A 144,179-nucleotide genomic window follows, 5' to 3' on the forward strand; every position below is an offset into this window, starting at 1 on the left:
ATTCTCATGCCAGCGCAGCTCCAAATTAGAGAGAAAGAGGTTTAGAGTCTGTCCCTGTGTGTTTCTGTTGCTGTTGTAAACACACATTTATAGACTTTTAAATGAATGCCAGTGCTCACAAATTGATTCTGCATCTGTTTTCCCTTAAGGTTTACGTGAACAATTAACAAATAGGATCTCAGTGGAGGAGAAATGACAGGGCTTATTCACAGGGAGGGCACATTTCAGCTCACCTCTAAGTTGTTTTTCTTTTTTCTAAGCTGTGGCTTTTACCCTCACAGCTCTTATTTCTGAGTTTGCTGATACTCTGGCTTTCACAAAATCAAGACTCCAAGCTGCTAAATGTTGCTTAAAAGAAAGTGTCCCACTAGGTGGCTTTCTGTAAATCTGCAAATAAATCACCGTGTGAGCATGTGTGTGTGTGTGTGAGCGTGTGTGTGAGTGAGCGTGTGTGTGTGTGCGTGTGTGCGCGCGCGCGCGCGTGTGTGTGTGTGTTCCCAGAGCAGGATCTCTCTCCGTAATGGGATGTGAAGGGAAGGAACCACATTTTGTCTTTGTCTCCAAGCTTCCAAACGGGCCAGGCCTACGATTTGTCACTTCCAAGGTTTCTCCTGGAGGCTCCTTGTAGACATATTTAGTATTCTCTGGGTTGGGTCTCTTTGTCTTAGTAAGAATTTTGACTAGGATATAATTGTGAAATAAGCAGAGCTTGTCGTCAGAGTTTTTATACCACTCACTTAGGCTCTCATAGCTGCTGCTGAATTGACTCTGACTCATGGAAACCCACGTACAACAGAATGAAACGTTGCCTGGTCCTGTGTCATCCTCACAACTGCCGACATGTTCAAGTCCATCCTTGAGGATATTGTGCCAATCTCACTGAGGGTTTCCCATGCCCTCATTTGCCCTCTACTTCACCAAACATGATATCCCCTCCAGCAATTGATCCCTCCTGATGACATATCCTGGTGTCATAGTGGTTAAGTGCTCTAGCTGCTAACCAAGAGGTCAGCAGTTCAAATCCACCAGGCGCTCTTTGGAAACTCTGTAGGGAAGTTCTACTCTGTCCTATAGGGTCGCGATGAGTCAGAATCAACTCGATGGCAATGGGTTTGGGTTTTTTTTTTTTGATGATGTATTCAAAGCAAACAAGTCAGACAATGTTCTTTTGTGATCCGTACAGTTTCAATGGTTAATTTTTGGAAGTGGATTGCCAGGCCTTTCTTCCTAATGTGTCTTAGGATGAAAGCTCCTCTGATATCTGTCCACCATGGGTGACCCTGCTGGTGTTTGAAATACCGGTGACATAGCTTTCAGCATCACAGCAACATGCAAGTCCCTCCAGTATGACAAAATGGAAGGCAGATGGCAGCTCTCATAAGCACCATCTTTTGGTCTCTAGGTGCCTCAACATAGTCTCATGTCTGGCTTCATGGTCCAAGGCATGTTCTCCCCACTTTGCTTCTTCCAATTCAGCCTGGAAGTCAGTTGGTTGGAAAATTGGTTTTTTTTTTTTTAACCTATCAGTGGCTGAGAAGGGTTTCATATGTCATCCCTTCTGGAGGTATTTGTAATTTTACTAGGACTGGCTGGCCTTCAAAAATAAATCTACAAAGATTGTGGCAAAACTGATTTATTTTCTGAAGCAATTTGCTTTTCTGTGGTGCTGATGTTTTCTTTGTTCCTCTTACTCTCCTGTGCTAAATTCTTTTTTTTGTGTGTGTGTATGTGTGGATTTTTTTCATTCTTTTTGTTTTTGTAGATTTTGTTTTTACTGAGACTTTGTGTTTTTCTTCTTTATTTTGAAGAGTAGTTTTGTTAACTTTCTTTGTGGCTACCTTGAAATTTACTCTTATCTTCCTAGGTTTGAGCCAGTCTATTATTACTTGGTATCACCTTGCCTTATTCTACATTAGAAAGTTTTATACCTATACCATTTATTCCCTCTTTTGTTGTTCTGACATTGTTGTCATTTACAGATTAACCTCTCTGGTTCCCTTCGTAAATCTTTGGGTTTTGAATAGTGCCTGAGAGCTCATTTCCTAGACTGGTATCTGGCCGGCGTGGCCTTGCGTCCGAGATTCAGGCTGTCGTCTGATGTTTGTTCTCAAACTGAAGGACTCACTTTAATAATTCTTGTAAGTTTGGTTTGGTTTTTACTTGTTCCCTTAATTTCTATTTATCTGGAAATGTCCTAATTTCACTATCATATTTGAGTGAGAGATTTGCAGGATGTATTATTCTTGGTTGGCAATTTTTTTCCTTTCAAGGTTTTATACATGTCATCCCCTTGCCTTCTTGCCTGCATGGTTTCTTCTGAGTAATCAGAGCTGAGACTTATTGTTTCCCCTCTGTATGTGACTTTTCATTTTTCTCAAGCTGCTCTCAGGATTCTTTCTATGCCTTTGGTTTTAGCGAGTGCCATTATGATATGCATTGGTGATTTTCTTTTGGGACCTATCCTATATGGGGCTTGTTGAGCTTCTTGGATGGTCAGCTTTTCATCTTTCATGATACTAGGGAAGCTTTCTGTCAGCAATTCTTCAGTGATCCTCTCTGTGTTTTCTATTTTCTCCCTGTTTTGGAGCTGCGATCACTCACAAATTTTTGGTTTTGATTGTATCCCACATCATTCTCAGGGTTTCTTCATTTTTCTTCATTCTTTTTTCTGATTTTTTCCTCAAAGTGGTATCCAAGTATGTCTTCAATTTCGCTGATCCTGTCTTCCATTGTTTAAACCTACTCCTCAAGCCTATGACACTGTCCATTTCTGAAATCTTGTTTATCTTTTGGATTTGTAATTATTGTTTTTGTATGATTTCTAGTTGTGTATTTATTTTGACATATTGTTCCTGTATTATTTCCCTGAATTCTTCCATTGTTTTTTCTGTATTTTTCATAAATTTGTCTGCCTTTTCCATGGATGTGCCTATTTTTTTTTTTTTCCTCATTTGTGTCTGCTTTTTGCTTCAACTCTTGGATAGCTCTGAATATTAGAGATCTGAATTCCCTATCAGGTAGTTCCGGTACCTTTTCTTCTACTAGAAAGTCATCTGGTGTTTTACTTTGGACACCTACTGGAAACATCCTGTCCTAGTTTTTTATATGTTTTAATGTCATCTGCTGTCTTCAGAACATTCAGTAGTTATTTTTTTTTTCATTTATTGATGTAGATTTGTTTCTTCCTGCTTTTTTGTTTTATTTGGTTATGTCTGAGCAGGCAGACTGTGTGTACTTCGTTGTTTGCTCATCTGTGGACATGATGCTTTTCACCTTCTTGTCCAACAAACAGGGCCCATTGCTCAGCTATGGTGCAGCAGGGCAAATCCAGCTAAAGGGGAGGGGCTGGGCTGGGTTGTTTGTGGCACGTATTGTGGTCAACAAGGTGAGCCAGGGGTCAAAGCAGGGCAGGTTCTGGTACCTGTGCTGCTTGGGGGTGTGATGTACAGTACACAGAGCAGATAGGCAGAAGGGAGGGGGAAGCTTGTGATATGTGGAGCTAAGTTGGGTATGGGAAAGAAGAGAGAGAGGAGAGAGAAACAGGAACACCCCCCCCCAACAAAAAAAGTGCTGAGAAAGCCTACTGTTGGAGAGATGAGAAACTGAGAAATGAAGAAAGAAAGAAATACCCCCAGGGAGCCCACTGGCAACCAGGGAAGTGGCTCCCAGGCCTCGGGGCAGAGCCCATTTAGAAAGGGTGGAGATAGCACACAGAGCCAGGTATTCAGGAGACAGAAAAAGAAGGTAAATAGAGAGAGACGAGAGTGAGAAATGAAGAAAGACAAAAAGAAAAAGAGAAAAAATATATATATAACAGAAAAAAAATGCCCCCAGGGATCCCACTGGCGTGGCTTTGCAGACTGGGGAAGTGGCTCCCAAGCTGCATAGTGCAGCTCAGCTAGAAGGGGTGGAGATGGCACATAGCCCCAGGTATTCAGGAGACAAGAAAAGAAGTCGAGAGATATGAGAAACAGAGAAATGAAGAAAAACAAAAAGGAAAAAAGAAAGAGGAAACAAAATAAAAAGGCCCCAGGGATCCCCTCTGCATGGTGGCATAGACCGAGGAAGCAGTTCCCTAGCCAAACAGTGCTTCACAGCCTGTCAAGAAGAAGCAAAGATGGCACATGGACCCAGGTGTTCTAGAGGAAGGAGGGGGAGGAGGTGAGAGGTAGGGAAGAAACAAAAAGAAGCTGAAGAAAGCAACATCAGCAACAAAGAAATGGCACTGAAGGAGCAGGTTGATATGGCAGGGTGGATCCGTGTGGCACAGTGCCAGTGCCTCCTGGGCTGCAGTCACTTGGCCCACTGAGAAGCAGAGAAGGCCAAACAGGGGGAAGAAGGGGTAGGAAAGCGTATATCGCTGGTTACCAGGCGCTCTATCCCCTGCTGGAAGCTCTGTGAAGCTCCTTTCCTGTAGTCTCTGTCCGCCGATCTCTGACAGGAGTCCAAGATGGCAAACCTGTGCTGCTATAGCTGATAGGGGACCTCCACTTGTATCTCTTCTCCCTCTCTGTTCTCTGTCAGTTTCTTATTCCATTTGGTGCTTGGTTGAGCTCTTTATCTCTTCATTTGACATTTGGGGTTCCAGGATTGATATTTGACTCTGTTTTACTTAGTTTTTGGGTCTTTGCTGTGGAGGAACGGTGTGATGCTTCTGTTTACAGTGCTATGTTGGCTCTGGCTCTCTGAAGCAATTTTTCATTCCTTCATCTGGTGAATGGCTGCACTATTAAGTCACTGCTGTGACAGAGGCATTTTGCTGGGAGCTGAAGGAACAGACACTGCTCTTATGCAGTGTACAGTAGAAGAAGCAGAATGGCCTTCCGGAAGGAGGCACTGAGCTAATTGGGATCTTACTTAGTGCTGTGGCCCAGCACCCAAAACAAACCTTCCACTTCATGTTATTGTTGTTAGCTGCCATCAAGTTGGCCACCAACTCATGACTACCCCACACACAATGGAATGAAATGTTGCCTGGTCCTGTACCATCCCCATGGCCAGTTGTGAATTGGACATGTGACCCGTAGAGCCTTAGAAGTAGATAGCCAGGCTGTCATGGATTGAATTATGTTCCCCCAAAAATGTGTGTATCAACTTGGCTAGGCCATGATTCCCAGTATTCTGTGGTGGTCCTCCATTTTGTGATTATAATTTTATGTTAAAAGGATGTGGGTGGGATTGTAACACCCTTAACAGGTCACATCCCTGATCCAATGTAAAGGGAGTTTCCCTGGGGTGTGGCCTGCACCACTTTTTCTCTCTCAAGAGATAAAAGGAAAGGGAAGCAAGCAGAATTGGGGACCTCATGCCACCAAGAAAGCAGCACTGGGAGCAGAGCTTGTCCTTTGGACCTGGGGTCCCTGTGCCTGAGAAGCTCCTCAACCAGGGGAAGATTGAGGACAAGGATCTTCCTCCAGAGCCGACAGAGAGAGAAAGCTGTCCTCTGGAGCTGACACCTGAATTTGGACTTGTAACCTACTAAAAAAAAAAAAAAAAAAACTAGACCGTGAGAAATAAATTTCTCTTTGTTAAAGCCACCCACTTGTGGTATTTCTGTTACGGCAGCACTAGATGACTAAGACACAGGCTTTTCTTCTTAGTCTGCCTTAGTCTGGAAGCTCCACTGAAACCTGTTTAGTGTCCTTAGCAACATGCAAGACTCCACTGACAGATGACTGCCAGCTGTGCATGAGGGGTGTGAGCCGGAAATAGAACCTGGGCCTCCCTCACGAAGGTGAAAACTCCTGCTGCCCCCAACTGCGCTTCACTGGTGCTCAAGAAGACGTGCTGAGATATCAAATAGACAGTTGAGAGATGAAGAGAACAAAGATGAGTTAGACTTCCCACAGATTTTGCCATCTTGCTGGGAGGGAAGAAAAAAGAGTCCATCGTAGAACTAGAAGCTTAATAGGACCCCTGTAAACACAAGCACGTATTTTTCCTTTGATTAGCTGGTGCTGCCAAACAGCAGAGCGAAAACCTCAAAGCCTGCAGCTTGGAGGTGAGAAGGAGGGTCTGCTGGGGTCTTTGAAACCCTAACTGGGAAACTCCGGGGTTTTGGCTACAGGCCAAGATGAGGCCTCTAAGAACAATCAAAGGTGATCAGGATGGGAGTAAACTGATGAAAACAATTAATGTTTAGTGAGCCAGATTCTTTTTTAAATGTAGCTGACTCTGGTTTTTATGAAAATAGTAGCTTTCACAATAATTGTTACTGTCTGAGGAAAAACTATGCAGCCATAAAACCATGTGTACACTGTCATCAAAAGTATACCTGTGTATACAGGCAAGGTCAGAAGAAAATCCACCAAAGTGTCAAGTAATGATTATCACTTGGTGGTGGGATTATGGGTGATTTTTATTTTCCTTCTTACATTTTCATTTTCCAAGCTGTTTGAATAATGAATGTTTATATCCAGAGCAATGTAATTAAAGAAAAAAAGCCTAGCAATTATTTAATGTTGCTTAAACACTTCAGTGACAAGGGTGTGTGTATGTATGTGTGTGTGTGTGTGTGTGTGTGTGTGTGTGTGAAATTAGGTGTGGAAAATTCAAGATTGAATTTTGGGCATTAGAAGAGACTGGAACAGAGATCTGCCTCTTAAATAGCAGTAAAAACAAATACCTTGCGCCCTCAAGTAAAAAAAATTCCACTTCTGACCTGGGAATGTGAATATGTACTTTTTACTTTGATTTGACTAAAACTGAAACAAACAAAAAAACACCTAAATACCAACCCTAAGTACGAAAGGGTACCAAATCCTACACTCTCGGAAAGGTTTATGCATGGGGGAGGCCGGTAACGGCCAGAGGTGGGGGCCGGGAGGTAGAGAGTGAGGAGATGGGAGGAAGAAGGGAACTTCCCAAAATGCTGACTCTGTGACCTCTGTAGCTTTTCTTTTTTCTTTCCTTGGCTTGGTCAAGTTGTGCTGGCTTCCCCAATATTGTGTACTGTCTTAACCTTCACCAAAGTTACCACTAATCTATTGTCTATTTAGTGTTTTTCCATCCCTACCCCCAACCCCATAACCTTCAAAGATTGTTTCTTTTTTGTGTATAAACCTTTTCATGAGTTTTTATAGTAGTGGTCTCATATAATATTTGTCCTTTTGTGATTGACTTATTTCACTCAGCATAATGCCCTCCAGATTCATCCATGTCGTGAGATGCTTCGCAGATTGACCCTTGTTCTTTAGTGTTGCGTGATACTCCATTGTGCGTATGTACCATAGTTTGTTTATCCATTCATCTCCTGATGGGCATCTAGGTTGTTTCCATCTTTTTGCTATTGTGAACAATGCTGCAGTGAACATGGGTATGCATATGTCTGTTAGTGTGATGACTCATTTCTCTAGGATATAGTCCTAGGAGTGGGATTGTTGGATCATGCAGTATTTTTAGCTTTCTAAGGAAGCGCCATATTGTTTTCCAAAATGGTTGTACAATTTTGCATTCCCACCAGTAGTCCATAAGAGTTCCAATCTCCCTGAAGCCTCTCCAACATTAGTTTTTTTGATTCATACCAGTAATGCCGGGGTGAGATGGTATCTCATCGTGGTTTTGATTCGCATTTCTCTCATGGGTAGTGATTGCGACCATTTCCTCATGTGCCTGTTGGCCGCTTGAATGTCTTCTTTGGTGAAGTGTCTGTTCATTTCCTTCACCCATTTTTTAATTGGATTATTTGTCTTTTTGTTGTAGTGGTGTTGAATTTTCCTGTAGATTTTAAAGAGTAGGCCTTTGACCGATTTGTAATAGCCAAAATTTTTTTCCCCATCTGTAGGTTCTCTTTTTACTCTTTTGGTGAAGTCTTTTGATGAGCATAAGCGTTTAATTTTTAGAAGATCCCAGTTATCATCTAGCTTATCATCTGGAGTTTGTGTATTGTTAGTTATGGTTTGTGTCCTGTTAATGCCATGTATTAGGGCCTCTAGCATTGACCCTACTTTTTCTTCTATGATCTTTATAGTTTTTGGTTTTATATTTAGGTCTTTGATCCATTTTGAATGAGTTTTTGTGTATGTTGTGACGTATGGGTCCTGTTTCATTTTTTCGCAGATGAACATCCAGTTTTGCAACGTTTGGTAAAAAGACTGTCTTTTCCCCCATCTGAAGGACTTTGGGCCCTTGTCGGATGGATTTATATCTGGGTTCCCAATTCTGTTCCATTGGTCAATGTATCTGTTGTTGTACCAGTACAGGCTGTTTCGATTACCACAGCTGTACGGTAGGTTCTGAAGCCAGGTAGTGTGAGTCTTCCTACTTTATTCTTCTCAGTAGTGCTTTACTTATCGAGGTCTACTCCTCTTTCCAAATAAAGTTAATGATTAGCTTTCCACCTCTTTAAAAAATGTTGTTGGTATTTGGACCGGGATCGCATTGTATTTGTTACCACTGTAGCTTCGAAAACAACTCTACTTTTTTCACTTCCTTGACTTGAAGACAAGGATAAGGGCCAGCTGCGGTTTCTTATGTAAGTAACCCAAACCAGTCTGGGGTCTTAACAAAGCTATCAAGATTTGTTGGTGGTATTTATCCTTTTCTGGAGATATGGATATATTTTTTAAATTTCTTCACGATGAACACAAAAATGTAATCAACAAGTATAACTTTGGAGAACCCAGACTTTTATGTGATTTGTGTTTTCTTTTTTGCTCATTTGTGGCTCCTGCTTCTTAATTTTTTTTTCTAATTTACCATGAGCATATATTTGTACAATGACAACACCAACAAAAATGGAGGGGAAAATAACTTACTTTCAGTCCATCTTCCCTTCTTTTCTCCCCCCTTTTCCTCTCTCCCACCCACATTTCTGCCTCCCCTACCCCTCGAGTTTCTCCTAATTTCTCTCATTCCATGCTTGTCTTCCTAGTACCTTTCTCTGAACTTTCTTGGCCCAGGAAACCCATTTCTACTCCACTCATCTGCTCAGGGGTCTACTGGCTGCTCAAACATAGCCAGACCCCAAAAACTCTCTAAAAAGAGAAAAGCCTGTTGAGAGGGCCCTTGTATAGTCATTGTGGTTTGGATAACTTATACTTCAGGTGTTTCCAGAGCCAGGCCTGATTCTATTTCTAAAATTGGGGCTCCTTCTGGTATCTAGTTTACATCCAAAGTCAAACCTGAACAAACACCTCCTAAATAAGGCCAGTGCAGAGGCACAACCCTTGTTTTGTCTGATAGAACTGAATTCTCTTCTCCACACGTATCATCAGTAACTGGCCACTGTCAGATAATCTAGCACCTTTGTGCTGTTTGCTTTACTTTCTGCCCAGCCAACAGAATTTTCCAGGATCACAGGAATAGATTTCCATCTTAGCAGCCATAATTATGTATAAGATTGCTTTGACGAAGCAATCTGTCAAGAATATAGATGAAATGAACCCAAAGCAAGATATGAGGCAGCCCAGAAACCAGTCATGTCCAAGAAGTACCACGTACTAAGTTATTAATCTTAAACGTGAAGTCCCAGCCAGGATTGGACTACACTACACCAGTGACTTGGGGGATAAACTTAGCTACCTGTGTTCTTTGGGGGACAACAGAAAGGAGAAGCAGCAGGCTGTTGTCTCTAAAAATTATGCGTGATGTCCTAACCTGTTGGGAACTTATCCAGTCTTTGTTTTGAAGGTCAGTGTGCCTCAGTTCCCAAAGGTTTTATAGGGACAGTCAACCCTGTCAGGCTGGGCTCCTCCCACCCTCAGGATCCGTAGGACTCTGGCAAGTACAGACCTCCTGCCTTTCACTGAGGAGCCCCTCAGAGCTTCTTGTCATGCATCAGCCATTTGACCTCATTGTTACCATACTTGTCCGAGGGAGATATTTATAATAAAGCTTGGCAGTGAAGGTACATTACTGGTATATGAACTATTTTAAAATGCACCCCTGAGTACATTTGTGAATTCCACTAACCTAAAAGGCTGCCTCATACAGTTAAACAAATTGTGCACAATCATATGACTGGGCTCTGTCACTTACTCCCACCTTAATATCACTTGCATGGGGGTGATTTCTGAACCAGACAATCTGGGCTCTGGGTCATGGTCTTCTAGTTATTTAACTTCTCTGATCCCCAAATTCCTCTTGGATGTATAACTGAGGAGGATGAGGAATGGTATATAGAATTTCCACCGCCTTCTAAAGAGAGTGGGTGCCCTGGTGGCAGAGTGGTAAAGAGCTCATCTGCTAACTAAAAGGTCAGCAGTTCAAATCCACCAGCTGCTCCTTAGAAACCCTATGGGGCAGTTCTACTCTGATCAATAGGGTAGTTATGAGTTGGAATTGACTCAACAGCAACGGGTTTGGTTTTCTTTGGTTTTCTGAAGTAGGTGGGTCAAGATAAAGACCTTCATCTCAAGGACTCTGTAGGTCCTTTGTACTGCTCCAGAAACAAATGGATCTTTTGTTTGGACAGATTTTTTTTTCCATTGTTGTTAGTTGCTGTCCAGTCAGCTCCGACTCATGGCGACCCCATGTACAACAGAACGAAACATTGCCCAGTCCTGTGCCAACTTCGCGGTCATTGGTATGCTCAAGCCCATTGTTGTGGCCACAGTGTATTTTGAGTGCCTTCTAACCTAGGGGTCTCATCTTCCAGCACTCCATCAGACACTATTCCACTGTGATCCAGAGGGTTTTCATGGGCTAATTTTTAGAAATAGATTACCAGGCCTTTCTCCCTAGTCTATCTTATTCTTGAAGCTCCACTGAAACCTGTCCCCAATGGGAGATAATGCTGGCATTTGAAATACTGATGGTATAGCTTCCAACATCATAGCAACATGCAAGCTACCACAGTAGTACGAACTGACAAATGAGGGGGTGGACACTTTTTATAGTGGTTCTAATGACATCAGCATCACCTGGGAATTTGTCCACTGACAGATGGGTGGTGACTACAGGTGAGGTGCGTTAGCCAGGAATTGAACCCAGGTCTCCTACATTGTTGTTGTTGTTAGGTGCCGTCGAGTCAGTTCCAACTCATAGTGACCCTATGCACAACAGAACGAAACACTGCCCAGTCCAGCACCATCCTTAAAATCATTGTTATGCTTGAGCCCATTGTTGCAGCCACTGTGTCAATCCACCTTGTTGAGGGTCTTCCTCTTTTCCGCTGACCCTGTACTCTGCCAAGCATGATGTCCGTTTCCAGGGACTCATCCTTCCTGACAACATGTCCAAAGTATGTAAGATGCAGTCTCGCCATCCTTGCCTCTAAGGAGCATTCTGACCACACTTCTTCCAAGACATATTTGTTTGTTCTTTTGGCTGTCCATGGTATATTCAATATTCTTCACCAGAACCACAATTCAAAGGCGTCAACTCTCCTTCAGTCTTCCTTATTCATTGTCCAGCTTTCACATGAATATGATGCAATTGAAAATACCATGTCTTGGGTCAGGCGCACCCTAGTCTTCAGGGTGACATCTTTGCTCTTCAACACTTTGAAGAGGTCTTTTGCAGCAGATTTACCCAATGCAATGCGTCTTTTGATTTCTTGACTGCTGCTTCCATGGCTGTTGATTGTGGATCCAAGTAAAATGAAATCCTTGACAACTTCAATCTTTTCTCCATTTATCATGATGTTGCTCATTGGTCCAGTTGTCAGGATTTTTGTTTTCTTTATGTTGAGGTGTAATCCATACTGAAAGCTGTGGTCTTTGATCTTCATTAGTAAGTGCTTCAAGTCCTCTTCACCTTCAGCAAGCAAGATTGTGTCATCTGCATAACACAGGTTGTTAATGAGTCTTCCTCCAATCCTGATGCCCCATTCTTCTTCATATAGTCCAGCTTCTCAGATTATTTGTTCACCATACAGATTAAATAGGTATGGTGAAAGGATACAACCCTGACACACGCCCATAGAAGGTGAGAATTCTATCCCTGAATGGCCACTGCTCTCACTACTCACGGCAATTAGGAGAATCAAATAATACATTTAAAGCCCCTAGACTATTCCTTGGCACATATTTCACATTAAATGCTGCTGTTTGCCATCGAGTTGATCATGACTCCTAGAGACCTTGCATTAGGTAAATGTTAGCTATTTTTGTTATTATTATAACATGAGCCCTGGTGGCACAGTGGTTAAGAGCTTGGCTGCTAATCAAAAGGTCTGCTGTTCGATTCCCCCAGATGCTCCTTTGAAACTCTATGGGGCAGTTCTACTCTGTCCAAAGGGTTGCGATGAGCTGGAATCAATCTGACAGCAATGGGTTTGGTTTGGTTGGTTTTATTATTACATATGAAAGAAGAAAAACTATCCTCCTATTGGGGTTCCATTTGCCTTCAATGTCATTACCACTGCATTTTCATTCTGAACCACTCAGTTGCCTTTGCTCTGACCACGTGTTACAGACCCAAGGGAGGACTCCCCTCCAGCAGCTTTGGCCTTCGCCTCACATGTACAGCTCTGAGGGGTGTAGCCGTGCCTTTGTTCACATTTGCCACGTGGTTGCTGACACCAGAAAATCACCTGGTTTTAATAAAAACTACAGATCTAATACTTTTGTCTTACTTTGTCAAGCTCAAGGTCAGTGACCACTCTGGCAAGCCCATGTTTTCTTCACTTAGGGCTTTAAGTCTCGCTCTGCAAACATTACGACCATTCCACTCAGCAGGAGAATATAGTCATCTCTGTGGCAGAAGGGACAGCTGTTCCAAAGCTTTGAAGACACAGGTCCCATTCTGCAAAGAAACCCAAGGGGCCACATCAATGCAAGGGCTAGACAACCTCCAGTGGTGATCAGTCCAGATGCTCCCTGTGTGGCTCCCCCAGACGTGACAATAGGAACTGCTGAAATTCAAAATGACGCAGAAGAATGAGGCACCATTTGAGGGAGACACAAAACCCACAGAGCGTATGAATGCTATTTGTTCCCACCCCGTTATGTGGCACCTGCTGTTGACCCTGTGCCATTTGTATCCTTTTGTGCCGGGCCACCTCAGAGATTTCTGCTTTTCCGAGATGGACGATGAGTTCCAAACCTAACCTGAATAGACCAGTTGGTGAACATTCGTCTTCCAGCAAGGGCGGATGCGGGGGCTTGTCTGCTGCGCCCTGGCTACCCAGGCCTTCCTTCTGCCTCAGCAGAGGGGAGGCAGCTGGAGGATAGGCAGCCTTGGGGATCCCCGGCCAGGGACACGGGACAGAGGAGGTTGCTTTCAGTTCATTTTCAGAAGGGGCTTGTCCATATTTTCCTGGGTCTGCTTCACTGAGCAAAGCGGAAAGAGGCAGAATGAAAAAAAAGTCAAAGGGAAGAAATAAATTATCCAGGGAAAACAAGGCTCCCTATTGACTGCTCTAGCTGAGTGCCCTGGGGGTGACAACCACGGGCTGGGGAAGTCAGTGAGCTGGACAGGATTCAGGGGTGCAAAGAGCTGGCCCCTTAGCTGCTGGAGGCAAGAATGCAGCAGTCACTTGATCCTGAACCAAGTCCTCATTTGTGCAAGCTTGACCGGCCTGGCAGCTTAGCTGGAAAAAAATTCCATCCTCTCCTAAGCCTGCGAAACACCAGGAAACTCCTTTGTACTTTGGGAGATTGGTGCATTCAAAGGAGCTGCCCCAGGCCCTGTTTGATTTGCCGAGGTCCAAGGAAGCTCCGGATAGAATAAACAGAGAGTGAGGGAAAAAATTCAAAACAGCAACTCTGCCTGCCTGCCGACTCCCTCTGCTCCTATGAGTCTTCTCCTTGCTGTCTTCCTGATGCTTTTGATAATTATTTAATTGGTCTTCAATCTAAATAGATGCTGTTTGAACTGCTTCTCAGGGCTGGTGGAGAGAGCTCCTGGTTTGACAGCTCCCAGATGAATAAATATGCAGGTCTCTTTTTCTTCCTCTGATCACAGAGAAGAAACATTTGAATTCATCTACAAAGTGAAGGGGGAGAGTTGAGGCAGTTTCCTGCATAATTTGCAAAATTCAAATGCTTTCTTTGGAAATTGCCAGGCGTCTGATGATTAAGTGGTGGCCTTGAAAATAACAACTGGGTTGCGCACAGGGACCTTTTCAAAAAGGTTAGCACATTGGAAGGAAAAAAAAAAAAGTAGATCTCTCAGAGCTAACGTTAAGCAATTGAATATTGCAAACAAGCACCCTTTCTTTATCCTGGATCCGATGTTTCAATGGTATCTTAAAACCAGTTGCCATCCAGTCATCTCTGACTCATGGCAAGCCTGTGTGGGTCAGAGTAGAACTGTGCTGCACAGGGTTTTCTGTAGCTGATTTTTCTCAAGTAGATCGCCAGGCCTTTCTTCTGAGTTGCCTCTAGGTGGACTCAAACCTCCAACCTTTTGGTTAGCAGCTGAGTGCATTAACCCCTTGCACTACCCCATTGTTGTTGTTATTGTTGTGTACAGTCAATTCCAACTTGTAGCGACCCCATGCGTCAGACTAGAACTGCTCCGTAGGGTTTCCTAAACAGTAATCTTTGTGGGAGCAGATCACCAGGTCATTTCTCTCGCAGAGCAACTGGTGGGTCCCAACTGCTGACCGAACTAACAAGCGTGTTAACCACTTGTACCGCCAGGGACCCCCTATAAGATCTGTGAACTCAGGCCATTTAAGGCTTGATGAAAGACTTGATGAAATACCTCCCTTTTTAAACTCAGATCTCTGCTCTTGCTATCAAATGAGAGATTTAAAAAAACACTATATAAAGGCAAGGAGGCCTGGTGGTATGGTGGTCACAAGGTTGGCTGGTAATGAAAAGGTCAGCAGTTCGAATCCTCTAGCTGCTTCTGGGGTACTCTATGGGGGCAGCCCTATAGGGTCGCTATGAGTTGGAAACGGCAACCGGTTTATATAAAGGCAAGGTACAACGTAGTTATTGTCTGTATTACTAGGCGCTTCCATGATCATGATGTAGAATGTTAGTCTCAATGCAGCAATGTATCAATGTCAAGAGTAAGATGGCATTAAACCAGCTCCTCCCTGGGGCCAGACTGCACTGAGAACTCCAGCTGCTGCTGGAGACCACATTGTACTGCTGCCCTGGGACCTTGTTGCGCTCTAGAGTGGTCTACAGATTCCATGGGGACTTCCAGGCTGGCTCTACATAGGGGAGGGTATTATTTGTGCCCTTCCTAGAGTCCCAAAGGGTGAGGAGGGCTGGTAAGATAATCGCATCACCATCAGGAGCAAAAGTGGAAGCTTGACCTCCACTCTCCATCCCCCATCCCTGCCCAAGGGCCTCTGAGCTCTGCTGACCAGTCAGCAATGTCCACACTAGCATGCTCAGGGGAGCAGGGACCACCCATGTTTTTTGACTAACCTTAAAACTTCACAAGCATTAACATAGCTCTGATTGCTCAAAAATCCAACGGAGCGAGACAGAATATAAAAATGAACACAAGCCGCTAGAGTGTTAAGCTTGCAATTATCTCTGTGTTTAGGGATGGAAGACAGGTTCTTTAAAATTACTTCCAGAGGAATGTGGTCCATATCGGAGAAACCCTACCCCCTCCCCGTCCTCATTGTCCCTATGGAGCAGGAGACTCTCCCAGCCAGGAGGGAGCCCTACGGTGGAGAAGAGCCATGTGGAGCTGCTCAGCTGACCCTCTGACACCTCTCGGTGCCCCATGCCATCAACTTGAGCTGGAAGCCTGTGGCTGCCATCCCCACATCAACGGCTGCATCAGGCACCCCGTCTTGTCTTTGTCATCCATCGCGACTCCCTTCCCCGGCCCCAGATTGGGGTCAGCCCTTCTGTCCCACCATCTTCTGAGACTCTAATTCCCTGCCTTCATTGATCTGCTCCTGTGAAGCGTGGCTTGCTCAGGTTTCTCCAGAGCCTTTTCTCTTTCTGGGTTAGAGAAATTAGTTCCTCGCCCTCGGTGCGTGGCTTGCCCTCCAATTCTCTCACTAGTGTATTAATTTTCCTTCATTTCTTGCCCATATGCACAGGGACACACCTGTTTTTGTAAAGTAAAAAGGCCCTGGGACACAGAACTTGAAGGCAATGTGAAAAAGTCCAAATTGACACTGACGAGGGGAAAAAATAGGAAATGCCTTCAGTCTGGTAATAGCAAATACGTGGGAACTTGTTCGGGGAGGTGCTGTGAGAACAATGTCATTTGGAAAAGGTTATAGTTTTTAGAAATTGCGTTCAGTTCCTTCCTGGAGATAGAAAGTTCTAATTAAAATCAGCCTATATTTTCAAAGTGTGCCGGAGGGCTGGGGCCCAGAGATTTACTGTTCACTCATTATGTCTTTTCTCCTTTTTCCAATCTCCTCTCTCCCAGAATCTCACTTGCTGTGCCCCAGCTGATCTTGAATGACTCAGACAGGCTCCAAACCATTGATGCTGTCCTAGGAGAGAAACAGGAGCTGGCAGCTGCCCGGGAGTGATGGAGAAGGTGTTGGCACCAACTAACCCTGGATGCAGGGCTACTGAAAGGGTCCCCCAGGAAACTTTCACCTACTTTTAAAGTTGGCAGAGTTTTTCCAACTGGTCACAGCCCTGGAGGCCTCTCCTGGCCCAGGGCCCCTGGTGCCAAGTGACAGCTGCATGTTCTACCAAACCCTGTGTCTGGTTGCCCTAGACATCGACAAAGCATCCAGAGAAAATTTGGTTTGGGTCTCCAAATAAAACGAGGCATTGCAGATTCATTGGTAGAACTCTTACCTTCCACGCAGGTGACCTGGGTTCAATTTCTAGCCAACACACCTCATGTACTGTCACCACTAGTCTGTCCTTGGAGGCTTGCGTGTTGCTGTGATGCTGAACAGGTTTCACTGGAACTTCCAAACTAAGACAAACTAGGAAGGAAGGCCTGAGATCTACTTCTGAAAATCAGCCTATGAAAACCCTGTGTATCACAATGGTCCCATCTGTAACTAAACTTGGAGATGGCAGAATGCTTGGAATAAACCTTATGTTTCAATTACTTTGAGTTTTGTCTTTTAACAGGTGAAATCATTACATGGTATTCAGTTGATGGATTGAGACAGTAGCCACAACAATGGACTCAAACAACAACCATGAAGGTGACCCAAAACCAGGCAGCATTTTCTTGTTATTCATAAGGTCACTATGAATTGGAGCTGACATAACAGCAACTAACAACAATGACAAGCAAAGTGGGCTGTTCTCCAGTAGAAAAGGAAGGGGCGAAAGAACTCTTGGATTTGAAATTCTCTGGTTCACTCATACAGATGTCCCCATTCCATGTCTCCAGGTCTCTCTTTCTCTATTAGCACCATAACTTTCACATAAGGAGATGGTCCAGGCTACATATATAAAAGTCTTCTTTTCAGGGCTCTTACTTTATATAGAATTAGATCCTAGGCTTGATTTTCAGCACCGTCTGCCCTGTAACTCTAAAGATCAGAGTCTTCTTTAAAGATGTTCAACAGAGACTTCCACAGTGTACAATTACCTGGCCTGAGGTATCTTTTTTTTCTCCCCCCCAAGGAATCCAGTGCAGTCAAAAGTAGCGTGTTGCTCCAAAATACATGTAACTCTCTTTGTCCTCATACTGATAAAATACCAGATATTTGATCTCACAACACCTTGCCCTCTACATGCATCTCATTTCAGTCAAGCACAGGTGAGAGCTTAAGTCGTTTTGAAGCCATTGTGCCTCAGGTTCATTACCAATCTGCATCCATCAGAAAGGCAGTCCCCATTGCTTCCTGATAAGTCAGCCCTCCAACTCCACATCTTATTCTGAGGGTCCGCTTTCAAGACCACTTCAGAAACCAATTGTTTTAGGTAGCGCAAGTTCCTTAGGAAACAGAGTCCGAGCCAAGGATTGAGCATGAGTGCTTTTTTTTTTTGGAGGCCGGGGGCAATGAGAGTAATGGAAAATAGTTGAGGCACAGAAGAATGGGAGGCAAGGGAGGTGACGTGTTACACCTGGCCACTGGCTCACTATGAGCCCAGCCTTCACAGTGACACCTACTCAGCCATGAGGTACGCCTCCACAGGGGTGATGTTTTCAGTTCACTGTAGAAAAGGAGAGGTAAATTCCTGCTGGCTCCTCCCACTTCTCCATGGTTAAAATCTGCCCCAAAGACTGACTTCTGATTTGTCTTTCTTCATCTTTTTGGCAGCTACTTAGAAAGCCCTATAATTTGTACTAATTTTTTTTGGTATAATGACTCTGTATATTCCCTCCATCTTCTTTTCATGCTTCCTGTGTTGTTTAATATTTTCGCCATGGAATCCTTCACTATTGCAACTTGAGGCTTGAATTTTTTCTTTAGTTCTTTCAGCTTGAGAAACGCCAAAGGTGTTCTTCCCTTTTGGTTTTCTGTCTCCAGCTCTTTGCACATGTCATTATAATTCTTTACTTTGTCTTCTCGAGCTGCCCTTTGAAATCTCCTGTTCAGTTCTTTTACTTCATCCTTTCTTCCTTTTGCTCTAGCTGCTTGACATTCATGAGCAAGTTTCAGAGTCTCCTCTGACATCCATCTTTTCTTTCTTTCCTGTCTTTTCAATGACCTCTTGCTTTCTTCACATATGTCCTTGATATCATTCCACAACTCCTCTGGTCTTCAGTCACTAGTGTTCAATGCATCAAATCTATTCTTGATATGATCTCTAAATTCAGGTGAGATATACTCGAGGTCATATTTTGGCTCTTGTGAGTACAGGGTCAGCAGAAAAGAGGAAGACCCTCAATGAGGTAGATTGACACAGTGGCTGCAACAATGAGCTCAAGCATAAAAACAATTGTAAGGATGGCACAGGACTGGGCAGTGTTTCATTCTGTTGTTCATGGGGTCGCTATGAGTTGGAACCAACTTGACAGCACCTAACATCAACAATTACATAATTTGTATTTCCTCACAGTTTGGATGTGGCAAGTAGAGCCAGAAGTTCTGTGGCTGCTTAGAACCAAATGACCTCACAGGGAATCAGCTGGTCACAACTCCACACCTGGCAGACAGGTGAGGCCAAAGGGATCTAAGAAGGTGCCAAAATATCTTCCATAAAGAAATGGAGTGGTTTTACTTGACAGGCATTTATTTTTCTCCTAGGCACTGTGTGATATGAATGGAGTCAAGCTTTTGGGACCTTCATTTGCCGATGTGGCACAACTCAAAATGAGAAGAAACAGCTGCAAACATCCATTAATAATAGGAACATAGAATATACGAAGTATGAATCTAGAAAAATTGGAAATCATCAAAAATGAAATGGAATGCATAAACATTGATATCCTAGGCATTAGTGAGCTGAAATGGACTGGTACTGGCCACTCTGAATCAATCATATGGTCTACTATGCCAGGGATGGCAAACTGAAGAGGAATGGTGTAGCATTCATTGTCAAAAAGAACATTTTAAAATCTATCCTGAAGTACAATGCTGTCAGTGATAGGAAAATATCCATACACTTAAAAGGAAGACAAGTTAATAAGACTATTATTCAAATTTACATACCAACCACTACAGCAAAAGACGAAGAAACTGAAGATTTTTGCCAACTTCTGCAGTCTGAAATTGATCAAACATGAAATCAAGATGCATTCATAATTGTTGATGATTGGAATGCAGAAGTTAGAAACAACAAAGAAGGACTGGTAGTTAGAAAATATGGCCTTGGTGATAGAAATGATGAGGAGATCGCATGATAGAATTTTGCAAGACCAATGACTTCTTCATTGCAAATACTTTTTTTCAACACCATAAACAATAACTATACACATGGACCTCACCAGATGGAATACACAGGACTCAAATTGGCTACATCTGTGGAAAGAGACAATGGAAAAGCTCAATATCATCAGTCACAACAAGGCCAGGGGCTGACTATGAAACAGACCATCAATTGCTCAAATGCAGGTTCAAGTCAAAGCTGAAGAAAATTAGAACAAGTCCACAAGAGCCAAAGTACAACCTTGAGTATATCCCACCCGAATTTAGAGACCGTTTCAAGAACAGATTTGACACCTTGAACACTAATGACCAAAGACTAGACGACTTATGGAATGACATCAAGGGCCTCATAAGTGAAGAAAGCAAGAGGTCATTAAAAAGACAGAAAAGAAAGAGAAGACCAAAGTGGATCTCAGAAGAGACTCTGAAACTTGCTCTTCAATGTAGAGTAGTTAAAGCAAAAGGAAGAAATGATGAAGTAAAAGAGCTGAACAGAAGATTTTAAAGGGCAACTCAAGAAGACAAAGTAGTATAATGAAATGTGCAAAGATCTGAAGAGAGAAAACCAAAAGGGAAGAACAACCTCAGCATTTCTCAAGCTGAAAGAACTGAAGAAAAAATTCAAGGCCCGGGATATAATATTAAAGGATTCTACAGTGAAAATACTAAAAGATGCAGGAAACATCAAAAGAAAATGGGAGGAATATACAGAGTCACTGTACGAAAAAAAATTGGCTGACATTCAGCCATTTCAGGAGGTAGCATATGATCAAGAACTGATGGTACTGAAGGAAGAGGTCCAAGCTGCAGTGAAAGCATTGGCAAAAAACAAGGCTCCAGGACTTGATGGAATACCAACCGAGATATTTCAACAAATGGATGCAGCACTCTCACTTGTCTCCGCCAAGAAATTTGGAAAACAGCTGCCTGGCCAACCAACTGAAAGAGATCCATATTTGTACCTATTCCAAAGAAAGGTGATCCAACAGAATGCGGAAATTATCAAATGATATCATTGATATCACACAAAAGCAATATTTTGCTGAAGATCATTCAAAAGCAGTTAGAGAAGTACATCAACAGGGAACTGCCAGAAATGCAAGCCGAATTCAGAAGAGAATGTGGAACGAGGTATACCATTGCTGATGTCAAATGGATCATGGCTGAAAGCAGAGAATACCAGAAAGATGTTTACCTATGTTTTATTGACTATGCAAAGGCATTCAATTGTGTAGATCATAACAAATTATGGATAACATTGTGACAAATGGGAATTCCAGAACACTTAATAGCGTTCATGGGGAACCTGAATATGGATTAAGAGGCAGTCATTCAAACAGAACAAGGGATACTAAGTGGTTTAAAGTTATGAAAGGTGTGCCTCAGGGTTCACCATACTTATTCAATCTGTATTCTGAGCAAATAATCCTAGAAGTTGGACTGTATGAAGAAGAACATGGCATCAGAATTGGTGGGAAACTCATTAACAACCTGCGTTATCCAGATGACACAACCTTGCTGAAAGTGAAGAGGACATGAACCACTCACTGATGAAGATCAAAGACTACAGCCTTCAGTATGGATTACCCCTCAATGTAAAGAAAACAAAAATTCTTACAACTGGACCCATAAGCAGTATCATGATAAATGGAGAAAAGACTGAATTTGTCAAGGATTTCATTTTACTTGTATCCACAATCAATGCCCATGGAAGCAGCAGTCAAGAAATCAAAGTAACCATTCCATTGGGCAAATTTGCTGCAAAAAAAAAAATCTCTTTAAAGTGTTAAAAAGCAAAGACATCACTTTAAGGACTAAGGTACACCTGACCCAAGATATGGTGTTTTCGATTACCTCATATACATGTGAAATCTGGACAATGAATAAGGAAGACCAAAGAAGAACTGATGCCTTTGAATTATGGTGTTGGTGAAGAATATAGAATACACCATGGACTGCCAGAAGAAGGAACAAATCTGTCTTGGAAGAAGTACAGCCAGAATGCTCATTAGAAGCAAGATGGTGAGACTTCGTCTCACATACTTTGGACATGTTATCAGGAGGAACCAGTCCCTGGAGAAGGACATCATGCTCAGTAAAGGGTCAGCAAAAAAGAGGAGACCATCAACAACATGGGCTGACACAGTGGCTGCAACAATGGGTTTAAGCATAGCAACAATTGTGAGGATGGCACAGGACTGAGCAGTGTTTTGTTCTGTTGTGCATAGGGTCGCTATCAGTTGGAATCAAATTGATGGCACCTACCAACAACAACAGACACTGTGCGGGATCTTCTACCCAGAAGTGACCTGTGTCACATTCATGAACGTTTCATTGGCTTAAGCGCTTCATCTGACTACACCCAATTCAAGGGGACAGGGACATGCCCTCCAATATGTGCCTGGAGGAGGGGTGTATCAGCCAAGCTTCTCCCGAGAAACAGAGCCAATAGTAAGCAAGTAGGGCCTAGACTGGAAGAGCAACTCATTTTGTTCACTTTGCAGACACTTAAATCAGGTGATATGTAAATGTGGAGCCCTGGTGGTTCAGTGGTTAAGAGCTCAGCTATTAACCAATAGGTGGGCAGTTTGAATCCACCATATGGTCCTTGGAAATTCTGTGGGGCAGTTCTACTCTGTCCTATACGGTTGTTATGAGTTGGAATCAACTCAACAGCAACAGGTTTGGTTTTGGTTTTGGTTTTGTTTTGGTATATGCAAAAGACACTTGGAAATCTGATATATGCATACATAAAAATAAAGAGATTTGGTTTAGGGAATGACTCATGATTCTGAGGGCTGGCAAATCTGAAATCTGTGGGGCAGCCTGGAAACTCAGGCAAGAGGTGATGTTGCCGTCTTGAGGCAGAACTCCTTCTCTAGGAATCCGTGTTTGCTCAGAAGGCTGATAGCCTGAGCTCTGTGATTGGATGATTCCACATTATCTAGGTAACTCTCATTTCTCTGAAGTCCTGATTGTAAATGTTAATCACACCTACAGAGGGCTTCCAACCGGCTCCTTCTGGTTTGAGCCCCTGCTAAGAATTTGCATTTCCACCTCCCCGACCCCAACATACTGAATGAGAATCCACGTTTTAACAAGATCCCCAGATGATTCTTACGTATAATAAATTTTGAGACCCACTGCGCTACTAGCATCATTAACATCACCTGGGAACTTGTTAGAAATGCAAACTCTCAGCAGGGGTTTGAACCAGAACAAACTGATCTACAAAATACCTTCACAGCAACAACTAGACGTCTGTGTTTGACCCAACAACTGGGCACCATCACCCAGCCAAGTTGACACATAAAGTTCACATCACAGGGGACGAACCAGAAGTATTCAGTAAACAGCATTAGTGAGCAGAGCCATTGTGAAACAGCTTCACCTGCCTAATGTCTAGTCAAGCTTCGAGATTCAGCTCAGGTGTTACCTATCCAGAGCAGCCTCCTGCTCCGTGCCCACCTCAAAACTGGGTGAGGAGACCCTGTCTGTGCTCCGGACCCCTGTGCTCCCCTCAATCGCTGCATTGACAGTGCTGCATGGATGTTCTCTCTCCACTGGTTTGTCCCCCTGTGGCCCCGCTCCTCTGCACCAGCTGTGAGGATCCACTGTGATTTAGCTGCACACGCGGCACCTCTTCCTCCAGCCCAGCCACCAGAGTGAGGCCAGACGTCAAGAGGCCAAGTCTGCCCAAGACTTCAGACGCCAGCTGCAAGCTTGGGGGTCCCCATTGCCCCTCACTTCTGACTTGCTCCCACTGCTCCATTGGGTTCAATACTCACACACAGAACTTAGGAAACCACTATCCTTGCAATTATCCTTGTATTAAAACGGAAAGGAAACAAATGAAGAGACACATAAGGTAAGATCTGGGAGGGCCCCAATGTGAAGCTTCCGTGTCCCAGAAAAGAATGCAACTTCCCATGAGCACTGATGTCTATCACCAGCCAGGAAGCCCCTGGAGCTTCCATGTCCAGAGACTTTATTGGGCCTCATTACATAGTCAAGAAGCTTCGATGTCCCAGAAAAGAATGCAACTTCCCATGAGCACTGATGTCTATCACCAGCCAGGAAGCCCCTGGAGCTTCCATGTCCAGAGCCTTTATTGGGCCTCATTACATAGTCAGGATTGATTAGATCATCCTCCAGCCTCCCCTTCCCCTGAGGTTAACTGATATCATACAAACTGGTCTTTCTGGCCTGGCCAGCCCCTACCTGAGTCACTTCATTAGCATAAACCCTCCATGTGCTCTAGAAGCCTCATCAAAGACACTTCAACCACTGGGGAAATGCCAAGGTTTTAGAGGTTCTCTGTCCAGAACCAAGAACTAAAACCAAATTCTTTGGGTAAACTTAATGGTAAACCCAGGGCCCCACGCTGCGCTGAGTGCCCCCCAAGGAAAAGGAGCATTCTTCATTCACTGCCATCTGCTCAGCACCAGGACCCAGCACCGAGCCCCACACATGCTCTATAAGAGGTGCTCAACACGTGTTTGTCGAACTGAATGCAGCCAGCACCGTAGGACTGACGATAACACTACTCTTTCACAGGAACGCATTGTGCAGCGCTAGCCGAGCCACTGCAGTGCTTTGAGCATTTATCAGTGCCAGTCTCTCCTCTCCTGTTGTTTATCAAATTAAAGTGACATATTCAGGTGATAAAAAGGGCTCCCCCCGGGGAAAATCTAAATATAAACATTCTGGAAAACTGTCTTCGTCACTTTTGCTAGTCAAGTCAACTTGGCAGTAATCCTTGAGTCTTTTGTATTTTGTTTCTTTTCTCCTAAACTGAGTTCATCCAGCAAGGAAGTAGGGCTGGGCTTGGAAGAGTGAGCCATTTCCTTCACCCTTGTACAAGCTTAAATCAGGTCATCAGCAAGAGTCATTTGGAAGTTTGATTTCTCTGTGGGCTCATCGACTCTGCGTGCTGCACGATGGATCCCAGGAGCACCAGTCCTGCTTTCCTATGCTGTTAGGACCAAGGGGGAAATTGTAGTCACACACCCTTAGGGCTAGACTCATGTGGTTGTGGTCAGATAAGCTTAGGCCAGGTCCATTATGGGACTGAGCTCAGTGCCAGTGATAGCTCCATGACACGATCTGGCTATCGGTAAAGCAGAGACAGGAGTCTCTGGGTGAAGCAAACAGTTGATGCGCTTGACTGCTAACCAAAGTGTTGGAGGTTCAAGTCCACCCAGAGGTGCCTTGGAAGAAAATCCAAGCAATCTACTTCCCCTAAAAATGAGACATTGAAAACCCTACAGAGCACAGCTCTACTCTGACACACATGGGGTTGCTGGATCAGAATTAACTCTAGGGCAGCTGGTAAAAGCAGAGATTATGAGCCAGTGGTGGCTCAGTGGTAGAATTCTCACCTTCCATGCAGGAGACCTGGGTTCGATTCCCAGATAACACACCTCATGCACAGCCACCACCCATCAGTCACTGGAGGCTTGCATGTTGCTATCATGCTGAACAAGTTTCAGCAGAGAGGTTAAGCGTTTGGCTGCTAACCAAAGGTAGGCAGTTTGAACCCACCAGCTACTTCCTGGGAACCCTATGGGGCAGCTCTACCCTGCCCTATAGGGTTGCTATGAGTCAGAATCCACCCGACGGTAATGGGTCCAGACTAAGACAGATGAGGAAGAAAAGCCTAATTCTGAAAATCGCCCAAGGAATACCCTACGGATCACAATGGTCTGATCTACAACCAGTCTTGGGGATGGCACAGGACTGGGCAGCATTTCATTCCACTGTGCATGGGGCCCCATGAGTCGGGCCAACTTGACAGCAGCTAACAACAGAAGCAGAGACGAAAGCCTGCTACACTGGCACAGGGAGCTTTTATGTAGGCCATTGCTACCGAGGGTGTGGTCCTGCACTAACATCACTGGTGTCACCTGGGACCTTGTTAGAGCTTCAGAATCTGGCCTCTGCCCTACACCTGCTGAATCAGAACTGCATTTTAGCAAGATTCCAAAGTGATTCACTAAAACTTGAGAAGCACTGAGCTAGGCTCCAAATACTCTTTATGGAGGAGTTCCATGAGTCTAAGTATGACTTCGCCCATCACTGTCCTCATCTATCACTGCAGGAGAGGTAAACACCCCTGAACCTTGAAGCACAGTCCAGACGTTATTCATGGCTTAGGTGAATAAAGTGGCAATAGGTGATTGAAGGTGAAGGGAACCACAGTGTAACAAAGGACCTCTGGGTCACTTCTCCTGTGGACACTCTTTATAATTATGGGTTGTGGGCACCCAGGTTAAGAAGATGGACAGCCAATTTATGGAGGGGACCCAGAGATGCTGTGACACCATCTCCAAAGCTCCTATGCTCTGAGTTACAGCCAGCATCTCAGTCACCGGCCTTCGCCCCAGTGTTTTGAGCATTTACCAATGCCAGCCTCTCCTCTCCAGGTGAGTGGCCAGAGTTTGGAGAATAGCAGGAATTGTAGGCTGGTGGAAATCTCCCACATCAGTATTTTCCCTGGTTCCTCTGGCCTCGTTTACCTTCTCATCTGACTTTAGTTTTTCCGTATGTGCTGTTGTCTGTCTTTCACGACCTTCCCCTCCTCCCCGTTCTCCTCCTCCTTCCAGCACCCTTTACATCACTTTGGTTTAATAGTTACTTCACAATCCTGTGACAAGATCTTGTCCAATCCATCATTTTACCCTTTCTTGATAGACTGTCGAGTTCACATCATTCCAACTACCCTGCATTGAAGCCTTTTCTCTAATGGTTTCTGCTATCTTTTCACTGTATTGATTTCATTACAATACAATGACACTGAGAGTTTAGTGTGCTCTTTCCAAAACTACCAATACTGACATGTCGCATGTAGTTATTTGGAAGAAGCATGGGGGGTGGGCTAGGCTCAGGTCCATATCTTTCTTCATCACTTATCTCCCCCTTCTCTGTATCAAGTTGTACCAAGCTGTCCATCTTCGACGGCAAATGCTCTTCAGCTTACACCATATCCAAATCTTCTCCATCTTAAAAAAAAAAAAAAATCTTACCTCAATTCTGCTGCCCCCAAGCATACCACCCTATCTCCTTTCTTCCTTTTGGTGTGTTTAAGTGTCTCCTCACATGCATGTGAAAGCTGGGTAATGAAAAAGGAAGACAGAAGAAGAGCCGATGCGTTCGAATGGTGGTGTTAAAGAATGCTGAATACACCGTGGACTGCCAGAAGAATAACAAGTCAGCCTTGGACTGCCAGAAGAATAACAAGTCAGCCTTAGAAGAAATACGAGCAGAACGCTCCTTAGACGAGAGGATGGTGAGACTATCTCTACACTTTCTGTTGAGCTCATAATGAGATGACTCTGAAATGGATGAGAATTACGCTAAAAATCCTTAGGGTGTGCTTGCGTGTCCACAAGTGTATTGTGATCTTTGTTAATGGTCGTCCATGTAAATAATTGCAGTGTCTGTTTTGTAAGTATTAAAATACTTGTATTTTTGCTGGAGCAGCACTTTTTTTTTTTTTGCTATTTTTTAAAATTATGAAATCTGAATCTTTTACAACTTGAAGTATAGAGTTATTGGTGGCATTAAAATTTCAAATCCAACAAAACTGCCCTCACTTATAAGTTTCTTCTATACTTCCATAACCCTCAAGAGGAGAATGAAAATGACAGTCAATAATATTTCTTTAGTTCAAAGGCTTTCTGAAAAAGTGGGATATAAACATGACAGAATTGAAATTGATGCAGGCCACTCTATCAGGTACTCCATCTACATACGATGAAACCAAAAGATCCAAGAAAAGATGGCAACCCTCTCTTTGATACAAAGCTATAAATCGCTCTCCAGAAAGAGACTACAGTTCTTACCAAAAAGGAAGAAAGTTTTCAAAAACACCTCCTTCAAGTTGTCAAACAAGAGATGGGGTTATCTGAAAATGGTAAAGTTGGAAGAAAATATTTGGAGTTAGCTTACAACTCTGTCTTCACCATTCCTCCATCCTATGAAGTTCAGGCAAAGATTTATCAGTTGCTAGAAAAAATTTGCACCAAAGTCAACTCTTAACTATGGCACTCATCCCCCCCCCTTTTTTTGTAGACTCAACTTTTAATATTCCATTTTCAACTTTCCATGGTTGATTAAGTTTTTCATTTTATAGTGTTTTTGAATAATACTCTAGTTTATTAATTTATTGTTAATAAGTTATTTTAGAATAACAATGTGTTTAATATGTAGACTTATATATTTATATTTTTACTTGCTGTTTTAGAGTGTTTAATTTTTTATTTGTTGTATGTTAAATACTTGGTCTTACTTTTTATTTCATAAAATCTGAGTATATTAACATAAAGTGTCATTATCAGTACTAGTATTTCAGTGTTATGCAAAATAAAGACCAAATCCCTGATATTGACATTCTGCACTGGTATTGTAATCACTGATCTAATAAAAGCTGATAATCACACACATACACACACACACACATACACACACAGAAGAAACATTCAGTGTATAGTGTTGTGTCTTAGGCTGGGTTCTCTAGAGATGCAAAATCAGTGAAGCATATATAGAGAGAGAGAGATTTATATTAGGGAAATGGCTGACTCAGTTGTAGAGGCTGGAAAGTCCCAAGTCCGTGGATCAGGCTGGAGGCTTCTCCTGATTCACATAGCTGCAGGGGCTGGCAAAACCAAGATCGACAGGTCAGACAATAGGCCTCTGGCTTACAGACTGTGGAGCTTGATGAATCCCTAGATTGGCAGGTAAACGGCTAGCTCAAGTACCAAGAACCGAAGGTCAGATGAACAGGAGCCAGCTGTAGGATCCAGAGCGAGCAAAACCCACGAAACATGCCAGAAAGTCCACCTATATCGTATGCAGGCCACGCACCCAAGGAAACCCCCTTCAACTGATTGGCTACTCATAGATCTCATTATGGAGGTGATTACATCATAACAGATCTCATTATGGAGATGCTTATATCATTATATGGCTGCCAAACTACATCATAACTGCCAAACCACTGAGAATCATGGCCCAGCCAAGTTGACACACAACCTTAACCGTCACAGGTTGTCTGAATCTTTTCGCCTTATATTTAAATTTCAACATTTCATGATATTAAATGCTATATGAGGTTCTTATCAAAATTACAGCCATCCCCCCAGACCGAGTAGAACTGTATTTCAGTTTCCCTCACACCATGATGAAATTGAAATTGCTGGGCACCCAGAGATACAGACTGGACAACAGAGACAGGCCAGATGTTTTGTTTTTATAAATTCAGTGATATCAGAGTCCAGACGACACGGTTTTCCTCCTTCCCTCCCTCCCTCCGCCTGAAGGTGGGATTCTCCCTTCTTCAGTTCAGGGCCTCAGGGCAGGATCCATTTCCCGGGCTGGCTCACTGGGTGCACACCTCAGAGAGGGTTTCACTCCCTGTGGCCAAATCTCTGCAGTGACTTAGGCCCCCGTCCAAGACGGGCAGTGTCCTGATCCTTTCTCTTACTTTTATTGGGACCCTGAGGGTCCCTGAAATATCTAATAACAATTCTCTTAGCCCATTCAGGTTAGGTTTCTCCTTATTCTTTGACGATAACATAAAAGGAAAATAAGTATAGTTTCTAAACAAAGAGACTTTTTTTATAACTCCCCCCAAAAAACCAAACCTGTTGCCGTCTAGTTGATTCCAACTCACAGCGACCCCATACGACAGAGTAAAACTACCCCATAGGACTTCCAAGGAGTGGTTGGGGGATTCGAACTGCTGACCTTTTGGTTAGCAGCCAAGCGCTTAACCACTGGGCCACGAGGGCTCCACAAACATTTTTATACGGTGTGTCAAAAACCTAAATGCACAAGGAAAACACCGAAAATTAGTATGACAGAATATATTTATTGTGAGTTGATAGGATCCGAATCAGGCAGTGGGCGGTGTCTAAACCAAAAGTATTCGGAAGGGCATTCCAAAAGGGACAGTAAAATCAGATTATATAGGCCATTGTTATGTTAATTTATCAGGAGATCATATCAAAGCCTGAGTAGGGTTTCAGGGTCAACCCCTTACAGAGTCACTAAGGACAGACACACCATCCATCCTCAAACTCAGCCTCCAGCCAGACCCCAGAGTTCCTGCTTCTCGAAGCTAGCTGCACATAATTTTCTAGGAGAACTCAATGCCTAAGGCAAAACAGTCTCTGCTAAGCTGCTTAAACCAAACCAAACCCATTGCCCTCCAGTTGAGTCCAACTCATAGTGACCCTATAGGACAGAGTAGAACTGCCCCATAGTTTCCAAGGAGTACCTGGTGGGTTTGAACTGCTGACCTTTTGGTCAGTAGCCATGGCACTTAACAACTATGCCACCAGGGTTTCCTTTAAGCTGCTTACTAGGCTATTGTTCGACCTGAAGATGAACCCAGGGAACCAGTTCCTTAAAGGCTCAAGGTTCAAAAGGACACCTAAAGGCCGATGCCCTAGGTGGGTCACCCCAATTCCACAAACCCAGAAACCTGGATTCCAGGAAAATCAAAATAGTTTTGTTGGGCATTTGCAGGTATCACCAGTTTTTTTTTTTTCCTTTGCTTCACGTTCTCAGCCTGTTTGCTGGGAGAGTGGGCTTGCTCAAGGTTGGATCATTAGGAAGGGGCCCAGCCAGACTCAAACCCAAGTAGAGCTTCCTCAAGAACTCAGGCTCTTCCTACTCTATGACTGTCTCTCACACTGTAGCTGCCTCAGAAAGCCCTGGAGGCCTGGGGTGAGGCCCAAGAATTTGCATTCTTAATAAGATCCCAAGTGAGGCTGAAGCTGCTGGTCCTCAGACCACCCTTGAAGAACACTGCTCCATATATATCAATGGTTCTCCAACATGAGGGTGGGGGGCTTGTCATGAGAGCCCCCAGGGGCCACTCCCTAGTGATTCTGACGCAGGTGATCCACAGGTGGTATTTGGGTGAAATCACACCACTCTAGCAGTACGCGTGGGAAAGCCGGACGATGAAAGACAGAAGAATGATGCTTTCAAACCGTGGTGCTGGTGAAGAATACTGAACACACCACGGACTCTGGGGAGAACGGACAAATCAGTCTTAAAGAAATACAGCCAGAGTGCTTCTGAGAAGTGAGAAGGGTGAGACTTCAGCTCACTTACTTTGCACATGTCATCATGAGGAAAAACTACTTGCTAGAAAAGGACATTATGGCTGGTAAAGTCGAAGACCAATGAAAATAAGGAGACCCTCAATGAGATGAACTGACACCACAGCCACGAGGAAGGACAGAAGCCAAAAAACATGAAGATGGTGCAGGACCAGGCAGCTTTCAGTTCTATTACGTATAAGGTCGCCATGAGTTGGAGCCAACTATAACGACGATAGCTATTAATAATTCCAAACAGTATGGGCAAAATAAATACAAGTTTAAAAATAATTGGAAGTGAAAAGAAGGGAACAATTGCTTTTGAACAGGGAGGAGGAAGAATCAAAGACCACTTTAGTGGGAAGGAAGTGTTTGGGCCAGAGCTGGCTGGCTACATAATTCTCAGGGCTCCGTGCAGAAGGAAAACCTGGGGCCCTTTGTTCAAAAAGCATGAAAAGCATACCATTAAAGGCCCTAACATTGAAAGAGTTTTCATTTCTTTCTCAGTCTCTTTCTCTCAACTTGCCACGATATTTTTTTATTGGCTATTTAATGTCCTTCTAATTAAAGAAAAATTAAAATTTTTAATTAGCATGAATTTTACCATTCTTATATTGTGCAGTGCCATATTTAAATGCAAGTTTAAGAGCATTTAACTCACAGGCAGAGTCTCTGGAATTACACAGTTCATATTTTGAAGCTCGTACGTGCATATACATTTATTCCTTCCAGAGCAGAAAACACGAGGCACGCAGCTAGCTCAGCTGTTTTCATTTCACTTCTTGCTAACACACACTTCTACTGACACTCTCTGCCTTCAGCTTACTGGGGAGTAAGGAAGGATCCTGGAATGGTGCAAACAGTCCAAGCGCTCAGCTGTTAACCCAAAGGTTGGAGACTGAGTCCGCCCAGAGGCACCTCAGAAGAGAGGCCTGGTGATCTATGTGCAAAAAATCAGCCACTGAAAACCCTGTGGACACAGTTCTACTCTGACACACCTGGGGTCACTATGAGTTGGAATTGACGCGACAGCAGCTGGTCACTGTTGTGTGGCTGCACAGAGCCCACGATGCTGGCTCTGCTTGGGTACTCGGATGAGGAGACAAAAAGTGGAGGCTGTGAAGGATTTTGCAGACTAAGAAAACCCGGGGGGAAGGCACATACCCAGCACCAACAAAGCGCAGAGAGATTATGTTCTAGCTGAACAGAGACCTCCTTCCTGTCAGACCCGGGTCCCTGTCACAGGGCCGGGCATCTAGCGACTGTGTCCTCTAGGGTCGCTATGGGTCGGAATTGACTCGGCGGCATGGGGTTTGGTTTATTTTGTTTCAAAAGCAAGAAATATTCTCACAGAAGCTGTATATGTTATTACCCATAAAAACCCAGTGCCCTCGATTATTAATCATTGTAATAAAAATGCCAGACGAGAACTTCCAACTCTTGATGGCCTAGAGTACGTTTTAGTGTCCTTAGTGAAATTATAATTAAATCTACTTGTTTGCGAGTTTTTGTTTGAAACCATGTTATTTAAATCCTATGTTGTTATCACTTTCTCTCTTCCCTTGGTTATTACTGTGAAATACTGAGTTGCAGTACATCGTGTGTTGGGCATTGTTTTGTAACATTGCTGATATTTCATGAACGAGCAATACATCTCTGCTTTTCAAGTTACTGTAATATGACCCCAAATTAGGCCTCCTATCTATCGGTTTTGTCCAAACTTGGAAAAAAATTCTTATCAAAGCACCATTATCAGACTTTATATAAGATACACATACTTTTTTGTCTAGAGATTAGACATTGGATGTTGTAGATTGAAATAATATTGTAATTAGTTAGCTATTTTACTTTTTGATACAAATTTAAAATATTGTCTAAACCATTTTTGTAATGTGTCTTTTAACATATGCAGTTAACATGTCCGGATTCAAGACTGAATTCTAATTTTTGAAATGAGGACAAGATATCTTGTATATTTATCATTTTTGAAAATATTAAATTTTAATTATGAAAGTAATTTATTAGTATCTTATTATGAAAAATACAAATAATACCGGTAAATCCATCCTCCCTGATGGTGCACCTCAGAAGTTACAGTTATCAGTGCGACAGGAATGATTTAAATGATTTTCTTTGCATTTATATCATAATGGAAATATGGAAGTTTGATAATTTTTTAATGTAAATAATGTTGTTTCGTGCTTCTTCTACAACTGGTCTTTTTTAAAAAACTACCTATATTCTTCGAGATATAAGCATATCTCTAAGACACACACATAGATCTAACATCCCCTTTTTGACTGCTGCCAGTATCTCTTGGCTGTTTCATTGTGCATGAAAACTTACCCCTCCTACTGACATTTTGATCGTTTCCACTTTTTCACTCTATGTACAATGCTATAACGAACATCTTTGCACAAGTCTCTTTGTTTATATGCACATGTCTGCGTGCAAAAGAAAAAAAAAAAACCCAGAAATGTTAGGTCAAAGGTTTATTTTAAAGATGCCACCGAATTATTCTCCAGAGACTTGGCCAATTTACAGCCATGTCCTAATATCTATACCAATACCTATGTCACAGTATCAAATATTTGCATTTCATATTTTTAAAAAACATTTAGAAATCGCCTTATCTACCCTGAGACCAGAACTAGATGGTGCCCAGCTACCACTATCCACCATTCTAAGCAGGCCACACTAGATGGACCCTGAGAGAACAGGAGAAAATGTGAAATAGAACCTCAAATTTCTAAAAAAGAAAGAAAAGAAAAACCAGACCTGTCAAACCGGTTGACACTCGTGGACTCCCCAAGACTATTGCCTTGAGATGCGCTTCAAGACTTGAACCCAAATAAACCCCTGAGGTCACTTTGTTGCTAAATAACAAATTTGCTCAAAAATTAATGACCATCACTCATAAGTCTGTGTTCCTTTAAAAAATCACCTATATAAGACCAAATGGTCAACAATTACTTTAAAACAAAGATGGGAAGTTTCTTAGTTATCTAGTGCTGCTATAACAGAAATACCACAAATCAATGGCTTTAACAAACAGAAATTTATTTTCTCACAGCTCAGGAGGCTAGAAGTCCAAATTTAGGGTGCTGGCTCTAGGGGAAGGCTTTCTCTCTCTGTCAACTCTGGAGGAAGGAAGGTCCTTGTCTCTTCTGAGCTTCTGCTCCTGGACAATCTTCATGTGGCTTGGCATCTCTCTTCCCCTATCTCAGCTTGCTAGCTTGTGTTTAATCTCTTTAATCTCTTTTACATCTCAAAAGAGATTGACCAAAGATATACCCTATACTAATCCTATCTCATTAACATAACGATGACAATCCATTCCTAATAGAATTACAACTGCAGGGATAGAGGTTAAAATTTACAACACATATTTTAGGGGGCCACAGTTCAATACAGAACAAGGTAAGGAGGCAGGGAAACTAGATTAATGGAAACAGAACAACCAGAATGGAAATAATGAGAATGTTCACTCATTGTGAAGAACATAACCAATGTCATGAACAACTTTTGCAGAAATTATTGAATGGAAACCTAAACTGTTGGGTAAATCTTCACCGAAAACAAAATAAAATATTATTTTAAAAAATTTGGGGAGAATCTAGTCATTCGAACAGAACAAGGGGGTACTGCATGGTTTAAAGTCAGGAAAGGTGTGCATCAGGGTTGTATCCTTTCACCATTCTTATTCAATCTGTATGCTGAGTAAATAACCCGAGAAGTTGTACTATATGAAGAGAAACACTGTCTCAGGGTTGGACGAAGACTCATTAACAACCTGAGATAGGCAGATGACACAACCTTGCTTGCTGAAAGTAAAGAGGTCTTGAAGCACTTACTGATGAAGAGCAAAGACCATATTCTTCAGCATAGATTACTCCTCAACATAAAGAAAACAAAAATCCTCACAATTGGACCAATAAGCAACAACTTGAAAACTGAAGAAAAGATTGAAGTTGTCAAGGATTTCATTTTACTTGGATCCCCAATCAACACCCATGGAAGCAGCAGTCAAGAAATCAAAAGATGCATTGCATTGGGCAAATCTGCTGCAAAAGACCTCTTTAAAGTGTTCGAAGGTAAAGATGGCACTATGAGGACTAAAGTGCTCCTGACTCAAGAAATGATATTTTTAATTGCCTCCTATGCATGTGAAAGCTGGACAATGAATAAGGAAGACCGGAGAAGAATTGATGCCTTTGAATTACGGTGTTGCCAAAGACTATTGAATATACCATGGACAGTCAGAAGAACTAACAAGTCTGTCTAGGAAGAAGCACAGCCAAAGTGCTCCTTGGAAGTGAGGATGGCGAGACTCTGTCTCACATACTTTGGACATGTTATCAGGAGGGACCAGGCCCTGGTAAAGTAGAAGGACATCATGCCTGGTAACGTAGACGGTCCGCGAGAAAGAGGAAGACCCTCAATGAGATAGATTGGCACAGTGGCTGCAACAATGCGCTCAAGCATAGCAATGATTGTGAGGATGGCGCAGGACCGGGTGGTGCTTCTTTCTGTTGTACACAGGGTCATTTGATGTGAGTCAGAATCGACTTGACGGCACCTAACAACAACAACAACAAGTGGGTAAAAGGTAGCACGGTTTCTCTTAGGAACGCAAGGACGGCCTAGCATTTAAAAAAAAAAAAAAAAAACTGCTAATAAAATCAAATTTTTATATCAACAGAGGAGGAAACCATAAGATCCGTGCCAAAAACACATTTGATAAAATTCAGTTCCCTTTCCTAACTTAACAAGAACAAGAAAGAAAAAAGCGCTTTCAGCTAATTAGAACTAGAGCCACCTTCGTCAGTTTGGTGAAGGGCATCTACTGCAATGTGTCATAAGCAGCTTCCCTCATGCTGAACCACAGACATCTTCACCTATGTCAGACAAGTACCTAAGTCAGACAAGTTTGCCTACTGTAACCATAATTGCTTAAAAGTGTTCTGAAGTCCCTAGACCATAGGATTTTTAAAAGGCTTAAATACTAGGGAGAAAAAGACAAAGCAGTAATTATTTGCAGATGATACCAAAATCTACTTAGACAATTCAAAACAATCAATTAACAGAGTATCAGGAGGCCTTCCCAACTCAGCGTAGCCTCTCCGGTTCTCACATTCTGCCATCTAGCACCTCTCTCAGGTCAACAACTGTGGCTTCAGTCTTTCAGTGAGCGGCTCTCAGGGGCGGAGCTCCCCTGCCTGTCGTTTATTGCTGTTGTTAGTTGCCCACCAGTCAGATCCAACTCATGGCAACTTCATGTGTAACAGAACAAAACGTTGCCCAGTCTTGGGCCGTCTTCATGATCGCTGGTATGTTTGAGTCCATTGTTGCTGCTATTGCGTCAATCCATCTCGTAAAGGGTCTCCTTCATTTTTACCAGCCCTCTACTTTACCAACCATGATGTCCTTTTCTAATGACTGGTCTTTCCTGATGACATGTCCAAAGCAAGGGAGCTAAAGCCTTACCTTCATTGCTTCTAAGGAGCATCCCAGTTTCATCTCCCCTAAGACCTTCTTATTGGGTCTAGCCTGTCATTAGAGGTCATTGCTTGCTGGCTGGAGGCCATCCCAGGAGCAGTGCTATTCCGCAGATCCAATCCCTACTTACAGATGTTCACAAACCTATCCCATGGAGGCTGGCTTACAGACTCTCCTGACATAGAATCATAGATGTAAGGAATGAGGGGTTATCAAGCTGACCCCACTTTTTATTAACTAAGCAGATTAAAAGGAGAAAGTATGGGGCTAAGGTCACACACCTAGTGAGGGAGGTGGGACCAGGACCCAAGTGCCATGACCCCTAATCTAGCGCTCTTTGCAAATACCTCATGGGTTGCATGAACAGAATAGCAACATCTATTGAGTGTTTTCCGGGTGGGCCTGCCCCAGGCCGTGGTATTCTCGATCCCCTCATGTGTATGCAAAAGCTGAACGATGAATAAGGAAGACCCAGGAAGAGTTGACGCCTTTGAATTATGCTGCTCACGAAGAATACTGAATACACCATGGATGGTCGCTAGGAGTTGGAATCAACTCGAAGGCAGTGGGCTTGGTTTTTTTTTTTTTTTTGGCCAGAAGAATGAACAAGTCTGTCTTGGAAGAAGTAAGGCCAGAATGATCCTTGGAAACGAAGGTGGTGAGACTTCATCTCACTTACTTTGGACATGTTATCAGGAGGGACCAGTCCTTAGAGAAGGACATCATGCTTGGTAAAATAGATGGTCAGCGAAAAAGAAGGAGACCCTCAAGGAGATGGATTGACACAGTGGACTCAACAATGGGCTCAAGCACAACAACAGTCGTGAGGATACTGCAGGACCAGGCAGTGTTTTGTTCTCTTGTACATGGGGTCGCTGTAAGTCGGAACTGACTTGGTAGCACCTAACAACAACAACACCGAGTGTTTGGCGTTCTGGCTGGTGCTTAGGGTTAACACACTCAGCTGTTAACTGAAAGGTTGGAGGTTCCAGTCCTTCTCCAAGGACTGGTCCCTTCTGATAACATGTCCAAAATGTGTGAGATGAAGCCTCTCCATCCTTGCTTCCAAGTTGCCTTGGAAAAAAGTCCTGGGGATCCACAGGCAAAAACACAGCCACTGAAAACCCTGTGGAGCACAGTTCTACTCTGACACGCACGGGGTCGCCAGAGGTTGGGATCAACTCGATGGCAACTGGTATAGAATAATGAGAAGGCCCCTGGGCTTGGTGCCAGAGACCTGGGTTCCAATTCTGGACTCTTGGAAAGTTACCATTATCATTGAGCTATAGTTGCATGCCTTAGAATGAGAATAATAAAAACTAATAACAACATCTCTCTCATGGACTGACAGTTGTTAAACAATTACTTATTGATAGCTTGCTACAGAGCACACAGTGAACTTCAAGGGCCTGGCTTTTAAGAAAGAGATTTGCGTGCGAACTCTTCCACTCTATTCACAATGGTCTTTCTTTCACTCTTCCTTATTAATATTTTTAGATTCACAGAGAACCCTGTTGCCTTTTAAATGAGACTGCGTGCTATGGGACTGTTTTCAGCGCTGTTGAGTCAATTCCGAATCACAGAGACCCCATGTGACAGCATAGAACTGCCCCATAGGGCTTTCTAGGCTGTAACCTTCATGGGGGCAGATTGCCAGGTCTTTCTCCTGTGGAGCTGCTGGGTGAGTTCAAACCACCAACCTTTTGGTTACTAACCGAGTGCTTAACCGTTGTGCCACCAGGGCACCTTCAGAAGACTCCATTCCTCCTCTGTTTTGTGTTGGTGTCTACAAGTCCTAGTGTTTCGGGTTTTGGTTTTACACGCACATGGTTTTTTGTTTTTTTTTTTTCTTTCTCCATGAAAATCCAACATGGAGGGGGGAAAAATAAATAAATAAACCACAGGGATCTCTGGTCAAGGCAACCTCCACAGTCTGACTCAAGGGTATCTTAGGTACAATGCTTCCGCACTCCAGAAGTCAGTCAAAAAACCTGACAGCTGACAAGGAAAAAAGCTGACAAATTATGTAAAATCATAACTTCAGAGTGAGGGAAAATACCATAAACAAAGTTAAAAAGACAAGTGACAAACAGGGATATTTGCAACGCATATAACAAAAGATTCCTATCCAGAGCCTATAAAGAGCTCCTACAGACTGATATGAAAAAGACAAATAACCCAATAGAGAAGCAGACTCATGATATGAAGGGCAATTTACAGAGAAGCAAAAATCCAATAAACATGTGAAAAAATGTTTGCCCTTACCAGTAATTAGGGAAATGCAAATTAAAAGCATAATAAGCTATTTTTCCCTCCCGGGCACATTTGCAACAATTTAAAAGCTTGGCAGCACAGTAGCGGCAAAGAGGCCAGGAAAACCCACGCTTTTTCACCTCCAGACCAACCCATTGCCATCGAGTTGACTCCGACTCATAGCAACCCTGTAGGACAGGGTAGAACTTCCCTATAGGGTTTCCAAGGAGTGGCTGGTGGATTCAAACTGCTGAACTTCCGGTTAGCAGCTGAACTCTTAACCACTGTACCATCAGGGCTTCTTATTCCCCTTAGTGAGAGGTATATCGGTAAAGCCTTTTGCAAAGGCCCTGTAAAGTTTTAAACGCGCATAACTTTTGACCATGAAGGCAGCGGTGCTTCAATGGAAGGAGTCTGACCTTCCATGTGGGAGACCCAGATTCAATTCCCAGCCAGTGTATCTCATGACAGTGTCTTTGTTACCTAATGATGTCTTAAAGAGAAATTTATTCTCTCACAGCCTAGGAGGCTAAAAGTCCGAATTCAGGGTACTAGCTCCAGGGGGAAATTTTCTCTCTCTGTCGGCTCTGGGGGAAGGTCCTTGTCATCAGTCTTCCCTGGGCGAGGAGCTTCTCAGCGCAGGGATCCTGTTACCGGAATAAGGTTCTTGCCTCTCGCTGGTCAAGAATGAACAGCTAAGGCACACAGTTTTCCACACAAGCAAAGGTTTATTGAAGAGGCTTGCAAGTGGAGACAAGGAGGGCCTAGAGCAACACTTACCCTCTGTCTCACAGAACAGTAGACGGGCCGAGTTTTTAAAAGTTCTCAGGTGGGAAAAGATTCATGTTTATTCATAGGCACAGGCGGGGATATGTTAACTAAGGTGCCCCCACAGCACCTTTCCAAGAAGGCTCTGCCATGGTGGCCTCTGGGATTCATAGCAGGACTTATACTGGGGTGTCATGCCTGCACAGTCTCCTGCTCTCCAGGTTCCATTCCCTGGCTGGGGCTGTAGCCCCTCACTGCCCCTGGTGGAAGGTCACACGGAAGTCACAGGTGAATGTTCTGTGCATGTCCCTAGGCCTGGTTTTCTCCAGCTACTTTTTAGATACTCTGACCCATTGTTCTGGGGAAGGGCTTTGTTTCTGCGCCCTGGCCTATTTGTTGTTATTTTGTTTGCAGATTTGGGGGCACCTCTGTTCTTTGTCTTACTAAGTCTCTAGGTTCCACACTCAACCCCCTATTACCTCCCTGATAAAAAAAAAATCCCTGAAATAGTATAGTCTATTTCTCTTTTACTTGTTTCTCCTCTAACCACAGCATTGTCTTCGCTATTTTTCAAACAGGCACCCTCCGATCTCAGGGCCTTTGCTCCCTGTCTTAACCCCAGGTCCAAAGGACGTGCTACGCATCCTGTGCTTCTTCATTGGTGATGTGAGGTCCCCCTGTCTCTCTGCTCGCTTCTCTCTTTTACGTCTCAAAATAGATTGACTTAAGACACAACCTAATCTTGTAGATTGAGTCCTCCTGCCAACTGCCACCAATTCCACCTCATTAACATCATAAAGGTAGGATTTACAACACACAGGAAAATTGCATCAGATGACAAAATGGTGGACAAGCACGCAATACTGGGAATCGTGGGCTCGCCAAGTTGACACACACTTTTGGGGGGACACAATTCAATCCATAACACACAGCCACCGCCTGTCTGTCAGTGGACGTTTGTGTGTTGCTATAATGCTGAACAGGTTTCAGTGGAGTTTCCAGACTAGATGGACTAGGAGAAAGTTCTAGCAAACTGCTTCCGCAAATCAGCCAAGGAAAACCCTGTGGATCACAGCAGTCAGATCTGCAACTGATCATGGGGATGGCACAGGACCAGGCAGCACTTCCTTCCCTTGTAATCGCCACGAGTTGGGGGCTGCTTTGATAGTAGCTGACAACAACAACCCTTTGACCCCGCAATTCTACCCTCGGATTCCATTCCACAGAAATACTCACCCTTGTGCACAAACATTTATTCAACAGGTGTCAATTTTGCAGCATAGCTCACATACAACCAAAAAAAAAAGGAAGACACCGAAATGCATATCAATAAAAAAAATAAAAAACAGCCTACATAAATTTTGGTTTACTCATAAAATAGAATCCTATGAAAATCTTAAAAAGAATGAGATAGACGTGGAAGGACCTCCAAGGCACGCTGTCAGGAAAGAGAGCAGTCATGGTGCCCATTTATGTTTTAAAATGACACACATACGTGCATGTGATTGTGTGTAAATGCATGGAGCAAGACAAGGAGAACGCATATGAAGCTGTCAGACCGAACCACAAGGCGTTGCCGTATTTGATGATTTTTGACCTACAAAAATGGCAATGTCCTATGGTTCACGCCAATATTAATAATGGTGACATCACATCAGAGAAATAGGGTAGGATCTGGAAGGTATATTTAAGGGAGGAAACATTTTTATCTTTACAGTATTGTTTAAATATTTGCAGAAGTATGCATTTATGTCTCATGAAATAACAGTTTTAATTTTTAAAAGCGAAAGTCAGGCATGATGTATTTGCTATGATTAATAAGCGTGTGCCTGGCGGTGTGTGTCTCTATGATTCATATGTGCGTGGCTGGTACAGAGTAAGTGCGTGTGTGTGTGTGTGTACGAGTCAAGTCGGGTCACAGAGGTAATCCTGTTACAATCATGACTGCGAACCTTACTAGGTGCCATTCACTGTGCTCTGAACATTATAGACATTATGTCACTTATTCTTCACAGTAATCTCAGAAGGTACTCAACCTGTTTTATAGAAGAGAAAGGAACAACCAATCATTCTGAAGTCCCTGGGTGGTACAAAGGGTTAACAGGCTCAGCAACTAACCGAAAGGTTGGCAGTTCGAGTTCACACAGATACACCACTTAAAAAAGGCCTGGTGATCTACTCCCCAAAAATCAGCCATTGAAAACCCTATAGAGCACAGCTCTACTCTGTCTCATGTGGGATCAAAGATGGAAACAGTCATTTCCAGAACGGAACCAAAGAAGATGGGTGGGGGGTGGCGGTGGTAATGAGCAACAAATACCACAGCGTTCTCTCCTCTCAGCCTCCAGTATCCTGCTGGTGCTACTCATCACCACACCAACCAGAATCCGGAGAACAAGGGTGCCTGGGTGGGGCAGTCTGCTGGGGTCGGCCCCTCAAGGCAAGAGCAGGCAGAGAAAGGAGAATGGAACTCTGGGATGGGAGAAAACCTGCAATACACAATTAATGATTCCAGTGTTCAGTAAGGATCTATAATTACCAAAGAAGTGGTACTGTATTTTGAAATCAGTGAAACCCTGACAGAGCTGTAAGGCAGATAGGCAAACTGACACTAAACCATCCACTGTCTGCTATGGATTGAATTTTGTCCCCCCCAAAAGATATGATGAATTCCTAACCTCCAGTATTTGGGAATGTGACCTTGTTTGGAAACAGGGTCTTTAAGGATGTTGTCAGTTAACATGAGGTCATCCTGGAACAGGGTGGGTCCCTATTCAATATGAGTAGTGTCCTCATAAAAGAGATACAAAGAGACATACAGAGGAAAGACGGACATGTGATGATGGGGGCAGAGATTAGGGTGCACTACAAGGGAAGTAGGAGTTCTGGTGGTGCAGTGGCTAAGCACTCAGCTGCTAACCTACCAGCCAGTCTGCAGGAGAAAGACGAGGCAGTCTGTTTCCATAAAGATTACAGCCTTGGAAACCCTATGGGTAGTTCTACTCTGTCCTGCAGGGTCGCCATGAGTCAGAATCAACTCGATGGCAATGAGCTGGTTGCTTGGTTTGGACAAGGCAAGAAATGCCAAGGATTGCTGGCTATAATCAGAAAACAGGAGGGAGGTGTTATGGATTAAATTGTGTCTCCCCAAAAATGTGTATCAACTTGGCTAGGCCATGATTCCAGTATTGTGTAGTTGTCCACCATTTTGTGTTCTGATGTGATTATCCTATGTGTTGTTAATCCTCACCTCTATGATGTTAATGAGGCAGGATTAGAAATAGTTATGTTAATGAGGCAGGACTCAATATACAGGATTAGGTTACACCTTCAGTCAATCTCTTTTGAGTTATAAAACAGAATTGATCAGAGAGGAGAGGGAACTCATACCATCAAGAAAGAAGAGCCAAGAGCAGAGTATACCCTTTACAACCAGGGTTCCTGCACTGAGAAGCTCCTGGACCAGGAGAAGATTGATGACAAGAGCCTTCCCACAGAGCCGACAGAGAGAGAAAGCCTTTCCCTGGAGCTGGCACTCTGAATTTGGACTTTTAGCTTCTGAAACTGTGAGAGGATAAATTACTCTTTCTTAAATCCATCAACTTGAGTTATTTCTGTTACAGCAGCACTAGATAACTAAGACAGGAGGCATGTGACAGATTCTCCCTCAGAGTCCTCAGAGGGAATCAACGTGGTGGATACCCTGATTTGGACTTTTAGCCTCAGAACTATGAGACAATACATTTCGATTCTTAAATTGTTATTTTTGTTAGGTGTAGTCTTAGTCTGGGTTCTCCAGAGAAGCAAAACCAGTAAAGTAAATAAACATATATAGAGAAGGAAACGACTCACATGATTTTAGAGGCTGAAACGTCCCAAGTCCTTGTATCAGGATAGAGGCTTCTCTCAATTCACACAGCTGCAGGGGCCAACGAACCCAAGATTGGCAGGTCGGAGAGCGTGGCTCCCGCTCTCAGGCTGCAAAGATCAACAAATTCCAAGATCTGCAGATAAGCTGATAGCTCAAGTCCCAAAAGCTGGAGGTCAGATGAACAGGAGTCAGCGCAGGATCCAGAGTGAGCAAAGAAGCCAGAATGTCTGCTTATATTTGATGCAGGCCACACCCCCAATGAAACTCCCTTTCAACTGATTGGCCACTCACAGCAGATTCAATCATGGGAATGATCACATATAAACACTGAGAATCATAGCCCAGCCAAGTTGACACACAATCTTAATCATCACAGGTGCTGTCAAGTGAGTTCCCACTCATGTTGTTTTTAGGTGCCGTCAAGTAGGTTCCAACTCATAGTGACCCTATCTACAACAGAACAAAACACTTCCAGGCCCTTTGCCATCCTCACATTCGTTGTTATGTTTGAGCCCATTGTTACAGCCCCTGTGTAGATCCATCTCTTTGAAGGTCTTCCTCTTTTTTTGCTGACCCTCTACCTTACTGAACATGATGTCCTTCTCCAGAGATTGGTCCCTCCTGATAACACATCCAAAGTATGTGAGAAGGAGTGTCACTATCCTCGCTTCTAAGGAGCATTCTGGCTGAAATTCTTCCAAGACAGATTTGTTCATTCTTCCGGCAGTCCATGGTATATTCAATATTCTTCATCGACACCATAATTCAAAGGCATTAATTCTTTGGTCTTTCATACTCATTGTTCAGCATGAACATGCATATGAGGCAATTGAAAACACCATGGCTTGGGTCAGGCTCACCTTAGTCCTCAAAGTGACATCTTTGCTTTTGAACACTTGAAAGAGATCTTTTGCAGCAGATCTGTGCAACGCAATACATCATTTGATTTCTTGACTGCTGCTTCCATGTTCTTATAAAAAAAGCCACCCAATTTTTGGTAGTTTGTTACGGTAGCCAAGAAAACTAAAATACTGTCCTTTCTCTTCATTTGGGGTGTTGTCCAAGTTTGATGTGTCCTGAAAGCATGCTGTCCAGGCATCATCACTACCTAACCCTGGCTCCCATAACTCTGTCTGGGGCTCTCATCATTCATGTCTCACGCATGTCTATGAAGTCAAGAGCCAATCAGAGCTTCTGGTGTGGATAGTAAGTGGATATAGAATACATAGACATAAACAGCTGCCATTGTGTCAACTCCAACTCATGGAGACCTTACATACAGTGGAACAAGATGTTGTATGGTCCTGTACCACCCTCATGGTCACCATGTTCGAGTCCATCATTGCAGCTGTTATTCCAATCCATCTCATTGAGGGTCTCCCTCATCCTCTTTGGCCCTTTATTTTACCGAACATGATGGCCTTCTCTGGTAATTGATCCCTCCTGATGATGTGTCCAAAGCAAGCAAGTCAGACAATGTCCTGTTGTGACCCATAGAGTTTTCATTGACTGGTTGTCAGAAATAGAACACCAGGCCTTTCTTCCTAGCCTGCCTTAGTCTGGAAGCTCCACTGAAACCTGTCCACCATGGGTGACCCTGCTGGCTTTTTGAAATACCAGTGGTGTAGCTTCCAGCATCACAGCAACATGCAAGCCACACAGTATGGCAAACTGACAAATGGGTGGTGGATATAAGATAAGTACTTATTCGGTGTTGCCTATTATTCATATTACTCAGAACAGCCCAGTAGCTAAATAGCAGGGATGCACTCTGCTTTGACTGCGAACACCTTCTTACAGATGAGGGTTACTGAGGTGAAGAGAGGATAACTATCTTCTTCCACTTTATGTACCTTGGAAGAAGTCAGGCAAGAACCGGAACTCAGCCCCGCATGCTCCTAAATTCTGTGCACCTCCCTCCCTCAGCCAGACTGCCTCTTCCTGCTTTGCGCTCAACAAATCTATGTCACCCTGGATGTAACAGAATAGCAAACACAGCTTCATTTTCTTTCTTTCCCCCCGCCCAGCCCTCTGCCTGAAACAAGCAATTTCATTGCAGAAAATTGTATTGCAGATTTACCTAGCCCGATATTGATATTGGAAACCTCAGTCACTCCATAACAAGTAGGTTTAGATCTGACCCAACCTCTGATCCTTTCTTCTCTTGACATAATTTTTATACCTTAGGATTTCTTCCATTTCATGAGTCTACCAAATAATAGCAGTAACTGTAGCCACAACTAGCACTGCCTGAGTTACCTAGTGCTGCCACATCAGAAATACCAACTGGTAGCTTTAAAGGACAGAAATTTATTTTCTCACAGTTACAAAGCTGTAAGTACAAACCAGGGTCTCAGCAGTATTATTCCTTCTGTGAGCATCTCTCCTCGTTCTGGTGTCTACTGATAATCCTTTGCTTATAGGCCTCCATCTCAGGTCATCTGTCTTCCCCTGTGTATGTCTCTCTCTGTCCTTTCTGGTCTTTTTATAACTCAGAAGTGATTAGATTTAGGATCCAACTTATGCTGGTATGACCTCACCTGATTAATTGATTGCATCGCATTAGGTTGCATGCTAGAAAGTGACTACATCATGTTACATACAAGGAAATTACATTATTGCAAGGTAATTACGTTACGTTATGTTACATTACGATACGTTACATTAAACCTGTTGCCATCAAGTCGATTCTGACTCATTTGGTTCATTTCAGTACAGAAGGGAATCTGCTTTACCCAAGGCCAACTGATCTAATCACACATAACAACTGCATGACAGCAACTAGACTAGTGTTTGGACAAACCAGTAGCAACCATAGACTAACCAAGCTGACACATAAAATTAACCATCACGACCTCTTATTAAACACTTATCCTGTGTGTTGAGCAGTTTCCACATCACATCTCATGTAATCATCACCACATCTTATTATCCCCATTAACAGCTGTCAGAATGAGGGCAGGATTAAGATGCTTGCCCAAATTCTCACAGCTAGTCAGTTGAGTAGCTGGAATTTGATCTCAGGTGTATAAAACTCCACTGTACTCTCTTGCTCCCCAATTCCTGATGTGCTTCTCAGGACATTCTGTAAGTGGAAGATTCAGAATTGTACCGGTGAAGTCATCAGCAAGAAAGAGAACAAACTTCATTTCATGTTATGGGATTATTTCACATGCCAGAAACTTCTCTTCAACCAAAGTTGGTGCAGAAGCCCAGTATGTAGACTTGGCTGACCTGCTTCTCTGGTTACAGTGAGAGGCCAGGGTGGAGGCACCCAGAGTCAAAACCACCTGCCCTGTCCCGTAAAACCCTTCTGTCATGGATTGAACTATGTCCCCCCAAAAATGTGTGTATCAGTTTGGCTGGGCCATGATTCTCGGTATTGTGTGATTTTCCTATATATTGTAAATTCTTCCTCTATGTTAATGAGGGAGGATGGGCGGCAGTTGTGTTAGCAAGGCAGGACTCAATCTACAAGATTGGACTGTGTCTTTAGGCAATCTCTTGAGATACAAAAGAGAGAAGCCAGCAGAGAGATGGGGGACCTCATATAACCAAGACAGCAGTGCCAGGAGCAGAGAACGTACTTTGGACCCAGGGTTCCTGTGTTGAGAAGCTCCTAATCTGTGGGGAAAGATTGACGAGAAGGCCGACAGAGACAGAAAGCCTTCCCTTGGAGCTGACACTCTGAATTTGGACTTTTACCCTACTTTACTGTGAGGAAATAAACTTCTCTTTGTTAAAGCCATCCACTTGTGGTATTTCTGTTATAGCAGCACTGGATGACTAAGATACCTTCCATCTCCCACCCTTACCTCATGTCTTGGCTTCTTAGTGCTGCTGTAACAGAAATAGCACAAGTAGGTAGCTTTAATGAACAGAAACTTATTTTTTCATTGTTTAGAAGGCTAGAAGTCCAAATTCACGGCACTGGCTCTAGGGGAAGGCTTTCTCTCTGTTGGCTCTGGAGGAAGGTCTTTGTTTATTTTCAGCTTCTGTTACTTTGTTCCTTGGAGATCTCATGTGGTGTGGCATCTGCCTTCCCCCGTCTGTGCTTCCTTGCTTCTCTGTCTAACCTGAGCCTTTCATGTCTCAAAAGTGATTGACTTAAAACACACCCTACACTGATATGGCCTCATTAACATAACAAAGAAAACCCTGTTCCCAAATGGGGTAACATCCACAGGTATAGGGGTTATGATTCCAACACATATTTTGGGGGGAGCACCACTCAATCCATAACACCTCCGATGGAAACCTGAGGCGCGTGGTTTAAAAACAAGTGAATTGTTGATAAAATGTGGGCACAATTTGAATATTGATGAGACGTGTTCAAATGTAGGTAGAAATATGCTTATTTCTGCTCATAAGAAAAAGCTTTCTGTTAGTGTTAGTTATATGATCTTCCTGATTGCAATAGAGATCAAAATATATGGAAAGAAATTTAAGATGGCACAATCTTGTCAGATTGGAAAACAACCTAAGTGATTTAAAATGCTTTTTTAAAGAAATACAGCGTATGCTCTATCAGTCATGACGAGGATATACTGTGCAGAAAAAAAAATCCACAGCTTAATACAAACCCATTGCCATCGAGTTGATTCCAATCATAGTGACCCTATAGAACAGAGTTGATCTGCCCCATAGGGCTTCCTAGGCAGTGAATCTTTATGGGAGGAGCCCTGGTGGCTCAGAGGTTAAGAGCTCGGCTGCTAATCGAAAGGTCAACAGTTCGAATCCACCTGCTGCTCCTTGGAAATCCTATGGGGCCATTCCACTCTGTCCTATAGGGCCCCTATGAGCTGGAATCGACTTGACGGTAGCAGGTTCGGCTTTTTATACAGAAAGACACTGCTACATCTTTCTCCCGTAGAGCAGCTTGTGGGTTTGAACCGCCTACCTTTCCTGGTTAGCAGCCAAGCACTTAACCACTGCGCCACCAAGGCTCCTGGCTTAACACCACAAAGGTTTATTTCTCTCTCATGCTATATGTCCATCACAGCTCTACATTGTCCTGATGCCAGGACCCGAGCTTACAGACCAGCCCAGTCTGGAGGGTCACTGGTTGCCCCAGCAAAGGAAGGAAAGCCCCAGCACCCTCCCCTTAGGAGTTAAATGCTCAGGCCTAGGAGCGTCCAGGGCCCTTCTGTGCCTGATCTGTGCCTAAGCCGCTTCTTTCCTGTCTCAAAAGTGATTGGTTTAAAATACTCCGTACATTGATATGGCCTCATTAGCATAACAAAGAAAACCCTGTTCCCAAATGGGATCTGCATCCACAGGTATAGGGCTAGAATTCCAACACATATTTTTGGGGGGGTACCACTCAATGTTTAACACTTCCTAATAGTAAGTCATTAGCCAGAGCATGTCGCACAGGCTCTACCACCCGTGACAAAGACAAGAAGTGCCTGGAAGTAGAGCTCTCGAAAAAGCAGGGAAGACCACCAATGGCCACTCTTGTCACGTAGGTGTGGACACTTAGATACAGCACTACCTGGCTAAGTGTCGTTATTGGATACGCAAATTCTGAACTGAGCCAGCAAAGCACATGGTCCGCAGTTAAACAATCAAATGATGAAGATGTTGGCTGGAAAACAACCAAGACCAAAAAAAGAAAGGCGCCCTGGTGGCAAAGGGGTTAAGAGCTTAGCTGCTGACTAAAAGGTCGGCAGTTTGCATCCACCAGCCGCTCCTTGGAAACCCTGTGGGGCAGTTCTACTCTGTCTTACGGGGTTGCTATAAGACGGAATCAACTCAACACCAATGGGTAAGGAAAACAGATAAAATATAAAAGAAGTGTGAGAAATACTCATGAACATGTAATCCATTGTGCATTATTTTTTTAAAAATAGCCAAAGCCGATTGTGAATGTGATTATTAAAATGAGCAAATATTTTATTCAATATCACATTTTCATAGCAATATATATGTGTGTAATTTATTTACTGCAGCTCAAAGGAGAATTGCTGTAATTATCCAAATAGTTTAAAAGTAAAGCCAGCCTTGTGCCCATATCTGCACATTTGAGATGAACAGTTTTCACACCCTCAATTCCTAAGCCACCCTGGGGTGTTTTTGTTGTTGTTGTTGTAAGGTGCTGTCGAGTCGATTCCGACTCACAGCAACCCTGTGTACAACAGAATGAAACACTGCCCAGTCCTGTGCCATCCTCACAATCATTGTTTTGCTTAAGCCCATTGTTGCAGCCACTGTGTCAAATCTACCTTATTAAGGGTCCTCCTCTTTTCCACTGACCCGGTACTCTGACAAGCATGATGTCCTTCTCCAGGGACTGATCCCTCCTAAAAACATGTCCAAAGTATGTAAGACACAGTCTCGACATCCTTGCTTCTAAGGAGCATTCTGGTTGTACTTCTTCCAAGACAGATCTGTTCATTCTTTTGGCAGTCCATGGTATATTCAATATTCTTCGCCAACACCACAATTCAAAGGCGTCAATCCTTCTTCAGTCTTCCTTATTCATTGTCCAGCTTTCACATGCATATGATGCAATTGAAAATACTAGTCTTCAAGGTGACATCTTTGCTTTTCAACACTTTAAAGAGGTCCTTTGCAGCAGATTTTCCCAATGGAATGTCTTTTGATTTCTTGACTGCTGCTTCCATGGGCGTTGATTATGGATCCAAGTAAAATGAAATCCTTGACAACCTCAATCTTTTCTCCATTTGTTATGATGCTGTTTATTGGTCCAGTTGTAAGGATTTTTTTTTTCTTTATGTTGAGGTGTAATCCATACAGGAGCCTATAGTCTTTGATCTTCATCAGTAAATGCTTCAAGTCCTCTTCACTTTCAGCAAGCAAGGTTGTGTTATCTGCATATCTCAGGTTGTTAAGGAGTCCTCCTCCAATCCTGATACCTCCTTCTCCTTCATATGGTAGCGACAGTTTATTAAGCCGTTCCTTGATGTGGGTTAGAGAAGGCAACTCACATCCAGAACCTGAGTTAATCAATGGATTATGAAACAATGACTTATTCTTGGGACCAGGTCTCTTACAAAATTAAGAAGCTTGGGCAAGACCTTCAGAAGCCATGAAAGGCCCATTTCAGATTTTGATGCTACAGGACATTAAAGCGAAATGAAGAAACATTGAGAGAAGGTAACAAAATCGGGGAAAATCATTGCATGAAAAAAATTAAACAGAATGCACAGATCTGTGCTATTTTCAAGATAATCCCAGGATTCTTATGTGTTTTTCATTTGTCAGGCACCACAGGCAGTGTGGCAGAAACAGGACACAGGTTAGAGCTGCATAATAGATGAGCAGCCTGTCAGCCGTCTCTGTGACATCTGGGTGGTTGCACTCAGAGACACCACAGGGCTGAAGCCCCCGTGAGCCTGAGGGCAGCCACGCTCCCAGCCCAGGAGGGCTCTGCGCTGGGGACGCTGGGAGGGAACTGGATTCACTTTCAGACCACAAAGCCCAGCATCCTCCTCTCCTCCCCTCGCCTGCCCAGGACCAACTGAGCACCTGGAAGTCAGCTCAGGGAGGAAACCGAAGCCCAGGGCTGGGAGGATGCCTGCTCTCCTTGGCTCACTGCCTCTGAGGCCAACAGTCAGTCACACAGGAGAGGAAGCCGAAGTGACTCAGGGGACACACGGCTTGTTAGCAGGCACAGGACCAGAGGCTGTCCTCCCAGAGATGCTTCACAGATTACGGTATGAAGACAGGCCACTGTGGTGCACGCATGTTGCTGGGATGCTGGCAGCTAGGCCACGGTATTTCAAATACCAGCAGAATCACCCATGGTGGACGGGTTTCAGCAGAGCTTCCAAACTAAGACTAGGAAGAAAGGTCTGGTCATTTACCTCTGAAAACCAGTCAATGAAAGCCCTAGGAAGCCTCAGCTCCTCTCCCCCAGGAGCCTCACTGCTCACCATTCCTCATGTGAAATTGCTTAGGAGCTGCGCTCCTTCTCACTGGTCTCTCCAACATATTTTAATTCTTCTATATTCCCTTTTTAATAAAATTTGCTTAAATAAACACTTGTAACACTCCATAGGTGGCCTGACTAGTATGGAATTATTTACCTATTACTTGTTTTCCTCTTGTATGAATCATCTTTGCCAATTTAGCTGTCTGAAATCTTTGTATTTTTATAAATATTAAGACTCTTTATATGTTTAAAAAAACAAAGCCTTTGCCATCAGGTCGATTCTGACTCCTAGTGACCCTAGAGGACAGACTAGAACTGCCCCATAGGGTTTCCAAGGATGGAATGGTGAATTTGAACTGCCAGCCTCTTAGTTAGCAGCCAAACTCTTAACCTCTGTGCCACCAGGGCTCCAAGAAAGGCTTCTCCGACCGGGAATCAAACCTGGGCCACGGCAGTGAGAGCGTTGAAGCCTAACCACTTCCTTGTATATTAGAGGTGTGAATTCTAGTTGTCACGTGTATTTTCTTGTTCCATTGCTCTTTTTGAAGTTTAATTTTATTGTTTTTAATTGTAGTTTAAAATTCAATACTGCAGTATATAATAAATTATAGACAAACGTGTGTGTGGAGGGGGGGAACCTAAGGATCCCAGCATAATATTGTCTGATTTAGTGTTGAAGATGAGCCGCCTAGGGTAGAAGGCACTCAAAGTACACAGTGGCTGCAACAATGGACTCAAGCGTGCCAACGATCAATCATGAAGATGGTACAAGACTAAGCAACATTTTGTCCTGTGGTACACAGGGTCACAATGACTCAGGGCTGACCCAATGGCAACTATCTTAGGCTGGGTTCTCCAAGTGAGCAAAACCATTAAACCATATATATGAAGATAGAGAGGATTATTTCAAGGAAATCGCTCATGCTGTTGTGGAAGCTGGCAAGTCCCAGATCTGTGTGTCAGATGTCAGACTGGAGGCTTCTCCTGACTCACGTGGCTACAGGGGCTGACGAACCCAAAATCAGCAGGTCAGGCTGCTGGCTCACAGGGTGGCAGGAGCTGGCAAATCCCCAAATTGGCACATCAGGTGCAGGCTGCCGGCTCACGTCCCAAGAAACAGAGGTCAGATGATGAAGAGTCGGGTGGAGGATGAGAGAGAGCAAACTCTGCCAGAACATCCATATAGAATGGAGGCAGGCCACATTCCCAAGGAAACCCCCCTTCCAACTGACTGGCGGGTCACATCAGATCACAAAATGGAGGATGATTACTTAACACCTGCCAAACCGCTAAGAACCATGGCCTAGCCAAGTTGACACATAACCTTCACCACCGCAGCCACTAACAACAAGAAAAGAATGGCTGGGTGGGCTGAGAACTGGGGGTGGCGGGGAGCCGGGCCTTGGGCTCCGCCTGCTGCCCTGGTAGCTGCTCTGTTGCATGTCCCTCACGAGCCCCAGGCTTTCAACCTTCTTCTGTCACCTCTAGAGAGGGCCTTTTGTTTCTGGTCACACAGCATAACTCCACCCATCCTGACCAATACAGAAACTTATTTATTTCTTAAAACCATGATTAACTGGCTACCCTCACCTGGACCAGAGCCCTGGTGGCACAGTGGTTAGGAGCTTGGCTGCTGATCAAACACTGGCAGTTTGAATCCACCAGACGCTCCTTGGAAACCCTATCAGGCAGTTCTACTCCGTCCTACAGGTTTGCTATGAGTCAGAATCATTTTGACGGCAACAAGTTTGGGTTTTTTTTTTTTTGGTTTTTTTGGACCAGTGGGTATATTTGAAAAAAAAAAAAAAAAAGACGTTTGATTTAAAGTACAAGGCTAGGTTCATTTCCCATTTGGGAAAGCTATTTTCTGTTGGATCTTGAGCAAATTACTTAACACCTTTAAAACACTGTTTCTTCAGTTCCAAAAAGGGTGAAACAACACCCGTCTCCTAAAATTGTCGGGGGACCAAGTGAGAAGACGCGTGTAAAAAGCTTCTGTCAATTATAAAGCCACTCCTGCCCTCCACGTCTTCCAAACTGGGAGGGTTAAAGAGGACCTGGGGTCCTGCTGGTGGCTGCTAACCAAAAGGTTGGAGGTTCCAGCCCACCTAGAGGCACCACGAGAGAAAGCCCTGGCAGGGGACCTCCTATCGCCGGGCAAGCAGAGCCGGGAGCGGAGCGTGGCCTTTGGACCTGGGGCTCCTGCTCTGAGAAACTCCTAAACCAGGGTAAGACTGATGACAAGGACGTTCCCCGAGAGCCCACAGAGAAAGAAAGCCCTCCCCTGGAGCTGACACCCTGAATTCGGACCTCTAGCCTCCTGAATTCTGAGCGAATAAATAGAATTCTGTTTGTTGAAGCCAACAGAAAGGAGGAAAGGCCCGGCAATCTACCGTGGAAAAGTCTGCCTCTGAAAACCCCACAGAGCGGAGTTCTATTCTGGCACACGCGGGGTCACTGTAAGTCAGAATGACTTGACGGCAACTGGAAAGAGGACCTGGGAACTCCAGTCATTGCCCAGGTGTCCCCTGGGATTTACTTAATCCTGGTTTGAAGCCCATTACCTTAAATGTAGAGGAGCCCTGGTGGTGCAGTGGTTAAGCACCCTGCTGCTAACTGAAAGGTCAGTTCAGACCCTGTTCTGCAGGAGAAAGGTGTGGTTGTTGGCTTCTGTAAAGATTAAAAAAAACAAACCCAATTCCTACTCATAGTGACCCTATAGGACAGAGTAGAACTGTCCCACAGGGTTTCCAAGGAGCAGCTGGTGGATCTGAACTGCTGACCTTTTGGTTAGCAGCTAAGCTCTTAGCCACTGAGCCACCAGGGTTCCCTGTAAAGATTAGCCTGGGAAACCCTGTGGCGTTGGAATTGACTCAATGGCAACAGGTCGACAGGTATCACAATGCCTTTCTTATGCTTCACAGCACAGTTAAAACTTACCTGCGTGTCTCTCTCTCAGGTAACCATTGACGAGTCCATTCCCACTCCTGCGTCGGAGTTAAAAACAAAAACCCTGCTGTAGAGTCAATTCCGACTCGCACAGATACCATCACCATGTGTTTTGGTATCCCCCTTTCCCGAGGGTTGTGCGTAAGCGTAGGGAGGGGGTTCAGAGGGTCTTACTGTGAAAAACAGGACACTTGGTCCTTGGGTTCATCATCGCTTTGCTGAGACGTCCCACTCCCACCTGAACTTCATTTATCCATCAAAGTGTCGAAAGGGAAAATTGAGAACAAACATCTTACTTTGATGTTAAGGTTTTTCTTATCCATGAAACCAAATATTAACCGTAAAAAAGCCTGACCCAAACTGCACAAGCCTGCCAGAAACTGCTCTACAGCAATGTAAATGTAAATGTAATTTGTCTTAATCCCACAAGAAAAGGTTAGTTGTCAAACCATTACCTCCTAATTTGAATCCCCAGACATTTCAGGGCTGCAGGTGGGTGAAAGGCCAAATCATTAGTAGCCTGGCCAGAAGTCACCTGATATCAGTTACACCAGTAAAGGGGGAGGGCCGGCTTCAATCAATCACGTTAAGATTAGCCAATGGTTGATCTTTCATATTTCTTCCCCCTCTCCAGTTGCACAGTGGTTAGACAGCTTGGTTTCTAACCAAAAGGTCATCAGTTCGAATCCACCAGCTGCTCCTTGGAAACCCTATGGAGCAGTTCTACTCTACCCTATAGGGTAGCTATGAGTCAGGATCGACTCAATGGCAATGGATCTTGGGTTTCCCTCTTCATAAGCCTCATTGTACCTAGCTTCTTCGAGCCATTTGCTTTTTCTGAAACCAAAATGGTCTCCCTATACGCGTATAGGATAACTGCTCAGAATAAGCGTTGTGTTCAAATTTCAGTAAATTTTGATTATTTTTAACAAAAGCAATAATCAGGCTGTCCCTCATCCCCACTGAAAGGCCTCTTGGGTGCAGTTCTAGCAGCTGCAGCCAAGCCTGACCAAGCCGTCAAGTCAATGCCGAGTCATAGCAACCCTAGCCCCATAGAGATTCCAAGGAGCGCCTGATAGATTTGAACTGCCGACCTTTTGGTTAGCAGCCGCAGCACTTAACCATGACACCACCGGGGTTTCTCCTTGACCAAGGGCAGGGAGAGATTCTGGGGCTCCCCCACCATGCTGAGCTACAGCAAGACTGCGCAGGGATCCGTGTACCTAACCACACCACAACTTCTCAAGGGCCTGGTCCTTTCCCTGGTCACTACTTAGGACAAAGTGGCTCAAGGCTTCTTTGCTGTCAGATTTCCCAGATCAAAATGGAGGTGCAAGCACCACCCCCCAGGTTAGTGACAGGGCAAGAAGAACACACCCCCATGCACCCCCCCACTCCGTCACATACACCTATTCCGGGTTTCCTTCCTATCTCTTTCACTCCCCCTGCCCTCCTCTCCCCAAAATAAAACCTGTTGCCATAGAGTTGATTGTGACTCATGGTGACCCCAAGTGACAGAGTAGAACTGCTCCATAGGGTTTTCTTGGCTATTATCTTTCCGGTTGCAGATTGCAGGCCTTTCCTCCACAGTACTACTGGGTAAGTTCGAAGTGCCAACTTTTAGGTTGGTAGATGACAGCAAACCTTTTGCCCCCCCCACCCCCCACCCCTCAGCGACTTTCCCACTCCCCATTCCCTGAATTCAGGGCAATCTTTATCGAGCTAGCTGAATATTTATTCCCAATCCAGGGCCCAAATGAGCTATTTTTCACTTGAACTTTCTCAGTGTCTTATCTGTTGCCACCACCTGATCTTGTCACCACCCTATTCATTAACACCCCGGGAGGGAGAAGGTGGAGCCCTGGAGGCGCGGTTGTGAAGAGCTTGGCTGCTAACCAAAAGGTCAGCAGTTCAAATCCACCAGGCACTCCTTGGAAACCCTATGGGGCAGTTGTACTCTGTCCAGTGGGGTTGCTATGAGTAGGAATCAACTCCACGGTAGCGAGGTTTATCTAGCCTAGAGGTAAGAAGCCTTCCCCTAACACACCAGGTATGTGGCCAAATCTATTATTTATGCCTTAAATACCCTCCCAGGTAAGCTTTTGAAACTCATAGGCTTTTGTCTGTTTTTCAACAACATCAGTTCTCCCCGATAATGAATACCTCTATGTCTGAGCTTGGAGTAGGGAAAGGTCAAAGGTTGCGGGGAAATAGAAACTAATTGGAAAATTAAGACCACCATTAATGTTTCAAAATATTATTCTGTGACATTATCCTCTGGTTTTGCTGCAACTTGCATGGTTAAGAGCTCAGGCGGCTTACCAAAAGGTTGGCAGTTTGAACCCACCAGCCGCTCCTTGGAAACCCTATAGATCAGTTCTCCTCTGTCTGACAGGGTTGTTATCAGTCAGAATCAACTTGATGGCAGTGGGTTTGGTTTGGTTATCAAAATTTCAAGAGCTTCAGCTTGCCTGCTTCTGCCCTTGTTAGCCTCCCTTACTAGATGCCAGCAGTGATTGTCTGCTGCTGAGGCCCCAAAAGCCCCCAGGTCACTGCAAAGCCACCAGGGCCACTTCCTGGTTCTGCCCAAACCAGGGGCACTGAGCTGCCTAATCGGTGATGGCTCATCTGCGCTCTGGATGTCCTCGGAGACTCTGAGAAACAGCTCTTCTAGCTTTTACTTCCTGTTGAACTTCCTTGGCTGTGAGACCACAGGGCTGGTGCAGGAGGGGATCTGAGTGACATACGTGCTCCAAGCTTGGAGCTTTCACACACTCACCCCTCCGTAGGGGAGTCTTTCCCATCAGGGTCCTGGCTCCTGCAAGCAAAGAGGCCTCAGGTAGACCACCCCATGGACCCTCTGGGTATGTGCAGACAAGTTTGAATCCAAGAAGGAAGACAGACAAGGCTCTCAAGCTGAGCCCCCAAAACCAAAGCCATTGCCATCCAGTTGATTGTGACGCATGGCAACCGCATGTGTTACAGAGTAGAACTGCTCCATAGGGTTTTCTAGGCTGTAATCATTACAAAAGGAGGTTGCTAGGGCTTTCTTCTGCAGCGCTGCTGGGTGGGTTTGAACCCTCAACCTTTAGGTTGGTAGATGAGTGAAAACAATTTACAGCACTCAGGGACCCTAGCTGAGACCCACCCTGCCCCAAAATAATTAATACCAAAGACTGACCAATATACGTATAATAGGTGGTAGGGGCTCAAACTAAAGAATTTTGCCTCTGTTCATGGATGTCAGAGTCCCTGGGTGGTGCAGAAGGTTAACATACTTAGCTGTTAACCAAGAGGTTGGCAGTTTAAGTCTACCCAGAGACACCTTGAAAAAAGGCCTGGCAGTCTATTTCTGAAAAATCAGCCACTGAAAACTCTAAAGAGTACAGTTCTACTCTGACATGCATGGGGTCGCCGTGAGTCAACCAGATAGCAACTGATTACCCAATATAGCTCTAAGCGCAGACCCTATCACAACTCAGAGAATTAGGTACAACAGTGTTAACTTACAGCTCTAACTTTGCCGTATGTCTCTGGAGCTATAGAAGAGACAGAAGATTGAGAGAAGCTGTGTTTCTTATCAAGGAAATGCTGGCGACCAGCCTGCCTATTTGTGCTCACGGAATGGTAAGCTTTCTACCACGTGGTGGATAATTAAACCTAGAACCTGTAGACCACTTTGAATCCAGCTGCCATTGCTAGCTGAATGATTCAGGGCAAATTGCCTTGGGTTGTTGTTAGGTGCTGTCGAGTCGGTTCCAACTCATAGCAACTCTATATACAACAGAACAAAACTCTGGCTAGTCCTACACCTTCCTCACAATCATTGCTGTGCCTGAGCCGTCCTTGCAGCTCTGTCAATCCAGCTCGTTGAGGGTCTTCCTCTCTTTTGCTGACCCTCTACTTTACCAAGCATGATGTCTTTCTCCAGGGACTTGTCCCTCCTGATAACATGTCTAAAAATACATGAGACGAAGTCTCGCCATCCTTGCTTCTAAGGAGCATTCTGGTTGTACTTCTTCCAAGATAGATTTGTTCATTCTTCTGGCAATCCATGGTATATTCAATATTCTTCGTCAATGCCATAATTCAAAGGCATCAGTTCTTCTTCGGTCTTCCTTATTTATTGTATAGCTTTCACATGCATGTGAGGCAATTTAAAATACCATGGCTTGGGTCAGGCATAACTTAGTCTTCAAAGTGACATCCTTGCTTTTCAACACTTTGAAGAGGCCTGACCTTTGTGAAATGGGGAAATCCATGGCTACCTAAAATGATATTATGAGGACTCAATGAGCCATCAATGTGAAATACAGAAAGTGAAAGAATTCGATATCCCATAGAAACCTTTGCAAATATAAGGTATGTTTATAGCTAACAATATGCCATGAGATGTATAAAAGATTCTAGTCCTTTGCACTTCCAACTTACTTGGATTTCAGATAAATGGGAATTTGCTGAAATCTGCCTCAGGTTTTCCTGTATGGAGCTGAGATTTCATAGGCATTAGGCTCTTTCTCGAAGGCCCATGCCAGCTCCGGCGTCCTATAATTCTAAATGTCAGACGGAATGAGGCTATGATAGCAACATTCATTCTCTCATGGCAGATAGATGGGGACCAAGAGCCCAGGGACAGAGCTCGAGTTGATCAAGAATGAAGGATGGCACAGGCCAGCGGACACACTTCTGAACGAGGTATTTTGTTCCTGTGTCCATTATTTGTTTGTTACACGTATAATCACAGTGTGAACACAACATACACCAGGAACTGTGTTAGGAGGAATGAGTGTGATCGGGGGTAGGGAGAGTTGTGATGATGAATAAGACAATGGCCTCAAAGACTTCCCCATCAAGTGGGGAGACAAAAATGCCATCTGCGATGACTCCAATGCCTCAGGTCTCACTCCTCGGGGTTCCCACTGAGGACAGATTACACAGATGCTCACATCTCCTGGATTCCAAAGACCCACCTACCCACACGGGAACTCCACACCAAACCCACTACCACTGAGACCACTCCCACTCACTGCAACCCCACAGGACAGAGTAGAACTGCCCCATAGGGTTTCTGAGCCTGTCATCTCTACGGAAGCAGACTGACTCATCTTCTCCGGTGGAGCTGCTGGGGGGGTTCGAATCACCAACCTTTCTGTTAGCAGCTGAGCTAACTGCTTGCTAACCCATTGCCATCGCCATCAAGTCGATTCTGACTCACAGTGACCTTATAGAGCAGAATTGAATAGAACTGCCCCATAGTTTCCAAGGAGCACCTGGTGGATTTGAATTGACGACTTTTTGGTTAGCAGCCATAGCATTTAACTACTGTACTGCTAGGGTTTCCCTGTTGGCACAGTGGTTAAGAGCTCCACTGCTAACCGAAAGGTCGGCAATTCGAGTCCAAGGAGCCAGCCGCTCCTTGGAAATCCTATGGGGCAGTTCTACTCTGTCCTATAGGGTCGCTATGAGTCAGAATTGACTCGACAGGTATGGGTTTAACCCCTTGCTAAATCCGCCAGGCATTTCTGGGAGTTCCCCGTGTGTGCAGTGAGAATCTGTTTGGGGGGTGGGGAATGTCTTGCTGTATGAGAATTTAGAGTCTGTGGGTGGGGGGAGGCCCTCTGTGTGTGCAGTGAGGGTCCGTGGGGGCGGTCCCACTGTGTGCAGTGAGGGTCTGTGGAGGTCCTGCTGTGTGCAGTGAGGGTCCCTGGAGGGGTGTCCCATTTGTGTGCAGTGAGGATCCACGGCAGTCTCTTGACTGTGCCTGCACATGTGATGAGCCAGACCCAGCAGGTCATCCTGGATCCCCAGAACTGAGACGTCTTTCTTTTTGAGGGGGATTCTGAGTGTTTCAAAGTGTCCATCGTGAACAAGATGTCACTAAAGGAGGCTTTATTTGAAACTTTCAGACTTAAAATAATGATGTCCAGATTGCTGCTATGAGCTCAGGGAAACACACACACACAAACCAGACACCATCCGAGGAGGCTGATTTACCCTGAAGCTAAGAAACCTCAAGCTTCAGGGCCTGTCACTCACTGTGCAGGTGTCTTCAGAGGCCATGTCCCTAGCTTTGTAGTTGTCATCTTATGTTCGTTTTCTTAAAAAGGGGACCCAAGCTGTTAAGCATCTGGTCCCATAAAACCAACTGCCCTAGTACAACAGAGCTGTTAGGACATGTGGCACCATGAGCCTGAACACACACAGACTCACACACAGACACACACTCACAGATACACACATGCACTCACATGCTTAGTGGACAGTCCTTCCAAGACCAGGAAGTGCTGCTGCCATCCTGGTGGCAAGATGTTTAAGCATTCAGCTGCTATCCAAAATGTCAGCAGTTCAAATCTACCAGCTGCTCTTTGGCAACCCTACGGGGCAGTTCTATTGTGCCCTATAGGGTCTCTATGAGTCTGAATCAACTCTATGGCAAAGGGTTTGTTTTTTGGTTTTGGTTCAGAGCCTGTAGCCTTTTACCTGGGAAATCTCCCTGCTCCCACTAAACATTCAACGCCACTCTGCTTGGTCTGCCACACTGCTCACTGCCTTCCTACTACCCCCTCATCTAATCCTTTGCTGCTGTCCTTTCTTCCCTCTCTCCCTCCCTCCACCCATCCCTTCCTTCCTTCCCTCCCTCCATCCTTCCTTCCATGTCTAACAGAAGAAAACGTTGCCCAGTCCTGGACCATCTTCATGATTATTATTGGTATGTCTGAGTCAGTTGTTGCAGCCACTGTGTTAATCCATCTCACTGAGGGTGTCCGTCACCTTCACTGGGGCCGGTCCCCCTTGACTTCCCAGAGCCTTTGGCTGCACTTGGAATCTCCAAGAAGGACCTGTGGGACTAGAGTTAGAGGACGGCACTCTGGAAAACATCATCGAGACCATGAACAACTGCTGACCTCACCAGGCTGCTGAAGTTGTTGTTGTTAGTTGCCATCGAGTCCGCCTCTGTAATCATTGTGGCCCCTGCACTACGTAACAAAACGCTGCCTGGTCCTGAGCCAGCCACGTGATTGGTTGTTGATCAGGCTGTTGTGACCCACAGGATTTTCATTGGCCAGTGTTTGGAAGTAGATGACCAGGTCTTTCTCCCTAGTCCTTCTTAGCCTAGAAGCTCCACTGAAACTTGTTCAGCATCATAGCAACACACAAACCCTCACGTCACAGTTGGGTGGTGGCTGCTTCTGAGGTGCACTGGCCAGGAATGAACTTGGGTCCCCTGCATGGAAGGTGAGAATTCTACCATGAACCACCGGTGCCTCTCATCCCTCAACTGCTGCTATAATATCCCTCCACCAGATTTCGCCTAGAGCCCTGGTGGCGCAGTGGTTGAGAGCTACTGCTGCCAATCAAAAGGCCGGCAGTTCGAATCCAAGGAGACAACCACTCCTTGGAAACCCTACGGGGAAGTTCTGTCCTATAGGGTCACTATGAGTCAGAATCAACTTGATGGCAGTGGGTAACAGGTAGATTTCCACTAGCAGTCTGCAGCCTCCACTAGGCCATGCTGGGGACAGGATCACAGCTTTGCTGACTGTCTACCCAGGGAAGCAGGCTACTAACCTTAGTATTCTTGGTTTCGCTGAAGATTCCTCCAAAAAAAGTAAAACACGAACACATGTATTTGACATCTTGGCTCTTTCCTGGTCCTCTCTTCTTCTTCCCATAATACCCAAGCCTACAGAGATCAGATCTCCCCCCTCCCCGCCCCGCCCCCAATGAAACCTGCACTTCCTGTCCATTACAGCCTTAGTTTTCTCTGCCGGAGATTTACAGAAACTATGTGAGCCAGCCCACCAGCCCTGGCTCTGGATACGTTAATGGAAGCACAAGGAATTTAGAAATCCATTTCTGATCCCCAAAGCCTGCCTTTGGAGGCTATTATCTTGCTAGTGACTCAGAAATCCTATTTGCTAGTCAAAGATGAGAAATAACTTCATTGTTGGGCTTGGTCTCCACCCTTTCCCTGAAGCTCTTACTTACACCCATTGCTTCAGTGGGTGGGGGGACCTCAGGCCAACAATCATTCCAGGAGATAGCAAGTCTGCAGAACATATATTTAAATTATTATCCCCCGTAGACACATATGTTGCAAACCTGGTATTCATAATGTTACAAATAGAGGCATTACCGGCTCTCAGGGGTCCAGAAACAAGGAGAAAGCATTTGTCTGTTATGCTTAGGTAGGATTTACTTCCTATTACTTTCTTCCAGGGCCCGTTTTCCCAACACCTGGGCTTTTTAACACTATTATAAAGAAAGAGCACATTCTCATTGAAGAAACGGCTATTTGTATCCTGAGCTCACTGCACGCTTTTGAGTGAGCTTCACTGTGGATTTCTAGGGAAGCACCTGAAATGTCAAGCCTCGCACGTCCATCCTTTCAGGAAGTCTTGTTGTTGTTGTCACTCGCTGTGGAGTCGATTCCGACTCATGGAGACCCCACGTGTCACAGTAGACCTGTGCTCCACGTGGTTTTCAAGACTGGAACCTTTCAGAAGCGGATTGCCAGGCCTTTCTTCCGAGGTGCCTCTGGGTGGGTCCCAACCTTTGGACTATTAATCAAGTGTTTAACCATTTACTCCACCCAGGGACTCCACTCAGGAAGGCATCGTTCAGTGGAAAACATCCCACATTCTGGTCCCAGCTGTGCCACAAAGCAGCAGTTGGATTTAGAGGTGTCACGTTGCCTTTCTGGACTTCGGTTTCTTCTTCTGTCAAGTGAGGGGGTTGATGAGCTCAGCAGGCTTCCTGACTATTGATTGACATGAACGGCTGGTTGTCAAACTCGGCTCAAGCAGTCTCCACCCAACCTGAACCTGGCTAGCGCCTACTCAGCCCTTCAGACTCAACCCCTGGGTCGCCTTCTCCAGGAAGTCTTCCAGGTCCCCCTCCTCCAGTCTTGGTTAGCTGACCCTCCTGTTACATCCCATAATTCCCTGCATATAACTTAGGTGTGCACTTACTGGTTACTGTCGAGTCCACCCAAATCATGAGGACCCTATTTGTGTCAGAGTAGAACTATGCTCTGTAGAGTTTATTGTGCTAAATATATATGTTTTCAATGGCTGGTTTTTGGAAGTAGATTGCCAGGACTTTCCTTTGAGGCACCTCCGGGTGCACTCAAACCACCAACCTTTCAGTTAGCAGCCAATCACATGAATGATCTCCACCAGTCAGGGACTCCAATCCATGGATGATTTCCACCAGTCAGTCAGGGCCTCCAATCCATGGATGATTTCCACCAGTCAGTCAGGGCCTCCAATCCATGGATGATTTCCACCAGTCAGTCAGGGCCTCCAATCGATGAATGATTTCCACTAGTCAGTCAGGGCCTCCAATCGATGAATGATTTCCACCAGTCAGTCAGGGTCTCCAATCGATGAATGATTTCCACCAGTCAGCCAGGGACTCCAATCGAAGGATGATTTCCACCAGTCAGGGGCTCCAGTCAATGAATGATTTCCACCAGTCAGTCAGGGCCTCCAATCCATGGATGACCTCCACCAGTCAGGGACTCCAATCGATGAATGATTTCCACCAGTCAGTCAGGGCCTCCAATCAATGAATGATTTCCACCAGTCAGTCAGGGCCTCCAATCGAAGGATGATTTCCACCAGTCAGTCAGGGCCTCCAGTGGATGAATGATTTCCACCAATCAGTCAGGGCCTCCAATGGATGGATGATTTCCATCAGTCAGGGCCTCCAGTCGTTCGTTCACCACACAGTGAAATGATGGTCTGTTCAGGAGTGGGAAACACAGAGGACCTGGTGTTTTTTCAGTCTCTCTGTTCTCAGATTCTAGCACAGTATGTGGTTATAGTAGGGCTGTTAATACTCATAGTGACCCTATAGGATAGAGTAGAACTGCCCCATCATGTTTCCAAGGAGAGGCTGGTGGATTTGAGCTGCCAACCTTTTGATTAGCAGCCGTTGCTCTTAACCACTGTGCCACAAGGGCTCCAATACATATTTGATGATTTTACAAAAATCTGTGATAGTCATTCCCTTAACCAGGTGTCATGGTGTTGATTCCAACTCGTGGTGTGTCAGAGTAGAACTGTGCTCCACACGGTTTTCAGTGGCTGTTTTTTTGAAGTAGATCACCAGGTCTCTATTCCAAGGTGCCTGTGGGTGGATTAACCTCCGACCTTTCAGTTAGCAGCTGAGCACGTCAACCATTTGCATCCCCTAGGCACTACAGTCACTTTCTTATCCACCTGTAGTCAGCAGGAGGGTGCTGGGATCCCACGGAGTAACCCAGCATGTCTTGGAACAAGTAAGTAAGATTTCTTTGCAAGGAGGCCACTTTTAGCAAGTAGAAATTGAAGAATTTTGGTTTTATCTTTTTATAGCTCTTACAGAAAAGAATGAGTTGGCTCATAGTTTGATAAAACATAATGATGGGCTTTAGTCTTCAGGACTCAAAGGTAAAGAGGAAAATCTGTGTGTACCTTCCTGGAGATTCAACCTAGCAAGTGTCAAGCTTTCTTTGCCTCAGTTTATTGGCAGATCCTCAGCTTTCACACCCAGTGTAATTAAACCTGGACAGCTTCCCCAAATTTCATGGTCTCTGAAAATCCAGCTGGTAACTGTTTCATTTTTTTGTTCTGTTATAATCATCTGGACGCATCAATAATGTCTACCCTTGTGTCCTAGTTGTTCCTATGAACTAGAGTTTTCTTGAACATCAGAGACCTACTGAAAGCTAAGACCCCTTGTACATCCATTTGTAGGTAAATGTGATGTTCCAAGGAGTCTTAGAAATTTCTTGTTTTTCATCAATCTGTGTTTATTTAGAGGTGCTAGGGTTTAGTTCGGAACCCTGATGGTGCACTGGTTAAGAGCTCAGCTGTTAACCAAAAGGTCAGCAGTTCGAATCCACCAGTGACTCCTTGGAAACCCTATGGGGTGGTTCTACTCTGTCCTATAGGGTCACTACGAATAGGAAGAGACTCAGCAGCAATGGCTTTAGGGTTTAGTTCAAGGGCATTCGTGGTTTGGTGGTACAATTCTCACCTTGAGACCTGGGTGTGATTCCTGGCCACCGCACCTCGTGCACAACCACCGCCTATCTGTCAGTGGCAGCTTGTGTGTTGATATGATGCTGAGCAGGTTTCGACAGCTTCCAGACTGAGATGGACTAGGAAGAAAAGCCTGGTGATCTACTTCCAAAAATCAGCTGGTGAAACCCCATGGATCACAGTGGTCCAATCTACAACCTTTCATGGAGGTGGCGCAGGACTGGGCAGCAGGGGGCTGCCATGAGTCGGGGGCTAACTCGATGGCAGCTAACAACAACAGGGTTTAGTTCAAAGGGTGACCTCATTCATTCCTTGTTTAGGAATCCCTAACATCTTATTAAACACCTACATTTGCTAACTTATCTGGAGATCCGTCAATCCCCTTATTAAAAGAAAAGAACATAAGACTTTTCCATTGCATCGGACCCTGGATGGTATAACCAATCTTGCCACTATGTTTTGCCAACCCACCAGGCATTATCCTGTGTCCCCACCCTCCCACATAGGTCCCTGGGGAGTTACAGCACCTGTTGAGGGGGATGACCTTCCTAGAGGAAGAGGAACTCTTCTTGGGGCAAAGAGCTCCTGTGTGTGTGTGTTTGTGTGTGTATGTGTGTGTGCGCACTTGTTCATGTGTGTGCCCATGTGTGTGCATGGGTGCATGGAAGAGGAAAGGAGGAGGGAACAGGAAAGAAGCATAAGAAAAGGAAAGGCAAGGTAGCTCTGGGGGTTACATCTCTTTTTACGCTCTTCATACATTAAAAAATAACCAATTATGTTGCCTCCTAAGTGGCTGCTGAAAGGAGATGATTTCATTTTGCAGCTTACAAAGGATGAAAGACCCTCTCTGAATGTTTTTTAATGTCTCATGTTTAACCCAACAACCCTCGACAACTATATGTTGCTCAAGCCTTATTTTTCTGGTGTGGCCAGGTCCTTGAAACGACCCTCGCTCAGTCCCACCAGAGAACGAGAGGAACGTACCTGCGAACAGTGGGACTCTGCGTGGGATTGCTCAGGATAATTATACAGTAGGACCAGGGAGCGGTGGTACGATTCTGCTACAGTGTATTTATCTATGGCGTCAGGGAGTCTGGGGCTGACTTGACAGCAGTTAACAACAATGTTGATGATACATGAGTTGTTTCAATTGTTTGCCATTCTAACTGCTGTTAGAAACATTTTTGTATGTATCCTTGGTGGATATGTATACACTTCTAAACGCAGTCTGATTCTGTGAACCTTTAGAGGACTGAACGAACACCAACGCCCTCATCTATTCTGAAATGGAAGGAGCCCCAGGGGCGCAATGATCAAGTGGCCACAGAGGAAAGACCTGGCGATCTGTTCCTGTAAAGACTTCAGCCTAGGAAACCCAATGAGGCAGTTCTGCTCTGTCACGTGGGGTCGCTATGAGTCAAAAATCAACTCGACGACACCTCACAACAATATTCTTAAATGAAGATGAAATCTTTGCATGTGAGGTGGTAAGTAAGGGAGGATAAGATGATTCTAAACCAAGAGGGTAGATAAAATGGGGTACACAGGTGCGATTACCGTGCAACGAAAACACAAAGCTTGCAAAAGTGGGCAGCTACTCCGAGCAGATGCCCTCCCGGAGTCACCGATGGGAACTCTTCCGGATGGGCCATGAATCTGAAATGGCGGCGATTTCACACTCCAGCTCCAGCTTCCATCTTAGCCACGGGCGTCAGCCGAGCTGAGTCCATGTGCTCTGCCAAGTCTCCTGCGTATAGTAAATCAGGTTTCATCCCGGATTTATTAGGATTTTGTCAAATCGCTAAGACCATTATTCTACCCCCATCCATTTCATCAGTGGCAGTTTAAGCTCAGTCGCCTTGAATCAGTCACAACCCATCCCAAAAGTTTATTTGGCCTTATATTTTTTAACACAATTTATAGCATTCAAATATTGAGTTAGATTTCAGGATGGCATTCATCAAGCCTCCTATAATATGCCCTTGACTTTTTTCTCATCATCCCGGACATCTATATTGGCAGTAAAAGTGCCACAGCTTCTACCTCCATGCCATATGAGCAGATAAAAATCACTTTTTCTTTTTGAGGCTCGTATTTCAGCAGTGCCTGAGAACTCATCTACATAGACTGTTTACATTTCATTTCCTCTCTAAAGCTTTGTGACAAACGCCCCTCTTCAGACACATCTCCTCCCAGAATATACCCCAAATTTGCCCTTTTTACCTTTGCAAAGAAGGATTTGCTTACACAGATAAGAGGTACATTTTCCAAACCAAAGGTCAGGTTTCATGGACCTCCAAGCGTGCAACTACAGGGACCCTGTGAATTGGAATTGACTCAATGGCAATGAGTTTGTTTTTTTGGTTTTAAGCATGCAATTGTTTGTGGGATCAAAGGGCTGAAATACTGGGATCTATTGTTGCTGTTACTCACCTACCCAGTGCCATCGAGTCGATTCCGACTCATAGCGACCCTATAGGACAGAGTAGAACTGCCCCGTAGAGTTTCCAAGGAGCGCCTGGTGGATTTGAACTGCCAACCCTTTGGTTAGCAGCCGTAGCACTTAACCACTACGCCACCAGGGTTTCCATTGTTGCTGTTAGTTGTCATCAGGTCAGCTCCAGCTCATGGTGATCTCGAGTATAACAAGAAGGAAACATTGCCCGGTCCTCCACCATCTTCCTAATCGTTGGTATGTTTGAGTTCATTCTTGTGGCGATAGTGTCAGTCCATCTCTTTGGGGGTTTCCCTCATTTTCATTGGCCCTCTGCTTTACCAAACGTGATGTCCTTTTCCAGCAATTGTTCTCTCCTGATGACGTGCCCAAAGCAAGCGAGTCAAAGTCTTGCCAACCTGTTTCTAAGGAACATTTTGGCCATACTGCCTCCAAAACGGAGGCAGTCTGCCTGTTCTTCAGGCAGTCTGCATTATATTCAGTGTTCTTCTCTAACACCACAATTCAAGTGTGTCGGTTCTTCTTCGATCTTCCTTTGTCGTTGTCCAGCTTTTGTGTGCATATATGGTGAAACTGTGATCTTTCTGGGAGAATCTCATGGATAGGGCTCCCTGTTCAGGCTGGGTCATTCTTGAAGATGTCAAATCCCCTGAATTCCAGCCTATGGGTCAGAGTCCCCAGGATTAACAGGTGTGGCTGCCCGTCCTGACCCCTCCTAGACTACTAGTCCCCCAGAGCTTAGAATGGGGTCATCCAGTCCCTTCACACTTATGAAACAACTGGGGAATCTGAGATCTATGGAATCTGCAACAAAGGACGCTTACAACCCTAATAAGTTACCAGGCAAAGTCCCACATGCGTCTCATGGGTATTTTAGCATTACTCATTCCCTATGTCACACACACAAAAAAACCCCATTGTACAAGCTCCAAGGAAAAAGGCACAGGTTCTGGAAAGAGGCAAGTCAAGTTTACATTGAGACTCTACTACATACTGGCTATTCAGCCAGAGTGTTTTCTTCCCACTTTGAAATGGGGGACAGCCTTGCCTCCCTGGGAAATCATGGAATGCCCATACAGTGCTTGGGATATTGCAGAGCTCAGTAAATGGCAGCTTGATAGTAATTTTGGAGAGCAAGGGAGCAACATGAGCACAATGGACATTTGGGGACGACGGTCTAGGAGTTGGGAGTCAAGAGGAGCCTGAGAACAACCCAAGAGGCCAGTGAAAACCATGAGCTGGTTGGCACAGTCTGCCAATGCCTGTAAGATGAGCCCCTGAGGTTGGAAGGCACACAAACTGCACAGTGGCCACAACAATGGACTTAAGCACCCTTCAGTCATGAAGACTGTGCAGGACTGGACAATGTTTCCTTCTGTTATATGTGGGCTCACCTTGAGTTGGAGTAGACTCACCAACAATGAACAACAACAGCCAATGCCTGGTTGAAGATCCCAGGACCAATTTGGAAGACTGACTACCTCAGACAGTCAAGCCCAACAGCTCAGAGGAATCCAAGTGCCTGGAGTCCCCAGGCCCTGCCTAGTGTCCACCATCCAATCCTTGATGCTCACCTGCAGAGAGGAAGCACATAGGAAGAAAGGAGAAAGAGAGGGAGAAAAAGATGCCGCCCAGAGCCTGCCATGAATTACAGCGACACAACTAGGTCCCACAGAAACGAGTCTCCCCTTCCTCGCTTCCTTGGTCAGAGGTGCTGTACCATGCGAGCGTGTTTGTTTGAGTGCTTCTCAACAGCACGAGTCCTGTAGCTGTTCTATCACTTTGTACTCCTGGCACAGTCCTGAACACACAGGTAGGCATCTGGTAAATCATTTGCAGAGTGGTGGTTCAGTGGTGGAATTCTCGCCTTCCATGCAGGAGACCCAGGTTCCATTCCCGGCCCATCCACCTCACGCGCAGCCACCACCCACCTGTCAGCGGAGGCCTGTGTGTTGCGGTGATGCTGAACAGGTTTCAGCAGAGCTTCCAGACTAAAAAGGGGCCCTGGTGGTGCAGTGGTTAAGTGTTCAGCTGCTAACCGAAAGGTCAGTGATTGGAACCCACCAGAGCCCCCCTGCAGTAAAAATACGTGGCTTTCTGCTCCCGTAACGATTACAGCCCTGGAAATCCTCTGGGGCACTTCTACTCTGTCCTGCAGCGTTGCTACGAGTCAGCAACAACTTGAAGCAGTGTTTTGTTTGTTTTGTTTTTCAGACTAAGACAGACTAGGAAGAAAGGCCTGGTAATCTACTTTTGAAAAATAAGCCAATAAAAGCCCTATGGGTCACATGAGTCTGATGCCATTGTGCATGTGGTTGCTGTGAGTGGGGGCTGACTCAACCGCAGCTAACAACAACATGGCGGGAAGCTTATTTAGAGATGAACTCGCGTGTTTTTCCAGTGAGAAGACGGAATGAGGACAGGAACTGGAGAGAGGTTCAGCCTCTCAGCCTTCTTTATGCTTGGGGTTCAGAGTGTGCATAACAGGATCTCAGAAGATCAAAGCTCAGCCTAGAGCCCTTCCCCCTTCCGTGCTTTGTGGCTCTCTGGCCCAAGTGCCCACAGGAGCATCCGAGGCGTCTGCTTTCATTCACGCTCCCTGCTGAACCCTGCATCGTTGGGTGGGCCCGCAGCCACAACGGAGAACCACTTCCTCTTCCTTGAAACTTCCATACGGCCTCTGTCCTTCTGCTGGACCGGCTCCCAGCTCGAGCTGAATTTCCAGTCTGGAAGTGCACATGGCCCTGTGATTTAGGTCATCCTTGCTAGCAGAACTGGAAAAGTGTCTTTGCAAATACACAACAGCGGCTGAGACCCTAGACGATGGTTTCCCAGCGAAGAGTAGTAGGAACAGTAAAGATCCTACATTAAACTTCAGTGATCTCAAACTCAGATGCCTGTCACCATAGCCAGGCACATTGATGCCACTGCATGCCACAGCTGGGCTTCCACAAATACCGTGTGCCTCTCCCTCATTAGGGCCAGTGTGTCTCCTCCAAAGCCATGTTGGTTTTGCGGACCGCCTGCTACTTGGCACCGTTTCAATGTGTGAATATTTCCGTTCAAGACGTCCCCATCTGGCAGCTGCCTGGGCAGTCATGCCCTGGAGTGTGCTGGTGGTATTCTTACAGAGGATCGGGCCACTCGGGGGCCGTGACACCTGCCTGCAGGCTATGTGGGAGATAGCCCTGCAAAGGGAAAGGGCCCGGGGCAAGGCAGCAGAGAGCAGTTAAGCCTGCTGCCTGCTGTTGGTGGGACCAGGTGGCAGAAACCCATCTGGGTACAATCTGCTCCTTGGATGCTGAGTCAGAGATCCAGGATTGGGCAGGTGCAGAGATGGGGAGTTACTGTTCTACATCAGTGAATGAGCAACGTTTGGGTTCTTCATAGCACTCCACATTTGGGACACTCACCCAGCTAAGGAAGCAGCTTTTCAGGGACACCACACACTTAATTTTTAAAATTGCGGTGGAAATCCATACAACAAAACGGACGCCAACTCGACCATTTCTACGTGTGTAATTCAGGGATGTTGATCCCATTCTTCAAGTTGTTCTGCCAGTCTCAATATCCTTTTCCAAATCATTCCACCACCTTGAACATGAACTCACGGCCCTCGAGCAGAAACTCCACTTCTCTGACTCCCTCCCACCCCCAGCTGTTGTGAGAGGCCATCAAATTGATTCTGGCTCATAGCGACCCCTTGTGACTGAGAGTGAAGCTGCCCCTTAGGGTTTCCTAGGCGCTCATCTTCACGGGAGCAGACCGCCAGGTCCTTCTCCCATGGAGCAGTCGGGTGGTTTCAAACAACCAATCTTTTAGTTAGCAGCCAAGTGCTTAACCATTGTGCCACCAGGGCTCTTCTCGAATTCCCCGGTAAGCACTAATGATCTTTGGCTTCTACAGATTTCATGTAAGTGAGATCATGTCGTTTTTGTGCTTTTGCTGCTGACTTATTTGGCTCAGCGTGATGCTTTCAAGGTTCTTTCATTGTCTTAGTCACCTAGTGCTGCGGTAACAGAAATACCACAGTGGATGGTGTCTCAGTCACCTAGTGCTGCGGTAACAGAAATACCACAGTGGATGGTGTCTCAGTCACCTAGTGCTGCTGTAACAGAAATACCACAGTGGATGGTGTCTCAGTCACCTAGTGCTGCTGTAACAGAAATACCACAGTGGATGGTGTCTCAGTCACCTAGTGCTGCTGTAACAGAAATACCACAGTGAATGGTGTCTCAGTCACCTAGTGCTGCTGTAACAGAAATACCACAGTGGAGGGTGTCTCAGTCACCTAGTGCTGCTGTAACAGAAATACCACACGTGGATGGTGTCTCAGTCACCTAGTGCTGCGGTAACAGAAATACCACAGTGGAGGGTGTCTCAGTCACCTAGTGCTGCTGTAACAGAAATACCACAGTGGAGGGTGTCTCAGTCACCTACTGCTGCTGTAACAGAAATACCACAGTGGATGGTGTCTCAGTCACCTAGTGCTGCTGTAACAGAAATACCACAAGTGGACGGTGTCTCAGTCACCTAGTGCTGCTGTAACAGAAGTACCACAGTGGACGGTGTCTCAGTCACCTAGTGCTGCTGTAACAGAAATACCACAGTGGATGGTGTCTCAGTCACCTAGTGCTGCTGTAACAGAAATACCACAGTGGATGGTGTCTCAGTCACCTAGTGCTGCTGTAACAGAAATACCACAGTGGATGGTGTCTCAGTCACCTAGTGCTGCGGTAACAGAAATACCACAGTGGAGGGTGTCTCAGTCACCTAGTGCTGCGGTAACAGAAATACCACAGTGGATGGTGTCTCAGTCACCTAGTGCTGCGGTAACAGAAATACCACAGTGGATGGTGTCTCAGTCACCTAGTGCTGCTGTAACAGAAATACCACAAGTGGACGGTGTCTCAGTCACCTAGTGCTGCTGTAACAGAAATACCACAGTGGACGGTGTCTCAGTCACCTAGTGCTGCTATAACAGAAATACCACAGTGGATGGTGTCTCAGTCACCTAGTGCTGCTCTAACAGAAATACCACAGTGGATGGTGTCTCAGTCACCTAGTGCTGCTGTAACAGAAATACCACAAGTGGATGGTTTTAACAAAGAGAAGTTTATTTCCTCACAGTAAAGTAGGCTAGGAGTCCAAATTTGGGATATCAGCTCCAGGGGAAGGCTCTCTTTCTGTCCACCTGGGAGGGAGGTCCTTGTTCTCAGTCTTCCCCTGGTCGAGGAGCTTCTCCAGGCTCAGGAACCCCAGGTCCAAAGGACACACTCTGCTTCCGGTGCTGCTTTCTTGGCGGTATGAGGTCCCCATCTCTCTGCTAGCTTCCCTTTCCTTTTATGTCTTGAGAGATAAAAGGTGGTGCGGGCCACACCTCAGGGAAACTCCTCTCACATTGAATCAGGGTTGTGGCCTGAGCAATAGTGTGACATCCATCCCACACTAACCCTCTTTAACCACAGGCAGAGATTATGATTTATAAGCATAGGAAAATCACAAAATGGAGGACAACCACACATGGCCTAACCAAGTTGACACATTATTTGGGGGACACAGTTCAATCCATTACATCCATGTTGTAGCGTGCATCAGGACTTCATTTCTCTTTGTGGCTGAGTAGTATTCTGTTGGAAACCCTGGTGGCATACTGGTTAAGTGCTAGAGCTGCTAACCAAAAGGTTGGCAGTTCGACTCCACCAGGCACTCCTTGGAAACTCCATGGTGCAGTTCTACTCTGTCCTATAGGGTCACAATGACTTGGAATTGACTCGACGGTGACGGGTTTAGTATTTCACTGTATATGCATATATCACATTTTATTTATCTACTCGTCTGTTGATGGACATTTTGGTTGTCTCCACATTTTGTTTATACCACACACTTTTGGATGCCTTCCTGGCTCAAAAGAACCAACCACTGTCATCCCTGCTCTTCTCTGAGATGGCTAATGAGAAAAGGCTCTGCTACTTTATCTTCATCCTGGTGACCTCACTGGATGGCTTAATTAAAATGTGTGTGGGGGGAGAGGAGGGTACAGGGTAGGAGCAGGTTTTAATTTTCTTTCTTCGTTAGAAATGAACTGCCCTTCCATCTCAAAACAAATCAAGTCCTGATTTATGTTTCATAATCTCCATAGCTGATTTCACATACTTTTGACAGTTCTAATTTATATTAGACCATTCTCTCCTCCTCCCTAGAACTGGAAAGCTGGAGAGAAGACAGTCAGATGCCTTCCTATGCCCCTGGGATGCCGGATGACGAGTAGCTGGTGTCTAGGATAATGCTTTGCATATAAGAAATAAAAAAACCCAAACCCCTTGCTGCTGAGTCAATTCCAACTCATGGCAACCCCACGTGTGTCAGAGTAGAAATGTGACCCATAAGGTTTTCAATGGCTGATATTTCAGAAGTAGATTGCCAGGCCCTTCTCCCTAGTTTGTCTTAGTCTGGAAGCTCCACTGAAACCTGTCCACTATAATGTCCAGCGTGACAGCAACATGCAAGCTACCACAGTATGACAAATTGACAGGTGAGCAGTGGACATTGTACATAGAATATACTTTTTTCCCCCTTGGAAACCGAAATATTTCTGTTTAGTCTTTGCTAGTTCAAGTTCTTAAATATTTCCTAAATTTTTTTCAGAGTGGGATTTCACCACCTTACTTGGCCCTCGGCCTCCATCCATCCCTCCTCCCCTCCCTCCCTCCATTCATCCAATCAACTTTCTATCTAATCAGCCATCCATCCATCTATTAGCGCATCCATTCAATCACATATTAATTGAGCACCAACTGTCTCCTAGAACCACAGGTGCCTGATTCACAAGGGTGTGGAGTTTCAATGAAGGCTTTGAGGATGTAACGTGAAGGATGAGCATAGTAAGTCAGGATTCTACAGGCAGACATGTGGGGTGGGTGCAGGCTGAGTGTGGAAACAAGCGAGCACAGTCCGGGCAAAAGGAAGAACATGAGCAGCATCTTAGAAACTCAAACTCCTCGGTATTCACAGAGAGAAAAAAAGCAGAGGAATCAACTCTAAAAGTACAGAAAAAATTATTAGAACCCCTGCAGGACTCGGGATGAGTTTTTACAAAGCACAGGAGCGTCGTTCTGAAGGGTTTTTATACTTGTTAACGAAATACCAGTAAAGGCTATGGAGACTGAAACACAGTCAAGAGATTCCAGGACCAGGAACCAAATTTCAGGCAAAGGAAAACCTGATTTAAGAGGGCACTGGTGGCCAGTGCTTCAAACCGGTTTGTTCCGGTTCAACCCCTGCTGAGAACTTGCATTTCCACCCCAGATATACTGAATCAGGGTCTACATTTTAACAAAATCCCTGTGTGATTCTTATGTATAATAAATTTTGAGAACCACTGTTCTACTAGTGAAGCCCTGGTGGTGCAGCGGTTAAGAGTTCAGATGCTAACCAAAAGGTCGGCAGTTTGAATCCACCAGCCACTGTCCTATAGAGGTCGATATGAGTTGGGGAATCAATTCCACAGCAACAGGTTTGGTTTTGGCTCTACTAGTCCTTCTTGGAATTGGTCCCTAACCAGCAGTGTTAGCATCACCTGGGAACTTTTAGAAATGCAATCTCTGTGCCTGTGGTTATAATCCCATTTGGGAATGGGTTGTTTTGTTATGTTAATGAAGTAGGGTTAGAGTAGGGTATATCTTGAGTCGATCTCTTCTGAAATATAAAAGACATTAAACAAGCAAGCGCAGAGGGGGATGGGGTGAGATGCCAAGATACGTGGAGATCTCCAAAGAACCAGGAAGCAGAAGCTGAAGAGACAAGGACCTTCCTCCAAAGCCAATAGAGACAGAAAGCCTTCCCCTAGAGCCGGCACCCTGAGTTTGGACTTCTAACCTCCTAAACTGTGAGAAAATAAATTTGTTAAACCACCCACTTGTGGCATTTCTGTTGTAACAGCACTGGACAACTGAGACAGAACTTGGCTGTCACAGGCTGATGGCTTTCACATACAAGCCATGGGCAGATGAGACAGATGGACAAAGTCTGAGGTGTTCAGCAGAGACCAAACCAATCTCAAAGCCCCCCAAACCAGGCTGCTTGAATCTCCACCTCCCTGGTCAGCCTTTGCAGCTTTAATTAAAAGTCAGTCCTGCGGCTCACCCACACTGAATTAAAAACACTTGCAAACTCCTCACCTCTTTTCCTCTAGACAGGGCCAACGTAAAAGCCCAGAGATAAATCACTGTGCCTGCTAGAGTATCAGGTAGGCTGGGGACTGCTGGGGAAAAGGAGCCTGCTGTGGCTTTCAATAGCTCTTGTATTAGAGAAATATGAGAAACAATTCTGAGGAGCCATGCAGGGGCTTGGCAGATAGCCTGGCGGGTGCTCCAAAACTCCTTTAGGCTCTAATTCCTATCGTGATTCCTTTGCAAGTGGTAAGTGCGTAAAAAAAAATTCTGTTGTGATCCATAAAGGTTTTCACTGGCTAATTTTCAGAAGTAAACTGCCAGTCCTTTCTTCCTAGTCCATCTTAGGCTGGAAGCTCCGCTGAAACCTGTCCACTGTGGGTGACCCTGATGGTATTCAAAATACTGGTGGCATGGCTTCCAGCATCATAGCAACACACAACAGAATATCATCCAATATAGTGCTGGAAGGGTAGTCCTCTAGGTTAGAAGGCACTATGTAATTGCCTCAAAAGTGAACTCAAACATACCAATGTTCGTGAAGATGGTGTAGGACCAGGCGGTATTTCATTCTGTTGTACATGTAGTGATCATGAGTCAGAGCTCACTAGATGGCAACTAACAACTTCATCAGGTGCTGTCTTAGGCTGGATTCTCTAGAGAAGCAAAACCAGTGAAGCTTATATACCAAAAACCCATTGCTGTAGAGTTGATTCCAACTCATAGTGACCCTATAGGACAGAGTAGAACTGTCTCAAAGGGTTTCCAAGGCTGTCATCTTTACGGAAGATGGGCTCTTGGTTAGCAGCCATAGCTCCTAACCACTGTGCCACCAGGGCTCTGAAGGGAGAGATTAATATCAAGGAAATGGCTTACTTGGTTATAGAGGCTGGAAAGTCCAAGGGTCAGTTGTCAGGCTGGAGGCTTCTCCTGACTCATGTAGCTATGGGGGCTGAAGATACCAAGATCTGCAGGTTGAATGGCAAGCTGCAGGCTCAAGTCCCAAGAACCAGAGGCCAGATGCTGACGAGCCGAAAGCAAGATTGCCTTAGTCATCTCGTGCTGCTGTAACAGAAATACCACAAGTGGATGGCTTCAACAAACAGAAGTTGATTCTCTTACAGTCTAGTAGGCTAGAAGTCTGAATTCAGGGCGCCAGCTCCAAGGGAAGCCTTTCTTCTCTCTGTTGACTCTAGAGGAAGGTCCTTGTCATCAATCTTCCCATGGTCTAGGAGCTTCTCTGCACAACAACCTCGGGTCCAAAGGACACACTTTGCTCCCGGTGCTGCCTTCTTGGTTGTATGAAGTTCCCATGTCTCTCTACTTGCTTCTGTCTTTTATATCTCAAAAGAGATCGGCTTAAGACACTATCTAATCTTGTAGATCTCATCAATATAACTGCCACTAATCCATCCCATCAGGGTTGTATTCTTTCACCATACCTATTCAATCTGTATGCTGAGCAAATAATACAAGAAGGCAGACTATATGAAGAAGAATGGGGCATCAGGATTGGAGGAAGACTCATTAACAACCTGTGTTATGCAGATGACACAACCTTGCTTGCTGAAAGTGAAGAGGACTTGAAGCACTCACTAATGAAGATCAAAGACCACAGCTTTCAGTATGGATTACACCTCAACATAAAGAAAACAAAAATCCTTACAACTGGACCAATGAGCAACATCATGATAAATGGAGAAAAGATTGAAGTTGTCAAGGATTTCATTTTACTTGGATCCACAATCAACAGCCATGGAAGCAGCAGTCAAGAAATCAAAAGATGCATTGCATTGGGTAAATCTGCTGCAAAGGACCTCTTTAGAGTATTAAAGAGCAAAGATGTCACCTTGAAGACTAAGGTGCGCCTGACCCCCCCCCCCCAAAAAAAAGCCATGGTATTTTCAATCACATCATAAGCATGTGAAAGCTGGACAATGAGTAAGGAAGACCACTTTTGAATTGTGGTGTTGGTGAAGAATATTGCATATACCATGGACTGCCAAAAGAACAAACAAATCTGTCTTAGAAGAAGTACAACCAGAATGCTCCTTATAGGCAAGGATGGCGAGACTGCATCTTACATACTTTGGACATGTTGTCAGGAGGGATCAGTCCCTGGAAAAGGACATCATGCTTGGCAGAGTACAGGGTCAGCGGAAAAGAGGAAGGCCCAGTGGCTGCAATAATGAGCTCAAGCATAACAATTGTAAGGATGGCTCAGGACCAGGCAGTGTTTCGTTGTGTTGTGCATAGGGTCACTATGAGTCGGAACCGACTCGACGGCACCTAACAACAACAATAACAATCCATCCCATTACATCATAGTGATAAGATTTACAACACGTAGGGAAATCACATCAGACGACAAAATGGTAGACAATCATACAATACTGGGAATCATGACCTAGCCAAGTTGACAGATATTTTGGGGGATACAATTCAATCCATGACAAGGAACCAGATGAGCAAAAGCTAGCAAGCTTTTTCAGGAAGTCCATATATATTGGATGTAGGCCAGGCCCCCAAGTAAACTCCCTTTCAGTTGATTGGCTGCTTATAACAGATCTCATCATGGAGGTGATTACGTTAGATCAGATCTCATCACGGAGGTGATGGCATCATCACGTAACTGCGAAACCACTGAGAATCATGGCCCAGCCAAGCTGACACACAACCTTCACCATCATAGGTCGTTATGATTAAATGAGAAAGGATTAAGAGAGAAATATAAGCATTGAGACTGTAGCCCTCTCTCATAAGGGAGAATGGGGATGCAGAGAAAGCCTATTTTAGGTATTTATAGAACAAGGACAGTGCAAAGGCCAGGACACAGGCCGCTTGAGGGGATGCCTCAAAAACAAATGAAGGATTGGGTTCTTTTAATCCGATACTGGCTCAATTCCACAGGGTTAGAACTTGAACCTTTCAGCCATTCAAGTTCCGGAAATTACTCTGCAGAAATAAAGGGGGAAAAAAAAACATAACATGACAAACTGATGCGTTCTATCTGGGATATGAATTACACCTTTTAAAAGGCTTTGAAGGAGTAGCTTTTCCAGGATAATTGCATCACAGGGACTCCAGGTGAATGGCTCTTTAACCCACACACATGTCACCTGGCTGTGGATACAACGGGGCCACATCTAAACAGATGCCACAATCACAGTGCCTCTGTATCCCATCAGTGCTCAGGCTAATTGTCAGTGCTCCTTCCCTGGCTATTGCCGGAAACAACTGAGGGTGTTCCCGTGTGCCCATGGGGAATGGGACCTGCGGTGGCCATATGTCCCTCCTCGTGTTCTCTCACGCCCAACCCCACCTGGCCATGTCCACCTACTCTACCAGTTGCTGCCAAGTCTATCCCAACTCATGGTGACTCCACGTGTGTCAGAGTAGAACTGAGCTCCATAGGCTGATTTTTTGGAAGTAGATCGCCACACCTTTCTTCTGTAACACCTCTGGGTGGACTCAAAACCCCAAAATCTTTTGGTTAGCAGTCAAGCATGTTAACTGTTTGCACCATCCAGGGGATCCCTGTCCAGGTTAGTTGCCCCTAAAGAAAATTCAGCTCTTGTACTACTGCTGCCCACCATGGGAGTGACAGCATCCGTGCCAAGGGCACTGTCTCCTGTGGTCCCAAAGGGTGTTGGGTCTTGGGGAGCCAAGGTCATGGGATACTCTGCCAAGGTGGCCACATTGATTGGGCCACTTTATAATCAGGACCCAGCAGCCACTCTGTATGTGGTCAAACGAAAAACCAAACCTGTTGTTGTCAAGTCAATTGCAAGTTATAGCAACCCTGTAGCACAGAGTAGAACTGCCCCATAGGGTTTCCAAGGAGCAGCTGGTGGATTTGAACTGCTGACCTTTTGGTTAGCAGCTGAGCTTTAACCATTGTTCAAAATCCTTCATGAAATCTGTTATCTCAGCTCCTGGCCTTGGTTAGCAAAACCACAGAGGCATTTTGCTGACCTAGTGGGAAATGGAAGCTGGCCATGCCCCCCAAGGCCCTCATTCCCCTCTCCTCAGCCACCCTGCCATACTCCTCCTCCTCCCCAGGGCCTGGAAAGAGTCCTCAGGGCATCAGCAAACGAAGGCAAGGTAGGGGAAGGGGTCTCGCCACCCTGGAATGAACATCAGCCAAAAGGAACATCAATCAGACAAAAGGCCATGACACTGCAACCAGAGTTGCTGAGGTCATTTGCTTGGCCTTGGTGGTCTCTAAAAGGAAAATACAGTTTTTGTTACCCTGTAAGAAAAAGGCTGAAATAGCACCCTTGCTTTGTGTCTTTGTTACCAGCGCTACTGTAACAGAAATACCACAAGTGGGTGGCTTGAAAGAATAGAACTTCATTTTCTCACAGTTCTAGAGGCTGGAAGTCCACAGCAGGGTCTCAGTTGTGTGGAGTCTTTCCTTGTCAATAACTCCAGGTGTTCCTGGGTTCCTTGGCTTGTCTTCCCCAGTTCGTGTGTCTCTGTACTCACTCTGCTATGTTAATTACTCAGAAGCAATTAGATTTAGAACCCACCCTACTGGGGTATGATCTAATTAACAGAACAAAGAAAACCCTATTTTCAAGTAGGATTACATCCACAGGCATAGAGCAGGGCTTTGAACTGTTTCTTTCCAGTTCAGTCAAGGCCAAGGAAGCCAAATTGGAATGTTGTTGTTGTTAGGTGCCATCGAGCTGGTTCCGACTCATAGTGACCCTATGCGCAACAGAAGGAAACACTGCCCGGTCCTGTTCCATCCTTAAAATTGTTGTTATGCTTGAGTTCATTGTTGTAGCCACTGCATCAGTCCATCTCACTGAGAGTCTTCCTCTTTTCTGCTGACCTTGTACTTTGCCAAGCATGATGTCCTTCTCCAGGGACTGATCCCTCTTGACAACGTGTCCAAAGTTTGTGAGACGTAGTCTCGCCATCCTTGCTTCTAAGGAGCATTCTGGTTGCACTTCTTCCAAGACAAAATTGGAATATACCTGAATGTTTAAAACTTGGGAGAACCAGAATGATGACTGGAATGAGAAAAATTATAGGTCAAAGCCCTGCTAGAAAACTAATCACGTCTTAGAAAACAAGCGCAGCATTTGTATAGCATAGGAACTGAATCTCTTGCTCATGGGATTTTGAGCAGAGTTGGAAACGGTGGTGCCCTGCTTAAAGATGGCGGCTAGCCATGTGGCCTTGACCGTGTGTGCACTCTCCACAGTCTTGGCAATATCCAATCTCACATACGAAGCTCCTGAAAGGGCTCACTACGCCTCTTCTGGGTCTCCCATTCCAGGGCTTTGACCCATAATTTTCCCATTCTGGTTATTGTCCTGGATCATCCAAGTTGTAAAAATTCATGCCTGTTCTAGTTTGGCTTCATTAGCCATGACTAAACCAGTTCGAACCAGCTCGAAGCCATGATATAGAGGTAAGGATTCCAACCCATATTCTGGAAGGACACCATTCAATCCATAACACTTTGTTGTAAGTTTGAACTAGGGTGGGGCCAGGGGAGCTACGTTAGCTGTGATCTACACCTATCCAACACCCGCAGACTCGCCCTCATTGTTTCTCCCTATGGGACCTGAATACACCATGGAACAAGCAAATCTGTGTCAGAAGAAATACAGCCAGAATGCTCCTTAGAAGCAAGGACGGCAAGATTATGTCTCACATACTTTGGGCATGTAGCCAGGAGGGACCAGTCCCTGGAGAAGGACATCACGCTTGGTACAGTAGAAGGTCAGGTGCTAGATTACTCACCCAAAGGCAGTTCAAACTCACCCAGAGGTGCCTTGGAAGTAAGAGCTGACAATCCGCTTCCAAAAGGTCACAGCCTTGCAGACCTTATGGAGCAGTTCTATGCTGCACGTTTGGGGTCGCCGTGAGTCGGAATTGACTTGACAGCAACTAACAACGATGACAACAACAGGACCTGGTTAAGGTGACTGAGGCATAAAAAAGGAGGAAAGACAGAACTGTATCAAATGGGAAATCCAGAAGATGGCTTGGGACAGGTAAATTAACATTGTAAATATTCATCAAACACCAATGCCAGAGAGCAAGTTGCCATAGTAACATACCTGCCAATGACCGGTTGACGAGGCTTGAGCCGCACGGGGTAAATTTTTCTATCTGTTGATCATTGTTAACCTTTTTCATTTCTGCCTAAAATTAACCTCTTCTACTTCAGCGAATTCATCAGAAAGGCCTTATCTGCACGAATTCATTGACTCATTCACCAAATATTACTGAATTTCTACCGTGTGTAGACTGCTGTTTTAGGGAGATACAGCATTGATAGAACAGACCAGGCCCGACTTCATAGATTTTCCTCTTATAGTTGGAAAATAGACAAAAAAAGAAAAAGAATATCTGTCTGTCTATCTATCTATCTAAAACTCATTGCCATCTGCTTGATTCCGACTCATAGAGACCCTATAGAACAGAGTAGAACTGCCCCATAGGTTTCCAAGAAGTGGCTAGTAGATTCAAACTGCTGACCTTTTGTTTAGCAGCCGAGCTCTTTAACCGCTATGCCGCCAGGGCCCTATATATATATATATATAAAATAAAATATCAGGTAGTAATAAGTGTTGTTGTTGCTGTTTGTTGCCTTGAGTCAGCTCTGATTCATGACGACCCCACGTACAACAGAACAAAATGTTGCCCAGACTTCATGATCATTGGTACACTTGAGTCTGTTGTTGTGGTCACTGTGTATTTCAAGTGCCTTCCAACCCAGGGGGCTCATCTTTCAGCACTGTATTGGACGATGTTCTATTGTAATCCATAGGGTTTTCATTGGCTGACTTTTGGAGGTAGATTGCCAGGCCTTTCTTCCTAGTCTGTGTTAGTCTGGAAGTTCTGCTGAAACCTGTCCACCATGGGTGACCTGCTGGTGTTTGAGGTACTGGTGGTCTAGTGTCAAGGATCATAACAATGTGCAAGCCACCACAGCAAGACAAACTGACAGACAGGTGGTGGGATACGTGTTATAAAGCAAAGTAAAGGACAATACGGTGATAGGGGATGATTTAGATAAGGGCTGTACTCTGTTTTGGTTATCTTTAGTCCTCGTGAGCCAATAAATGAGCTCTTGAAGGATATGGAAAGCATCTCGATTACGTTTGATTATGTGCGGAAAAAACAAAAAAACACAAAACCAAGAAACAGTTGCCGTACAGTCTTTCCAACTCACGTGTCAGAGTAGAACTGTGCTCCAGAGGGTTTCCAGTGGCTGATTTTCCAGAAGCAGGTCACCAGGCCTTTCTTTCGAGGTGCATTTCAGTTAGCAGCTGAGCATGTTAACCGTTTGCACCACCCACACACAGGCATCCAAAAATAGCTCTTAGAAGTTTCTCTCAGTTTGGCTACTCACTTTTTTCTACTCTCAGAAACATCTAACATGCTCAAAATAGAGAAAACGCTGCTAATTCTTTTTTCCTGTTGCTGATAAAAAGTCCCCCGAGTAGGTGTACTAGGCTAGACTAAATTTTGTCGCATATAATCCGTTCAGGTAGTTGATATGTTTATTACTGTGGTGCAGAGTTGCCAACTGAAAGCATACAATCATTAGCCCCCTGAAACAATTCATTTGTCTACCAACATGACTGGCTCCAGAAATAATCACAAGTGTGCCTTTATTGACACTATTCTCCTCCTCTTTGCCACGGCAGTAGCTACTGCCCTTTCTCCGTACTAACAGAATCTCCCTATTGCTGGCGGTGGCACCGGCCCAGCTAAAACTTTCCTTTCTCAAGTGCCCTTCCTGTCTGGGGCAAGGAGACAAGGGAGGAAGAAGCAGCCAAAAGACATCTGGGGGGATTCAGGGAAACCTCTTTACCAGGAACTGACTCTGCTGGTAGGTGCCATCTGCCTAACCTCTTTGTCTTCCTACTTGCACTTCCTGGAACCAGTACCCAGTTGCTGTCAAGCTGACTCTAACTCGTGGGTTGGAATAGAACTGTGCTCCACAGGGTTTTCAGTGGTTGATTTTTCAGAAATGGATTGCCAGGCCTTTCTTGCAATCTACCTCTGGTTGGACTAAAACCTCCAACCTTTCAGGTAGCAACCAAGGGTGTTAACAGTTTGCACAATTCAGGGACTCCTGCTTCCTTAAACTCAACTGTATAAGAGAATCACCTGGACAGTTTGTTGAACTGGTTCACTGGGCCCCACCCCAAGAGATTCTGATTCAGTCCACCTGGGTCGGAGCCCCGGAGGCCCGGTGATCTGCATTTCTGACAAGTTCCCCGGTGCTGTGAGTGCTGCTGGTCCAGAAACAACACTTTTGTGAACCATTGCTCTGTAGCTGGAGCTACAGGGACCATTTTGTGGACAAAAGACGACCTTGAGGATAGCAGCCTAGCACTAAGGAGCATAAACACAAAGACAGAAGGACTCTGGGTTTCTGACGTTAGCAAGAGTCATCAAACCTGCCCAGATTCCCTTTTCCTGAGAGAAAAATAAAACCTTATCTTGTTAAATCATGATTGTTTGTTTTTTCTACTGTTTGCAGCTGAACATCTTTGATAAAAATGTTATTAGTTAGCTGCCACGAAGCTGGCCCCCTACTCACAGGGACACCACGCCCAGTGAAACGGAACACTGCTTGGTCCCTGATCGGCGGCACATGCAACATTTGTGACCCTACCCTTGCGATCTATCGGGTCCGCCTTAGTCTGCAAGCTCAGCATCATAGCACCACGCAAGCCTCCGAGGGCAGACAGGTGGTGGCTGCACGTGAAGGTCATTGGCCGGGAATCAAACCCAGGTCTCCCACATGGAAGGCGAGAATTCTACCACGGAACCACCACTGCCCCTGAAAAGGCATTAAGCCATGTCTATGTTTCCTTCCTCCAACTTTTTTCTACAACTGAATGGAAAACTGAAATGTGGCTTTAGCATTTGAATGTTAGCAAGGAAAGCCTTGGGCTCTTCCGTTACATTTGGCTGTGTGCCTTCAGATGACCAGTGAATCACGACTTATCCTGATTATTTTATGAGAGATCGTGCCCCCGGAGCCCTGGGCCCAGAGCTGGCAGTGCAAGTGGCTGCTTGAGCACTAGATGATGAACTGTGCCCAGGGCAGATTATCCAATGGGCAAGGTAAGCACAGTAAGCATGGTGCTTACCTTGCTTACCAGATCATCTGTAGTGAACAATTTCACATTTTTTTTTTTTCACCATATCAAAGATTCTGCTTCCAGGTGTGGCTGGCATCTATCTCTCTTCCAACCCCACAGCACCTTCCTACAGAATTAAAGCCTCTTGACAGAGGCAGATCACCCAGTCAGCAAGGTAAACACAGCCTTATTTGTGCTTACTTACTAATCTGTAGTGAACAATTTCACATGGGCGTCACCTCAGTAAGCAAGGTAACCCATGTGAAATTGTTCACTACAGATCAGTAAGTAAGCATGTGTTTACCTTGCTTATTGGGTAATCCCCCCTGACTGTGCCCAGGGTGGAAGTCATAGGGGGCCGAAAGCCTGAGCCCGTGATGATTTCCGGCCAGCGCACCTCAACCACAGTTACCAGCCATCTGTCAGTGGAGGCTTGTTGTGTCGCCATGACACTAAACAGGTCTCAGCAGAGCTTCCAGACTAAGACCAGGAAGAAAGGCCTGGTGATCTACTTCTGAAAATCAGCGAATGAAAACCCCATGGACCACAAAGGTCTAATCCTGCTGTGTGTGGGTTCACCATGAGTTGGGGGTTGACTTGATGGTGGCTAACATCAAGGCCTGAGCCCCTGACATCCCATGTAAGGATTTTCCTCTCCCAATGGGAGCAGTTGGGATCAACCAAGAGTAATTTTGTCTCTTACTCATAAGCAAGCTTTGCTGAAACCAGTTCAGCGTCACAGTGATGGGTTTTTTCCAGTTTCACTCTGCCTATCTGATGACAGGAGCCCTGGTGGCGCAGCCATTAAGAGCTCAGCTACTAACCAATAAAGGTTGGCAGTTTGAATCAACCAGTCGCTCCTTGGTAGTTCTACTCTGTCCCGTAGGGTCGCTAGGAGTCGGAATTGACTGAACAGCAACGAGTTTGGGTTTTTTGTTTTGTTTTACCTGATGATGAAAGAAAAACTAGGGAGAGACTTCAGTTCCTCTGATGGAAGTGTCCTTGGGATAATTACACAATTTCTGAAAGATTCTCTGTTAAAATTCCTTCTTTGATAACTATGCAGGTTTGCTCTTTGAAACATGTTTCTATCCAATACGAAGAAAAACATGACCATCAGTCCCAAATAAGAGCAGGTGCTTGTGATTGGTTGTTGCTATGGCCTTAATTTCTGCTCTGGTTGAAATAATTAAAGGGGTCAAAATATTTCTCACTCACCCACACATTCTCAGAACGGTTGCCTGGTGAAGTTTGCAGAGGTTCATCTGAAGGAGAAAGAGGGCAAACCCTGCCGTGCCTACGTCCCTCAGCAAGTAAGGAACGCTGGCTCCAGGGCCAGGGACTACTGGGACAGTTGACAATTTCCACCTGTAGGCAGACAGCTGAAAGGATTGCTGTTGTTAGGTGCTGTCGGGTCGGTTCCGAATCATAGTGACTCTACCTACAACAGAACAAAACACTGTTCAGTCCTGGGCGATCCTCACAATTGTTATTCTTGGGCTGATTGATGGAGCCACTGTGTCAGTTCATCTCATTGAGGGTCTTCCTCTTTTTCACTGACCCTCTACTTTACCAAGCATGATGTCCTTCTCCAGGGGCTGATCCCTCCTGATAATATATCCAAAATACGTAACCCAAAGTCTTGCCATCCTTGCTTCTAATGAGGATTCTGGCTGTACTTCTTCCGAGACAGATTTCTTCTGGAAGTCCATGGGGTATTCAATATTCTTACCAATACCGTAATTCAAAGGCATCAATTCTTAGGTATTCCTTAATCATTGTCTAGCTTTTGCATGCATATGAGGCGATTGAAAATACCATGGCTTGGGTCAGGCACACCTTAGTCCTCAAAGTGGCATCTTTGGTTTTCAACACTTTAAAGAGGTCTTTTGCAACAGATTTGCCCAATGCAATGCATCTTTTGACTCCTTGACTGTTGCTTCCATGGGTGTTGATTATGGATCCAAGTGAAATGAAGTCTTTGACAACTTCAGTCTTTTCTCGTGTATCATGATTTGGCTTATTGGTCCAGTTGTGAGGATTTCTGTTTTCCTTATGTTGAGGAGTAATGCATACTGAAGGCTGTTATCTTTGATCTTCATTAGTAAATACTTCAAGTCCTTTTCACTTTCAGCAAGCAAGGCTGTGTCATCTGCAACATGCAGGTTGTTAATGAGTCTTCCTCCAATCCTGATGCCCCCGTTCTTCTCCACACAGTCCAACTTCTTGGATTATTTGCTCAGCATACTGATTGCATAAGTTTGGTGAACGGATACAACCTTGACGCACACCTTTCCTGACTTTAAACCACACAGTATTCCCTTGTTCTGTTCAAAAGACTGCCTCTTGGTCTATGTACAGGTTCCTCATGAGCACAATTAAGTCCTCTGGGAATATAGAAACCAAAAAACCCGTTGCCAAGTTTATTCAGACTCATAGCAACCCTATAGGACAGAGTAAAACTGCCTCATAGGGTTTCCAAGGCTGTAAATCTTTATGGAAGCAGACTACCACATGAGGCGTTGAAAATTAATCTTTGTCTCCAACTCTATATGGGAGAAGGCTGGGTCCACAGACTAGGCTGGACCCCAGGCACCATTTAAAGGCTGAATATCTGGGAGGAAATAAAAAATCCTCATGAACCCTAGTCTTAAAAACCTAAACCTAAAAATGATCAGCAAATAACACTATAAAAAAGCACTTTGCTGATTTCCTGGTTTACAGCCTCTTTCTCCATTTTCAAACTAAACTGCAGAAAATAAATCATCAGTCCTATAACTTTCTAAGATGTTATAAGCCTGCTCTGTTCCCAACTCAGTGTCCTCAAAAGCACAAATTTCACTCTGGGGTGTCTGTATTCTCCCAGGAGCCCTGCCTTCCTCCATTCACAGGATGAAGTCAAAGGGGGAAGTGAAGTGGGGTGTGAATATAAGATGGTGATCGCACAAAAGGTCCAGGAACACGGGGAGTTGTGTGGTTACCATTTGCTTTAATTCAAGCAGAAATTCCTCCTGAACAAAAGGGGCAGGTGGTCAGTGGTGGTTCAGTGGTAGAATTCTCACCTTCCATGCAGGAGTCCCTGGTTCAATTCCTGGCCAATGCAGCTCACGCGTTGGTCTTTCGGTGGTGTCTTGCATACCATCTATCTCCTAGTATCAGCTAATGAAAACCCTACAGATGACAAGGGTTTGATCCAAAGCCGATCAGGGGGATGACACAGGATGGGCAGCATTCATTCAGTTGTGCATCGTGTTGCCATCAGTCAGGGCAGACAACAGCAGCTAACAACAACAGAGTAAGGCACAGGCCGACAACGTAGAAACACTGTTATTTTTTTTAACAAGGTGTCTGTGATCATTAAGGTTGTGTGTCAGCTTGGCTGCGCCATGATTCTCAGTGGTTTGGCATTTATGACGTAGTTTGGCAGTTGTATGATGTCTGATCACTTCCACGATGAGATCAGCTATAACGTGATCACCTCCATGATGGGATCTGCCATGAGTAGCCAATCAGTTGAAAGGGAGTTTCCTTGGGGGTGTGGCCTGTATCCAATGCAGGTGGACTTTCTAGCAAGGCTGGTGGGCTTTTGATCATTCTGGATCATGCAGCTGGCTCCTGTTCGTCTGGCCTTCAGTTCTCGGGACTTGAGCTGGCAGCTTATCTGCCATCATACCTGCTGATCCTGGGATTCATCAGTCTTCAAAGCTTGTGAGCCAGAGCCCTGCTCTCTGACCTGCAGCTACATGAGTGATGAGAAGCCTCCAGCCTGGCCCACGAACTTGGGGCGTTTCAGCTTCTACAACCGCATGAGTCATTTCCTTGATATAAATCTCTCTCTATATATATCTATATGATTTACTGGTTTTTCTTTGCTAGAGACCCCAGCCCAAGACAGGGCCATTAACTGCTGACCCTTCTGTGTGGGTATGTGGAGCCTTCATCAGCCCCCAAGTAGAGATGAGAGAGTTTCCTCCACCACCAGCTCGCCCCATGGACACAGGCCTCTGCTCTATGAACTACTTAGGACCCCTCTCCTTTCCGTGGCCTTAGATGTGTCGTACAAAGTTGGGGGTGGGAGGAGTGGAGAATATCCACAGGGAATAAACTAGAAGGGGGCTGGAGAAGCCCCAGGGCATGGGCAGAGTCAGGCCTGATATGTCGTCTCAGGTGTGGGACTTTATTTGTGAATTAAAGTCCTTAATTGCATAATCCCAGGTGCTGGCAATGGGGTGGGTGTCTTAGTCATCTAGTGTTGCTATAACAGAAATACCACAAGTGGATGGCTTTAACAAAGAGAAATTAATCTTCTCACTTTCTAGTAGGCTAGAAGTCCAAATTCAGGGCGTCAGCTTTCTCTTTCTGTCAGCTCTGGAGGAAGGTCCTTCTCGTCAATCTTTCCTTGGACTAGGAGCTTCTCTGCATGGGAACCCCAGGTACAAAGGACATGCTGTACTCTTGGTGCTTCTTTCTTGGTGGTATGAAGTCTCCACTCTCTGCTCGCTTCCCTTTCCTTTTATCTCTTGTAAGATAAAATGTGGTGCAGGCCACACCCCAGGGAAACTCCCTTTACATTGGATCAAGGATGTGACCTGAGCAAAAGCGTTACAATCCCACCCTAATCCTCTTTAACATAAAATTACAGTCACGAATTGGAAGACACACATTACTGGGAATCATGGCCTAACCAAGTTGACACATATTTTGGGTGGACGGCGGGTGTGTAATTATTCACTCTTGCAAAAATGAAATGACTGAGAGCAATGACTCAGCACCCAGGTTGTTTCTGAAGGATCCAACAATTCCTCTCTAAGGGTCCTTTGAAGGTGCATCCACTGTTATGGATTGAATTGTGTCCCCCCAAAATGTGTGTCAACTTGGCTAGGCCATGAATCCCAGTCTTGTGTGGTTGTCCACCACCTTGTGATCTGATGTGATTATCCTCTGTGTTATAAATCCTAACCTCTGTGATGTTAATGAGGCAGGATTAGAGGCAGTTATACTAATGAGGCAGGACTCAGTATATAGAATTAAGTTGTATCTTGAGTCAATCTCTTTTGAGATGTAAAAGAGACAATAGAGCAGAGAGGAGAGGGACCTCATGCCACCAAGAAGGTAGAGCCAAGATCGGAGCACATTCTTTGGACCCAGGGTCTCTGCACTGAGAAGCTCCTAGACCAGGGGAAGATTGATGACAAGGACTTTCCCCAGAGCCAACCGAGACAGAAAGCCTTCCCCTAGAGCTGGCACCTGAACTTGGACTTCTAGCCTCCTAAACTGTGAGAGAATAAATTTCTCTTTGTTAAAGCCATCCATCTGTGGTATTTCTGTTACAGGAGCAGTAGATAACTAAGACACACATCTACCCACATTTTTAATATGGGGATTCCCTCCCTTTCTGAGTGACCTTCCCAGAATCATTTCCAAGTTCTGGGGTTTCCATCAGTTAGTCCCTGGGTGGTGTAAATGGTTAACGCGCTTGCCTGCTAATCCAAAGGTTGGAGGTTTGAGACTACCCAGATGTGCCTCAAGAAAAGCCTGGCAATCTGTGAAAAATCAGCCATTGAAAACCCTATGGAACACAGTCCTACACTGACACACATGGAGTCCATCCCCTCAATGGCTGGAAGGCAACTGGTTTACCCGGCTTTTACTATCTGTCCTACCTCTCCTCTAACCACCTTTTTGCTCTTAGGGAAACCCCTAGTTCCCCTGAAGCATTTCCTCCTTTGAATTCTCTGTTTCCCTCTACCTTCTATTTTCATAGTAGAGGCTGATAGCCCAATAGACACAGAACCCAAAACAAAGGGAACTGGTGCCCTTTCTTTGAAGTCAAGGAAGAAACCAATTGCCGTTGAGTTGATTCCAACTCATGTCGACCCCATGTGCACTAGTGTCTTAGTCATCTAGTGCTGCTATAACAGAAATACCGCAAGTGGGTGGCTTTAACAAAGAGAAGTTTATTCTCTCATAGTCCCGTAGGCTAGAAGCCCAAATTCAGGGCACCAGGTCCAGGGAAGGCTTTCTCGCTCTGTTGGCTCTAGAGAAAGGTCCCTGTCATCAATATTCCCTTGGTCTGGGAGCGTCTTAGTGCAGGAACCAGTCCAAAAGACGCACTCTGCTCCTGGCGCTGCTTTCTTGGTGGTGTGAGGTCTCCCTGTCTCTCTGCTTGCTTCTCTCTTTATATTTCAAAAGAGTTTGGCTTAAGACACTATCTAATCTTACAGATTTCATCAATATAACTGCCACTAATCCATCTCATACATCGTAGTGCCAGGATTCATAACACATAGGGAAATCACATCAGATGACAAAATGGTAGACGATCATATAATACTGGGAATCATGACTTAGCCGAGTTGGCAGATATTTTGGGGGGACACAATTCAATCCATGACAACCAGAGTAGAACTGTGCTTGACCCAGGGACTCCCTCTGGAAGCTTTAGGGTAACAAGGAAAAGAAAAGCAAAAAAACTACCGTCCATATTCACGCTTCCTGGATTTCCTAGCCTTTTCTGCCTGCTGCCATCAATTCAGGAGCGCTGAGGACCCCAGGCCTGGCTCTTTAAATAACTCAGCAGAGCTAGCCGACTCCAAGGACTGTAAATAGGAAATAATAAGAAACAATGCTGTTTCTGGGATGTGGTTAGTGGGGGTTGATTCCTGGCAACCATTATTGGCATTGGAGCTCTGGGATTGAGGAATTAGAATCAACAGCTCTTTTCTTATTTCAGTCTTTGCAACACAGTGGGAATCATTATTATTACTATTTTCTGTAAGCTTCGAATTACAGGCAAAACCTCAGACTATGCGTCTGAGCTGCTCTCCAAGGGGCTCACATTCAAATTTCCTAGTCAGAGGTACTAGAATTGAAAAAGCTTCCAGGCTGGCACCATTTGACACCTGGCAGGAGATACATACTGTCTGGTAAGGGCTGAGGTCCTAAGGGGGCGAGGCCGAGGGCCCAGGCCAGATGAGCCATTTCGGAAGCCTGCACAATGCAGCCAAGAGAATGACTGGAGCCTCTTTCTGGCCAATTAGTGTTTTCCCCATGGTCCACGGTGCAAATGATTCAAGATACTGACGGCTGTAGTTCAACGGAATAAATCAGAAAGGCTTCTTCTTGCCCCTGTTATGACAGGGGAATGACTTTTGCATGAATAAAGCACTTCATTTTCATTTTATTTTCTCAGGAAAGAGCTTGGACCACACATCGCTGATGCCAGGCTCTTGAATGCAAATTGCTTTCCAGCTTCCTCACCTGCAGCATCTACTTGCTTTTTGCCTAAAGACCTTGTCCTCCTTGATTAAATTTCAGAACTTCCTTTGCTATCTTAAGTCAGAATGAGAGTCCCAGAAAACAAAGCAAATTCATACACAATTTTGTCATCTAGAAGACTGTTCTCTCAGTGTGTTGTTTGCACAAAAATAGAAAGATGAGAGAGAAACCCCTCCCCCCCAAAATAAAACTATCAATAGAAAGGAAGAATAGATGAGAGGAGAAAGATGAAAAGCACGGCAAATAGATATGTGTCATACGAAATGCTTTCCAACTCTTTTCTCAATGAAACAGTATCTCGTCCTTATTTTCTTTATTAGGCTTTTTATCTATAGTCATTTATCTGTTTTCTGCTTTTCTAGCCTTGTACAGAGCAGTATATGAACATCACACCTGGAGTTTTCTCTGACTAGAAGTTATACTGCTTGAGATCATTCAGTAAAAGATTTCTAAAAATTTGGGTAAATCTTAGTGGATTCTGAAATAGTGGTGAAACTTAACCTGTAATACAACCGAGCTGTCATGTTGTTGTTAGGTGTCACCTAGTCGATTCTGACTCACAGCGACCCTATGCACAACAGAACAAAACACTGCCCAGGCCTGTGCCGTCCTCACAATGCTTGTTATACTTGAGCCCATTGTGGCAGCCACTGTGTCAATCCACCTCATTGAGGGTCTTCCTCTTTTCTGCTGACCCTCTACTTTACCAAGCATGATGTCCTTCTCCAGGGACTGACCCCTCCTGACAACATGCCGAAAGTATGTAAGACACAGTCTCGCCATCCTTGCTTCTAAGGAGCACTCTGGTTGTACTTCTTCCAAACCAAATTTGTCCGTTCTTTTGGCAGTCCACGGTATACTCAATATTCTTCGCCAGCACCATAGTTCAGAGGCGTCAGTGCTTCTTTGGTCTTCCTTGTTCATTGTCCAGCTTCCACGTGTGTATGAGACATTGTCATGATCATCATTAAAGTCATTCTTTTCATCCCTGTTGTTGTTTTTGCCATTAGCAAACCTGAGAGACACTGATTTTAATCCCTAAGGCAAAGAAGACTCTGAATTAGGTTGAAATTATGGTCTCGGGTCTGAACTGAATGCTTTTTCCTGGGTATAGGGAAAAACTCTGGTGACGTTTAGACAAATGAGTTCATTTCCTTGCTTTAAAGCTTCTTCATTAGCAAACACTGTGCCAGAGGAGTGTGTGTAGGCAGCTTTCACAGAATCGTCAAGGACTTAGACTGGGGATCCGAAGCTCTGTGGAAATCACTGAACAGGAGAGACTTTTTTTTTTTTGTCTAATTTGATCTTACTGGTACCTTCTGGGAGTAATACGGAGCCCTGGTGGTACAGTTTTTAACAGTCTAGCTGCTTACCAAAAGGTCAGCGGTTCGACTCCATCAGCCGCTCCTTGGAAACTCCATGGGGTAAGTTCCACTCTGTCTTATACGGGTTGCTATGAGTTGGAATCAACTTGATGGCAAAGGGTTTTTGGAGGGGAGTAATAAGGACACTAACCATTTTTGCATTTTCAAGAGTCCCTCTGTATCCTCCTGATCTCAGTCGTCAGAAGGAAAGACACAAACAGCTTGGGGCTTGGCTCTAAGCCTTAATAAATACTCAAGAAAAAAAAAAGTTGCCGTCGAGTCAGTTCCAACTCATGGTCACCCATGTGTGTCATATAGAACTGTGCTCTGTAGACTTTGCAATGACTGATTTTTCAGAGGAGATCACCAGGCCTTTCTTCCAGGGCGCCTCTGGGTGAACTCAAACCTCCAACTTTTTGGTTAACAGTTGAGCAGAACATTAATCATTTGCACCGCCCAGTGACTCCATGGATAAGGCAGTTGTTGTTGTTGTTGTTGTTGTGAGTTGCCGTCAGCTGGCTCCAACTCATAGCAACCCTGTATATGACAGAATGAGACATCGCCCGGTCCTGTGCCACCTTCACAAGGGTATGTTCAAGTCCATTGTTGTGCCATCGTGTCAATCCGTCTCCTGGAGGGTTTCTCTCATTTCCGCTGAGAAGATGGGTGCCCTTAAATCCAGCTATTTAGTCTCTTTCGGCTGTTGTAGTTGTCTGCAGTTGAGTCAGTTTCCACCCGTGGTGATCCCACGTGACAGAGGAGAACTGCCCCACAGGGTTTTCTCAGCTGGAATCTTCCGGGAGCAGAACACCAGGTCTTTCTCCCACAGAGCTGCCGGGTGGGCTTGAACCTTTGGGTTAACAGCCAAGTGCGTAACCATTGCACCACCAGGGCACCTTCACCTTTGGCTAAAGGATAATAAACGTCCACAGTGCACACCTTTGTCCTGGCTGCCACTTTCTGCACTCATTGCCCGTGCTAGTCCCTGTGGCTTCCTCAGCAGCCACGATGTGGCACCCATCCCTCCGCGTTTCCATAACCCAGTAACCCAGTGCCATCGGGTCGATTCTGACTCATAGCATTGATATTTCACGAGGAATGATAGGGTAGGACCACCCGCCAGCTTCTGCAAGGGCAGAAAGCACAGGGAAGAATGAAATAAAACGGCCTGAATACTTGGAGGGAAATGTGATGAGCCCACAGCCAGGTGCTCGGAGGTATTTCACAGAAAAGGATTGACTGCACAACGGGCTTTTATTTATTCTTCTTTTCTGCAGGCATTTTTTCATTATTATCCATTCAGCAACTCAGATGGGTATTCAGAGAGGGGATGGCCTAGCAATTCCTCTCACAAATGTTTTGGGCTTTAACGACTTCATCTGAAATCGTGGCAGTAATTACAAGGGGTGGCAGTCGGAGGCTAGAGGGAAGGTGGCAGCAGCACTCTCAAGATGCTCGTACCAAGGACAGTGTACAATATGCAGCTGCCGCAAGTGCGGATGGAACGTTCGAATCCTTACCTGCTGATGAGTATCAGGAATGGATATATAGGATACCTATGGAAACCCTGGTGGTGTAGTGGTTAAATGCTACAGCTGCTAACCAAAGGGTTGGCAGTTCGAATCCGCCAGGCGCTCCATGGAAACTCTATGGGGCAGTTCTACTCTGTGCTATAGGGTCACTATAAGTTGGAATCGACTCGACGGCAGTGAGTTTGGTTTTTTTTTTTTTAATCTATTGCCCGAGGAGCCCCAGTGATGAAATGGTTAAGCCCTCGGCTGCTAACCAAAGGGTCAGCAGTTCAAATCCATCCATCAGCTGCTCCATGGGAGAAAGATGTGGCACTCTGCTTCCATAAAGATTTACAGCCTTTGAAACCCTATGGGCCAGTTCTACCTCGTCCTGTAGGGTTGCTGTAAGTTGGAATCCATTTGATGGCAGTAGGTTTTTATGCATTGCCCACCCTGAGGTGATTTTGCCTCACAGAAAGCGAAGACACCCATGCCAGCCAAGATTGTCCTTCTCCTCTTGTTACTCTCTCTCTGAGGGCCACAGACGTCACTGCAGCAAGCAAAAGCCTGTAACTGGCCGATCAATCAATATTTATTAGGTATCTGTTAAGTGCCTAGTGCTCTCTTGCCCCTTAAGCCAAAGCAAACCCACTGTTGTCGAGTCGATTCCGACTCACAGAGACCCTGTAGGACAGAGTGGAACTGCCCCAAAGGGTTCCATAGGGCTGTAATCTCTACGGAAGCAGGCTGCCATGTCTTTCTCGAGCAGAGTGGCTGGTGGGTTCGAACTGCCCACCTTTCAGTTGGCAGACGAGCACTTAACCACAGCGCCACCAGGGCTCCTTCCTTTCCCCTTATCCTGCTTTCTGTCTTCATAGCACTTGATTTTAACCAGTACCATTGTATTTCACTTATCTATGTAATCTGTTACTTGTTTCCCCACTTAGAATGTAAGTTCCGTGGGAACAAGGACCTCATTGGGTTTTGTTCACTGCTGTTTCTCCATATGCAAGGACAGTGCCTGGCACATGATGTCATGTCCTGCCATGCAGTCAGCTCTGACTCACTGCGACCCCATGTACGACAGAACAAAGTGCTGCCCCGCCCTGTACCATCTTCACCACCTTTGGTATGTTCAAGTCCATTGTTGTGGCCACTGTGTCCTTTTCCTCTTATCACATTCCCTGTGAGGGCAGCAGAAGTCACTGCTTTCCAACCTGAAGAACTCATCTTCCAGTGCTATACAAGACAATATTCTGTTGTGGTCCATAGAGTTTTCATTGGCTAATTTTCAAAGTAGTTTGCCAGGCCTTTCTTCCTAGTCTATCTTAGTCCAGAAGTCCCACTAACACCTGTCCACAAATGGTGACCCCGTCAGTATTTGAATTACCAGTGGCATAGCTTCCAACATCACAGCAACATGCAAGCCACCACAGTACGACACATTGACAAAAAGGGTGTTGGGACCTTGTTGGGTTTTGTTCACTGGTGTATTCCCATCTCCAAGACCAGTGCATGGTACATAGTAGGAATATAATAAATATTATGTGAGTGAATGAATGCTAAAAGCTGAGGCAGATTAAAGCATGGCAAGACATTTTCCCTGCTCTCAGTTTATAATCTAGGTGGGGCAAGTAGTGTGGATGCCGTGGGAGCTCGCAAAGCAAGGCGGCACATCAGAAGCTCTAGGTTTTCTCTGAAGGGGATTCCCTACAGGTGATGACTACGTGGTTACTGGGCAGAAAGAAAAAGAATCTTTTTCTATGCTATCCCTTTTAAGTATTCACCAGTAAGAATAAGCTGAAGGAGCTCTGGTGGTGCAGTGGTTAAAGTGCTCACCTGCTAACTGTAAGGTCAGCAGTTCGAACTCACCAGCCACTCCACAGGAGAACGATGTGGTAGCCTGTTTCTGTAAAGATTACAGAAACCCTATGGAGCAGCTCTACTCTGTCCTACAGGCTCATTACGAGTCAGAATCCACTGACTGGCAGCAGGTTTGGGTTTGTTTTTTAAGAATAAGCTCACACTGCCATTGGACCTGCTTTCCAAGTCCTTCTTTGACACTTGGTCTTACTTTATGTCTGAGCCCCTTTTCTTCTGATCTCATGGCGGAGGTCCAGCAGCTCCCCAACCTCCCGGTCTTACCACCTGGGACAGCCCCTCCCAACCCCCACGGCTTATACAGAGAGTGGCTAGATACAAATGCATTCCAAAATAAATATCTTCAATCATATTCCCCAAATTGTGTCATTAAAAAAAAAAAATTAGTCCTGTGACTGTTTCTGAAAATTTTATGAAATAATGCTTCCATTGTCAAATAGGTTTGGGGAACACACAACTAATCAAAGTCATTCCCACAGGCCATATTGAAGTCTTCAGTGAACTGGTATGCATTTGAGTATCTGAGAAAGGGTCTTAATGTGTAGTAGGTATTTTCCCCAAATTCATGATTACAGGACCTGTCGCTCCTAAAATATACGTTGGCTTTTGCTGACACTGGAACAATACGGTAAAAACACTGGTCTGCAAGAACAAGAAAGGCAGGGTACTATCGGATGCAGATGTCGATAGACCGAGCCTGGTAGGAAGAAGAAGAGTCTGGCTACTTCCCATTTCCTGATAAGCTCCTCCTGGGATTATCTACTTATCGTGGGGTCTGAAGCTTACAAAGTTGGTGTTGGGGATGGGGAAGACTATTATTAACAAAAAGAATACAAATTACAAATACAAAATTGGAAGCGGCCACTGCACGTGAGAGGCCAGCTCAAGCCACGCTTGCTTCACCGTAATCCACCCCTGCTCATCTGCGAACTATTGGAAAGAGATTTGGAGTATATGACATGAGCAGATTCAAAAATAATTGGTTGCTGATTGATTCATGAAAATATAAAATGCCTCAGAAGTGTCCGATTATCTGAGCTGTATGTGCTTTCAACAGTAAAAATAAAAAAAAGGTGATGAGAGCTGGAGAGGGGGAGCCCCCGAGGTTAATGCAAAGAGAGTGACCCCGGCTTGCTTTCTCAGGCAGAGCTAGAGCTGATGGAGCCGCTGACACAAATCCAGGAGGACAGTTCTCAGAGCCACAGTCCTTGGAGGGGTCAGAGCATGCCCCAGCTTAGCTGCCTTTCTCTGTCTCTGCCGGGACACCAAACGAGAAAACAGGAACACCTGCAGCACAAAAAACAACTGTTCTTTCAGGCAAACACCAAAATGGGGTGCAAAATGTAGTAAAACCCAGAAAGCAACATGTCTGTGTTCTTTGGTCAAGGTTCATGGACAAGGGGTTTTCCAGCATTTGTTTTCTTTGAGGATTCCAAACCACTCAAAGCAATGATATTATTTAATGAAAGCAATAAAGCAAGAAAAGAGTGAAAATGAAGGCATCATTAGGAAGAATGAGAAAGACAGAGGGAAGAAGGGATGAGGGCAGACAGGGTCAAGGGAGAGAAACAGGAAGAGGAGGCAAGGGAACAGGGAGGGCCAACCACTAGGAAGGTTGCAGCTGAGACTGGAAGCCTGATTGCTTCTAGTTTTAAATGTTTTAAAATAGAATAACCCATGAGAACAGGATTTCAAATTCTCATGGAATCGTTCTGGAGCCATTGAGGCTGGATAACCACTACCACTCCCCCCAAAAAAAACAAAAAACTATTGCCCTGAGGAAATCTTTAAACCTTGAACAGAAACTATCCCCTGAAGTCATTTTCGAACCAATAACAATTTAGCCTAATTAGAAAAGAATGTCTGCATTAATCATTATACTCTTTTAAAGAATCATCTGTATGCGATCAAGTTGACAACAGCAATGCCAAACGATAGAGAGAAGCTTGGGGGGCAGTGAGTTTGTGCTAATGATGGTGAAATCGTTTGGAAAAGGTAGCCGAGAAAGATGGCACAACTTGAAGAAGGTAACCAATGTCACTGAATTGTAAGGCAGTCCCTGGGTCACACCTGTCTAGTTTTCAGACAACTACTACTTGCCCTTTAATGTTATATAAATTTGCCTTCACTTTGAAACAACCGAAACAATCCCACTGGCAACAAAGTCTTCATCATAATCACCTTCGCTTCCTCCAGGGCGACTTTTAAATCATCGCAAGGGCTTCCTTTTCTTGCTCTAAAGTAAGGCTAAAGAAAGAACCATGATTACCTTTTCCAACTCACCAATGAATTCGACTTGAAGACATAGTTAGGAACGGAACTCGTTCATACCCGAGGACTGCCTGTACATGTTGAAGTTGTTGAAACAGTGTATGTTTTATTGCGCATATTTTCACCAATAATAAAAAAAATAGAATAACCCAAAATACTAGACTCATACAAACCTAGTTGGGGCAGGTCTGACACCAGAGGTGGCTTTGCAGGACTTTAATAATTGAAAGTTCTCCACCCCTGTGGTTCTTTCTCATGCCCTTCCAAGCCAGGCTAACACGCCGTCCCAGGGGTAGTCTCCCTTACGCAGGGTTGATGGTCTGACACTCCTCAGCTCGTGATGGAGTAAAGCTGTACCGTCTGGCATGCAAATCCAAACCTCTCCTCCACGCACCCCTAACTTCTGCCTCCCCTACCTCTTTTCTCGCTATGCCTTGTTTTAACGCTTTATCAACCTGATTTCTCATTTTTTGTATTATCCTCTATATAGGCATATCACCTGAATCAAACAGACCTTGTCTTACAAACTTAATCATAAATAATATAATTTTCTGCTTATTTCTCTCTATTTTCCGTATTCTATAAAGCTCCAGGAGGTTCATTATTTCATTGATCGCACCTACACCAGTGAAAGGCTACAAATAAACCTACAGCAAACATTACACTTAATAGTGAAATGCTGAAAACTCTTCCCAAGACCAAGAATGTGACACTTGTACCCAACATTATATTGGAGGTCCTCGAAAGGTCAGTAGACTCCCCGGGTGGTGTGAAAAGTTAACACACTTGGCTGCTAATCAAAGGGTAGGAAGTTTGAGTTGAGTCCGCCCAGAGATGGCTTGGAAGAGAGTCCTGGTAACCTAGTTTCGAAAAGCCATTGGAAACCCTGTGGAGCACAGTTCTGCTCCGACACACATGGGGTCACCCTGAGTCAGAGTCGACTCCATGGTGACTGGTTTTAGGATATTCAGTAAAGCAAGAAAAAGGTATAAAAATTGGAAAGAAAAAAAAACTGTCATTATTCACAGATAACATGTTATGTATGTAGAAAATCAAGGTGGGAAAGTATTAAAATCAGTAAATTAATTTTTCAATACATCAGAATGAGCAAGGGCCCTTGCTTATTCTGCTTCCTCTGCCTGAAGTCCCCTCTGGGCCCCACAGCAGCCACTATGCCTCCTGGACTCCAGCTTGTCATTCAAGACCCAGCTCAAGATTCACATCCCCTGGAGAACCTTTCCTGACCAGTCCCTAATATTTAAGCAACGGTCCTAATGTTTAAGTGCTATTTCTCCATTGAACACATTATAGCAATGCTGGTTGTCATCTCTGTCTTTCCCTATGTGAGACCTTCGTCTTGTCCACCCCTGTATCACCAATGTCTGACACACTGGTGAGCACATAGTAAGTGCCATACAGTTGCTGGCTAGATGCTCTTTGAAAGCCCTCCTTTTATAGATGATGGGGAGAAAAGAGAGGACCAGTAGGTGACAACACCGTCAGAGCCTGGCTCTGCTGCACCAACACCCCAAATCTGTGGATGCACCCCCAGGTTGCACCTGATTTCTAGGTAGACCAGTAGGTGACAACACCGTCAGAGCCTGGCTCTGCTGCACCAACACTCCAAATCTGTGCATGCACCCCCAGGTTGCACCTGATTTCTAGGTAGCCAGGAGACCCGTAGAAAAAGGGTACCAACAACTAAGATAGATTTGTTCCATAAACATCACAACCTTCCAAGCAGAGCCTGAACAAACGTTAGCATGTGGAAACAGCTTTCGTTACTACACAATAAGAAGCCAACAGCATACAATAGAAGAGCAGACCACCTGGCTCAGGAGCTCTCCAGACAGATGCTGACTTCTCTGTGCATACCCCACTTTGCGTTGTGGGTAAGAGACATAAGCAGGGCAGTTCGATGACATGTCATCCCCCTTGGCCTCTGGAAACTATCCTGGTGGATATAGGTTCTTCCACATCTGCCCTCCACCTGGCCTGGTGGCTGAGGGACACAATGGGAGCCCACCTACTGCTGGCCTCTCCCTGGCCAGGTAGGTCCACTTAGGTGGCCTGTAAGCTTCATGCTATCAGTGCCCCACTGGCACTATAACTGAGGAGACAAAGAAAACTCCCTCCCCCAGCTCTTTTATACCCCCATCCTTAACCCTGCTAATAAACATCAGGCCTCAGTGGGAGTGGTGGTTTGTTCTGAGACCTAAAGTTGTCAGCAGGGAAAGGAAGGGAGAAAATCATGGCCTCCTGGCTTGTCCCAAGGACTGCCTCCTCACAACTAGAGAAATCCAATGGCAAAGCTATGGCTGGCACCCAGATCATATTCACAGACCAATGCTCTTTCGTGGTAACTTCAGAGTCCAGCTGTGCACTTGGCCCACTCAGGACTGGTGACATTTGAGAACAGCTTCCATTCACCCAGTGTGCCTGGGAACAAATCCTAACACCCCAGGGCAACTCTCAGCAGGCTTACCCCACCTGGGGCCCAACTCTAACCCATGTCCTGGAGCCACCCATTTCCCACCCTCTTCCCTAAATAAAACCAGTTGCCATCGATTCGATTTCCACTCGTAGCGACTCTATAGGACAGAGTAGAACTGCCCCATAGAGTTTCCAAGGAGCACCTGGTGGATTCAAACTGCTGACCTTTTGGTTAGCAGCTGTAGCACTTAACCACTATGCCCCCAGGGTTCCCTTCCCTAAATAGTCTTCTGTAAATGGCATAACATTGAGAAGCCCAGAGCAGCCTTCCAGGCTATGTGTAGGTCAAGCCCCCTTTCCCAATGGTTGAGGTTTTGTTCCAGAAGAATGCAAGGTAGATGGAGGAGAACAGTGCAGCCACCTGTTCCAGGAGTCTGTCTTCTAAGCTGTTCAAGTTCATTTCCAAAACAATCCTTCCAAAGGTCTTAAGACGACAAACTGCTTCTGCCATGATTTTGTTTTTAGGGAAAGCCCTGGAGGCTACTGAGAGTTGCTCAAGGGGAGGGAATAAGATGGTAGCTTTAGAATTTCTAGCCTCCCTCCTCCTCTCCTATCCTAACAAAACCAAAAGGAGCCGGCACAGAATATGCAATATGGGATTAACAGGCTATACCACCTGGGCAGCAAGTCTATCATCGGAAATACCTTAGCAGCCCTTTGAGTATCCCAGACCCTTCTTAATCAAGTCTTGCTTACTGTGCAGAAACAATCAGGGTGGTGGCAAAGAGCTGCCACAAAGTAGAGGAATACACGTGATGGATGGTGGAAACGTTTGGTAGCTGAGAGGCGGCCAGGCGGACACGGCTCAGGGTCTGGAGTTAGGTAGCTCTATTTGGGAGCCCCCGAGTGGTGCAAATCGTTAATGCACTTGGCTGCTAACAGAAAAGTTGGAGGTTCAAGTTACCCAGAGATACCTCAGAAGAAAGGCCTGGTGACCCATTTCTGAAAAATCAGCCACTGAAAACCCATGGAGCACAGTTCTACTCCGACACACTGGTTTGGTGGTGGTTCGCTTGCAGCTGCTCAAAAGTCAGGGAGGAAACCTCGGCTCTCTAATGGCTCTCGCATCACCTCGGAAGCACCAGGAAGGAAGAAGAGCGAATACTCAATGTGCGAGCTAACGTCTTTGGTGGGGAGGACAGATCCGTGAGCACGTGCTAATCCATGTGAGGACGGCCGCATTTGGTAGGGAAAACTTTCCCACTGGTCCTAGTTTTCCTCCTGGTTAACTGGGCTGGGGTTTCTCCAAGAGAACAATTTTGGAGGATCGACTCAGAGGAGGTCCCTGGGTTTGCCCTCGGCTGCTAACCTAAAGGTTTGCAGTTTGAACCCACCCAGTGGTACTGCAGAAGAAAGGCCTGGCAATCTGCTTCTGTAATGATTATAGCCAAGACAACCTTATGGGGCAGTTCTACTCTGTAACACACGGGGTCACCATGAGTCAGAACCCACTCATCAGGCACATGCTTGGTTTTTTGGTCACGACAGAGAAGACAGGTCTACTCTGCACCTGGTACTTAGAACAAGTTACCTAATTCCTTGATCAAATGACTATTAACATGACACTTCCTACCCTAGTGCCATTGGTGCTGTGAGGCCTTAGGAGTCTTTGAAGATGAAATGCCCATTTGATCCTGAACTTACTAACCCCGCCACAGCGTGAATCAAGGCTTTCCAGCGAGTCCTTTCTTCCCCTCTTCAAAGGTTAGAAATCAAAGCACCCCAGCTCTTGTGGGTCCCAGGATGCTGCTGGGTTAACCCAGCCTTGGATTGGCACTGGGTCAGCCCACTGTTTGGACTTGGGTGTTCCGCAGATGGCGATACTCCTCAATCAGCACCTTTCCTGTGATGTGGCAAGCCCCAGAGCCAGCTCCAAATCTTGAGTCATTGATTTCATTTCAACAGCGACTGAATACAATATCTCCAGTGCAACAAAAATAACTGTCACTGACTCAGAAACAAGACACAGCCTATCCCCAAGGAGTTGAGACCCTCCCTGGGCAGGAGAACCCTCCCGCAAGGATGGCAAAGCCCCTTTGTTCTGGGCCAGCCTGCTGCTGCCTTAAACTGTGGTGTCATCTCTGATTCCTCCCTTTCTTTCATGCCGAGTGACTCAGAGGGGAAGGTGCCGTGTAGAAGCCCTGTTACAGCCAATTGATAAAACGCTGCCAGTTACTGGCAAGCCCAAGGGGGCAAGTGTATAGGCCAAGGATGCACTGAAGTAGAACACTCAACACTTGACAAGTGGCCGGGGCGACAGACAGCTGAGGAGGGACAATAGTGGACGGGCTCAGCTGGCCTTCAGCCTTTTTAAGCAAAAGCATCAGAAGTGCCAGGAGATGGAAAGGCAGGGCCACACACGCTGATGTGGCTCAGGATGCCACCCAGGGCGCTAACCAGAGGTGGGCCCCACACACTGGCATTGTAGGAAGGCCACCATGAATTATCTTAGTCACCTTCTAAGCAAATGAAGCCCTGGTAGTTAAGAGCTCAGGCTGCTAACCCAAACTTTGGCAGTTCAAATCCACCAGCTGCTCCTTGGAAACACTGTGAGGCAGTTCTACTCTGTCCTATAGGGTCGATTGACTCAATGGCAATGGGTTTTTTTTATTAAGCAGATGCTAATTCAGTACTGTCCAGGGTAGGACTATGTAGGACTCCAGGTTATACACAGAGGAGCAAGGTGATCTCTGCGTACAGAAAGCTGGACCCTTAGTTAGGTGAGGTAAGATGGCACAAAATTTGACACTTGTTTGGAACACTAATTAGAATTACATCTACGCACACATACACACACACACACACACACACACACACACGTACTAAGGAGCCCTGGTGACACAGTGGTTAAAGTACTTGACTGCAAACTGAAAGGTCGGCAGTTCGAACCCACCAGTTGCTCCTCGGGAGAAAGATGTGGCAGCCTGCTTTCGTAAAGATGACAGCCTTGGAAACACTATGGGGCAGTTCGCAACAACATGTACACACACACACACGCATACATGCACACATGGAGACATATCACTTGAATTGTAACTGCGTCTCCCCAAAGGACATGTTGAAATCCTAACACTTGAACCTGCAAATCTGACCCTTTTGGAAATAGTGGTTTTCCTTTGTTCTGTTAACAAGGGCATAGCAGAGTAAGGTGGGCCCTAAACCTAATCCCCTCTGAATGGCATCCTATAGGAAGAGCAGAGTCCACACAGAGGCACACACGGGGAAGAGACCATGTGACAATGAGACAGTTGCATCTACAAGCAGCGAAGGAACACCAAGGATGGTGGGCAGCCACCAGAAACCAGGACAGAGGCCCACAGGGGGAATCACCACAGCCGAGACCCTGATTTGAACTTTTAGCCTCCAGAACTGTGAGAAAATTAATTTCTGTTCTTTAAAGCCATCTACTTTGTGGCATTTTTTTGTTATGGCAGCTCTAGATAACTAAGATACACGTACATATACATAGACACACACACACACACACACACACACGGACTCACTTTTTTAAAAATGACCTGTTGGTGGTTCTATCTGCTTACTGACTGAGGCTGCTCAAAGGCAGACAAACACTTGATCACTGAGTTAAACATTGAGGCTATTATAAAAATGCTTTTTAAACAAATTTAAGTACTGAGTAAAAATGTAATTTGCTTTAGTTAAAAAAAATATCACTTATGTACAGGAAAGACAGAGAATTGCAAATATTTTAAAAATATTTTGAGTTAGACTGTAAGGTCATCTCGTTTGGAATTTGGCTGCCTTGGTTGGTCATCGGAATTGGGGTTCCCTATTTCTGAATGCATCCCTGGGGGATGCAAACAGTTAGTACCCACTCGGCTGCTAACCTGAGGGCTGGAGGTTCTCGCCCACCCAGAGGTGCCTTGGAAGAAAGGTCTGGTGATCCATTTCCAAACAACCAAGTTTTTGGTTAGCAGCCGAGCGTGTTAACTGTTTGCGCCACCCAGGGACTCCAGAGTCTTTACTAGGCTCCTTAACCTCCTTACTGTCTCCCCCAGGGGTGAGGACAGGTGTGGGCAGGCACAGAAAGGCCTGTCCCGTGTCATCCCCTCTCTTATCTTTCCTCTGTACCTCTTTTCCGGTGCCTCTACTTCAAAATTTCTCCCTTCTCATTGGCCCAAGGACCACGGATCTTTACAGCTGCGAGCGGATACCAGTAGTTGTGGAGGGAGGAGATACCTAGCTCTGCTTGCCTGAAGTTCCACAGACCTGCCAAGGTAACAGATACGGAAACGCGGGGATTTCACAGAAAAGGCCCGCTGGTTTCAGTTGCTAAAAACTGCACAGTGAGCAAGACGACGTGCAAAACAACGCAGCCCAAACCTTGGGCCTGATATTTATTCTTTGAAGTGTGTTGTATAAACAGTGGGTTCTGTAGCACCCAGGCTTAATTACCTTCCTGCAGGTCACCCCAGCTTTTGGCCATCATTCTGGTAACTGTTGGCCAAGTCACTATGCTTGTGTGAATTTGACTTTAAAAGAATAACACAAATGAGTGAACACATTTGTGTAGTGTTTGGTTGAGAGAGGTAGAGAGGGATTGCAGGATAGCTGGCGAAGAATATTGAATATACCATGAACTGCCAGAAGAACAAACAAATCCGTCTTGGAAGAAGTACAGCTAGAATGCTCCTTAGAAGCAAGGACTTTGTCTCACATACTTTGGACATGTTATCAAGAGGGATCAGCCCTTAGAGAAGGACATCATGCTTGATAAGATAGAGGGTCAGAGGAAAAATCTCTATGAGATGGACTGACACAGTGTTTACAACAATGGGTTCAAACATAGCAACAAATGTGAGGATGGTGCAGGACCAGGCAGTGTTTTGTTCTTTGTAAAAGGGTTGCTATGAGTCGGAATTGACATGACAGCACCTAACAACAACAACATCATTAAAACAGGAAGTAGAGTCAAGTTTGTTTTCCTTCTATAGGTCCGTAATACAGCCTGTGCAATACCAGAAAAAACAAATCTGTTCCTGTTGCGTTGACTCATAGCAGCCTGTAGGACAGAGTAGAAATGCCACACAGTTTCCAAGGCTGTAATCTTTACAGAAGCAGACTGCCATATCTGCCTCGGACTGGCTGGAATCATTGGCTTTTTAGTTAAAAGTCAAGCCCTTAACCACCAGGTCACCAGGGGCTATGCAATAGCAAAGCTTATCGCTGCGACCCCTCTCCTCTAAAGGAAGAATAGACAATGCCAGAATTGAGAGAGGGCTTTAGATTCACCTAGACCAACGTGTTCATTTTGTACATAGGGAAACTGGGACACAAATTGTTTAAACAAATTCCCCAAATTACCGAGCTGACAGAACCAGGACCATCCAATACTCATTTCTCATCCCACTTCCCTCCTGGTCCACCCTACAAATCCCCTCCTTTCTCTCTCTCTCCCTACCCTCCCTCTTCACTCTTACCTCCAGGGCTTTGAACCAGTTCCGTTCTGGTTCCAACCATTGCTGAGAATTTGCAGTTCTAGTAAGTTCCCAGGTGATGCCAATGCTGCTGCTTAGGGACCAATTCTGAGAACCACTAGTAGAGGAGTGGTTCTCAAAACTTATTATACTTAAGAATCACCTGGGGATCTTGTTAGATTCTTCAAAGCCCTGGTCACCTCCTCCTCCTTCAAAAGAACTTGATGGACTGTCCTTGCTCCAAAGACAGACCAGAATGAAGCAGCAGAGCGCTCATATTCTCTCTCTCTCTCTAACACGCGCGCACACGTACACACACACACACTTTCTCTCCCTCCTCTTCCTCCTTCTTCTGTCTCTCTCTCATCAACATCAACTTAAGGAAAGGAATATGGATAAAATAAATGATCTATAAAGCAGCTGTTCGTGCCAACTTGCAGCTCAAATGAAATGAGGGTATTATCGGTGGCTTTTAGTTACCCAGCAGCAGACGGGTGCTCCTGAGGACTTGTCAGCAGGACCAGGAGAGGGAAGGGCTTGCTGACTGATGGGGCAACATTCTTCAGTCAAATGCGTTCTCAGAGAAAAGAGCCGTGGTATCACATTTTTTTTTCCCCCTGCTGTTGTTTCTAATTAAGCTTTCAAAGAATTAAAGTAAAACAACATGTGGGGACCATGGGTGACTTTATTACCAGACGTTCTGAAGAACCAAGATGTAGGAGAGGCCAAAGGAAGTGAACGTAGCCAGGGCACAGCGCAGCACACGCTGCTGTACACGGGTCCTGAAGGCACTGCACCAGAGCACTTACTGTGTGATCCTTCTTATTGAAGGCTGAAGCATGGATGTGACATTAGAGAACGTGTTTTGATTTTTTTTCTCCAAAGTGATGGGGTGAGTGATGGTCTGGGTTAAAAGCAGCCCACAGATATAATTATGACAAGCAGCTAGTCACTTAGCCTCTCTGAGTTTCATGGGTACCCCCTCCCCCGATTTATAAAGTGGAGGAATAGAATTCGATGACCTCTAAGGCCCCTTCTAGCTCAGACATTTCAAATCTATAAACACAAAGCCACCTGCCTCACGTGGGCATTAAACTATAATGTTGCCTCATTAGCCATCTGTTCTAATCGGCCCAAAGAAGAGGGGAAAGTAGAGGCGTCATCTGACGTGTAGGCACCAAGAAAGCTAAGAAATGACTCGGCCTAAATCCCCTTCCTCAGTAAAGATTTTAGTTTGCTACGTGGATTACACCTCGACATAAAGAAAACAAAAATCCTCACAACTGGACCAATAAGCGAAATCATGATAAAAAGTTGTCAAGGGTTTCATTTTACTTGGATCCACAGTCAACACCCATGGAAGTAGCAGTCAAGAAATCAAAAGACACGTTGCACTGGGCAAATCTGCTGCAAAAAAAAAAAATTTTTTTTTTTTTTTTAAGGGCCTCTTTAAAGTGTTGAAAAGCAAAGATGTCACCTTGAGGACTAAGGTGCGCCTGACCCAAGCCGTGGTGTTTTCAATCACCTTATATGCATGTGAAAGCTGGACAATAAGGAAGACTGAAGAAGAGTTGACAGCTTTGAGTTGTGGTGTTGCCGAAGAATACTGAATATACCATGGACTGCCAAAAGAACGAACAAATCTGTCTTGAAAGAGTATGACCAGAATGCTCCTTAGAAGCAAGGATACCAAGACTATGTCTCACATACTTTGGACATGTTGTCAGGAGGGATCAGATCCTGGAGGACATCATGCTCGGTAAAGTAGGGGGTCAGCAAAAGACCCTCAAGGAGATGGCTTGACACAGTGGCTGCAACAATGGGCTCAAGCATAGCAACAATTGTGAGGATGGTGAGGGACCAGTCAGTGTTTCCTTCTGTTGTCCACAGGGTCTCTATGAGTTGGAACCGACTCGAGGGCATCTAACAACAACATGTGGCTGCAAAGGACGGCTGGCGGTGCGCTGGTTAAGCATTTGGCTGCTAACAAAAAGGTTTGCAGTCAGAATCCACCAGGTGCTCCTTTGGGGCAGTTCTACTCTGGGACAGTTCTACTCTGTCCTATACGGTTGCCATGAGTGGGAATCGACTGAATGGCAATGCGTACGTGGCTGCAAAGGAGTCCTGGTGCTGCAGCTAAGCTGCTAATAAAAAGGCGGGAGGTTCAAACCAGTGTCTCTGCAGTAGAGAGATGAGGCAATCTGCTTCCTTAAAGATTACAGCCTTGGAAACCCTGGGGGGCAGTTTTACTCTGTCTTATAGGGTCGCTATGAGTTGGAATTGACTCAACAGCAATGAGTTTGCTACGTGGCTGCAAACCCCACTGCTTCTAACTTCCTAGTCTACTGATATTTAATTTTAAATCAAATGAAACATAAATGAGCTAGCTTTGAGCAGATACTCCTCTAGAGCTCTGTCTGCAGCTCTCTTAAACGGATTCTGGATTGTTAGTGAGAAAGAATCACATTAAACTCACCTGCACACCCCAGGTACTAAGACTCCTGGAAGAGACGTGGCACACCATCTTGTCTCAACATGAAAATCTGACATCTTTTGAAGAAGACCGAGGGTATAAGTTGGGGTTTTTATTGGAGTCTCTCTTCTTAAATAGAACAAGCAGTCGTGGCAGGGAGTGTTCGGAGTTAACCCAGGCAATGTTCAGACTGAATCAAGTCTAGATGTTTTTACACAGGCAAGATTTTAGGCTGCTGGTGCTTAAAAAACATTTTTTTTTTTTTTAATTAAGGGCACAAAAGCCTACAGAAAGAGGCAACATCCTGTGTAAAAAATGATGCCCTATTCTCAGAGCTAATTACAAGTGTAATCTGTGCGGAACAAGACTTACCTGGGAAGCTTCATTCATTCGTTCATTTCTCCAACCACGAATTTTGAGTGCAAAAGCCACTGTAGCATCAGGTGTAGGTACTATGACTATAAAGTGAGTAAAAGACGGTGCCTCAGCCCAAGGGACTCATTGTCTAATAGGGAGTAAATCTGCACTGGGCATACACCTTCCATAACACAGACATTAGGGATGGAAAGCACCATTTGTCTGTTGGTTTGTCATACAGTGGGGGCTAGATATTGCTGTGATGCTGGGAGCTATGCCCATGATGGACAGGCTTCAGTGGAATTTCCAGACTAAGACAGACTAAGAAGAAATGCCTGGAGATCTATTTCCAAAAACCAGCCAATGAAAACACTATGGATAACAACAGAATATCATCCAATATAGTAGTGGCATCGCTAGGGGGATGGGAAGTGTGGAACTGCACCCCATGACACTGTCAGAGGGGATGACAACGAAATGACCCCAGGGTCTGTAGTGGTGGCAGTGGCAGCAGGTGGGCAATGCCTGGAGATGGGGCAGCCAAGGCAGTGACATCACTAGGGTTGCTGTCACCTGTCACCCAGTGCAGTAACTTGTCACCTCCCCAACCTCTGACACCCACCAGTCAGGGTGCAGCAGCCTCTGAGCTGGCCGATGGTAGCGGGACGGAGCTGCATGTGGGGCGGGGCGGACGCAGTGCAGCCCTTGGCCTTGCTGGGGGAGGGGAGTACGGTGGGGCGGGCCACATCATCCACCCTGGGCAGGGGTATGTGACACCATGAGTTACCACACCGGGTGGCACCAACCCTAATGACACCGCTGCAGTATAGCACTGGCAGATGAGCCCCCTAGGGTGGAAGGCACTCAGAACACACAGAGGCCGCCACAGCGGATTCCAGCACACCAGCAACGGTGAAGATGGCCCTGGACCAGGCAACATTTGGTTCTGTTGCACATGGGGTCACCACGGGCTGGAGCCAGCTCTATGGCAGCTAACAGCGGATAGCAGGTGCCATATAAACACTGTTGTTGTTGTTAGGTGCTGTCACCAGCTATTCTGATTTGCCTAGAGACTCTGGGTTGGAGCACAAAGGGTTGATGTCTTCCTGGGCCTCAAAACCAAGAGTCATCCCATTATTGGAGGACAGATTCTGGCCACCGTGTCCTTTACTGGGGTCACAGCGTTAGAAGATGAGGAAGGGTGTGCTGATTGACAGGGAGGCTGCAGGAGAGATCATTTTCCAGGGGCAGGCAGTGGTTGCCATGGTTTCCAACTGGCAGCGACTGCAAGGTCAATTCCTTGAAAATACTTCAGTGCTGATAGCAGCAGGGTGATCCCTCCATGCCCCTAATCACTTCTCCCACACCGAGACAGACTGCTCCACAGTCCTCACGGGCAGGGCGGCAGGAGAAATCACGGTGAATCGCAATCAGGGAGCACAGCGGGCCAGCTGACCAGCACCCAGGAAGTCAAATCCAGCCATTTCCCCAGGGGCGCCCCAACAGGGAAGTGTCGCTTTGAGAATGTTATTTTTAATAACCACAGGAGAACACAGCATTTTCTGGCGAGACCAGGGTCTACCTTGATAAAGATCACTGGGGACAGCGTTTACTGTTTGAAATTTTAGGTTTGCTCTCTGGTGATCTGTTTGTACTTCCCAGGAGAAACCGCAATGCGCGCACAAAAAAAGCTGTGGTAAAATTCCACAGCCTCACTCACCGTCTGACTTAACTTGGGGCCGCCTGCCCCCCAGCCTGCGTGTGCTTCACCCTCAGATCAAAGGCCCATCCTCCTGCATTGAGCTCCTCGGACATTTCCGGCTACAAGATCGATGAACCATTTTCCTGTATACAGTGGCTCAAGTCGTTTCGGGAAGCCTCTCCCCTGGGGAAGGGGATTACGTACGTTCAGGGGGGCGGGCGTTCTCCAGGGCAGCAGCCTCCCCACAGGTACTCCGCGTGCTGGGGCAGCTCCATCAGGCAGGCTCCAAAACCTCCGTGTTCATCGTGGGCCGGCTGGGGAGTCATTTTAGACACCAGCTAAAAGATGCAATTTCTCCACTACACACAGGTTCTGCCTAACGGAGCCAAATGCAGAAAAAACAACCGGCAACAATTCAGAACGCGCCACTACAAACTGACCGGTCATTCAGATGCTTTGGATGGAGTCTCTGGGTAGCACACATGGTTAAGTGCTTGACCGTGCCAAAAGGTTGGCGGTTCGAACCCACCCAGAGGCACCACAGAAGAAAGGCCTGGTGATCTACTTTTGAAAGGTCACAGCCTCGCAAAACCCCACGGAGCTGTGCTACTCCGCACACAGGGGTTGCCAGGCGTCAGGTTCCACCTGGAGGCAACTAACAACAGAGAAGCTAAACCAAGGTTGTTTCCTTCTGTGGCCCCAATACTCCCCAGCGTGTTTCCTCCTTTTTCAAAATGGGCAACTGAGAGCTTAACATAACTAAGGCCGTGATAAACCTATAAGTTGTTCTTCCTCTGCCTGCCTCCTCACATACTTCTGTTAATGACTTTGTTTTGACCAAATGTTAAGGACTTTGTTCTTTGCTTTAAACTGATGCAAATAACCTCTTGTTCTGTCCGGACCACCTGTGGCCTACAACCCCCACAGGAAAGTTGGAGCCCAGGTATCAGATATGTATATCTTTAGCCTAATAAAGAAATGTCTGGCAGGGGACTACAAAGACACCTGTAACCCTTGTCAGATTCTACATAAGCTCTAATGTAAAACTGCTCTTTGGGACCCCACAGAGACAGCCTGTGTTGCTGCCGGTCCCCGGTGATGTATGCACCTCCTTAATAAACTTTCTCACTCTTTCGGACTTGGAGTATGTTTCATTGGCTCGACTGCTCCAGGACACGGACCCTCATCAGGTAACAGCAGCATAATGCTTTTTTTTTTTTCTAGCAAAGCCAGGCCCTAGCCATCTGTTCCCTAAGCTGTATTAAATAATATTTCTTCAAATATAGTCTGTCTATGCAATGGAATATTTCTCAGCCATAAAGAGAAATGAAGTCCTGATACATGCGACAACATGGACGAACCCTGAAAACATTACGCCGAGTGAATTAAGTCAGACACAAAAAGTTAAGTATTGTATGATTCCACTCGTACCAAATACCTAAAACAGGCAAATGCGCAGAGACCAAAGTTTATAAGTGGTTACCAGGGGCAGGAGGGAGGGGGACCGGGGAGCCACTGTTCAGGAAGCAGTGAGCAGCTGTTGATGGTGATGGGAAACTCGGCACTGGATATTGGCGATGCTTGCACAGCATGACGACTGTGACTGATTGCAGAAAGTACCCAATCAGTGGAGTGTTCACACTAATTAAATCTTAGGGACAATATTAGGAGCACTGAAGAAATTATTTAGAAAATGTAAACAACCTGGGTTATTCATGCCAAACAATTTGACGTGCCCCTCCCCCACCCACACACACTTAGCCTAAATACTTTTCTCAAAAGCAGCTATTTCAATAAAAATTATTTGTAAAACTGTCAAATCCCCGCTTTTACGTTCCAGTATAGTCACGGCTTGGTCACCATCCATCCATTATTGGGAGAGTCAGTCACACACACACACACACACACACACACTCTTTACAAGGCCTGAATCCTTCCACAAGAGTGGGGTGGAGGAGGGGCTCCCAAGGAAAAGGGGAAAACATTCTTAAAATGAAGTCATTTTCAAACAAGCCTGCTCAGCTGCCTGCTGGGACACCCATCAGCGTAGACCTCAGGACCCTACTCTGGGAGGGGTGGCTCTGAAGCCATTAACATTGACCCTGCAGCGTCCAACCCTCCCCCGGGGGAGGCTGCCTCTCCCCATTAGCAGCTGGGGGTGCAACCAAACTAACAGAGGGTCCCGAGGTTGTGACATGACGTGGGCTGCTAAGCCGGGCACTCAGTTGGCGTGGGTCCACCCAGCCCTTGCCTTGGTCCCCACACCTAAAGCTCTGTGACACCCTGAAGTCAGCCCCTACGCCCCCGTGTCTGTCCCAAAAGAAAACCACTCACAGGAACAGGGACCAGTAGGCGGAGGACAGCCATAGGGAGAAGGGGGAGCCGAGTCTGGGGTCCCTGCGGGGTCTGCACAGCTCCACGAGGGAGAAGGGGAGGCCGAGTCCGGGGCCCCTGCGGGGTCTGCACAGCTCCACGAGGGAGAAGGGGAGGCCGAGTCCGGGGCCCCTGCGGGGTCTGCACAGCTCCATGGGGGAGAAGGGGAGGTCGAGGCACTAGGTGGGCCGGCACAAGGGCTGGAGGGGGAGGCATAGTGTGTGCACGGACTGCAAAAAAAAAAAAAATCCAACACCCCGTTGCCTTTCCCTTTCGCATCAAGGGGCACATTTACATTTCAGAGTAAAGCGGGTTACAAGGAGGGTAGCTGGGGGCGGGGGGGGGGGGCGCACGTCCCTGCTCCGGCGGCGGATGAAAGCCTTTGATAGGGTGCGGGGCGAGCAAATGTGAAACGCGCCTGCGCAGGGGCTCAGGCCGGGGCCCCAGCGCGCGGGCGGCGGCAGGCGGGAAATCCGGGCCTGGATCCGCACGACTGGAACAGACCGCCGGCGCAGCTCCCGGGAAAACCCGGACTGACGTTTCGGGAGCGACACGGGCGCTGCATCCAGTCCCCTGGCCCCTGACAGCCAGGCTTGGGCACTCACACGCACACACCCGAGAGCCCGCCCGCGGTGGGAACCTGGGAGGGGCCGTACAAGCTGTTCAGAATATTTTAGGAGGCAGAAGATTCTTCTAGCTTGGTAGTGTGAAATCCCTTATTTATGGCTCCCATTCAGGCCCAGGGTTGCACACAATTCGCCTTTCTAAGCGGTCGAACTCATGAATGTTGATCTTGCAAACCAGCCTGGCCCTGGCGGCTTTTGTTCCCCGGGCTGACAGCAGGGCCCGCCTTCTCCCCAGCACGTTCCCGGCCTCCGAAAGCAGAGAGGCGTGCCCCGCCCGTGCGCCCCGGGGTCTCCGGCAACAATGGGGGCTTGTCTGCTGGGCCCCACAGCAGCGTCCTGCCGAGAGGCCCCGGAGAAGTCCTCCAGACAAGTGGTCCCGACGGGAGGAGGGCGCCTGATGGAGGGCTTTGGGAGCCTCAGACCCTCGCCCTGGGACCTAGTGGGCGCCCTTGCCCAGGCGCGGGCTCCCAGGACAGAAGCAGGGAGCGCAGAGAGGAGGCCAAGCCAGGCGGGCGGTTGTGGGCCTGAAATAAGGAGATCAGAGCAGGGAGGAGGGTGCCAACTCAATCCACAGAAGCCATCAATAAAGCAGTTTTGCTAAGAGCCAAGCAGGTCGTTGGCTTTTCCAGTGGGCTCCGTGGTCGGATACGATGCTTTTCACTAATGTGAGTGAGTTAATGTTTATAAAATGCTCGTGGCTCTGGAGGAATAGGTGCTAACTGCAGGCCAAATACATGTATTGGAGTGTTTTGTGATGGATGTGAAAGCTGACTGAAATGAGAATACAAGCACACACATCCTCACTCTGAGGAATCCAGACTCATGAATAAAGATACTCATGCCGAATTTAAATTTTACCGTGACATGCTCTCCAAGCAGGTCTTTGTAACTGAAACAACTCGTTGGCCTTACCTGTGTGATCTCCCACTACGCGTTAGGAGCTCTTGCAGTGTTGGGGCTGGGAGAAGGATATGTTTACATATAGAAGTCTGTGTCTTAAAAAAAATGATCATGGTTGCTTGATACAGAATGTGTAACTAAGGTGGTCAGGATTCCTGACAGTTTAGCAGTTGCCGCTGAGTTGACTGACTCACAGCGACCTCATATGTGTCAGAGTAGAACTGTGTTCCATAGGGTTTTCAATAGCTGATTTTTCTGGGCCTAGATCGCCAGGCCTTTCTTCCAAGTTACCACTGGGTGAACTGGAACACCCAATCTTTCGGTTAGCAGCGTTCATCAACCGTTTGCACCCCTCAGGGACTCCTAGGATGCCTGCAAACTTTTCCTGCTTCTCTTCCTCCCCCTACCTCTCAGCTTACACACCCGTGCTCTCCACCTCTGTGACTGGTGAACCAGCTGCCTTGGGGTCCCAGCAAACAGGAGTACTGATTCTTGGCATTTCTTAACCGACTTTCAGCTCTTTCCTGTTACCCTGACAACCGCAGACCTCACTAGAGAGAAGACTACAAAGGATGGTTGAAGCCCGGTTTTCCCAAGAAGCAGGATGGCCAGCATGTCCGTTTTGGGTTTGCATGAATTTCACAGAGAGAGGGATATGGTAAACCAGGCTCTGAAGAGGAAGAATCTCATCTCTGAGCCACTATCCACCCTTTTCCCGTCAGTAATACATTCCAATCTGAGAGCCCAGTGGTCGGTAAAATGAAGCAGATAAAGACTCCAAAGACTAAGCCAAACCATTGCCACGAAGTCGATTCTGACTCATAGTGACCCTATAGGACAGAGTAGAACTGCCCCTAGGGTTTCCAAGGCTGTAAATCTTTACAGAAGCAGACTGCCACATCTTCCTCCCATGGAGCAGCTGGTGGGTTTCAACTGCCAACCTGTCAGTTAGCAGCCGAGCTGTTTAACTACTGCACCACCAGGGCTACAGCCTAGGAAACCCTATGAAGCAGTTCCTCTGTGTCACATAGGGTCACTATGAGTCAGAATCGACTTGGCGGCACCCGATAATGACTTAGGCATCTGCCAGACGAACTTCCTCCTCTCTTCTTGTTTACCACCAGTTTTCGTTCTCTACTCTCCTTATGCTGTTCAAAAAAAATCATGATGAGGAAGTAGAAGGCATGACACTTAATGAGAAACGTCTGGGGGCTAAAACATCAAGGTTCGCTTTTTGGTTCTGTTCTAGTCCAGGGGGCCATCTAGAACAGGGATGGCAAACAGGGCTCATTTCACGTGTCAACTCCAACAAATTGCAAAAATAATAGCTAGAAAAAATTCCAAAGCCACACCTGGGCTTTGTGGGAGAGAGCATCCTGGCGGTTTAGTCATTTCTGCCACAGCGTGGGTTGGAGGGAGGAAGGGAGGGTTTGTGTCATCTGCCATCCAGGGTGGTGTTTCTCAAACTTGGCTGCCCTCATCTGCAAGCTTTTAAATCTACCAAACTCAGGCCACACCCCAGACCAATGACATCAGAAACTCTGGGAGTGAAACCAAGGCACCAGGATTTTTTAAAGTTCCTCAGGTAATTCTAATGGGCAGCCAAGTTCATGAGCTGCCGATCGACAGCAGTGTTTCTCAGCCTTTTATCATCATCCAGCCCGTCCGCCAGCGGCTTTTTGATATTTTTCCCCTGTGAAAATTTCATATAATATATATGCACTATTGTTCTGTGTGTATACCTGTGGTTTATACTTTAAAAAAGTAAGTTTTTTTCACTATCCAAGAACCAATTTTTGGCCCCTTGGAGGTGAGGTTGGATTCCTGGGTGGCGTAAATGGTTAAGCACTCAACTACTAACCAAAAGGTTGGCGGTCCGAACCCATTCAGAGATGCCTCAGAAGAAAGGCCTGGCTATCTCCTTCAGAAATTTCACAGCCTTGGAAACCCGATGGGGTGCAGTTCAACTCTGCAACACGCAGGGTCGCTGCGAGTTTCAGTCGACTTGGCAGCAACTGGTTTGTTTTGGGTTTTGGAGGTGATATTCCCCTGTTGAGAATGCATGGTTTAGAGAACAAGAATTAGGGTTTATAGGATTGCCTATCATGACAGAAATAACGCATGGTACCAACTGACATTTAGGACTGTTAACAGTTTACTCTGGGAAGGCAAAATACCGCTGTCAGCCCAACATTGGAGGTGTAACATTAAGCCTCGTGACCACGGATGCTGTTGGTTATGATGTTTAATAGTTTTCAGAAATAATTAAGGGATAACGTTAATTGAACAGGGAGGGCACTCTCCGATGGGATGGTCTCCTGCTGTTGGGTAAGTACCGAGGAGAAGAGGGAATGTTTCCTTTCCTAGCATGAGAAAATGTTTCTGCAGTAAATTAGTCCCGATTACGCAGTCATTATTTCTATTTTCCATTATTAACAAAGTCGATACTGTTTGTTTGTTTTCTGACGGAGTTTTTTGCCTTTTGGTGGTGTCTGTTCTCTTTACTCTGACTCATTTACTTAAGAAAAGTCTTAGCCTGAGTTTTAACCTAGAGGAGGACATTTATTTATCCCAAAACCACAGCATTTTATAATTATGCATTTCCACCTTTATTTTACAACTGACAAAAAACCTCAGTCGTTCTTAAAACACTTCAAATAAACCCAAGTTAAAAGGCTTAGATTAGTGAAAGGACATTGTTACAGGCTGGGAGGTTCTCATTATTCCCTTCCGTTTCCTTAAGTGCCCCTCCAGCCCCTGGCAGATGGCTTGAGTGCCAGCCCTGACCCTCACCCTGTCACCGTGGACAAGCCACTTAACCCAGCCGTATCTTTGTTTCTGTTTGCCCTCTAAAGAAATGAAAAATGTCTGCTCTACCACAAAGTCCTCCAGTAAGAATAAATATGTAAAACTGTTTTGTAACAGTATAAAGGTGTGACACAAACAGAAAGAAATGGCGATTCAATGCCACCGAACAAATATCTATCAGGCACCTAGATTCCGATCACTAACCTTAAACATGGAGCCTGAAGATTGAGGAGACACTCATTCTGCCCTCGAGGAGCTCCACTGATGGCCTACGTGTGGATTCTTGTCCCCTTCCCAAAAGGAGAGGTGAGTGCAATGATTAATTTTATGTGTCGACGTGGCTAGACTATGGTTCCCAGTGTTTTGGTCAAACACTTGTCTGATTGCTGTTCCATAATGTAATCTAAGGCAACGTGATGTAATCACTTTCCATAATGCAACCTAATGTGATATCATCAGTTGATCTGTCAAAACGGGAAGTTTCCTTAGATATTTTGCCAGAACTTGCTCTCTCTCTTCATTCTTCCCATTGCCGAGCCTATGGATCTTGGGACACAAGCCTGCAGGAGTCTTCAGCCTGCCGCCTGACCTGTGGATTTTGGACTTGTCAGCCCCTACAGTTGTGTGAGCCAATTCTAATTCCTTTAAATAAACCTTGTGGGGGTGTGTGTGTATAAAGGGCTTAGTAAAGTGGCTGAATAAAGAACAGTATAAGTCATATAAGTCACCACTACATGGGGGTCAGTGGAGTTTACTGTAGGAAGTATGTTGTTGTTGTGTTGATTCCAACACATAGTGACCGTATAGGAAAGAGTAGAACTGCCCTATAGGATTTTCTGTGCGTGTGTGTGTGTGTGTGTGCGCACGCGCGCTTTAGGTGAAAGTTTACAGCAGAAATTAGTTTCTCATTCAAAATTTATACACAAATTGTTTCATGACGTTGGTTACAATCCTGCAACGTGTCAATACTCTCCCCCTTTCCCTTTCCAGCCCAAATTCCCCATGTCCATTTGTCCAGTTTTCCTGTCCCTCCTGCCTTCTCATCTTTGCTGTTGGGCAAGTGTTGCCCATTTGGTCTTGTATACTTGACTGAACTAAGAAACACATTCCTCACGTGTGTTGTTGTTTGTTTTATAGACCTGTCTAATCTTTGGCAGGAAACCCTGGTGGCGTAGTGGTTAAGTGCTACAGCTACTAACCTAGAGATCGGCAGTTCAAATCCGCCAGGCACTCCTTGGAAACTCTGTGGGGCAGTTCTATTCTGTCTTATAGGGTCGCTGTGAGTCTGAATCGACTCAATGGCAGTGGGTTTGGTTGGTTTTGGAGTCTTTGGCTGAAATGTGGACTCAGGATTGGCTTCAGTTTTGAGTTAGCAGGGCTTATGCTTTTTTTTCCCCCCCATAATCTTTACAGGAGCAAACTGGCAGGTCTTTCTTCCATGCAGCTGCTGGTGTGTTTGACTCACTGACTTTTTGGTTAGCAGCTGGGTGCTTAACTGTTGTGCTACCAGGGCTCCTTGTAGAAAGTATATAATATAAATATGTTATTAGGTGCTGTCCAGTTGATCTTGGCTTATAGCAACCCTATGTACAACAGAACAAAACATCGCCCGGTTCTGTGCCATCCTCACAATCGTTGTTATGCTTGAGCCTATTTTTGCTACCACTGTGTAAATGCATCTCGTTGAGGGTCTTCTTCTTTTTCCCTGATCCTCTGCTTTACCAAACATGATGTCCCTCTCCAGGGACTGGTCCCTCCTGATATGTTCAAAGTATGTGAGATGAAGTCTCGCCATCTTCTAAGACAGATTTGTTCATTCTTTTGGCAGTCCATGGTATATTCAATATTCTTTGCCAACACCATAATTCAAAGGCTTCAATTCTTCTCTGGTCTTCCTTATTCATCATCCAGCTTTCGCATGCATATGAGGTGATTGAGAACACTGTGGCTTGGGTCAGGGACATCTTAGTCCTCAAAGTGACATTTTTGCTTTTTAACACTTAAAAGAGGTCTTCTGCAGCAGATTTGCCCAATGCAATATGTCCTTTGATTTTTGACTGGTACTTCCATGGGCGTTGATTGTGGGTCCAAGTAAAATGAAATCCTTGACAACTTCAGTCTTTTCTCCATTTATCAAGAGGTTTTGTATTAGTCCAGTTGTGAGGATTTTTGTTTTCTTTATGTTGAGGTGTAACCCATACTGTGATCTTTGATCTTCATCGGTAAGTGCTTCAAGTCCTGTTCACTTTCAGAAAGCAAGGTTGTGTCATCTCATATTGCAGGTTGTTAATGAGCCTTCCTCCAATCCTGACACCATGTTCTTCTTCATACAGTCCACCTTCTGGGATTACTTTGCTCAGCATACAGTTTGCGTAAGTGTGGTGAAAGATACAACCATGACACACACCTTTCTTAACTTTAAATCTTGGTCTGTGTACAGGCTCCACGTGAGCACAATTAAGGGTTCTGGAATTGCCATTCTTTGCAACGTTATCCATAATCTGTATAGACACACATACACACAGTCACATATATACAGACTCTTATGTAAGTATATACGTGTACTTTTATATATACATTTATCTTATACACATACACACATATATCACTGGTTCTGTTTCTCCTCAGAACCCTAAGACAGTGAGTAAGCCCTCAGATGACGAATCAAGTAAGAAATATCCAGGCACATGGGACGGTGTACATAATAGGGGGTTGTATGTTAGATCCATCTTGTTGTTCTTAGAATAACCGACCCCTCTCCATCTTATAATAGATAATCACAGAGCTCCTCCTTGTCTGAGCTCTCTTCCACCTGGACTCGTTCATCCCCTGACACCGTGTTGGTCAGCTCTGGGTCCTTTATTAGCATCAGCCCTTTGAGGGTCCCTGAGGCCCTCGGTCCCTGCTCCAGATCCCATGCTGACTGGTGGGCGTTAACAGCGAGGCTGAGGGATTGGCTGGCCAGGCACCTTGTAAATGCCAGTGTCATTCTTCAACAACTATGTCATCATAAGTCTCTTCTGAAATGACAGTTTCCAGTTCCCCTTGGATTGTTCCTGGCAAACCCTGCCATAATCTAGGAGTGTGGGCTGGAGCTTTGTTTCCTAGCAGCCCAGTGTTTCTTTGTTCTCCTTCTTTCACACTTACCTTCTCCTTTCAGAGCCCTCTGGCAGTGGCTTCCAGCACTCTCACTTAGGGACACGCAGGAGTGAAATGAGGGTGTTGTCTGAACCAGCTGTGGGAGCACGCTAGGCTGGGGAAAGCCCAGGACAAGGTGCCCCGCTGGTCCAGTTACCAGCAGACCCTCCCGCAGAGAGGAGACAGTCAATCCACGCCCGGCTTCAGCTCAGCACTTACTGTCTGTTATGGGTCAAATTGTGTCCCCCCGAATGTGCTGGAATTCTAGCCCCAGCCCTGTGCAAGGTTCACTGGGTGGCGCCAATGGATAAGCACTTGACTGCTAACTGAAAGGTTGATGGTTCCAACCCAGCCAGAGGCGCCTTGGAAGATGGTCTGGTGATCTGCTTCAGAAAGGCCACACCCACTGAAAACCCTATGGAGCAGTTAGTTCTACTCTGCACACATGGGGTCACCACGAGTTGGAATCGACTGGATGTAACTAATAAATACCTGTGCATGTAATGCATTTGGGAATAGGATTTTCTTTGCTAAGGAGACCGTATCAGTGTAAGGTATGTCCTAAACCAATCATTTCTGAGTTATAAATAAAGCAGATTACACACAGAAACGAGCAGACCCAGGGGGAGACAGACACTACGTGGTGACAATGGAGACAGGAGCATCTACAGGCCCGGGCTGCTGGGTCCCTGGGTCTTACAAACGGTTAAGCGCTGGACTACGAGCCAAAAGCTTGTTGGTTCGAACCCACCCAGAGGCACCTCAGAGATAGGCCTGATGACCTGCTTCTAAGAGGTCACAGCCTTGGCAACCCTGTGGAGCAGTCCTACTTTGCATGCATGGGGTCTCCATGGGTTGGAACTGACTTTACCGCAACTAAGAACAGAAGCTGAAACAGGCGAAGAAGGGTCTTCCCTGAGAGCCACACTCTGAATTCAAACTTCCTGACCTTCAAGAAAATACATGGCTCTTATTTAAAGTCACCCACTGCAGCAGCACTAGTTAACTAAGATGCCATCTTTGGAATGCATCTGGGAGGCTGAGAAAGGAAAGGCAGACACCCAGAAGGGGGCAGCTGAAAGAGTGGCTTGACAAAGAGCAACGTGCGTCAGCCCCACCCCAGGGTCAGTGGACTGGGCTGTAGGAAACTCGCTCCCTTGGCCAAGACTCTCAGGAGGCAACCTGCTGCCTCAAAGACACCTTCCACTCCTTGCAATTAAAAAACGTCCTTGAGTCCCACGGAAATCCTGGTGGCGCAGTGGTTAAGAGCTATGGGTGCTAACCAAAGTGTCAGCAATTCGAATCTACCAGGCACTCCTTGGAAACCCTATGGGGCAGTTCTACTCTGTCCTACAGGGTTGCTATAAGTCGGAAACAACTCAGAGGCAACGGATTTCTTTGAGTCCCACACTCTCAAAAATGCGAGCAATACAGCTCTGCAGATGTAAGTGGCAGGTCCGCCATGCCTCGAGTCCATCTTCAGTGGAGCTTTCCCAGCCCCGCACTAATGGAGAGGTGACACAGGCCAGCTGGTTGGACTTGGAGCCCGGGAAGTGGAGCCAGGCCGGAGCAACCACAGCCTTGCTGTTGGCGGCAAGCCCAACGTGTTTATTTTTTAATGATGAGCTCTTCATCGCTGGCAGCCTAATTCCTAGCTCAAGGCCTCCTGAAAGTTCAGCTGGTCTTAATTGTGTAAGAGAACCTGACCCATGGACTATAGAACAAGAAGCTCTTGTTGTCCTTGTCACAGTTGTCTTAATCTAATTTATTTTATGTACTTGAGAGGGTTCAGCTAATCATACAGTCTCAGGGAAAGCTCGCTGACACAGCAGTTCCACTGAGCTCAAACACTCTTCAAAGTAGAGTCGCTAGCCCAAGTGTCTTAGTCATCTAGTGCTGCTATAACAAAAATACCACAACTGGATGGTTTTAACAAAGAGAAATTTATTTTCTCACAGTCTAGTAGTCTAGTCCAAATTCAGGGCATTAGCTCCAGGGGAAGGCTTTCTCTCTGTCGGCTCTGGAAGAAGGTCCTTCTCATCAATCTTCCACTGAACTAGGAGCTTCTGTGTGCAGAACCCTGGGTCCGAAGGATGTGCTCTGCTCCCGCTGCTGCTTTCTTGGTGGTATGAGGTCCCCATGTCTCTCTGCTCGCTTTTCTCTTTTATATCTCAAAAGAGATTGGCTCAAGACGCAATCCAATCTTGTTGATTGAGTCCTGGCTCATCAACATAACTGCCATCTCTCCTACCTCATTAAATCATAGAGGTAGGATTTTCAACACATAGGAAAATCACATCAGATGACAAAATGGTGGGCAATCACACAATACTGGGAATCGTGGCCCAGCCAAATTGATACACATATTTTTGGGGGGCAAAATTCAACCCATGATACCAAGTATCTCTACATTTCAATTGTCTGTGATCTCAGTTACACTAGGCACTGTTCTGGAAATGGCAGCCACTTCCTCTTCTAATTTAATCATCATTGTCACATTTTTATAAATCTGGCACAATCTTTCCTGCACTTAAGATTGGCTATAGGAGCCCTGGTGGCACAATGGTTAAGCATTCTGCTGCTAACCGAAAGGGTGATGGTTCAAACCCCCAAGCCCTTCCATGGGAGGAAGATGTGGCAGTCTGCTTCCATACAGACTGTTGCTGTTGTTAGGTACCGTTGAGTCAGCTCCAACTCATAACGACCCTATGCACGACAGGACGAAACACTGCCCATTCCTGCGCCATCCTCATGATCTTTGTTATGCTTGAGTCCGTTGTTGCAGCCGCTGTGTAGATCCATCTTGTTGAGGGGCTTCCTCTTTTTCGCTGACCCACCACTTTACCGAGCGTGATGTCCTTCCCCAGGGACTGGTCCATCCTGATAACATGTCTGAAGTATGTGAGATGAAGCCTCGCCATCCTTGCTTCTAAGGAGCATTCTGGCTGTACTTCTTCCAAGCAAGTTTGTTCATTCTTTTGGCAGTCCATGGTACGTTCAATATTCTTTGCCAACACCACAAATCAAAGGTGTCAACTCTTCTTCAGTCTTCCTTATTCATTGTCCTCCTTTAATGTGCACATAAGGGGACTGAAAGCATCGTGGCTTGGGTCAGGTGCAACTTAGTCCTCAAAGTGACATCTTTGCTTTTTAACTCTTTAAAGAGATCTTTTGCAGCAGATTTGCCCAATGCAATGCTTCATTTAATTTCTTGATTGCCGCTTTAATGGATGTTGATTGCGGATCCAAGTAAAATGAAATCTTTGACAACTTCAGTATTTCTTCCATTTATCATGATGTTGCTTATTGGTCCAGTTGTGAGAATTCTTGTTTTATGTTGAGGTATAATCCATACTGAAGGCTGTAGTTGTTAATGAGTCTTCCTCCAATCCTGACACCACGTTCTTCTTCATATAGTCCAGCTTCTTGGATTACTTGCTCAGCATACAGATTGTGTAAGTATGATGAAAGATACGACCATGACACACACCTTTCTTAACTTTAAATCTTGGTTTATGTACAGGCTCACATGAGCACAATTAAGGGCTCTGGAATTCCCATTCTTTGCAATGTTACCCATAATCTGTATAGACACACATACACACAGTCACATATATATAGACTCTTATATAAGTATATACATGTACTTTTATATATACATTTATCATCTACACATACATATATCACTGGTTCTGTTTCTCCTCAGAACCCTAAGGCAGTGAGTAAGCCCTCAAGTGATGAGTCAGGTAAGAAATATCCAGGCATATGAGATGTTGTTTATAATAGGGGGTTTTATGTTAGAACTATCTTGTTGTTCTTAGAATAACTGGCCCCTCTCCATCTTATAATAGATAATCACAGAGCTCCTCCTTATCTCAGCTCTCTTCCACCTGGACTCGTTCATCCCCTGACACCGTGTTGGTCAGCTCTGGGTCCTTTATTAGCGTCAGCCCTTTGAGGGTCCCTGAGGCCCCTGGTCCCTCCCTGCTCCTGATCCCTTGCTGACTGGTGGAAAGAGATGCCTCTTGGTCTATGTAGAGGTTCCTCAGGAGCACAATTAAATGTTCTGGAATTCCCGTTCTTCCCAATGTTATCCACAATGTTATGGTCCACATAGTGGAATGCCTTTGCATAGTCAATAAAACACAGGTAAAGTTCGTTCTGGTATTCTCTGCTTTCAGCAAAGGTCCACCTGACATCAGCAGTCATAGCCCTCGTTCCACACGTCTTCTTCTGAAGCCGGCTTGAATTTCTGGCAGTTCCCTGTCAATGTACTGCTGTAAATGCTAATGGCATCGTTAGATTATTTCCACGTTCTGTTGGGTCACCTGACTTTGGAATGGGCACAAATATGGCTCTCTTCCAGTTGGCTGGCCTGGTAGCTGTCTTCCATATTTCTTGGCATAGATGAGTGAGTATCTCTTGTGCTGCACTGGTTTGTTGAAACATCTCAGTTGGTATTTCTGTTAATTCCTGGAGTCTTATCAGACAAAGCATGATAGCTGTCAAGAAAATCCATGGCCGTGGAGTCGATTCCGACTCATAGCAACCCTACAGGACAGAGCAGAACTGCCCCAAGAACTGTTCCCAAGGCTGTAGTCTATACTGAAGCAGACTGACACTTCTTTCTCCTGCTGAACAGTTGGTGGGTTCAAACTGCCCACCTTTTGGTTAGCAGCCAAGCGCTTAAGCACTGCCCTACCAGGCTCCTTATGATCGCCATTACCTAAGCCTGTTTGAGGCGCTGCCACCCCCTTCCAACTCTCAGGGAAGTGTAAGCTGCTCCCACTAATTTCCTTCCACTTCCCCAGAGTTGGTCTTCTACTCTTTCCTCTCATGGAGAATGACGGCTTTCTCGGCATGTCCCCAACTCCTGCCCCTTACCCCGAAACACAACAGTGCAGGTTCTGGAACATGAACATCCCAGTTTTGGAATGTTTACCTCCTCTGGTTGAAAAGCGATTTGATAAATTGTTGCCAGAAATACAATCTTGATTTTCCATTCCATACATTTTGGAATGTATGGAAACTGTCCTAACTTACCTTGACACACAGGGTGTTGATTCAACTGTAGGGCATCTCTGAGCACACATGTGCATCTGAACATGGGAGCCTTTTGGGTGGAGGTTATCTCCCAAGCAGGGTTTCCCAGCTGCCTTCTGCAGAGCCTCAGAAAACACCAATATGTGCTTAAGGGAGCTCCTTGAAAAAGGAATTGGGTGGGCCAATAGTTTCGGCAACCACTGAGTACCAAATGTTCCTCTCGGAGATTCTCAATGCAAATTACCACAGTAAAAGCTCTGAGAAGTCCTGCAGTAAGAAAACTTCTTCAACCTAGCATTTCCCAACACATTTGACCAGAGAACTCCTTTTACCAGGATACCCCAAGAAAATACAACTGCGGGGGCTGAGAAAGAGGACATTCATAACTAAGAAGGTCCCCCACCTGCCAGTGCGTTGTCCTGTGGTGACTGGCGTGTTGCTGTCATCCTGGAAGCTATGCACCAGTATTTCAAATGCCAGCATGGTCACTAAGACTAGGAAGAAGGGCCTGATGGTCTGCTTCTGAAAATTAGCCAGTGAAAACCCTATGGATCACGACAGAACACTGTCCGACAGAGTGCTGGAAGATGAGCCCCTGGGTTGAGAGGCTCTCAAAATATACAGTGGCTGCAGCAATGGACCCAAGCACACCAGCGACCATAAAGCCCTTCTTTCCCAAGCTTCCAACAAAATTCGCAAAGCCCAGTGTCATTGGCCTGGCTTGAGTGATATAGCCTTCCCGGAACCATGCATCTGGGGCCAGTGGGATTCGGAGTGGGGATAAATGACTCTGTTTGGCCAGGCCTGTGGGTCGTGTACCCACCTCGAACCTGGGAGCTCAGGGCTAGCCCCCTCCACACCACACAGCCTGAAGAGGGAGGAGGGACGGTGTCTTGAGAAACCCTGATCCTGTTTTCACACTCTCCCCAAAGTAGCGGAACCCTGGGATTTCTCTACAAGAGACTGTCAGAAGTGGCAATCCGGTTGGGAGGTAGAATTGTTGTTGGTGGTGTTGTTAGCTGTGACCCCGTGCACAGCAGAACTAAACACTGCAGGTTCTGTGCCATCCCCAGTCATCAGCTGTGGGTTGGACTGTTGTGATCCATAGGGTTTTCATTGGCTGATTTTCAGAAGTAGATTGCCAGGACTTTCTTCCTTGTTGCTCTTATTGTGTTGTGCCATCGAGTCAATTCTGACTCATAACAACCCCATATGACAGAGTAGAACTGCCCCATACAGTTTCCTAGGCTGTCGTCTTGTGGGAACAGGTCTCTAGATATTTTCTCTCGAGTTGCCACTGGTGGATTTGGACCACTGACCTTTTGGTTAGCAGCTGAGTGCTTAACCATTGTGCCACCAGGGCTCCTTCCTTTCTTCCTCGTCTATCTTAATGTAGAAGCTCCGTGAAAACCTCCACGAAAGCCTCTATTGACAGGTGGCCGCTGCGCTTGAGGTACGTTGACCAGGAGTTGAACCTGGGTCTCCAGCGTGGGAGGAGAGAATTCTACCTCTGAACCACCAACGTCCCCGTGGGAGTTGGGATTAGGAAACCTGAAACTAATTACATAGCAAGCATGCCATGGTTGTTCGTATTATATGCTCATGCAGAGTAGATTTTAGAGGCCGGGGGCTCCGAGAAATTGTTATAACGCCCTCTCCCAGAGCTACCCCTTGGAGTCTCTGAGATGTGGGGAGGGAAGAAGCTTTGGCTCTTAGAAAACCTGCTTCCGGCTTGGTCTGAAATGGAGGGCTTGTGCCCTTCCTGAGTTTGGAGGTCACCTCACCCTCTAGATAAGCCCAGCAGAGGCTGAGCGTGAGTCTGTACATGACAAAGACAGCAGGGAACATCCGCCCTGGTCTAAATCCTTTAGCTAAAGGCCTTTTCCACCTGCGATAAGATTTTGGGTTTGTTTTAATCAGCATGTTTTTCCTTTGAGAGGAATCTCAAATCTCGCTCATGAAGGTCATGTTGCTTTTCCCTCACCAGGCTTTGGGAGAGAAAATAGAATTCTCTGGAAGAAGCAGTCCCTTAAGAAAGGATTCATTGATTACTGCTCTGGATTGGACTCAGGAAGCTGAGAACCTTCTACAAGAACTGCAGAGGTTAAGAATGCAGGGAGTTTTGTGGTTTTTCAAGCCAAGGCGATCTAAACAAGGAGCCCTGGCGGCACAGTGATTAAAGTGCTCGGCTGCTAACGGGAAGATCAGCAGTTCAACCCGCCAGTTGCTCCACGGGAGAAAGATGTGGCAGTCTGCTGCTGTACAGATTTACAGCCTTGGAGACCCTACTGCGTGGTTCTACTCTGTCCTATAGGATCGCTGTTTGTTGGAATTGTCTCCATGGCAACGAGTTTGGTTTTGTTTCTTTGGGAAACAAGGTCTAAACAAGAGGTCTCCGTGAGTTGGAATTAACTTGACTGCAACAGTTTTTTTGTTTGTTTGTTTTAAGCAGGATCTGGACTCCCTAGGTGGTGCAAACATTTGACAGGTTGGCTGCTAACTGCAAGGTTGGTTGTTTGAGTCCAACGTGAGGTACCTTGGAAGAAAGGCCTGGTGATCTCCTTCCAAAATATCAGTCATTGAAAACCCTATGGAGCACAGTTCTCCTCTGACACACATGGGGATGCCGTGAATCACCGCCAACTCAGCAGCAATTATTTATTTTTTTATGCCACATTCCTAAATAGCTCCAAAACAAAACACCTGCTGTCCCTCCTTCCCTGAATCCCTTCCCCCTTGGCAGCAGGTTTGGGGGGAAACTATTCCTAGGCTTGCTTTTGCCTTACGCCGTCTTCACTCAAAGCCAGGTCTCCACCATTGACTTTTTCTAGAGGTAGGGGTCAGAGGCAGAGATTTTGCTAAGCTTCCTGCCTTGGGCAGGGCCCCTGGGAGCCTCGTGGTTTGGCACCCCTCGGGGGTGCTTGGTGCACCCACTCCTGCTTAGTGACGGATTAGGGGACTTGAGGGCTGAGTGGGGCTGACCGCTACTCAGCCTAGCCTGATTAATCACAGTCTGTACGAGTGCCCGGGACTTTCTCAGGATAAGGGGGCAGGGGGAGTGGAAGCCGCAGCCCCTGGAAGCTCTCTCTGGTATAAATGACATCATGAGGCTTAGGGTCATAAGAAGGAACCCTGGCGGGGCAGCAGTCAAGTGCTCAGCTGCTAACTGAGAGGTTGGTGGTTCAAACCCAGCTCTGCAGGAGAAAGACCTGATGATCTGCTCCCATACAGATCAGCCTAGAAAACCCTATGGGGCATTTGTACTCTGCCACATGGGATCGCTATGAATTGGAGTCAACTCGATGGTACTTGACAACAAGAGTCATAAGACAGGAGTTTGGATCCTAACTCTGCCCCAGGCCTGTGACACTGCACAAGTGATTTAAATAATTCCTTAAACTTAAGCTTCCTTATCTGTAAAATGGGCTCATAATAACTAATCTGAGCGCTTCCCTTACAATGAAATTAGACAATGACTCAGAGACGAGTTTCCGAGTGACCCAGAGAAGCTCATAAAGGCCCACGTTCTCCGTCCCAAATCTGAAGAATCCCTGGTGACTCAGGAATGGGAAAAGTTGAGAATAAGCCATTCCAGGGGAGTCAGGCCTCACCCCGAGACCAGAGCAGCTCCAGATGCACAGGGATGGGGGTCCTCAGTTGTCGGGGGCTAAGTGGCATGGGTGTGAGAACCAGGGCCTCACACCCAGCTGTCTGCCCGCCCCACTGTGTGCTGGCCAGCAGCCTCACACTCTGGACAGCGGGTTTAGTTCCCATGGATCTCAGTCCAGCCAGACACAATCAGATCAGGAGGGAAGGCTCCTGGTGTCTTGCTTTTCCCTTAGTCTTTAATCATCAAGTGGGAGTTGAAAAATTGCTGCCTTGGCATGAAACGCCAGGGTTTGTAATCGGTCATTCCCTGAAAATCAGGTCACAGTGTTTCCAAAGACACTTTTCTAAAGAAAGAGATTTTTAAACACAACACGCAGTCTCGCTGGCATTTTTACCCTGATATTATTGATCACCCGTGTCAACCCTCCTAAAGATCCACATGCCTGCCTTCCGCTAGTGTAGACTGCCTGATCCAAGCAGGGAGCCGGGGAGCTGGTCTGCGTAATGATGAAATCACACAGGACTTCAGAAGGTTCAAGACTCCCTCAGGTGAACTACCACCACCCTTCTGTCAGTTTGTCATACTCTGGTGGTTTGCCTCTTGCTATGATGCTGGAAGCTATGCCACCAGTATTTCAAATACCACCAGGTCACCCACGGTGGACAGGTTTCAGTGGAGCTTTCAGACTAAGACAGACTAGGAAAAAAGACCCAGTGATCTACTTCCAGAAATCAGCCAATGAAAACTTTATGAGTAAAAACAGAACACTGCCCACTGTAGTGCTAGAAGATGAGCCCCCTAAGTTGGAAGGCATTCAAAATGCATAGTGCTTGTGAAAATAGGCTTGAGCATACCAACGATCATGAAGATGGCGCAGAACCAGGCAATGTTTCATTCTGTTGGCTGCCATGAATTGGAGCCAACTTGAGGGAGCCCTGGTGACGCAGCGGTTAAGAGCTATGCCGAGCTCAGGCTGATAACCAAAAGGTTGGTGTTTGAATCCACCAGCTGCTCCTTGGAAACCCTATAGTGCAGTTCTATCTGGTCCTGTAGGGTTGCTATGAGTCAGAATCGACTCAACTGCAATGGGTACATGGGTAACAACAACAATTTTTTGCTATGACCAAAATCCCCTAGGTTGGAAGGCTAGCACCTGTCATTCATTCATTGAGTCAGCCAATAAATGCATCATGGAGCCCTCGGTTCCAAACACTGGGTCAAACCCTAAGATGAAGCGATGAGCAACGTGAGCAAGGTCTGCTGTGCTCAGAGCTAGAGGATGTAGCATCAACGGCTAAAATCTGATATCGAAGGAAAGGCCGGGGTATTTTTTTTTTGTGATGAGACCCTTGACAATAGAATGTGGAAGACATTTCTTCTAGGGCCACTTGAGGGTGGATTGGCTCAAACCTGGAAGTAACTACATTAGAGAGAACAACCCAGCCTGAAGAGATGAACTGTCAACGCTTTCTCTAACTAACTAGCGCATTGCTGTCAAGTCGATTCTGATTCAAGGTGACCGCTTATGTTACAGAGGAGACCTGCTTCATAGGGTTTCTTGTATTTTATGTTGATGAGTAGGATAGTTAGTCTCCTTTGTGGTTACCCTAATATTTACCCCTATTTTTCTAAGTTTAAACCTAACTTTTATTTCTTTATATCGCCTTGTCTTCCTCTCCATATGAAAAATCTATGACTACATTTCTTAGTCCCTTTTTATTATTTTAATGTTGTCTTCTTTTACATAATGACATCATTGTTTCCCTGTTTTGAGCATTTTTTTTAATCTTGATTTATTTTTGTGATTTCCCTATCTGGGTTGACATTTGATTGCTCTGTCCAGTGTTCTAGTCTTGCACTGATACCTGATCTTATTGATTTTCTAACCAAGGAACTCCCTTTAGTATTTCTTGTAGTTTTGGTTTAGTTTTTACAAATTCCCTAAGCTTCTGTTTGTCTGTAAATGTCCTAATTTTGCCTTCATATTTGAGAGACAGTTTTGCTGGATATATGATTCTTGGCTGGTAATTTTTTTCCTTCAATGCTTTATATAAGTCATCCCATTGCCTTCTTGCCTGCACGGTTTCTGCCACGTAGTCCGAGTTTATTCTTATTGACTCTCCTTTGTAGGTGACTTTTCGTTTATCCCTAGGTGCTCTTAAAATTCTCTCTTTATCTTTGGTTTTGGCAAGTTTGATTATGTCTTGGTGACTTTCTTTCAAAATCTACCTTATGTGGAGTTCGATGAGCATCTCGGATAGATATCTTCTTATCTTTCACAATATCAGGGAAGTTTTCTGCCAACAAATCTTCAACAAATCTCTCTGTATTGTCTGTTATCCTTCCCTGTTCTGGTACTCCAATCACTTGTAGGTTATTTCTCTTGATAGAGTTCCATATGATTCTTAAGTTTTCTTCATTTTTTAAAAATTCTTTTATCTGATTTTTCTTCAAGTATATTGATGCCAAGTACTTTATCTTCAAGTTCAGAAATTCTGTCTTCCACTTGCTTAATCCTGCTCCTCTGACTTTCTATTGAGTTGTCTAATTCTGTAATTTTATTGTTAATCTTCTGAATTTCTGATTGCTGTCTCTGAATGGATTCTTGCAGCTTATTAAATTTTTCACTATGTTCTTGAATAATCTTTTAAATTTCCTCAACTGTTTTATCTGTGTGTTTCTTGGCTTGTTCTGCATATTGCCTGATCTCATTCCTGATGTCTTGAAGAGCTCTGTATATTAATCTTTTGAATTCTGCTTCCGGTAATTCCAGGAAGACACCTTCATCCAGAAGATCTTTTGATTCTCTGTTTTGACAGCTTGTTGAAGGAATTATCATCTGTTTCTTTATGTGGCTTGATATTGACTGTTGTCTCCGAGCCATCTATAAGATATTGTACTAGTTTATTTTGTGTTTGCTTACCGTATCCTAGTTTCTTGCTTTGTTTTGTTTTGTTATGCCCAAATGGGTTGCTTGAATGAGCTAGCTTATTTTCACCATTGGAGTTCTGACGTCCTGTCACCAGATGGCTAGAGCCGTTATCTGGTATATTAGCTTATGAGTCCATTCACTTTTCTTGTGTGGATTCAGCTCAGGTGTCCAGGTGGCAGGTCTTCAAGTATGTGATGCAGGCTCTGTCCTACAGTCTTAGAGGGGCAGGGGTGATTGGTGTATGTACCGGCATCTGATTGCAGCAGGGGGTCACGCTCTGACCAGGGCAGGGGGCTGAGAACTGTCCCCTGAGTGTCTCTGAGGAAAGTTCATCCCTGTTCCCTAGAGCATACAGGTGGGTGGGTTTTGCGGATGGACCATGGGCACCCAATGCTTTTGGTTGTAAGGACTGGGAGGTACCAGTTATCCTTGGACCCCTGTCGTGGGTGGCTGGGTGGCCTGAGTGGAGCTACCAGTCCTCAGGCCCCTGATGGGGGTAGGTGAAAAAGGACCCTGTTTAATAGGCAAAGTGGTGTCAAATATCAAACACCCACCTCTCCACCACACAGCTTAAACAGTTGCAGTCTGCCAGAAAGGGCCTATTCTCCTGAAATAGGCCCACACAGGTTCATGCAGGGGGGAAAGGTACTCAAAGTCCACAGACCGTTCATGCCTGGCCAGGATCCACTTCTGTCCTGAGCTCCCCAGGTTAGTAGAGTTGGCAAATTATCTTTTCCACCTGTTGTGAATTTATTCCTTCTCCAAGTTTGGGAGCATGGCTCGGGGCTCTCAGATGGCCCTATCTCAGGCCCAAGGAAATGAACAGCCACTGAAGCCAGCTTGGGGGCGGGGGGCATGGTAAAATATATGCAAGTACTTAGCTTTTGCCGAAAGTGCCGTTCTTCTCTGATTCTGGAGGTATGAATAGGCTGTGCAGCTGGCTGCTTCTTCCCGAGGAAACTGCGGCTGAATGCTACTAACAGCCCACCATAGCCGCTTCTGGGAATGGTGCCTGAAGGACCCCAGCAATTCAGGTCCAGCAACTACCCTCTGCTTCTGAACCATCTCTTTCTCCCTCTGCCACTCAGTCCATTTTCTGACTTTGCCTTTGATGTTCAGGGCTCCTAGGTTGTCATAAATATAATTGTTTCACTTAATTTTTTGGGTCTTTGTTGTAAGAGGGATCGCCGGAAGCATCCGACTATTCTGCCATCTTGGCCCCGCCCTCTCCATAGGGTTTCTTTGACTGTAATCTTTACAGAAGCAGATTGCCAGGCCTTTCTTCCAAGGCACCGCTGGGTGGATTCAAACTGAAAACATGAAGGTTAGTCATGGAGTGCAAACCATTTGCGCCACCCAAGGGATGGGTGATGATTCCCAGCCTTCCCCCTGCTCAGTCCTGAATTACATCATTATTCTAGAACTTATAATGTCTATCGCCTGCTGCAACAGATGGGTTAACATGCTTCTTTAATGCTGCATAGCAGTGTTAGGTGATGCCTTCCCTCCTCACAGCAAGAGTAATGCCCAGGTAGGACTATAAATTATGGTGCTTGAGTCTTGGACTTTGTCACCTATCATTATTCAGTTCCATGTTTCAATACAGTAAAGTAAACTTTTTTTCTCATTGACTTTGATCTCTCTTGCTATTTTTTATAGTAAACATTGAGGGACATCGCGTATCTAGTGTCTAGCCATCTCTGTCTGGTCTTGCTTTGTTATTGATTCTTTGTTTGGGAGATGGATGGCCTGTGTAGTGATCCTAACTCATGATAAAGTACTCCCACTGGCCTATAATTATTTAATGACAGGGGACTTTTCTAGGGACAGGAACTGTCAGACCCACTAGATTTAAGTCCAATTTCAGCTCCCTTCCTGAAACTTCTTATTGAAATTTTTACAGTGTAGAATCAACTTTTAGTAATGCCATAAAATGACATTAATTCAGACAGTGGGGGCTGGGGTGGGGGGTGGCCAGTTAGAATGAATGAAGGATATGGCTTATGAAGTGAAGATTTATTCCTTTAAAGAAATACCCCAAATTAAACTCTGGTGGTGCAGTGGTTAAGTGCTTGGCTGCTAACTGAAAGGTCAGCAGTTTGAACCCACCAGTGGGTCCGAGGGAGAAAAATGTGGCAGCCTGCTTCTGTAAATATTAGAGCCTTGGAAACCCTGTGGGGCAGTTCCACTCTGTCCTATAGCGTTGCCATGAGTTAGAATCAGTTCCATGGCAATGGGGTTGTTTGGTTTACAAAAACAAAACCACAAAGTTCAAGTAAGAGACTGGTTGCAAAGAGAGACTTGCTCAAGCTGGTTTAACTAAAGGGATGTGGGTGGGTATAACAGATGCGATCAGTGTCCCACCCATAGTCCCTCAGCACACTGATTTTATAAGCCAAGAACTACTGACTGCAAGTCTACCTAAGGGACTCAGGTTGCAGAGGCATGTGAGGCCCGTGCTGGACAGGGTAGAAGTGTCTGGAAGTTAACCACCTCTGTGGAGGAGTCTCCAACAACGGCAGACGGGTGTTGGTGGATAAACACCTCACCTCCCTCATCCCTCTGATGGGACAATTCTGAGGCATGTTCTGCAGAGCCCCCTAGAGTTTCTCAGTGGGGTTGTACTTTAGTGGCCCATAGCAGTGACCCCAGGAGCATTTACCATCTTGGCTTTATTCCCTTCCTGGTATCAATTTCCCATTCCTTGGCCAGTGCTTCTCAGAATCACCTCCCAAACAAACTACCAGTTGCCATCAAGTCGATTCCAACTCATGGCAACCCCATGGGTATCAGAGTAGAACTGCGCTCCATAGGGTGTTCAGCAGCTGATATTTTAGAAGCAGATCGCCAGGCGTTTCTTCCAAGGCATCTCTGGGCGGACTCAAACTTCCAACCTTTTGGCTAGCAGCTGAGTGTGTTAACCGTTTTTACTAACCCAAGCAAACTACCTACACTCAAATCCTTGTCTCTGATCTACTTCTGGGAGAACACAGCCTAAGGCTAAAATGAAAGTAACAAAAGGCAACCCAAGATAATCTCACTGAAAATCTAAGGACAAGTAACCAGTTAGATAAATAAATCAATCCGTCCATGACAGAGCCACACTCCATGTCAGCACTCCAAGTCACGTGTTTTCAATTGCCTCATATGCATGTGAAAGCTGGACAATGAATAAGGAAGACCGGAGAAGAATTGATGCCTTTGAATTACTGTGTTGTCAAAGAATATTGAATATACATGGACTGCCAGAAGAACAAACAAATCTGTCTTGGAAGAAATACAGCCAGAGTGCTCCTTAAAAGCAAGGATGGCGAGACTATGTCTCACAAACTTTGGACGTGTTATCAGAAGGGATCAGTCCCTGGAGAAGGACATCATGCTTGGTAAAGTAGAGGGTCAGTGAAAAAGAGGAAGACCCTCAGTGAGATGGATTGACACACTGGGTGCAACAATGGGCTCAAGCATAGCAACGATTGTGAGGATGGCACAGGACCGGGCAGTGTTTCGTTCTGTTGTACATCAGGTCACTATGAGTCAGAACCAACTCGATGGCACCTAACTAACTAAACTAACTAACCATGTCCGAAGTTAAGAAATAAATGAAAGTTCTCAGCACGATGATAGGTCCGTAATATTTTAATTACAAACACTGCCATCTTTTCTAAGCAGCCCTCTGAAAGCGCACTAACTTAGGAGCCCAAGGACGCCTTCCCTAACACAAACTCCCCTTTCTCCTACCTAAGCCAGGTGATCTCAGAGTAGTTTCCTGTTGCCTTTGGTCAATGCAATTCATAGGAACGGCCAAGTGTTATTTTTAAAGGATGTGTCTGAAGCCATAGGGGAATTGAAACTATGCAGTCAGGACTCCTCAGCTCTCTCAGGGGCCTCCCTAATCTGTCCCTGATTCTCTCTGGGTACCTGCTCCTTTCCCCCACTTCAGAGCTTGTGTTGCCTCGTTTTTTGGTTCTGACACTGGCCCCAGGAGTCCCTGGGTGGTGCAAACGGTTAACATGCTCAGCTGCTAACTGAAAGGTTGGAGGTTCGAGTCCACCCAGGGATGCCTCGGAAGAAAGCCCTGAGATCTCCTTCTGAAAAGCCATTGAAAACCCTCTGGAGCACAGTTCTACTCGGACACACGTGGGGTCGTCATGAGTTGGGATCAACTCAAAGGCAACTGGTCGGGGTGCCACCGGTCCGGCAACTCTTAGATGTGACCTCTGAGGGAAGGAGAATTTGGTCAGCTCGGCTGAGCCCATAGGTTGTGTCCATTGACTGTGGCCACAGGGGTGGCGTTAACTTCGATATACATAGCCACCCTCGCTCATCCCTCTGGTGGGGGCTTTGAGCAAAAGGACAGTTCCACGGAAAGACAGTCAGGCTGGTAAAACCAAAAAATCAAACCCATCGCTGCTGAGTCAATTCTGACTCATGGTGACGCCCCAAGTACAGAGTAAAACTGTGCCATAAGGTTTTCAAGGCTGTAGCCTCTCAGAAACAGATCGCCAGGACTTTAGGTTAGTAGCACAGACCGTTTACACCACCCAGGGACCTCCAAAGGCACCCCAAATATAGCAACTGCACGTGAGAATAATTAGCAACCAGAATACCTATCTTTACGAGTAAATGATACTTCTAAAGTGCTTGAGGCTGCTTGAAGCTTGTTTTCTTAAATAGAATCACCTTCCCCTTGAATTCCTTCATTGGCAAATATTTGCTGAGCTCAACTGAACCAAAAATACTAGTGAGTCAGCAGTATCTAATTTTATTCCATTTACCACGTCGTCTGTCATAGTTTTCACTAGTGTTTCAGTTCACAAAGTTGTATTTCCTCTTTATTTTCAGTCCCTACATGTGTGGGCAAACCTTACACAATACTACGCTCGCATTGAAGGTGAATAACTTTTGTTGAATGAATGAATGAATGATAACATACATGACTCACTGCACTGTAGCTTCTCTTGTGGCTGAGTTTTAAGAAATAGAAGCCCATGAAATAAAAGGGGAGACATTGAAAGCTACAAGCTGATATATTATTGTGTAGTTGTTGCTGTTGTTGGGTGCTGTTTAGTTGATTCCCACTCATAGGGACCCCATGTGACAGAGTAGAACTGCCCCTTAGGGTTTCCTAGGCTGTAATCTTGACAGGAGCAGATCACTAGGTCTCTCTCTCTCAGAGCCGTTGGGTGGATTCGAACTGCCAACCTTTCGGTTAGCAGCTGAGTGCTCAACTGATCAGTAATGTCTTGGCTTTAGGCTCTATGCATTTAGCAAAGAAGAATGGGTGCTCCTTGGGAGGCAGGCTCGCAAAGGGATTAGCGACAGGGAGGGCCTCTGGCACCACACTGCCTGCTGGAATCCTGGCTCTGCTACTTATTGTGTGACCTTGGAGGGGTTGTTTAATGCCCCCTGCCTGCTGTCCTCAAGTGTAAAATAGGAATCACAGTACACACTTCCTGGTAGACCCATTTTAAGATTATTTCTAGAACGACACTCGGAACCATGTTTGGTACATAGTAAAACACAATGAAGTTAGCAATGACTGGCACTTTCTAGTAAAAAAGGGTGTGAACCGTCTAAAAAATAAGACATATATCACAGTCACAAAGTACTAGGCTATCTTTTCCACATGTTTGCACAACGTCAACAAAGATTATTCTTATTTGGAAAAGGCTTGTGAAAGAATGCAATCAACATCGCTGAATTGTACATGTGGAAACTGTGGAATTGCTGAAGGTTTTGCCGTGTGCATTTTCGCCATAATAAAAAAGTTTTAAAAAAGTAAATAACTATTATTCTTGAACGGGAGCTCCGGTGGCACAGTGGTTAAGGGGTTGGCTGCTAACCGAGAGGTCGGCAGTTGGAACCCACTAGCGGCTCTGTGGGAAAAAGATGTGTCAGTCTGCTTCTATAAAGATTACAGCCTTCCAGAAAAACTAGATGGTGCCCGGCTACCACCACTGACTGCTCTGACAGGGATCACAATAGACAGCAGGAAAAAATGTAGAACAAAATTCATACTCACAAAAAAAGACCAGACTTACTGGTCTGACAGAGGCTAGAAGAACCCCCAAGACTCCGGCCCCCAGATACCCCTTTTAACTCAGAACTGAAGCTACTCCCCAAGTTCATCCTTCAACCCAAAATTAGACAGGTCTATAAAACGAATAATATACACGTGAGGAACGTGCTTCTTAGCTCAATCATCTTTATGAGACCAAAAGGGCAGCACCTGCCCAAAAACAATGATGAGAAGGCAGGAAGGGACAGGCAAAATGGACAGAAGGAAATGGGGAATTGGGGTCTGGAAGGGGAGAATGTTGATATATCTCAGGGATTGCAACCAATGTCACAAAACAATTCGTGTAAATTTTTGAATGAGAAACTAATTTGCTCTGTAAAGTTTTACCTAAAGCACTATTTAAAAAACAAAACAAAAACAACTCAATTAGCGTAACAGTTTATAAAGAAAATGTTCTACATTCTACTTTGGTGAGTAGCATCCTGGTCTTAAAAGCCTCTAAGAGGCCATCTAAAATAGTCCACAGGTCTCACCCCTTCCAGAGCAAGGGAGAATGCAGAAAACTAAACATACAAGGGAAAGACTAGTCCAAGGACTAATGGACCACATCTATCATGGGCTCCACTAGACTGAGTCCAGTACAACTAGATGGTGCCCGGCTACCACCACTGACTGCTCTGACAGGGATCGCAATAGAGGGTCCCAGACAGAGCTGGAGGGAGATGTAGAACAAAATTCTAACTCACAAAAAAAAGACCAGACTTACTGGTTGGACAGAGACTGGAGAAACCCCAACGGTATGGCCCCAGGACACCCTTTTAGCTCAGTAGTGAAGTCACTTCTGCCTTCAACCAAAGATTAGGCAGGCCCATAAAACAAAGTGAGACTAAAGGGGCACATCAGCCCAGTGGGACAGCAAAGCTGGTAATAGGGAGTCCGAGGTCAAGAAGGGAGGGTGTCGACATGTCCTGGGGTCGTTAACTAATGTCATAAAACAATATGTGTGCTAACTGTTTAATGAGGAGCTAGTTTGTTCTGTAAACCTTCACCTAAAGTTAAATTAAAAAAAAAAAAAAAAGATTTACAGCTCTGGAAACCCTGGGGGCAGTTTAACTCTGTCTGACAGGATTGCTATGAGTCAGAATTGGCTCAACAGCAATGGGCTTTTTTTTTTTTTTCCTTTTACTCAAGAACTTTACAGTAAAAGTGGAAAACAAACAATAAGGTTTGCCATTACACAGGCAGACAGGGCGGGAGTGGGGCATGAAAGAAGAAAATGAGCACTCACTGTGCGCCATCTGCATGCATCATTGGGGTTTCATTCAGATCCGGGTGGCTCCACACCTTGCTACCCCACTCTCCTTTCCAGTAAGAAGATGAAGTTCCCGCCCATTGTTAAAAGGCCTTGGGTGGTGTCAGTTGTAACACACTTGGCCACTAACTAAAAGGCTGGAGGTTTGAGTCTACCCAGAGACACATCAGAAGAAAATCCTGTTGATCTGCTTCTGAAAAGTCAGCCGTTGAAAGCCCTGTGGAACCAAAACTAACCCCTGAAGTCACCTTGCAGCTAAATAACAGATTGGGTCACAAAATAATGAATATCGCCCGTGAATACTGCGCTCCTTTAAAAAATCACCTGTATGAGACCAAGCGGTCAACAATTACTTTAAAACAAAGATGAGAATGTAAGCAGGAAGGGAAACTAGATTAATAGAAACAGAACAACCAGAAGGGAAATAATGAGACTGTCCACACGTTGTGAAGAATATAACCAAGGTCATGGAAAAGCTTGTGTAGAAATTGAATGGAAACCTGAAGTACTGTGTAAACCATCACCAAAAACGCAATAAAATTATTCTTTAAAAAACAAAACAAAAAAGAAAGCCCAGTGGAGCACAGTTCCACTTGGACACACCTGGGGACGCCATGAGTTGGAATTGATTGGATGGGAATCAGTGGTGGCGGAGGCCATCTTTGTCTGGGGTACTATGTGGGGCGGCAGGACCCCAGGTTTGCTTCTACCTTGAGTCACTCATTGACTCTATGGCCCTGAGTAAGCTCTCTGATCCTATTTCCTTCTGTGTGAAAATGGGGCAAACAATGCTCCCTCATAGGATGGCACGGAGGATTAAATGGGATAAGCAAGTGTAAACACCGTTAGCACACTGACTGACAACAATGCTAGCTTTCTTCCTTATGAGTAAACTCATCTTAAGACCAGTTCCAGATCACTCAAGCCCCTCAATGTGCTTGTTCTGTCTGTGCAGATCTCCTGGCCCTATTTGCTGCTGGGGCTCTGCCCTATTACCTGTGGCTGCTACAACTACCACTCGCATTAAACCAGTTGCCACTGATTTTCTTCCGACTCATGGCAACCCCATGTATGTCAGAGTAGAACTGTGCTCCACGGGTTTCGATGGCTGATTTTTCCAAAGTAGATTGCCAGGCCTTTATTCCAAGGCACCTCTGGGTGGACTTGAACCTCCAACCTTTTGATTTGCACCTGAGCTAGTTTGCACCACCCAGGGACTCTGCCATTCCCATTGAGAGGAAGCTAAATCAATGCCTGAATGTGGTTGAGCAGGGAACCAAGTCCCTGGGTGTTCCCCAAGCTGGACTTCCTTTTGCCTCTGTCATGTCTTCATTCCACGGATCAGAGAGAAGGGTGTGCTTTTACTGCAGCTCCAAAGAAAAGATACTGAAATACCAGCCCTGGTTGAGGCAACCCTCTGTTTGGCACTCTTTCCTGTGTTCTCAAATTTCGAAGCAATGAACTTTTAACAGTAAGATATCGGTTTGAATTTTCTTATGTCCAACGCTTGCTTCTTGTAGTGCCGTTTTGATGTCAGTTGGCAGAGTGGCTCCATCATTGTCAGTGTCACCGAACACTGTATTTCTTACATATTGTCAGGCTAAACGACATGTCACTGGAGTGTGAAGCTGCATAGGGACTTTACATTTATTTTACCACCTACCTGGTCCTGGGCTATTTAATTTCATTTGTTTGAGCCTTGAACACCAAAAATCCTCACTAATGATAAATATTGCCATTGCCGTCCAGTCAATTCCAACTCATGGCGACCCTACGTGCTACACAGGAGAACTGAGTGCCATAGGTTTACCTTGGCTGTAATCTTTACAGAAGTAGATCGCCAGGACCTTTCTTCCGTGGTGCCAATGGGTGGGTTTGAATTGCCAACCCTTAGGTTACCAGCTGATGGCAAACCACGGAAGCCACCCAGGTTCTGCAATGACAAACAGGTGTTAAGTAAATGGGGGGTGGGGTAAGCACACTCTGGTGATGCTCATTCGCAAAGGCTTTTCTTGCAATAGACTGAATGTCATTTTGAAGGATTTTAATAAATCAGACAAAATATATCAGCATTTTCTTCCTTCCCCCTCTTCTCCCCATTTACTGCATGACAGGTACGTTGCCCATTTCAGCTGCCTCTGGGAACCCAGTCATGCCATCTTCCTTCTTCAATTATGCAACTCCAAAGAACATTTCAATAGTCTTTTCAAGACCTTCCAAAGTTATTATTTCACTTTTGAATGTAAGAGTTACTCTTCCCCTTCAGACACGTGATCTCCAATCATTGTCTTCAGAATCAAGTTGACAATTCATTTGCCTCCTAAGCAGTAACACGTGACACCTCTGTGGCAAAATGAAGGAGTCCAGGGCCTGAGTTTATTGTGAAATGCATCGCAAAACTAATTGCACTGAGCCCCAAAGGTCTAATCAGCATAAAACATTAGAATATAGACGCCCAATGAATGCTAGAGCCAGACAGGCCTACAGAGAGCATTTACTGTCAGCTGAGCGGACACATGAGGAAACTCAGGTTCAGGAAGGTTAAGAACCTCAGAGGGTCACAATCTAGCTCCCAGTAAAGCTGAGACTACAAGCTGGTTTCCCAGGGTCTTCTCACGGTACTCTTTTTTCTTAAACAAACCTAAGATGCTATGCATTTTTTTAAAGGAGATTGAATATATTTTGGGTGTTAAGAGCTTGGTTCCTAACCAAAAGGTTGGCAGTTTGAATCCACCAGCTGCTCCTTGGAAACCCTATGGGGTAGTTCTCCTCTGCCCTATAGGGTCGCTATGAGTTGGAATCGACTGGATGGCAAAGGGTTTGGTTTTTTATTTTGGCGGTGCAACAGGGCCCTAGTGGCACAGTGGCTAAGAGCTCGGCTGTTAAGCAGAAAGCAGAAACAGCTCAGCAGTTCAAATCCACCAGCTGCTGCTTGGAAACTCTATGGGGCGGTTCTACTCTGTCCTATAGGGTAGCTATGATTCAGAATCGACTCTATAGCAATGGGTTTTTTTGGTTTGCTGGTACAAGGTTAAGCACTCAGCTGCTAACTGAAAGGTTGGAGGCTGAAAACCCCTTAGCAGCTCCACGGGAGAAAGGCCTGGCAATCTACTCCTGTGAAGATTACAGCCTAGGAAACCCTATGGGCAGTTCTACTGTGTCACATGGAGTCGCTGGGAGTTGAAAAGTGACACCATAGCACCCGACAACAACAACATTAAGAACTGGGACTCTCAAGAAATGTCTGTAATCTGTGGCTTACCTTTTTGTTTCCGTAATGGCACCTTTCAAAAGGCAAGGGTTTTCAATTTTAATGAAGTCCATTTTATCAATTTTTTTTCTCTTATACTGCTATGGATTGAAATGGGTCCCCCAAAAAGATATGTTGAAGTCCTAACCCCTCCACGGGGGAATATGGCATTGTTTGGGGAAATCGGTTCTTTCTTTGAGGATATCATCAGTTAAGTCGTACCAGAGCAGGGTGGGTCCCAGTCCTAATCCCTTCTGAGTTGTGTCTTATGAAAGGGGGAGACAGACATGGAAAGAGGGTCACACACAGGGGAAAGATGACATTTGAGGGTCTGTCTACAAGCCAAGGAAGTCAAGAAACGCCCAGGGCTACAAACAGCTAAAAGACAAGGAAGGATCTTCCCTGAGAAGCCACAGAGAGAAGGGCAGCTCCATCAACTCCCCAAATTTGGGTTTCTAGCCTCCAGAACTGCGAGACAAGTCTCTGTTCCTTAAAGCCACCATTTTGTGGAGTTTTGTTACGGCAGTGCTGGGAAACCAAGACAATATAGCTCATGTCTTTTGTGCCCTGTTTAATAAATCTTTGCCTATCCCAAACGCCACAAAGATTTTCTCTTCTAGAAGTGTAGTGTTTGAGCTCTTGAATTTAGGTTTATAATCCATTTT

At 45.5% G+C, this 144,179-nt stretch overlaps 2 long non-coding RNA genes across 2 annotated transcripts; both read right to left on the reverse strand.

Annotated features, from left to right (window-relative positions):
* Positions 1-65,485: 65,485 nt before the first annotated feature.
* On the reverse strand, positions 65,486-107,200 carry LOC126082829 (uncharacterized). Its single transcript, XR_007518662.1, has 3 exons — positions 106,975-107,200; positions 76,487-76,675; positions 65,486-66,731 (listed from the first exon to the last, which is right to left on the reverse strand). It is a non-coding gene; the product is annotated as an uncharacterized LOC126082829 (long non-coding RNA).
* On the reverse strand, positions 71,532-72,656 carry LOC126082830 (uncharacterized). The gene is made up of 3 exons (XR_007518663.1): positions 72,502-72,656; positions 71,973-72,164; positions 71,532-71,634 (listed from the first exon to the last, which is right to left on the reverse strand). It is a non-coding gene; the product is annotated as an uncharacterized LOC126082830 (long non-coding RNA).
* Positions 107,201-144,179: the final 36,979 nt, after the last annotated feature.

This window comes from Elephas maximus, chromosome 9, assembly GCF_024166365.1.
Source record: "Elephas maximus indicus isolate mEleMax1 chromosome 9, mEleMax1 primary haplotype, whole genome shotgun sequence".
NCBI classification, from domain to species: domain Eukaryota; kingdom Metazoa; phylum Chordata; class Mammalia; order Proboscidea; family Elephantidae; genus Elephas; species Elephas maximus.